This window comes from Oenanthe melanoleuca, chromosome 8 (assembly GCF_029582105.1).
Source record: "Oenanthe melanoleuca isolate GR-GAL-2019-014 chromosome 8, OMel1.0, whole genome shotgun sequence".
Lineage (NCBI taxonomy): Eukaryota > Metazoa > Chordata > Aves > Passeriformes > Muscicapidae > Oenanthe > Oenanthe melanoleuca.
Genome location: NC_079342.1, coordinates 6,135,954 through 6,243,832, shown reverse-complemented (window position 1 = coordinate 6,243,832; position 107,879 = coordinate 6,135,954). Strand labels below are relative to the sequence as shown.

The following is a 107,879-nucleotide window of genomic DNA, read 5'->3' as shown; positions in this document are numbered from 1 at the left end:
TATTTGAAGCAATGTCAGCCTGTTTCCTCTCTCTCTCCCTTCACATTGTGCACTTCCCATCATTTACCATTATTCTGATACTGAGCTAGCAAAGTAAGCCACTCATTGGTTACATTTGGGGAAAAAAAAAAAATCTAAGCAAAACATTATCACATCTTTTAAAATACCTCCTGTCACAATACCCAGGGGCTTCTTTATTTTGGGTGCTTATTGGCATCCCTCTCTGGCCTAGAGCTACATATGGACTTCAGATGGGTATCAGCCTTTACAAGACAAGATTTATGCTCTGCACAATTTAGGCAACACAGGTACATGTACAAATGCTGGTAAGTGCTGGCTAGAAGTGCTTTCTGGAACTAGCTGACATGTATCAAGAACAAGATAACCAAACCACAGTCTGCTCAAAGTGAATACCACAAACTGACTGTTAAGAGTGAATTCTAAAAACAAAACAAATCAAACAAAAAACCCTTCCCTTCTTAATTTCTCCATTGCTACATCACCTATCCCACCAATGCCTTTTGTGGAAGCTGAAAAGACACTTCATCCTTGCAGGAGAAAAATAAGCCAAACCAAAACTAAACAAAACATTACATTTCCTTTCTCCTTATAGAGATTCCTATCTATGTGGGGATGGGATTTCTGCTTTAAACCTCGTATTGAGATTCTGAGGCATTACTGGGTCTATTGCTAATTAGTCAGGAGCATTGCTGAGGAGTAATCTAAGTCTGAGACTTGCATGCCTGTGCAGAAGGGTTCGTTGCTTGAACTTAGGTGTGTGCCTTTCCAGTCTTAATATCTAACACTAATGGCTCCTCTCTACTTAGGCAAGTACCAGAGTTACATTGTCCACCTCATTCATTTTCTGTGAGGGAATAATCAGATTAGCTCAGGATGCTCATGACAGAATTATTTGCCAGGAGGACATACCATCCTTTGATGAACTGTAACTAAAATTAATTTAATCAAATTGCCTACAAATAATAGACCATGTTTTAAGGACTATTTGTAGTTATCAAAACAGATTACTTTGTCTTCTTTCTTTCATAAATGTAGCATTATATATCAAGTCTACAAAGAAATTTTGACTTGGATCCCAAATCAGTAAGATCTCATTAGCAGCTTGCTGTACTTGAGCTCACAGGTGTTGGAGCCGCTATCCTCCTCTAAGAGGAGGACCCACAGCTGAACAGGCACACTTGCTGAGAAAAGAGCTTGGTATCTCTGCATGGCACCCAGACATTGGATGGCTCCTGAGCTGCCTGCAGTTGATGTACCTTCATCAGAAGCTGTAAGAGCCACTGTTAAAGTGAACACAGAGCCTGCACAGAGCACTGCAATATGAACTCAGGCTCTGTGTTCACTTTAAGACTGTTGGCTGCTACATTTTATCAGCTCTTTTGGAAATAAGGCTGCTCAGTAACTGCTCTCCAAGCTTTCACATATGTACAATTCCCATCAGCTACAAGTGTAAATTTGCAAGCAATGGGAACAACACACATGCAGTCTGATGGAATCTGCAGAGAAGGTAAAGCTGTCACCAGATGGCATTTTTAAGTTTTGTAGAGCCAGATATTCAGAAGCAGCATCTGAATTTTCAATGCTTCATTTTTATTTTTTTTTTTATTTTCTTAAAAACTCCTGAAACACAGCATTTGCTCCTAGAAATAATCTTGTGATATTCTGTGGCTAAGCCTCCAACAGCTAATTTTTCATGACTATATACCTAGACTATAAGAGCCTTAAATTAGTACTTGGGTAAAGACAGCTCAAAAATTCAGTCTATAATGTCAGTAAATAAACTTCTTATGAATAAAATTTTGAGTCAGCCCTAACAGTAGAAAAAATAAGTAGGTTGCCTGTTCCTTTCCTACAGGGAAACAGTGCCAAAAATATATAACTGTCACTTTTCATCTTTGGAATAATGTTAGCTACTGAAAAAAAAGATTCACAATGAGCAATTATGTCTTCAGCTTTCATGTCATTTTACATCATTCCACTATCAGCCATGCTCAAAAGCTTAGAGGCAACATTCTAGGTCAGTGACTTTTTCAGGCAGTGCATTCACTGTTTGGTAATTAAATTAGATACACTTTAAATAACCAGATTCTAAAACAGACAGCCACTTATAAACACGTGACCAAATGTATCACTGCCACTGATGACACTAGATGAGGAAAATAATGCATGTTAGCAATCATTAACTATCACTGAGGATTATAAATTTAAGGATTATGATATTAAGAATAACTGGATCAGCAAATCACTGCAGAGAAAAATCTTTAAGATGTAGCTAAAAGCCATACTGAAGGACTGACCTACTTTTCATCACCAAGTTTTATTTATACGTGTATAGAATTTTTTCATATGGTTAACAAAACATCTCCCACCAAGAAAGCTCTCAACTATTAATAAAACTAAATAGAGAATGAATTTTTGTACTAGATGCTCAGTTTTTAATAAGGTTTTAGCCTGCATCTCGGGAAACAGCCACTAGTTCTGTTTCAGATAAAACTTTAAACAGCAAAATAGGGACACTAATTTGCACTTTATGTGGAATTTTTCTGGATAAATTATTAACTCTTGACATAAAGTTGAATGCTAAAAAACTATTTCATATCAAACATGGCTCAGGAGCATCAGTTTTGTGAAAAACACATAGGTTTGCCACTTTTTTAAAGCTTGCATTTAGAAATTAACATTTAATAAGTCAGAAAAAGATCTGGCAGGGGCTATAAGACATGTTTTTTGTAAGAGCAGATCCCATAATTCTTCAAGGGACAAACAGACCTTTATAAAAAGAACCCCAAAAAACCGACAACACACTGAACTAAAACGACCAAACCCACAAACAGAGTAATTTAGAGAGGTACTGTAAGAAGATAAACAGAAGATAAATGCACCAAGGAATGCAAATGATAACAGAAAGAACACAAGTTCAAGCCAGTCTGGTAATTCATGTGTTTTCACTTCTCCACAACAGCACAGGTTATTGCTATTCCATGTTTTGAGCAAACATTCTACATCCACAAGGTGCAATTCACTTTTGGTTATCTTAATTCCCTTGCCCCCAATAAGCATTCATATGAAAGTCTTCATTTGTGACAACTGTGCAAAAAGGTACAATTTTTAAATCCCATTTTGGTTTTGCTTCTGAAGACTGAACCACTGGCTTTTTTTTTTTTTTTTTTTTTCTTCAAGATAGACACAAGCCACAATCCATAGCCACAGATTATTAAAATACCCTGTCCACTTATGCCTGCAGACCACTGAAGGCAGCCCCACAAGCTAAAGATGTCCCAATCCAATTGTAGCATTGCCATAGTTACTTCTAAAGTCCTGAACTGGAAAATTATCCCTTCTGTTTGCAGATCTCGCATTGGCTAAAACACATGGAAAAACTAGACCCAAGGAGGAAAAAAACCCAGCATATGTATATTTCTGACTATTATAAAACATGAGGCCAAACAAGGGGTTTCTGTGTCCCTTCCTGTGCCATAGGTAGAGGTTTGCAGGGGTGTCACACTCAGCTGACAGCAGGTGTTGCACTGGGCAGCCATGTAAAGCACTTATTCACTGAACTCTGTCACTGCAGTTATGTGTTCTTTATGGCAAGGAAAACAGAGAAAACAAAGAGCCTGTTATGCTTTAACTTCAAAGCCTCACACCCCGAGCGTCAGCTCTATACCTCAGGCATTGCAGCCCAGAAGAGAGGCAACACAGTCTCAGGTAAAGATATTTTTCTGCTCTAAAAGCCTAATCTCTGTAGTACTTACAAGAGATATTGGGGGAGAGGAGGGGGTTTAATCTTAAATATAAGCATAGTGATAGCAGAAGATTATCTGACATTTGTCATTTGACTGATAAGTAAATTTTACTCTGAAGCTTTCCAAGTTCACAGGAAAGGTCATAGAAGAACCTTAAATTTACCTGTAAGTGCTGCAAGAATCTTGCTGCACAAGAAGTTAGGAGATAGTGATCTTCCCAGTTTACAGTTATCATTCTCCAGTTGCACCAATTTCCTCTCCATGAGGAGTAGAGCTTTTATGGGATCCCTAAAGCCTGTGTGCAATATTTATTCTCTTAGTCTAATTAAAGGTATTACTATGTACATAGTTACTGAAGCTGTCCCCAGTGTTTCACGTCATAAATAACAGATGTGAAATGTTCTCCTACTGGGACAAGCACTAGTGTCAATTCTTATGCTATCTTTTTTAACCATTACATCACCTCACTGTTTCTTAGGATTTTTCTTAAAAGGAGAGAAGAAAGTACCATGAAAATAGTATTAGTTTGGGACAATGAAATTTACTAGATGTTCATGAACCCATATAAAGACATAAGCATATTGAGTATGTAAAAATAAAGTTTTATAACACAAGTGAGCAGTACCAAATTTCTGATGTTTAATTGCATAGGACTGTCCCAAAAATTAGTCCATGAAAGGTGGAGGAAGGGCCATATGTTTCCCCAACATGCTTGCCACACTTGCCCTTTTCCCAATTTTCTGCTTAGTTGTAAAGCTAGCGAAGACACTCAAATTCAACATCAAGTTGTCAGTGAACTTCTTGAATTGCCGTGACTTGGGACAGAAGCTTGCACACCTCCACTCACTAGTTTTTTATTTGAAGGGCAAATAACTGACAACTGCCTTGAACCTTACTAGTACAAGGCTACATTATTGCTTCTCTGCTTTCTACAAGACCTATTATCCCATTGTACTGGAAATCTTACAGTTTGCTCCTTACAAATCCTCAATACAACTCATTCACCTCACATCCTCACATTAGTTCTTTTGTAGCCAGACCAGGATAAAAAAAAAAAAAAAAAAAAAAACACCTTAAACTTTTCATTGCTCTACTTATTTATTGAAAAGTTTTGTCTCTGTGTGGAGTTTGAGGACAAACATCCCATTCCTGCCAACATGTTCAATCAGCCATGCACAGCTGCTGATCCCAGGTCTTACCATGCAGTTGCCTGCACTGCCACATCAAAACAGGTAGTCAAATTTTTGTTCTCTACTTTGGTTAATCAAGATTTCTTGTTTCCTTTGTTTTAAGAAATGTTCACAAGTCATACTTGTGCTATAGCAACCCTTCTTCACACAACTGTGTGATGTTTTTAGATGTACAAGATGTGCCTCATCGAGGCTTTAGACAGGAGGAGGCTTTAGACAAGTCACAGCAGTACCTGGCTGAATTCTTTCATCTTCTTGAAATACTATTTTGAAGTTACTTTGTCCTAAGACAGCCACAGTCAGACTGCTTTTGCTTTCTGCCTCAAAACTTAGGAAAAAACATAGAAACACATGAACAGTAAAGTCATTTGTGATTTTCTTACAGGCAGCAAAAACTGTTTTCCGGGAGTTAATTTTTTTCATCTCAGTTCTCTTTTCTTTGAGCCAACTTCTTTTTTTTTCCCAGACTGTTAGAGTTCATAAAAAAATCTTCTGGCTTCTAGCAAACTTATGTTCTACTTTCATCTCGAAAGGCATAAATGTGTTGAGCCAAAACCACAGTATTCACCACTATTTGAAACAATCTGTGTAGGTTTTTGACATCCCTGTTTGCAGCGCCCTGTACAAAACTCAGTACATAACCACAGCACTAACCTTTCCAACTGTCCACACACATCGTGCTCTGGGTAAACACTCATATATAGCAGCAGTCTGTGCAGGGTTTTTTTTATGACGGTGATCAAAATAGCTTCCTCAACTTGTATGTGTGAATATTGCCTTTATCATATAACCAAGACTCCAAAATTAGAATTACAGTGGGTATTTCTGCTGATCTGAAAGATTTAACATCTCTTTTCTCATAAAAAATTCTATTTGAAATAAAAAATTAATGCTCCTAAATCTAGTACTACTGTACACAATGTAGGAAAGAGGCAGTAATTTGGTATCTCAATAAATTTTTTAAAAGAATATTGAGCCAAAAAGCTCAATACCCACCAATGAAACATTGGAGAAAACTTTAAAAAGGCTGTATGACAGGTTCATTTTTTATATTATTTTATACGGACAGATCTGACATTCAGTGCAACTCAGGTTTAGAAATTATTCTTCCCTCAGATCCTCAATCTTGAAGAAGCTGCAGCAACACTTAAACATGCAATGAAGTCCAAGTATTTTGTATAACTGGACTTCCCTGTCCTTCTCACCTCAGTGAAATAATAGATAAACTGTAAAATAGTTAGTAGAACAAGTTCTTTTGTGATTTCCAGCTAAACTGCACCATCAATGGATCAAAACGGCAGGAAACTGGAACCTCAGATTAATTTCATTCAGTATTTTCAAGGAAAAACATTCAGCATGTTAATATTAAAAAGTTCTTTTAATACAGATTAAAGAAATAATTCTTAGATTAATACATTAACTTTGGATTATGTATTTAAGTTCACACAAAATAAACTGATAGGAAAGCTAAACCCCACCTTCTTCCATCTGGTTTGGTTTGTCCTGAAACCATTTCCCCTCTCCTCCTTTCAAATGCATTAATTCAGCCACTGAACTGTAAAGGTCTGGCTTTATTTAACATCTGTGCTCTGATGCACACATATAACTGAAGGATTGTGAAGCTTTTTGCTAAGCAGTGAATGTATTGCAAAGAACATCTTTAAATTTGTTAGGATTTTATCAGCTGTTGCCAGAAGTCACACCAAACTGATAGGCTGGGGACAGAATCCATACTCATCTTCCGTGGACAACACTGAAGAGAAAGTTTGAGGGACAAACCACTTCAGGGACCTGTTGCAAAATTCACAGACTTTCTTGCTTCCCCTACACACCCTGCACTCCAGTAAGCTTGACTACTGCTTTCTCCATTTAGAAAAATTAAATATTATAGTCTACAAGCTGTTTCATTGGATCCAAGGGCTACAATTGAGGAAAGGAAATAAATGTCTGTTTGATTTATAAACATTACATACAAGCATAGGAACAGGAGTGAAAAGAGACAGTGACAACACAGAAAGCATTTCCTGCACTGCCTTCAACTTTCCTTCAGACTGAGGCATTACCAGAATCTATGGGGTTTTGTTCTACACACAAAAATAGTATTTAATCATAATGGAGTCCAAGAAAAAAGTACAGGAAAGGTGAAGATATCACTATAAGTGATGGCACTCAATCACACCCCACTTCTTACTAATTAAAACTCTCTCCTGAAAATTCCCAGGCATTTTGAGAAGAAAGTCTCTCCCCTTCTTGAAGGAATCTACATAAAACCTGAGTAGTCTGATCTAAATCACTCTGGGATCACAGCAAGCAGTGACTTTATGAATGAGAGTCTGAAGGAACCTGATGCAGGATGTTGCTAACGGGCAACTCTATCACAGCTCTCCCATGAAAAAGGAAAGGCTTGTGCAGAGCCAGTGATTCAGTTCATCAGTGGTGCCTCAACACCCTGAGGGTGCTCCCCTTCCAGACAGCTCTCAAACCACAAGAGGTGAGGGTGAGAAAGCTGCCGACTTGCAGACTACAGGGTCTCCACAGCTTTTTAAGCAGAAGCTGCACAACTGTATAGCATAGATGATGTTATTACAAACTTCAAATAAGTTATAAACCTATTGAAAAAAGAGCAAATAGCAAATTCTGAATGTGAATTTTGGAAACACAGTACCTGTGGCATACACTGTTCTTAAGCCTTTCTTTTGACACATTATTGGAGAAAGATGGTCCCAAACAGTCTTTCTCTACAGAGGAGGCTGAAAAATACACATGGGAAGCAAAGTTGAAAAGAGAAAAATAAAGTTGGGGTTTTTTTAACTATCATCTACAGCAATTTTAATGCTATACAAGGTTTAGGGGAAAAAAGTTCAATTTCTAAGTTGCATTAGTCATATTAGGTTCAATGGGGTATGGAAATTAAAGTCTGAAGTCTCAAATCATACTTAATGATACATAAGACTTCCTCTTAAAAAATAAATTACTGCTCTTTGATAACTCTAAGAACTTTCCAAGCAAGAAAATGACCCTGTTAAACAGATTTAATACTGATAACCCAACTTTCAAGTATTATCTGAATACATGGTGGGTTAAACTGGTCAAGTGAGAAGCCAGCTCTTTATCAAATTTCCCACCAGGATTCAAATGAGCATCTTTTAAAGTAAATAAAAAAATAATTAGGTTAAGTCAAAGGACTGCTGTTTATTAGCAGCCCCAGATATTAGTTTATGGAACATACTGATAAACCTTTATTTAAGGGCTCACTGGTTCCTCATCAGGCATCCTGATTTAGATGATAATAAAGAAAGTCCTCACTAACACAAGAAGTGTTAGAACTTCAAAAAAAGGTCTTTAAGAAGAAAGAATTAAGAATTCTCACTCGGTATCTTTAGGCAGCTGTTAAAAACAGGGTCCCATTTCTAAATCTGTGTTCTCAACAGCTCTCAGCCACTGGTACTTTGTATCCTATACTAGAAAACAGCCCTTAAAGCAATCTTTCACACATTGCTTCTGTGCTTATCTATAAATATAATGGGCAATCAGCCCCCATGGTGGTGCCTTGCTGTCTGTCTAGAACTACTCCTCTATTGTAAAATTTTCAGACAGTGCTTTTGCCTGTTAATAAACAGAGCAGCAAAGCTTGCCTCTGAGAGTTTAATCTCACTATGTCTAAACTGCACACATACCCATATATCTTTATGAGCAGATATTTGGAACAGAAACAAGCTTTAGCACAGATCTGCATTTCAAACTACAAACCAGAATGCATTTTTTGGTGACCTTTCTTTATATACATAGAACAAAGTACACTATTAATAAACAAACATATGCCCTAAATTCCCAGAGTCAGATTTATAGCAAAGCTGTCCTTATGAAAACAATGTTAGGTCTCCCTCAAAAACCACATTTGCTTAATAAAGAAAACTGTGTGGCAGAGTACATCTGCACCCATACTACCAGAATATACATATATAAATTGGAGACTATAAATGCATATTCACGAGCCTTGTGATACAATGCTCCATTTCAAATTAGCCATCTACCCCTTAGGGACATTGTTGTGGATCTCTTGTTTCTCTTCCACCCATGTTCTAAATGCACCACCTGCTTTCAATCACGCTGTATTTAGTCCACTAGAGGTTAAGAGAGCTCTTAGGAAGATCCTTTCAAGTTTGAACTGCTGGAGCTCTCATAGGTGGCATATTAAAGAGTCACAATAACAGACACAGACATAGTCCTGAGTCAGAAGCTGGGACCAGCTACAGGAAGATGCTGATGGGCAGCCTGGATTCAGCAGGGCAGACATGCACTGCAGCTTTCCACCCCTTGCAGATGCATTTAGGAGAGGCGCCACCTGTTTGGCCAGATGTTTACATGCTCCTTTCACAGATAAATCATCAACCAGCCAATCAACCCCGATTGTGTTATGAGAATTTTACAATTAGTGGATTCTCCACATAGAAAACAATACCCAAACTATTGTATTTCATCAGAGTAATCCCATCAAGTTGCAAAAATTACAGTTGCACCCATGCTTAAATGAAATTATCCCAATGAAGCACGGAAGAATCCAAAACGAAGTTGTTGAAATTTTTTCAGGGAACTTATGCTCCCTGTAAGTTATTTTACAGCTTGACCTCCTTTTTTTTTCCAAAGGGGTTTCTCAACCCCAAGACAGGCACTTCTCTGTTGGCTTTACAGGGACTACAAATCACACTATTCTAGACACACAGCCTAAACTCTGTGACATTGTTCAGGTTACATAGCTGCTCATTTTCTTATTAAAATTAGAGGGAAAATAAGTGTGATATAATGCAGCAATAACCTTACCTTACATTACTAATGTAAGCAGAAATACCTAATGAAAATACAACATAAATCAGCTAAACAAATCTTAGGTTTACTACACATAGTTCAATTAAAGTACCACTTAGGCAAAAGTTTGAGAACATTTTGTAGTTTGGGAATCTGTACAAATATTTCCAATTTATATAATGAAATATATATGAAGTATAATATATATATATTAAATATATAATTTATATAATGAAATAGGCAACTTAAAAACAGATATCACAAGAGCTAATTAATATATGGATACTTGCAGTTCATACACATTTTAATAGCTTGTAACTGAGGTAATCTGAAATGAACAAAACATATTTATTTCCTTTATAACAAACAGCAATACATGATGTCTAAACGATATTTGGTTTAGTTTATTTTTTGTATGTGATAGATTGGTTCAACTTCCTGGTTAAAGCTTTTTGACCCTCATTTACTACAAGGGGCTTGCATGCTGGCACAAAATGAATGCGTATAATTTCCTCTGCACTTATTACATTTGTAATCAGTTTCCAGTTGAGGGGAAACTAACAACAGTAATGGAGGAAACAGAACATTTTCTGTCCCAAAAACATGCTATTACAAATACAGAAATATTCCATTGGCCTATTTGGGTGTTGCTATCCCTGTGCCCCATATTTTCAGAACCCTTTTTTGTCCTTTTTCAGGTGCTGGGTTCTGCTAAGTGGGACAAGAAATTATTTGGTTCTTTAAAAGTCCTTTTAAAGCCGTAATATCACAGTGAGCTCAACACTAAATAAAAGTAGATTCCCAACATATATTTTTACATTAAAAATGCACAGATTTAACACAGAGAGGTTGTCTCACATGTTACACAGAGCAAGGCCTTTTTTGAATGTCGATTTCACATACTGCTTTTTATTTGTTCCCATGGCATACACACACTGATGGCCAAGAGCATAAATTACTGCAGTTTTCTCAGACTCAGAGTTTCCTCCCCATGCCAGCAACTACCATGTTACTTTACTTCACTAATTCATTCTGTAACCAAATTCCTCTATCAAGAGAAAATGATCTTCCTGGAAAAATAGTAAGATGTGGATGAACACCACCTATTCAAGTTTTCGATTCTTTCAAGACTAGGTTCTTTTATTTAACTTTATTCAGACCTTAGTGTATAAAAACACCACAGGCAGACTTCAACTTCACAAACTGGAATAAACTTGCTTCCCCCTCCCCACCACCCTCAGTCCAAGAACTGCAACTAACTGGTTTCAGGTGCAGCTCTGATGTAAAGTAATTACACATTCACATTCTCTTTCTTTGTTGCAGAGGGAAGTGATAAAATTTTTTTATTTCAAGTAGAACTGGTAAGAAAGGAAATTTAAAAAAAAAAAAAAAAAAAGAAAAAAATGAAAATCTTACTAGCATCAAGAAAAATTGCATGTATAATTGGATTGTCAACAGAACACATCTTCCAGAAGGAAGGACACACCACTGAAGATTTCTCCTCCTTAAAAAGCATTGCACACTTTCCCCTACTTTTCTGAGCCCAGTTTGGCATAAGAATTAATATCTTACCAGAACTCAGGATCTGTGACAGCAGCAGAAAAACATACAGGAGATGAGAGCACATTCAAACTTCCCTCTGAACGCTTGTTAGGAGTCACCTCTCCCTGCAATCTGCTTTGACAAAACCTTTCCCTAGTTTCCCTGTCCACACCCTTTAAAAGGCCGAGCCTCTTCTCTGTGTGTGTTCCACACACAGTCTCCCAAAATGCAGGGCAGCTAAGGGAAGAGCCTGGGGGTGAGAGAGCAGAGACTGGGCTTACCCAGGGAGGCTCTCCCAAACACACACAGCAGCAGCCTTATCTGAGTGTGAAGCCAGAGCCTTTAAAAACCATAGAGTCCAACTCTCTTCAAGGACAAAGGAAACCTTCCCCTCCCTGCTCCCGCTGCCCACACAGATTCTCCGCCACAGGGCAGGGCTCTGAGGGAAGCCATCAGGAACAGCCTACCTGGGAGCACCAGCTCTTCACAGAACACTGTCTGGACACCCTCCACAGAGTTTGGTGCAGGCTGGAGACCGGTCTGGTACAGCTGCTACCGGGGCCTGAGGGTGGCTGAGCCCCGGTGCCACCCCTCAGGGGCCAGGTGTATCCCCTCAGGCCCTGATGTACCCCTCAGATCTCAGGTGAAGCCCCTCTGGTCCCAGGTGCATCCCCTCAGGCCCTGATGTACCCCTCAGATCTCAGATGAAGCCCCTCTGGTCCCAGGTGCATCCCCTCAGGCCCTGATGTAGCCTTAAGGTCCAAGTGCAGCCCCTCAATCAGTTCCCAGTGCAGCCCCTCAGTCAGTTCCCGGTGCAGCCCCTCAATCAGTTCCCAGTGCAGCCCCTCATTCAGTTCCCGGTGCAGCCCCTCAGTCAGTTCCCGGTGCAGCTCCTCAGTCAGTTCCCAGTGCAACCCCTCAGTCAGATCCCAGTGCAGCCCCTCAGTCAGATCCCAGTGCAGCCCCTCAGTCAGATCCCAGTGCAGCCCCTCAGTCAGTTCCCGGTGCAGCCCCTCAGTCAGTTTCAGGTGCAGCCCCTCAGTCAGATCTCAGTGCAGCCCCTCAGTCAGTTCCCGGTGCAGCCCCTCAGTCAGATCCCAGTGCAGCCCCTCAGTCAGATCCCAGTGCAGCCCCTCAGTCAGTTCCCGGTGCAGCCCCTCAGTCAGTTTCAGGTGCAGCCCCTCAGTCAGATCTCAGTGCAGCCCCTCAGTCAGTTCCCGGTGCAGCCCCTCAGTCAGATCCCAGTGCAGCCCCTCAGTCAGATCCCAGTGCAGCCCCTCAGTCAGTTCCCGGTGCAGCCCCTCAGTCAGTTTCAGGTGCAGCCCCTCAGCCCAGGCAGCCTCTCCCTCGGGCCATGCCACATTGCAAACCTCTGCTGCAGCTCCTTCAGGTTCTTTGCATAGGCACGAGGTCTCATCTCTCTCCATGAGCCATGGCAGGTGTTCCCAGTGGGTTCTGGTGAGGCTCTCCCAGGCGTCACTCAGTGCCAGGCTTGGGGCCGGCTGTGCATGAGGATCTGTGCTCTGAGATGCCTCTCCAGGCTGGAGCTGTCAGGCAGCAGGCCCTTGATTGATCACAAAAATATTTTTTTATATCTTAAAGACAATTACAAAACCTAATGTCTCCTATACTGTAATCTGTTTAGCTGCCACATCCCTACTTTTGCTCCACCTGGTCTTGCCAGGAGCAGCTGTTGTCATAGAGGCCAGCAAATGGGAGCTAAGGAGTGAGCTTTTTCACAAGGGGAGTTCACTTCTGATATTAAACAGCAAAAAGAAATTACATTGTGCAATAATCTATGGGCATAGTAAGTTGTTAGAAGTTTTCAGAGTACTTTCTGATTCATGAAAATAGTTTTAGAATTTTGCCTCCTGAAACTATGCCTATGGGAGCAGGGCTATGATCAAACTTTTGAGTTACACCAATTCTTAATTATGTCTTTAAAATATCTGCATTGTCGAGCAGTTCTGTCCTACTGTGACTTTAAAAAAATATCAATTTCAAATTTCACGAGTGCTGCAAAAATGTTTCTGTATCTAATACTTAGCATCTGTCTAGAAAACATATCAATCATATGATCACAAACAGCTGTTGCATTAGACTTTTAATCAGCCATGATTTTCAAAGGAGACAAAGAATGTTGGATGCAGTGATGGAAAGTTATTGCAGAGAATGCCCTAGTTGAGAACTAAAAACCTAGTCTCTGGGACTCAGAGCTTTAATAAGCCTTGTAAAAATTCCTCATGTGTACAGACAGTAGAATTATCTGATAGAAACTGGAATAAATACTATGACACAATGCACATACAAGCTAAAGTGTAAAAGGTGCTCCAGGCAGGTATTTTGTTGTTAAATGTAAAATGTATTTACCACTAGCTTGTACAGTTTACAAAGAATAAAGTTGTTGCTCAGCAGTCTGTTTTCAAGTTTCATAAATCTCATTAATGAGGGGTTATGAAGCCCTATTTGAGATACTACATATCTCTTTGCTTAGAAACCATTGATTTCCAAAAATGGCCAATTTCTCCTCTCAGTAATGTTATTGTAAATCTGCATTAGCTCTGCTGGATTCAGGAGGTATTACAGGGTAGCTCCTGACTCATTTTCAATAGAACATGCCAATTTGAAATAGTAATATGGCTAACTCTCTGTTATCCATCTGACACAAAACCACAAGACTGAAGAAAATAACAGCGACTTCTAGAATTGCTTTGGGGCTTTTGTTTGGATGTTTTGTGGTTTTTTTAATCCCAAAATCCTGGCATTTAACTATTATAAATAGCTTCATAAAGCACTAGAAAGGATATATAATGCAATCCCTTTTAAATACTTTTAAGTTCAAAGCCATAAGACATTCTAAATACATCCACACTGGCAACATCAGACCAGTGGTGTTTGCTCCACAGTCAACCTGCATAAGCTTTGCTAGTCTTTGGCTTGATCCTCTCACCTCCTGAATGACTTAGATGCTGTCTGCTGACCCCTTTTTTTTGCTCAGAAACAGGGGCTGGGTGTCCTGCCCCTGTGTCCCTCTCCTGCACTGCCTGTGCCTGCAGCAGAGGTGAATGTTGAGAAGGCTGGTGCAGCTGCTGTCTCTGAGTCAGAGAAAAATCCTGGCACTAAGGTCCAGGGCAAACAGTCAGCAGACATAATGTCAATCAGCAAGAGATGCTAAGTTCCTGGCAATAGTCAAGAGCATCTTCATTCCTTACAGGCAGGTGAGAGCTTTGGTTCATTTTGGGCAGCCTAGGCTGCTTGAGGGAGTTCACAGCAGACCTTTCTCTGCCTGCCTTTTGCCTCCTTCTCCAGCTGCTTCCTCTTGCTGTGCCCAAAGCAGTTCAAGGTCAAAACACCCTGAAAAGCAAAGCAAATATAAATAGCTTTTTTTTTTTTTTTTTTTTTTTTAAGAAAGCTTCTGTGAGATGGGCAGGACAGACCCAGCATAAAATTGTATCCTGCAGCAAAAAATAAGTTTATTCTGTACACCATGATTTGTGGATCCATCTAAAAGAAAAGCCATGGGATCATGAAATTCTGCAAACCTGACATTGAAACCTAAATCTGTCACCTATGATAAATGTTATCTAGAAAGTATATGAGAGGAAAGAGTGGGATCCAGAAGTCCTCTAATGTCTATCTAGCTGAGACAGCATTAGTAAATTCTTTTTTAAGTGATCAGGGACATACATGCAGTGGGTTGACTCTGTCAGATCACCAGGTGCCCACCAGAGCCACTCAGTCACTCTCCTCCTCAGCAGGGCAGACAAAATGTACTGAAGGTCTTCTGGGTCAAGACAGGACGGAGATCACTCAGGTGTGAGCACTGTGACAGGCAGAACCGTCTTGACTTGGGGAAATTAAATTGTTAGTAATCAAACTGGAGTGGGATAAGAAGAAATCTTAAAACACTTTTCCCCCAGCCCTTCCTTATTCACTTCACTCCTGATTTCTCTACCTCCTCCCTGCCAGCAGCGCAGGGAGATGAGAAACAGATGCTGCTTTCAGTTCATCACACATTGTCTTGGCTACTACATCCTCCTCGAGGTGAGGACTCCTCACACTCTTCCCCAACGCCAGCGTGGGTCCCTTCCATGGGGTGCAGTCCCTCAGGAACAGGTGTGGGGCCCCAGAGGGTTCAAAACTCCTGTTAGCAAACCTGCTCCAGTGTGGGCTCCTCTCCATGGGGACACAGGTCCTGCCAGGAGCCTGCTCCAGTGTGGGCTTCCTCTGAGGGCACGGCCTCTTTTGGGCATCCACCTGCTCTATGTGGGTCCTCTGTGGGTGCAGGTGGAGCTCTGCTCCCTGTGCCCTCCCTGGGCTTCAGGGGCACAGCTGCCTCCTCAGGGGCTGCACCAGAGGAATCTGCCCCTCCTTCCTCACTGATATCGCTGTCGGCAGAGCTGCTCCTCTCATGTTCTCACTTCTTTCTCCTCTCTCCATATGCAACTGCACAGTATTTTCCCCACTTTCCAAATATATTATCTCAGAGTTGCTACCACTGTTCCTGATGGGCTTAGCTTTGGCCAGCAGCAGATCAGTCTTGGAGGCAACTGGCATTGGCTCCAGAGAAGCTTCCAGCACCTTCTCAGGGAAGATACCCCCAAAACATCACCCCATGCTCCTCCTACCAACCAATGCAACACAGTGGATTGTAATTTAATTTCTGGTGCTGTCTTCCATAGCAAAAAACACAGATATAGGTGCTATAGATTCCTTCATATTGCAAACAATCATGTGAAAGACAGATGGAAAACTCATGGGAATGAATGTTCCTATGTCCTTCAGAGATTTTTCACAAAGTTCCTAAATGAGGTGCATTTCCAAACAGTTCTCAGACACAATGTTAATTAACATTATAAATCAGATACATAAAATCAATAAAATCATAAATTAATAAATCTGTAGAATTACTCAAGTGAGGAGTACAGAATGATTGTTTCAAAAAGAAATAACAAAAAAGCCCACCAGCATTTGTTCAAGACTGATTACCGTGGAGCTGATATTACCTGATCTGCCTGGCTGGCAGAGTTCTGCTACCAGCACCAGTAATTGACAGAGAACTTTCTAGAAAAAACACTTCATGCATTTCAGATGTGATCTGGGGACCTTCCATTTTCGATGTCTGAATTTCACCATTTTCACCTGCCTTGATGCCCTGCTTTGTGAATGAATCCCTGGATGGATGCCCTGCTTTATAATTATCATGAAAACACTTCTTTAAAGTACAAGAAAATGTTTTCCAGTCTTCAGTATCATAAATCAGTCTCACACCTTTAGATGCCATGAGTACAGCCGGTAGTGGGGGTTGCTTGTTGAAAAGAAAGTAGTCAAACTGTCACTTTAGGCTTTTCATGATAAATATTGCCAATAATAAGCCAATAGGCAAAATAAACATCCTTGAACCCTGTCTCAATGTTTAGCATCAAAAGTTTTACCTTTTCCACCCTTAAAATTTCAAAGCTGAAATGACTGAATGTTCTACTAACAAGATACCTGAAAATTATTAAAATGCACAAATGGCTGTTTTCCTTTATGTCATGTGTTTAATTTTTCTACCACTGCGGATCATTGGCCACTAACAATAACAAGAGATTAGTGAAGTTGAAGACCAAAATTATTGAAAGCCATGCTTAATTTCTATTTCTGGTCCTCAAAACAACCCTACTAAAATAGAAAAGTAGTTTTCTCAGACATCAGCCACATTCAGGAAATAAAATCCTATAAAGTCTTTGGTTTCATTGCAGTAAAAAAACTGGTCCATAAATTAAAAGAAATGTAGCACTCCAAAAAAATGTGGTAAGAGAGCATCTGTATCTTTTTTCCCAGGGCAATTATAATTATTCTAATACATATCAAAAGAAAAGCAAATAAAGGAAGACAGGAATTGCCATAACAAACCAGATCCAAGATCCAGTGTCAAAGACAAATTCTTGACACAGAAAGCAAAAAAGTTCTGCATTAGGAAAGTGTGAGGTGGTCTTTCCACTCGCATCATTCCTGGTTCTTTTTCTTAAATCACTTGATTTTGACCCTTCGTGTCATTTACGAGTTCCCTGCTACTGGCCATTACTCTGCATGTGTATCCTAAACGTCCTTCACTTCTGCTTGCAGTTGCCACTTCCAGTTAAGCCTCCATATTCAGCAAGAAATGAGAAGTGCTTTCTTAGCTGTTAGTACTCACTAATAGTCATCTTGGAAATTTGTTACACCTGGGTTGCCAACACCACATGTCTCTGACAGCCTCTTAATTTAGGCGTGTTCTCAAGAAAAGCATGTTCCAACAGATCTTTCCCTCTCCACGGTTACTGCCTGCCCACATTAATGATATGAATCAGCACTCCTGTTAACATGTCTCCCCATTAGTGCTGCTTCTCATAAAAATGTTTGGGTTGTTCTTTTTCTGGGTTATGCTTTTTTTTTTTTCCCCCTTTAGGTAACACGGAATTTTTACAGCACATTTTTGCACTGAGAACTGCAGACAATATGTGTTCTTTTCTAAGCTACCTAAATCTTACCTTGTATTTCTCCAGGGATTCCTAGTTGAGATCTTCATTCTTGGATTTTTATTCCATTAACTGAATTGAAACAGACATGTAAATTTAAAGGATAGCTCTGAAAGTCCTAATTCCTATTCTGTACCCACTCTGCCAAACTACAGCAGCGTCTGGCCCTGAGCACTTTGTAATGCAGCAGCAGCAGCTGCATGTCATACATAGCTATACAGAAATCTCACCTGTGAACACAGACTTTGTTGTAGGATCAAGCAATAACTGTACAGTGTGAAGGATGCAGTCAAGGATTAGCCTACCAGAGCAGTGCCTCTCTACTGATCCCATCAGTTATAAGTATTTATGTGTATATAAAGTACTTTCTCGTACTCACATTTTTGTGCTGCTTCCTCTTTGATTCTCACAAAACAAGCCATGTAACAGCGTGGGGTTTTTTTCTAAAATGCCTGTTTGTTCCTTTGTTCCCCGGTTACTGAAGATAACTTTACAGTCTTTCGATGTTTTTTTTTATCTTAACACTTACCCCTAGTTCAAGGTATTATATTCCTCACTTTCCAAATAGCCTTTGTGTCTTATTTTCCAGTGTCTTGCCCAGAATCACACCAAAGACAAGGGCAGAGGAAGGAGCTGAGTCCTCCACCAGTGTTCCCTGGAGGGCAGATAACTCTCCAGGTCAGTCCTTGCTCATATCTGGGTTTACTGGGCCTGGCAATAACAGCTCATATGCACAAGAACCCCATTAGATGAAAGGCTCACATTACCTGAAAAGATCTTAACATCAGATTAGGTTTCCAAATTCCCTTCTCCTGGAAGCTAATGATTGTGAGTTTATATCCTTAACTATTATTTAGCTGTGTAGACTTCAGGAATAAAATATAGGCATGCTGTCTGCCAAACATTCATTTAAAGGGTTCAACTGAGTAAAATTGAATTATTATAGATTAGTGAGTGTACAAATTAATCTTGGAGATCTCTGATACTTTAATGCATATCTATGTGTTCCTACTTCTACTTCCATTCTTGATATACTTGCATATGAGATGGGAATAGGAACCTCTTTACTACAACTTAACCTTTTTCCAGAATTCATACGGAATGGTTTTTCAAGCAGGATACTCAGACTCTTCCTTCTCTTGAATCTGTACCAAAAAGGAAAAGCATAGGAGCAAACCTGTTTTAGATACAGCCTTCTGCATATGACAACTGATCTAATAAACAGTGTGATCTGGCACCATTTAAGTCAGTACAATTTCTCACCACTGACAGCACTTCCGTATTGCTCCAAATAAACTGGCTCAGGTACCAGGCTCTATAGCTGCTCTGTCTGTGCAGTCTGCCCAGGCAAAATCTGTCCTGCCTCTCAGCCAGACTAATTAATTCTGATGAGACTGCTGGAATAACATTGCTACGCTGCATCCGATTCCTGAGCTCCAAGTGCACCGGCTCGGCGTTGGCTGGGGAGCTCCTGTGCTGTGCTCCACTGCAGGACTGTCAGATGCTGCAGCTCACATTTCACATACAATCTACTCACACTCTTCATAACATTCAAGGTTTTGGCAGTTTTGCTCAAGTTAGATGGGAAAGAAAAAGAAACTGCAAATCAGTGGGTGACTCATTGCTTCCCTTTTCCTCTGAAAGAGTTAACATCAGACACATCCAGGAGGCCATGAAGTGTTTGGCACCAACACCGTGTTCCCCTCATCTTCGGCAACAAAGATTAAATAAATATTTATTTATATATAAAAATTGCTTTAGTAATACATTCTTGATATTTTTTAAATTTGGGGGTAAATGTTACTGAAGGGGTAGTGAAGTTTAGTGCTCATAAAAATGAGAGATTAATCGTGGCAAGAACAAGGCTTGGTGCAAGTGGACCCTGTGTAAACTCCCACACATCTCTGTCAATGTGCCTCAGTCAGGAGCAGCAGTGAAACGTGGCTGCTGTCCCAGTGCTCAACCTCTCCCGAGGGGAGAAAGCCAAATCTGCTGAAAAGCTCAATGGTTCGCTTGATTGCAAATAGGTTTCAAGCCCACCAGAACAGCACATTTAATTACACTTGCCTGGTTTTGACACTGTAACAGGTACTTGAGTATCCTCCAACTATGCTCATGTAATTAGCTCTATCCAAAAATAAACCACGAGGCACCAGAAGTTGTATCTGTGATGGTGGGATTTGAAATTTTTTTAATTACATGTGAATTTTTAGTCTACTGGACTCAATCCTGATGTAACAGAAGCCACTTCTAAGAGCAAATTCTGATTGCCTATTGCTTAGATCTTTTACAGGCACAAAAAATAATCCCAAGGAACAACTAATGCAGAGGAAGAGATCACTGAAAATGAAACAGGTGTATGACTCTAAAAAGCAGTATAAGCAGGTCAATAGGAATTTCCCACTGGCTGCTCAAATTGCATGCCTGTTTGCCAGGTAACCAGGGCTAACCACATAGTTTCCCCCCCTGTGTACTACTGGCATGTATTCTTATCACTGAACCAAATTAGCAGGAAAGCATATTCTTAGATTGCCATTGGCCGAGGACCAATTTAACAGTGGACTCCAGGTAAAACTTGAAACAGATTATTATTTTTACCTTTTTTTCCCTTAAAGAAGCAGAACATGAATGTTTATAGAGTCCATTACAAGTGTACCCAGATCTGTTCTCCACTTACAGGGCAGCAGAATCCAAGAACTGTATTGTTTCAAGGCAAGTAGTGTGCCAAATGCACACTTTTATGTGCATGACCTGCTTTCCCCTTAGTTTTGGTGAAAAGAAAGAGTTTATTAAAGGGAAACTTTCTGCATAGAGGCAGTATTTGTGAGTATCATTTTCTCTGGTATTGAGGAGAAAAAGATGTTGAATATAGTCTATTCATACTTGCTTCTCTTATTCAAATCCCAACTTACTGCACAGCAAAATCATTGGAAATGATCCCACTAATTTCAGTTGATATAGGACAGAGTCCTGGCTCAGAAGAATGCTATGGTCATATTGACATCACTGGACAATTCTAAGCAATATTGCAAAAGCAGTTTGTCCATGGAACTGCTTTCCCCATGCTCACAATGTGCTTTATGGAGCAAAAACCCACACTGGGAAAACGCAGAGAAGGCTATAACTCAGGGAATTGCTTACGCATTATCCTGTTGGGTCAAAATTTTGTTTTCAAGAGAATGTGAAATGCATTGGGTCTAAAAAGCTCTCACTTATATAACAGTTGCCAAAGGGCAGCCTATTCATTAGCCAAGACATAAAAGTAAAAAGGCTGCTCCAAGGCCTTGAGGCAGCAGAGTTTCTTGAGCTGTGCTTCATAACAGCTGCCCTCCAAAGTCTGGTTAACGTCATCTAAAATGCTCTTTAACAGAGGACTGGGATGACACACTTACTGTCACAGCATCCCCTCTTTGGACAGAAAGAAACATCTTCTGTTTCCAGAGCTCTCCTTTCCAGTGCTGAACTCTGACATACTGGGTTTGTCCTTTAACTCAAAGTATTCACAGCAGGAAAATTTGCTCTTTTCTTCTTTAATATAACCTTCTGCTCTCCTTAGTCCTTGATAAACAATGGATGCTCAGATATTTATTGCAGCATGTACTGCTGGCCCTGCACAGTTCAGTCCTCTATAGAGAGGCTGCTCTGATCTCTTGAGGATCAGGGGCAGCCTTACAGAGTATTTATGCTTCAGTTTTACAGAACAGCAAGTATGGAACCAGTTTGAGGGAGCAAAGGGAGAGGATGTGTTCCTTCCTCTCAGATGATTTTATTAATTTGCCATAGAAATAATTAGTGCATGTTTTTTTCCTTAAATGCTGCTATGAGATTATATAATTGGCTAAAAAAAGAGGTCTTCCTCTCTAAATCTGGTGTGTCTTTTCCCAATCTAGAAGTCCAGCAGAATAGCTGGACACCTGCATTTATTTCTTGCATATAGCCTGCTACCCTGCCATGGAGGCATATCCTTTTCTCATTCCTGGGCTGGGTTACCCAGGCTACCTTCTCACTGCCCTTTATATGCGATCCCAGCTGGTGAGCCACTTCAGAGGAGCCATCAGCACACAGTTGTAGCTGTTCAGAGCAGTTACCATCACATGGTCACTTGGTTGTGTTTGTGATGTCTCTCAGCCAAGAGTGTCAGGTTGCAGGGGAAAGTACTGGCTGGGATGCCTACTGTAGATCAAGGTCTTGCCAAGGAAACCTGAATAAACCTTATAAAAATATTCTCTCCTTCCTATTTATCTTAGATTTCTGAAGTTATAACTACTTAATTTATCAAATTTGATTTATTCAAGTATTTACCTTGGATGCTGTTATACTTGATGATTTTGAGCAAAGAAATAACTGATTCATAATGAGTTGGATGCAAAAACTCACAGCACCAGGAATTAAACTAAACAAACTCCTGATTTATTTATATTTTTAGCTACTAGCAAAAACTTAAATAGAGTGCTAGATGCATTTAAAAAAAAAAAAAAAAAAAAAAAGTAGAAAAGAACTAAAGCAAAACAAAAAATCCACAAACATACAGAAGACCATACCTACCTGCTCCATCCAAGCACTCTGGAGGAGAAAAGGGAGAAGAGATTGAACTGGCTGCTAATGGCATTCATCTGATGCCTCCTGAGCATTTCTTTGTGAGTGTGGGGCCACTTCAGTTCAAGCTGTCCTTCTCCTTCTCCCACAGTGCCTCCTGTCAGGAGCATCCTGCCCTGCAGCTGGCACCACTGCTGGCCTCAGGTCAGCTCTGCTTCGGCTTAGGGAAGCTGCTGACTAGGAGGAGGTGCCTTGGGAAGGCTCTGGAATGTGTGCACCAAAGCTGACATTGACAAGTACAAACAACCTTGTAAATGAGTCCTGATGTCCTCAAAACCAGCCTACATTCATGGTGCTCAGCTGCTGACAAGCAGTTTGAGTTTCAGAGCTATTGCCATGACAGCAGAACAGACTTTTCGTTATGAACAGGGATGAGACCACGATTTCACACATCAGTTCATAGTTGTGCCTCTCAGCAGCCTAGGCTTCAAGGTCTTTAAAAGTCAAACCAGATTAAGACCAAAATTTACTGTAGCCCAAACTTGACCACCTGCTTGGAGTGCAGCCTGTCATGAGTTGTGATGTTGTCTGGGTACGTACATCTGTTGATGAACATTTTCCTCTCTGTTTGGGTGTAATGAGATAAAAAGGAGAAGTAACTGGTGTCCCAACTCTCCCATTTGTTAAAAGCAAAAAAGAGGGAAACAGCTGTCTCGGAAAACAGCAGCATTTATAAAGCACATTATATAGCTTTGTGCTTCAACAAAAGACCAGAAAATGAGATGAGGTGCTTTTTAATGTATTTCTGTGTAGCAGTGCACAGTTCATGACTTTAGAAATACTGAATTAGGATTTCAAAATTAGCAAGGCTAAAGCTGTAGCTCTCACAAAACCCCATCAGAAAGCTGTTCCTGCATGATGGAAATGCAGGGAACAAGATATCTACTTTGTGGATATTTCTTTCCTATCCTGTCTAAGATGAACTTTCAGAATAAAACCTCAGCTGACCAGGTGATAGAGAGGCAGAAGCCGCAGATGTAGCTCTGAGTGGAAATGGATCTTGACTGAAAATATGCACAAGCATCATATCTGTAAGCCAATAAATTCAGCTGTCTTGCTACTTTCTCACCTATACCTGCACAGGTTAACCCAAACTAATAATTTTTCTCAATAAAATTTGGAGTTTTACTCCAAATATTCAGTTGGTACGCATGGAATTGATTTTACAGGAATCAGTAGTTTTTCTGTCATCTACAAGACCTAAAATATCAGCACTCTTCAGAAGCAGCAAACCAGGGCCTATGGGATCATGCACCATGACACAGCTGAGGCTGGGCACAGTCACACCCTGCTCTGCTCACCCTGCTTGAGCACAGAGAGATTGTGTCCCTGCAGGCTGTCCCCCCCTGCTTTCCCTTCGAGCTGGGCTCTGCTTCCCTGGCAGGGAAGCTCTTGCTGCTTCCTGGCACCCAGGATGGGGGGAAAGGGACAGGGAGCATGGGAACAGGGCTGGCTGTCAGATGGAAACAGAAGGCTGCTGTGGAAAACAGGTAGCTCTTCAAGTCAGTGAAAAGCTGGAGCTTCCAAATCAGAAGAAAACCTAGGAAGCTGAAATAATTATTCAGGTAGGAAGAGATCACTTTTGCTTAGTAACTGAACAAAAGTACAGTAGGGTCAGAGACTTCAACAAATTGGACTGTGAAGATGAGAGCAGAGCTGTCTGTGAGGGGGCTGTGAGCCTTGTCTGCCCTGCACTGCCACAGAAAGAGTCTTTCCACTGTGAGTGGAGCACTGCAAGGTGTTATTTGATAGTGGAAATGCCTTGCTCTCTTTGAAAGAAGACATAACTCTTTATGGAATAATTTACTAATGCCATTTAAGAAATTGAATTCCTGTTCTATGAGAATTTTATTTATGCTAAATCAATATATGAAGTCAGAATTTCATTTTATGGCTGAATAGAAATTATATTAGAAAGCAGCCTAGGAAAAGGAAACACTTAACGATACTGAACTGTTTTAGTCTTGAAGTGGTTTCAGTGACAAAATGATATATTAAAAATAATATATTTAAGTATTTCAGAAAATAGGAGAAATAAAAGGAACTATAGTTCTAAATATAGAACAAGATATTGTTATTCTCAAAATGACATATTAACATTATTGAAATATGATTAAAATTATTTATTATTCTTTTCTTCAAGAAAAAAATTCAAATTTGATTTTTTTACCATTTTTCTCTGCAGTTGAAGAACATGCACACTGACTTCTATACCAACATCAGGAGAGCTGACAAATACATATTTGGTAGCCACTGATGCCAGTGCTGATTTAGCGTGTGACAACCAGGAGTGCTCTGTAGCCATGTAGTCTCCTGTACCTCACCTGTAAGTTACTTTTTGCAAATTTATCTCTGAAAACCACTATTATAAAGACCATCAGCTGCACTGCCCCACAAAAAATAACTAGTACAGGCCCACCATGTCATCCCTGTTTCTCCTATTTTCCTTTCTTTAAGCTGAGCAGCTGCCAAATCAGCAGCTCCTGGATTTCTGGCTGGGATGGAATCTCACACTTGAGGCAAGGAGCAATGCATGCACACACACGCATGCACATGCTCTGCTCTCAACTGGAGCTTGGTCCTGGGGAGACACAACCTCTGCAGTGCTGCATAAACAAATGCCATCTTCATTACCTCAAATGGCTCCATGTTACTGAAATGGAGCAAGCTGGATGCACTGCAGGAGGCTCGGAAGTGAGCAAAAGGCGTTTGAAGAGTTCCAGCACAGCCTGCCGGGAAGCTCTGAAAATACACAAGCGCCTCCCCAAGGACTCTGTGGAGCACTGGCATGTGTGAGCTCTGACTCCCAGCTGACTGCCAGCAAGGTCAGGCTATCAGGAGGGTTCATCTCCAAAAGCAAAAATTTGAATCTGAGTGCTGAAACTGATCCAAAATAAACTTCCTTTTATTTTTTCCCTCTGTGTGTCAGACAGTCACACTTATGGCTGCATTAGCACTGCCTGCCGTGGCACTGCACAGATGTGGGATTGAAGAGACACTCAGCTGGAAATAGATCTATGCCTATTCCTCTGAAAAAGATCTATTACCTTAATTTTAGAAAGTTCAGTAACATTGTGCATTGCTGATGCTGGCAATCCTGAGTCTAAGGACATAACTATTTAAAGCCAAAACTATTTAAAGCTATATTTTACTATAACTTGTACTAAGTATCCTTCCTAAATAATTTTTTATCAATAGAAAGAAGAACTTTGAGCATCAACTTGCACAGTAGTTTTGTATTCATGTTCCTTTCTTTTGCATTGAAAAGACAGATTGACTTAGGCTTTTGTATAAAACTATTCTCTGTTGCTGTACCTTATAAAAAATTGGATTATATTTATCAGAAGACTTGAGGTTTTTCTGAAGCAGAGCTGATGTACATAGAAATGTTCAGTAACTGAAACTTCCTTTTCCTCTGTTGTAGTTCTCCCAAGTCCAAAACCAGCACTTTGGCCCTTGGCAAACAGTTGCTTTACGTATGGAAAAATTGCTGTGTAGAGCCCTCAGGGGATTTCTGATTTTCTTTTAGAGGCAATCTGTAGAATGTAGCATGTCAAAAAAAATCCTGGGCCTTTACAAAAGCGAGATGCCTTGTCAAATAGATAAACATTGCTGCTGGAGAGTTTTTCTGAGGAATGTTAAATAAAAGATACAACTTCTTGCTTAACGACACACCTATCTGGAGCCACCACTCACTTATCTCACACAAACAAACAGCTCATGATGGTGGTATTTTTCTTCCCTTTATAACTTAGCTTCAACATTTTCTATGGCTCCAACCTGCTACCCAGTGCAGTTTGTGTTTCTCATAGTCAGCTTTCCTGGTTTGCAGGAAAGCTCAGAAGGCATTGCCCACCTTGGTCCCCCAGCAGCGTGTGCTCGGCTCAGAAGCAGAGATGCTGAGTTCATGGACACTTTCTGCACGTGTGTGGGAAAGGAGCAGGCATAAACATTCCCTTCAGGAGCACAAAGCCAGCACTGGGAGCTGAGAGAGCAGCAGGGCTTCTGCCATCTCCTGGAACCCCAACTGCCAGGGCTCTTTGTGTTGGCCCTGTTCTATGTTGCATCATAATGGACAGCCCCTGAAAAGGTTTTAATATAATGCCTTGTTCATTACAGAGCACAAGAAACAGGAAAAAGCTAATCAAAAGCAAACACTCCTCACTGCAGTTACCTGACTGGTATCTTGTGTAGACTCTGGAGTCCTTCCTCTCCCTTATCTTCCCACACCGGATTCCGCTAACACAGCACTGTAATTTTTACATGCCCACCTTTATGTCAGCATCTACCCAGAAAATTGTGGGAGAAATACAGTCCCTCTGGTCACATAAGCACTTGATTACCTTCATTTGTTGCTCAAAGTCCTCTCTCAGCTCATCTGTTGCTTAGTTGTTTTTATCCCGGGCTTCAGATTCTAAACCACTCTCCAATAGTGGTTTGCTCAGCTTGAGGCAGTGGTTAGCATGTTTTCTGTGGTTTAGCTGTACTTGATGAGACAAACATTTTTTATCTTTGAGACTGTTTCACAGCTTCAGGCTATGCAAAGCCAGTGTGCTACACTATTGTTCTTGCCCTGACAGAGCCAAAGCACCTCCTATCAAAGCTTTCTAGCTTGGGCTTCATGTCTCACCTGTAAAATGTTTCACTGTGTTCCTGGGAAATGTGAGATTAATCCTACAAGTGAATAAGCCAAATGACTGTGGAACATCCAGCATAAGGACCACCTTCTACAAGCTCTGTGTCACCACCTCATGGATGTTTGGGAAACAAAGGACAATAGAGAAGGCAGAAAAGCATCCCTGGCACATACATGGAGAGCTCCTAGGAGCAATCAAACTTCTAAACTGTGTTAAGACAGGCTCCTTCAATCATTGTACTGGGATTTAATGAGGTTTAATTCTACAATATGTCCTTTAATTTTAAAATAATTAAAAGCCAAAAGCTAAGTTTACCTCTTTGTGACTGTAAGGAACTTTACTGCAAAAGTGGTTCACACTAGGCACATGAGGGCAGTTTCAGTGTAAATCTCCCTTTCTCTAATAATGAAGACATGCATGAAGGAAAATTTAACAGAGTTAAGGACTTCTCTTTCAAAGTACATGCACAAATCAAGAGTTAACTTAATATTCTGCTCCTTTAAAAAATACCAGCAAAAGAACATTGAAATCATTCTAGAAAATAATTGAAGAAATCAAAATCTCAGAAGGTTTTTACAGCCTAGGTGCTGCAGGTGCTTAAAAACCATAGGAACCTTTTTTCAAGGAATTGAAGTATATGATTGCCCTAAGATTTAAAACAAGAGAAGTTTGGTGTAATTTTTGATTTGGGAAACACTTTCAGTTATTTCTCAAAGTGTGACTAGTCTCTGTCTCCATAGCCTTACATGAGACAGCAGCACTCACCTCTTTGTTTTGCTACCTGAAAGAGAGGCTTTACAGTTGGCAAATCTTAAACAAAGGAAAATAAATTAATTGTTCTCTGACATGCCATGAACACCAGATAATTAATCTTCATCCAAGAATCTTTATACTTTTGATCTACAACATATGCTAAATTTGAAATTTTTAGTTCCTCTAAAACTAGCCAGCAGATTTTGGGCCTACAATATCTTTTCAATTATCTTCCCACGTAGTCCCTAGAGCTTTCCCTCTACACATGACCCCTTCAGCTTTGTTAGCTTGTCACCTAACACAACTCCTTGCTGAAAAGGGAGGTCAACTGGCAGCCAAAGGGAGTCCCCCTGCTCTGTGTCTGCTTGCTGCCACTTTCTGAAGGAAGTCTGCCAGCAAGCACTTGTTTGAGCTGATAATTGCAAATGATAGATTTGATCTAGGCTAATAGCACAATTAAATTAGGGTTTTAACCAAGTGTGACTGTACATGTTGTTTAGACAGCACTCTAAGTGTTTTCAATTATGTTTTGTAATGAGAAACTCGAAATAATCAGTGATAAACTTGGAGCACTGAATCTGTTGTGTGACTGCTCCTTTGACAGCTTTAAGCCAAATAAAACAAAGTCTCTTTCCTCTTTTCTGAGAGAGTTATGACACTTACCTGGGTAGACACAGAGTTTTAGAAGAATTAAATAATGTGTTTTCCTGCTGACATCTGTAAATTTTATCCATGCATGGGACAACACAAGATTTTATACATTTAGAAATACATGACCAGTTTTCATATTACTAGAGAATAAAATCATTTTGTCAACTATTAATTACCTTTTTTATTTGTTCTGAAAACAATAGGCTAAAATCCAGCAAGAAAAAGAAAAAATAAATCAAAATTGTAACATACATCATTATGAAAAAAAAAATCCCTGTATCAATAAAAATCTACAAGTTTTGAAGAAAATTATCAAAGTATTTTCCATTTCTGAAAAGGCGTTGGAGGCATTCATGGAAGTTGTCATTTAAATAAAAGTAAGCATAAGAAATAGATGTGCAAGCAGTCAGTATTTTAAGCTCTAAGAGTAAACAGTATGTGTTTTCCACCAGAACTGTTGCAAAGATTCAAATGCTGATCTCCAAACTCCTATAGGAGTATCAGATTAATATATATGGAGCAATAAGGACACCTTGAGGACAGTTAGAAAAATGCAAAAATTTATATTCTGCATTGATATGGGAGGATTCACAAACCCTTTGTAAGCCTGAATTCCTTGGAATTGCCACATCATGTAATTCTTAATCTCTTAAAACTATGTGGCAAAGTCTCCCAAGTCCCAAGAGTATTATTAATGCTCTCATTAGTCCTGAAATACTAGAATATATATGCTTACCAATAGGTTCACTTACTTGCTAGTAGTTTTGAGGACAGACCTGTTCTTACAACTCAATAATCTTGTTCTGAGTTGCTTTTTTCCTTGTTACAGAAATAAAAAAAATTGCTTTGCACTGTTCAGCATAGTATTACACTGTACATGTTTTCTAAAAGGAAAAGTATAAAAATAGTGAAGGTTTCTGAAGAAGTATTAAATGCAAATCTACACAAAAATTAAAATTCCACAGTTCTTTGTCACTCTCTACAAGTTTCAAGTATTCCTTTAAATTTGTACCTTTCAAAAACCAAAATAACTAAATATTAAAAAAAAAAAAAAAAAAGTAGGAAGAGGGAAAAACCTTATACCTCTCATTTTGCTTAAGATTCTTTGCATGTGAAAAAGCTTGTTTTTTAAGTCTAGCTCTAAGTTAGAACTGCAGTTGTGGGGCCATTTGTAGAGCTTTCTGTTTCCTTAGTGCCATCTGCAGCCTTAGAATCATCACATATTTCAGGTGGCTCAATTTCCCCCGGCTGTGGTGGGGCAAGATCAGTTGTGATCAAATCAGTTTCCTGATCTGATTTTCCTACTTCACTGCAAAATTCAACTTTATCTTCCTGCTGGCTGTTCTTCTTTATTTGTCCATTCTGTGCAGGGTAAGTACTGGCAATGGTGTCATACAGAAATTGGTATTGTTCCTTAAAAATAAAGAGAAGTTAGTGTTAATGGAATGCCCAAAGTCCAAGAATCAATCAATTCTTTCTTCGTTCTCTTACATTTTAGAAATGAAGCATGTAGTTGGACAAGCAAGACTGCATATGAAGCAGCTTCCATGGATTTTGCCATGGACAGTGCTGCTCCTGGTTTAGTCTGACTTTATGTGTACATATCTGAAACTGTCTGCATTGGATATTCCAAGTCACTCAGTGCCCTTTTGGTTCATAAAGTACCAAAAATATGGTTTTGAGAGTACCTAAGTTGTAAACAACACGTATTGTAGAGTCTGGAAAATCATGTAATGCCCTGCCCATATGGATGACACCCAGGTCTGGTTTGTTGGAAACTGCACAGTGTGTGCCACAGTTCCTCTAGAGTGACTGAAACAAAATCCTCAGTGACTGCCAGCCTGCAAATGGAGCTCATCTCCCAGCTGTAGAGGGGACACTGCATGTACATCACAAACTAACTGCAGGATCAGCAATTTAAGCAATTTTCAATTTTATACTATACAACCTTTGCTAAAGGCAGTACAGAATTGCAGCTCTGGACATCTCAGACTCCTCCATTCCTATCAGCAAGGGCCAATGCCCAAATGGTGGTGAGTGTGAATGTTCTGATTAGAATCAGTGATCCCTATACAGAAATTATGGTTATGGGGACATTAGTGACCATGAAAAGTAATCTCATTTTTTTTCTATCAATTCATAACATTTACTTACAAAGGTGGAGACCATTCCCAGCCTGGTGCGACGAAGAGATTTTACTACTTGGAAAACATCTATTACTTCTTCTATTTCTGCACTTTCCAAAAGGGTCATTAAAGCACAAAATACACCAGTCTGCTGTGATCCATCACTAGAAGATGACACAAAATGTACATGTAAATTTACAAAGTAAAATCAGAAATCTTCTGACTAAATGTTAGATATATTTTAAATTCTTTATACTAAATTATATTTCCAAAGCATTTTTTACTGAAATTGTCACAATTAAGTATATGTGTAGGATTTGCACAGGACACTGTTTATCTAGAGACTACCTGGACCTGAAGTACCACTTAAGGGGAAGAGGAAAATTGAAAATTTCAGACTTACAATGTCAACTATTGCTAGCAGGATTATCATCTGGTTTAGATGGCATGCAAGACTATTCCTGGAAATGGTCCTAGAAAAGTGCACTTGTATCCTGGAGCAAGAGATGATCCTAAAAACTCTACTGGATGTTCACTAGTGCATCCTGCAAGTGCACTCTGACCTAGCATTTCTCCAAAAAACAGGTGCACCAGCCAAGGGCAGCTGCTCATAGCACCTGCTCTGTGCCCATACTTGCCCAAGAGAAGTGTGCTACAATCCAAAAAAAGCCAAGCTTGAGCAATTCAAGGAATTTTCTAGGAAGAGTTGAGTCTCCAGACACACAGAAAGGCTTGTGAGAAAAGGTAGGCATCCCAAAATTATGGTTGCTATGTATACCCAGAACGCAGAGCTAGGTGAATGTGTGTGCTGAATTCAGACCCACCAGCAGTGGACAAGGAGTGGGACACTGCGGGTTCTCCTGTTGTCCTCAGAGACTAGTCTGGCTGGAAGTTTCTGTTTAATGTTGAGAATCATGCTGACTAAATCTTTGGGGACTTCTGGAACATCACAGCCACTCCACTTATGGTACTGATACTGATACACCTTCTGAGTTTCTTTTGTCTGGAAAACAGCAGTGAAGATGTGGTTAATGTTCAGGATAAAATACAGATTCACACAGTAACTCTATTGCTGCTGATTTACAAAGGAAGAATTATATTCCTGAGGAACTGCAGGGTGATAGTTCTACCTCATGAATATGAGGTAGGTAGATATCCGAGCTCTGTTCAAAGTACAAAAGACAGCTGATCTCCTGAGACTCCCCTAGCACCATGTCAGCAACTCACTAAACAGAAAACTTGAGATCATTTATAGCATTTCTCATGATTGACTGCTGGTCCAGAAGAGAAAAATAGTTCCATTTCTTAGAGCAGGAGGTAACTGCAGTAGCAACTGTTTCTTCTCTTTCTTGAGGCTAAGTCTATAAATTTGCTTTTAAATTTAAGAGCTCCTTGAAAACCATCTTTTGGAATTGGTAAAGAAACTTTTACCTTCAGATGTGCAATATCAAATGCACGTATGGTATAGCTAGGACCAGAGTTGACATCTGCCATTTGAACTTCTATGCCATCATACGTTTGCTTTCCTTCTCCCCAGTACTGTGCACAGAGTTCCTAAAATGCATAAAAGTACAAGTCAGTGATTATCACTCAAATCTCCTTTTATTTTGCCTTCCACATGCACTTAGAGGCTGTACTGACTTTAAAATAGGAGTTCCATTGTATTTTAAAATACAGCATCATACACTTTTCTCTCAAAAATTCATTAGAAAGTAAATTAAATAGGTAAATGATAGAGCAAAATATATTGGAAATGCAAATTTCTCATTCTATGGAAAACACTTAAGTAGAGCAAGGGAATGAGAGAGTGCAGTTCAGTTTTGTTTGCATGTAGAGGATATTCAATGTGTCATTGTGCAGACAATGCCCCCACCTGATCTCCTTCCTTCAGCTCTGTCAGCATAACAACAACTTTGACTTTTCTCTGGAACACCATTTGCCAGAAGTCAGAGATTGTTTCCTGCAGTGGTCCCTGTGTTGCAATCATGGCTTTTGGACCCCAGTAACCCTATAAAAGAAATTTTCTTTTCTCTTCAATTCATTTGAAATGTGATTGTCAAACAACAGAACTCATCATTTGAGGAATACCCCACGAAATAAATTAATGAACCTATTTGTTTATAGGGAAAATATGCTATCAGAGTAGGTATCAGTCTTACAGGAATTCTACTACCCAAATGACATTAACCTCAATCCTCCTAAGAATATCACTTCAGACTGACAACAAGATATATTGTCGCTGCAGTGGGTGAGACATCACCTTGCCATTTTTTGACAAGCATATTTTTAAGGGGTAAAGCATCCATCTTTACACAGCCATTTAATTTTACCACTAAGAAATTGTGTTTATACCACACAAAGTTGGTGCACTAATCAATTCACACTGAGCTTCCTAAAAATCAAGATACATTTACCCTGAATAGGTATCCTAACTGTGCAGCATTTCAAAGGATTCAGATAAATGGAACTTAGCTAGTAATTCCATTAAAATCAGTTACTTCATTTGTGACCAGTAACTGTTCTTCTTCCTTGGATATGTAATGACACCAAAAAATTCCTGGCTCCAATTTTCACTGGTAGGGTTTGGTCCATGTGAATAACTATAGTCACATTTCACTAACAGGGACAATATTAATCTATCTGGTTCAACCTGTAGACTAATGGAAATTAGCCCACTAATGGAAATACATGTTATCATAAGGCCAGTCTGAAGGTTAATGGTTTTAAACATAGAAGGATTTGCCAATCAGCCATCAGATCCTTCTCCCTTATTCAACTAAATTCTATTGTGATGCCAGCAAGAGCATAAGAGTTTTAGCTGAAAGCTTGTGAAATGCCTAGAGTGGATCCTCTAAATACATACAGTTATGAAGGAAGCATTGATGTATTTGCTGGATTCCTCACAGTCGCTGTCCTCATCCGAGGACTCATCGGAATCGTGCTCACCCTCCTTACTGCAATCCTCTTCGTGCCTGATGGGCACTCGGTTAAAGTCATCTGCGTGAGACAAAGTGTCACTGGCACAGCACACGGCTCCCTGGGCGTGGCATTTGGGGGGGAGAGGGGATAGAAAAGGCCAGTCCTTTCACAATAGACTGCAGAAGCAAGGCCATCTTGTTTGAAATAAACACTCCCCATAATTCACATTGTTAAAAACTCATCTCTTTTTTAATCACTCTAAGAAGTTTAGGATTTTACAGTGTTAAGAATACTAACCAAATACTGCTCTGTAAAGTGATTTGCTAATTTTTTCAAATTTTTTTCTAATAGAAGATAAAATAAGGCAAGGTGGGATAAAATATGACAATGAAAAATACTTACAAGGAATCATGTTGGCATTCCTATTTTTGCTTTTATTTTCCTCACGATTCCCAGTGTTCTGTGTCCGCCACCCCTTATAGGAAGGCAATCGCTGAAGAAAGAGGATGTTTGATAAAATGCTTGATTAAAATGGTTCTTGAGATCATTGTCTCCTCAGGACTCTCACACCCAGTCTTCATTTTCCTTTCCTTTTCCTTTCCTTTTCCTTTCCTTTTCCTTTCCTTTTCCTTTCCTTTTCCTTTCCTTTCCTTTCCTTTTCCTTTCCTTTTCCTTTCCTTTTCCTTTCCTTTTCCTTTCCTTTTCCTTTCCTTTTCCTTTCCTTTTCCTTTCCTTTTCCTTTCCTTTTCCTTTCCTTTCCTTTCCCTTTCCTTTCCTTTCCTTTCCTTTCCTTTCCTTTCCTTTCCTTTCCTTTCCTTTCCTTTCCTTTCCTTTCCTTTCCTTTCCTTTCCTTTCCTTTCCTTTCCTTTCCTTTCCTTTCCTTTCCTTTCCTTTCCTTTCCTTTCCTTTCCTTTCCTTTCCTTTCCTTTCCTTTCCTTTCCTTTCCTTTCCTTTCCTTTCCTTTCCTTTCCTTTCCTTCCCCAGTCTTCATACTTACTTACTTTAGTTCTTTAAACTTTGGTAACAGAAGTACTACTGTTTAAAAATGCCTGTTACACCATGACACAGGGAATCATGAACACAGACACAAGTAATCATTCTGTGAGCTCTTTCTTAAAAATATTAACACCAAAGCAGAAATAAAAGTTCATTAGTATACAGCATTTTTTCATGAATGTAATGAAACTTTCTGCGCCAGAGAAGTAAAACAGCACCTAAATGATCTATTACCCATGGTATCTCTAGCTCATGACTATGGTGCAAGGCATTTTTTAACATAAGTGAGAAGGGAGGGCAACTGGAATGCAAAGCATATTTACCTGGAACTCTGCCTCCAGCAGAGAAGGCTCACTCGGGTGGTCTTTTCTTTTCAGATTGTTAAGGGAGGAATGCAGTTCTGAGAGACTGATCTCTGTTTCTCCATACTGATTGTATTCCACCAGTGCTTGATGAATAAGGATGTACTGCGACTGGTGTTTCCCATTTGAAGAGTTTAAACAAGAAATTATTAAAGAGTAAAAAAAAAAAAAAAAAAAAATCATATCACTTTTGAAAATCATTATGAAAGGTATTACTCCTGTGACAATATCATTAGTGTTAATAATATTAAGCATTAATATTAAACAGATATTAAATACAAGTGTTAAAACTGTAAAAATGCTGAAAAAAGTTAAAAACATGCAATGCATCAGTCCGTAACTTTTGCTGAACTCAACTCATATGAAAATTTCACTTAGGCAGATGCATTTTAGCATTTTTAAAATCGAGTTTGACTCTGAAAGCTCAGTTTTGCATTTAAGAATTGTATGTCAAAAAGCTGTTCTCCTTGGCTTCCTCTTCTAAAGCCTGAACTTCAAAAGTTGAAGTTCCAAAAACTGAAAAATTATGTTGGAAGTGTTTTTCCCCTCTTAATACTTTTCAGAGCTATATTTTCTAGGAACAGCTTCAACTGAACTGAGCAATGCATTGGTGAGTACTGCTGAAGTAGCACAGGAGAGCTGTGACAGGAGTGATTTCAGGGACATACCTCTACTTGGACCATGAGGCACCGCTGGCGCCGCAGTTTCACGATGTAGCCATAAACATCCACCCTGCCTTCCGCGTCCAGCCCCTCCAGCATGGCATCGATCCCTATGTACGTCCCAGTGCGCCCGACGCCAGCACTGCCCAGCACAAAGGGACCTGGTTATGGACAGCCAGGGGCACCAGCCACTCCCTCTCTGAGGGGAGCAGGCCTTGACAGAGTGAGACTGAAAACGTGCAACAGCAGGATTCAAAGCAACTGAAAACACTTCTTGCTGTAAATTAATTGGCAACACAAACGATGATGAGTTTGCATCTTTAGTATCTTTTAGTGAAAGCAAGGCCAGGATGGCCAAATATGGTGCTTATAGCCAGAGCAGCCCAACATTTTCAAAATGTTTTTCAGAAGTCTGTGTATCCTCATGTTTTATCAACTTGAATTTCCTTCATATCCTTGTGTATCTTTTGCTGCCTCATTTTCAAGTGTTCAAGCCACAAAATTTGGGATCAGACACTTTTGCCATCTCCCTTTTCTGAAAAGCTTCATTTCAGTCATTTGACATTACCAAATTTTTTAACAAATAATATATATTTACCTGCAATGAACCACAATCGGACCACTAAAAAAGTTGCTGAGAGCATTAACTCTGCGTCGGAGCTTAAGAAGGAGATGTGGATCCTCAGGGACTCCATGGTCTGGCCAGCTTGTGAATTGGATATGAGTGACATCTCTTCCAACTGTCCTTTCTCTTCCCTAGAAAAAGTGAAGCATGGTTTCTAATATATATCAATATGTATACAGGTGTATACATAAGTCTAAGTGACTAGATTAAATCCCAAAGCACGTGGAGTCTTGAGTGGGTTTTGGTAGGTTGCTGCTAGACTAAAAGAGAGGACATAAATTTTGATAACCATGATTATAAAACCAAATAAGAAAAATGCCTCAATGACATTCTTTACTGGCCAAGGTTTACATATATATATATGGTACAGGCATTTTCCCATTAATTAACCTAAAAATTCTTACTCACAGTTGAATTATCCACGTGCAGCAGAGCTATTTATTCAGTTATTTGCCATTGTTGCAGTAATTATACATCACTATTATACCAGAACTGCAGAAGCGTTCACTTTCTTGCCACGGACTACTCTACAATTCCACAACCGATATCCATTTTATCTCTATTGATGTTATGTCAGCTGAACAATGAGCAGACAGTTCTAAAAATATCAGCCCTCAACCTGCTGCAATCATTCATTTCTAACGTCAGATTCCTCAAGTGACACAGCAATGTCTTTGTAAACAGTTAATTCTTAACACCTTGATCACTCACTGACCACACTAAGTTACAGCTTTCTTTTAATTAGACCACTTCTTGAATAAACTTTAATGCAATATGAGGCAGTAGAATAGGAATTTCCAGCTGTGATCATGAATCAAGTGGATTCCGTTGCTTTGCTGTAGATCTGCCAGCAGATTTACTCTTTGAGTCTGAGTGCTTTTAGCTATGATTTAGGCTCCATTTATCAAAATTGAAATATTTTTGCAAAGGGCCTGAGCTGAGTATTTAGCCTTTGATGGCAAATTTTGTTCTCAATTACATGTAGGGTAACTAATGTGACTTAAGATATGTGAAAGAGAGCAATTAATCAGCCTTAATAATTTACACATATCTAAATGGTGATTTTAAAATGCTTGTATTTATAAACACACTTGAGATTACCATAATTTGTGATTGTCCCACTGTACAATTATCAAAAGAGTAGATAATGGTTATCTATGAGTCACATTGATTTTAGTTGCAGAGGGTTATGCTGAGATACACACAAAGCAGCAAATTTTTCATGTTAGAGAATAACTAAATATATAAGGAAACCACAGTGTATAAATTGTTTACCATTTAGCAGCATATTAATAGTTTAATCTTAAATGAAGGTTCCAGAGGATTAAGGAAAAATACCTTTTGAAGTTGGGAAATATATATCTAACTCATATTTCTTGCAAGAAATTACACCTACACCTAAGTTTTCCCCTAAGCTATATGATGACTGCAGAACATCTTCCATTGAGAGGTGACTCTTTTCCCTTAAAACACAGACTGCAAATAGACACTCCAGTTCCATTCAGTCTCACACTTCTGAACCAACTCACATTTGTGATGTGCAGTTTCTGAATAACATAGTCTGGACATGTTTTACTTTCATGGATCTTCACAATGATGTCTCCATACGTTGCAGTTCCATTCTCCATTGATGGCCAGTACTGGGCACATTTGTTCTATCAAGAGATGAAGTTAAGTAAGCAGCCCAACAGTGAAGTGGCAGAGAACTGAGAACTAGAAAAAAAGCCTAATTTAAAGTACATGGCAACTTAGTATAGTTTTTCCAACTTTTCAGTTCCAAATATCTAACAACTCAAGTTTTTGACCTGAAATTTATGGCCATAGAATTTAACTTCAGATTAAATTCAGATAGTGGGGGAAAAAAAAATCCTGCACACTAGTTGAAACAATGAAAAGTGACTGTTGCTGTTGCCTGATGGCTGAAGAAATGTTTGTAGTGACTTCCATGCCTTCCTTTTCAGTCTTCAATGGGGGCTGCTGTTCCTGCCTGCCTATAACATCAGCTTGGGTGTGCTGTACATCTGCAGGCTGTCAACATCTTTAACTGCAGCTAAAATAGCAGTTCCTCTTCTTCCTGCTGTACTTGGAATAAGGAACAAAAGCAGGCCAGAAGCACCCAACCTTCCACTTAAATAAAGGCAACAGAGGAAAAATACTCTTTCTAGGATCTACTGAGGACACTGCCAGGACATCAGAATAGACAAGAGAAAACTAGAAACCATACCTTTTCTGACAGGTCTATGAAGAGCTAAAGTTCTACCTTGAACCCTTCTCTGGTTTAATTAAGTGTTACTTGGAAGCTCACCCTCTGCTACTTACTGCTGTGACTAAAGTGATATTTTCAGATAAGACTGGTAATTCATAAGGCAACACTGTTTTGGCATACTTTCCAACACAGGTTCTACCACAGTGAGAGAACAACAAAAATGGGAAAAAAGTACCTATGAAGAACATATAATTCAGCACAGCACAGCAATCCACTTGGATTTCAGAAAAAAGAAGGATGGAAAGATAGAAGGAGGGAAGTATGGATATATCTCACCCTCTTTCCTTCCTCACAGCGAGTCACCATGACAATAATTGTGGCTTTCTGTTCCCAGATCATCCTCCAGAAATCATCTGTGGTTTCATCCTTGGGGCCTACAAGGAGACAATTTAAGAGACTTTTACAGAGTACAGCCACATGAAAAAACACCTGCCTGCTTGACATGCTTAGCCATTTAATCTGAAGAGCTAGCCAGAGATCATGCAAGTAACAGCCACACACTTGATTACATTATGGCTGCTGCCATTAGGCTACAGCATTTTAAAACTCTCATCTGTATCTTTAGTGCAGAGCTATGAAATCTGAAAACCTTTGGCGTAAAATTACACAACATGAGAAATCTGCCTTTGAAGTACAATTTATTAATTGTCACAAAAGTCCCTACGCAGAAACTCATCGACAGCTTTGTCATATTAAATTTCAAAATGTCAGATTTTCATTTTTCTTTAAGCTTGCTAATAGGATTTTTACTACTCTAGCAAAAAAAGGTGAATAAAGAAAGCATATTCTTTTAAGATTATAAATTACCTTGTGCAGCAATGTACTTTCTTGGTTCTTTGAAGCCCTGCAAAATGTACATTGTTACCAACTTTTAGAAAGAAAGCATGAACAATCTAAAATATTTGCAACTTTAAAAATAAATTCAATACATTACAAAGGTGAAAGCAACCTCAGTGGAAATCCTCCAAGGTGTTGATACATTAAATGCTCAGACTACAGGATTTTTCGATAGTGTCTAAGACTTTTTTTAAGTAAAAGTCACTCACATCAATATAACTTGCATTGATATAGTCTGATCCTGGATCTCCTGGCATCTCTGAGAGCTCAACACGGTTATGGTCATCTGTTTAAATAATTTAAACCAAAATAATTATATTATCTCAAGGCAGTGAGAAATCAAACATTTATAAAAGATGTTAAAATTGTTTAAAATACTCACATGGAAGAATATCAATGTAACGGTTTTTGTTCTGATTATGGCTCTTTTTGGCCTCCTTTATAGAAAATTTACTGAAAACTCTAGGAATACTCTGTGAAATAAAAAAAAAATATATTTTATTAGTTAAGCCTAGATTTAAAATAGCTTTAACTTACAGTCAAATGAATATGGAAATAATTCAGCATTACTGGATCTGGAAGGTAACATTATACTTCATAAGATATTACTTCATATATTTAGTATTTTCATCTTACTATGGGGAAGAGACTGGTAGCAAAATTAATTGAGAACTATTTGACCTTAGATGAGAATTCACTCAATTTTCTACATTATTTATTTATTTATTTCAAACTAGAACATATAATCAAATATGCTCCTGGATGGAATTCTTCCAACCACCTGGAAAAAAAACCTGTGGTATATTTTGAGTGAAGGGCAAACCTGAAATTCTTCCAAGAAGAGCCTTCCTTCATCTGCAATCTTCCTCTTGTATGTGTCCAGCAATAGCTCTGAGGGTATTGGGTCTATGTTGAGAAGTTGCTTGTCATCATCTTTAACTGTGTAAATAAATCAAATGTTTATTGTTACTGATGTTGGAAATGTACATTACATTTCAATAAATGTGATTCTAAAACTGCCAGAGAAATTAACAAAAGAACTAAACTCTTTCTTTTGACTTGGTGTATTTATTTTTATAAAACTGCTGTTGCCCAAGCCAGCTGTGAGCAAACAGGCTGTGGGAATAAGAGAACTTTTCCAGCTCTGCTGCCTGACTGGAGACACTGCTGGAGGAGGCCACGTGCAGGGACATCACATGAATAGCTTTGCACAATGTGGTGACTGTCACATTCAGGGCAGATCAACTGCCTCAACACTCACAGCAGTTACACAGCCTTGCCTTCTGCTTCAGCTCTGATCAGCTGTTGTCAGTGAATAAAATATAACATCTATCACCTAACTTTCCAGATTTTGTCCTATTCATGCTCTGAGTTGCAATAATCTGCAATATCATCTTGAATGATAAAATAACAATTGAACAAGTTTTAACACCTCTTGCTAGACATATATCTTTTTTCATTTACATTGAAAAGTTGTATTTTTTTAATAACTGTGTATCTAAGCAAATAGATTTGAATTTCAACACAGTCCTACTTGCCATTTAATGTAGTTAGTTTCTGTGAACTTTAGTGTTCTAAATTATTTGTATGGGATAACTATAACTGGGTTTTTAATTGAGTAATAAATAGAATTTTTCAAACACTGATGAACTTTCAGTTCACTCAAGTATAAATACTTCTATGTATTTACTGAAGTATTTTATGCCCTCCAAATAAGGTGCTATCATGTTGATATCTGTAATATGTGTATGCAACCTAGAATGCAAATAACCCAAAGGTGGTAGCAAGACCTGAGACTAATTTTATTTCCTTTTGTTAGATGGAAATAAATATAAATTGCTAAATATATAAAGATACTCACCTGCAACAAGGCTCACACCTTCAGAAGAATTGCTGTAAGAAACAGAAGCACCTGTAAATGCTTTGACTAGTAAGATATATATGATAATAAGTTAAATAGAAGCAGTTTTGTATGAGAACACCAGGGCTGTTTTTAGCCATCAACCTGCATTACAAGCTGTCTGTGAAACAAGAGTGCTACACCTGGGATTATGCAGATGTGGTTGGGATCCTTGTCCTCCTGTCCTCCTGCCCTCCTGCCCTGAGGCAGAGAAACAAGGTGGCCATATCAAAAAGCTTTAGTGACTGCTTTTTTTTTTTTTGCCCATCTCACCTACAACAAACATGTATTTTATATCTTCACTGGAGTGACTGCTCACACCATCTTCTCTTGCTACTGACAGAAAACTAACACATACATAAAATATAAGTTTATATGCTAAGTAGCCAAGAACAAGTCAGGTTTTCTGGAGCTGTACAGGCAAAAATTAGTTTGGCTTCCTTAAACACAAGGTTGTGTCTGAGCAAGAGCAGCTCCCTGTGCCCCTAAGGGGAAAAGTAGGGAAGGGAAAGGGTCTGGATCCTCTGTCCTACAGAACTGCTGAGCCACCCAGAGATTACTGCAATAAGCAACACCTCCCTGAGATATTGTTTAGGGTGAAGAAGCATTTAAAAGGGTTCTTAGAAAGTGTGGATTATTTTCATTACTTTTGATTTAAATAATGAAGGAAATGTTTGCCAGATATTTCTGAATTTTTTTTCACAAAACTAGGGACAAGTCATTTTATTCTGTGCCTTGAACAAGGGTAGAGCAAAGAGATTTTAAATTTATTTCACTATACTTGTTTTGCTAGACAAACGCCAAAAAATCAGCTTCTTTTAAAAGTATTTAAAGGTAAAAGGATATCTTTTCTAAGTATTAATGAAACATCAAACTTGGAGCATTTTGCCACTACCCACTGTGAAATTTTGTGGAAAACCAAAAGCCACCCCCACCCTCCTTCCATTTATGTAAGAGAGGGGGAGAAACATAAAGCTTACCTCAGCTTTTTTTTGTGAAGATCATAGATTTTGTACAGAACCAGTAGTAAAGCAATTACAGTCACAATGATCAAGAATGCCAAGAATATAATCAAGGCTCTAGAATTATCTACCAACAGAAAAAGAATACATTTATTGTTTTAAAATTGCTTTTAAGAAAAGAAACCTGTATAATCCCTAGAACTAGGGTTCATAAATTTTTGGTCTGGGGTCTTTTGTAAGAGAAAGCTTAGTAAGTTTGAGTTTGCTATGCCGAAGTAGAGGAGGGAATTTTATGTTTTCATTAAGAAAACTTTCCCTTAAATTCTCCATGTCCACCTGTCAAAATGCTACAAGTCACTGGTTCAGCATTACTGTGCTTGTCTTCTGCTCTCTGTGACCTGTACAGTGCAGCTCTCAGTTGCTCCTGATCTACAGATTGGGAACCTCTGCCAAGTCACAGATGTTCAGCTCTTGAAATGCAGGATCTGAACACAGGAAAACAATCCTAAAGTGAATAATGTCAGTTAGAGAAATTGATTTCTAGTTGCATATGAATGTTTCCTGAAGAAACCACAGCTGTGTAATAATTCTGAGTTATGATTAATGACTTGTCAACATAATCTGCTACATTAATACTGAATGGGGATATTTTTTCAAATGCAGATCAAATATTAACTATAAAACAGGAAGTTTGGATTTTTAATTAGGAGCAATTTAACTGAATTCACAATTTACATTGTTTTTATTATGCTAAAATCTAAAGGTATTTATATTATGCTAAAATCTAAAGGTAAAGGTGCTGTACATATTTACTTACATCTGGTTTTTATACTCTTCACTACAGCTGTCCCATTATGTTTTCCATTAGACACGAAGATCTGTATGCAATGGGTGACAATAATAGAGATGTTCAGATATGACAAGTAAAAATTTCTGTATATAATTCTTAAAAAGCAAAGCACAATGGATTTTTGAAATTCATCCATCTGTTGACAACATCATTGACAACTGTGTCTGCTGTCAATCTCTGTACTGACACTTATAGTGCAGCTCAGGTTTCTACCCAAGTTACAGCAAGATCTGGATTCAAAAATATGGAGATGACAGGAAAAAGAAGTCAGAAAAAGAGGAAACACATTTTACAAAATAAAAATCAGATGCATCTCAAAGTAAAATAAATTTTATCTTTTATTAAGCCTCTCAAATCTGAAAAATAACTATGCAATATATAAAAATGCCATTTGCTGCAACAGTAAATACAGAAATGGTCCACTGAATTTGATGATTTTAGTACAAATTTATGCATGAATAAGTAATTCATAGAAGTTTAATTAAATAAGGTGTTTTCTTGCATCATTAACTTTTGGGTACTTTGGTAATGGTGCTAAAGCACTAACTTTGTTTTGCTGTGTTTACATTCTGTCATATATTTAATATTTATTCAATCTTTTAAATTTCCTTAATAGAAATTCTTATCAGATCTAAAACACAACTTGCAGTCAAATATTTCACACTGTTTTTGGGTTTTTTTTCCTCTTGAGACTCCTATAACTTGACTAGAGTCTTTTCATTACCAGCTCAGCCCATAAGGCTTTCTCTGGTTTTTGGGTAAGAATTAAGCAAAATAAGTGCAAAGCAGAAGCCAGGATTTAGAGGTGCAGAAGCAAATTCCTTCTGTAAGGAAAACTGCTCACTGAAAGTGGTGAACAAAACCTTAAATGGCACAGAGGTCCTGTGCTACTGGGACAATGCAAGTATCTTTTGCTCCTACAGGACCTCATTTTTATTTTCCAAATATAAAGCTTTCTGAGCAGAATCTGTTGGGAGAATACTGACAAATATTGAAACCAAACTGAGACTACTTAAATTCTCTGATACTGCATTTCTGCAGGTAAAAAAACAGAAGGAGGAAAAGACTGTGGGGAATAAGTGAAACTGCATCCTAAAAGTAGTAAAACTCCTTCACTCTTAGTGATTATTTTCTTGCCTAAACTTTACTGAGAGGAGCTATCAGGATATAAGAAATATCCCTACTGGCCATATTAAGGGAATCACACAAGACCATTGGTTTTGCAGGCAACCCCAAAAGGGTGAAATGCCTGGCAGAAGAGAAAATTGCAGGAAGCCTTCAGGAAAATGAAGAGTGTAAACAGAGAATAATCTGTTTTGTATGGACAAAAGGACTGGCTTGAAAGAGGCTGATGTAAGGACATGCAAAAGGATCTGAACAGCTTTACACTAATTAGTCCCTGAAGAACCAAAAATCTTCATTCATTAAAAGAAATACGTTTTAAAAACTAAATTATCAGTCATACTCCAGAAACAATTTTAATCTTACAGGAACCTCAAATTTCTCTCTGAGCCAAGTACAAACAGTCTATTCTGCTTGCATTTTTCTTGCTGTTAGAACCTATGTGGAATAACACACCGGGGATTTCTTGATAGGTTAGGCATATATGCATTTTAGTTCCAAAATAATAATTACTTTTTTACACCTGAGGCCTACAGATTATAACTTGATTGCTCTGCCACCATATTTGCCTTTTTTCCTAAAATCAAGCATAATATGCTTAAACAATGAAAATGCAGCAATATTTTATATATTTTAATACAATAAGCTAACTTACCTTAAATTCATAGTTTGTCAAGTACAAGAGATTTTCTCTTTTAAATTCACATTTGTCTTTTTCTTCAGTTTTGTCATTCTCCCAAATCAAATAAAATATTGCATATGGTCCAAACTCTTTCTGTTTTCTGCACGTAATCTGGACAGCGTTATCAGCTGTCAATGCTATTTTAACATTCTCCACTTGTTCTGGTACTGTAGACAAGAAAAAGGGTTACTTGCTCTATTCTTATCATTTTAAACCAAACATTTCAAGCTGTATATGGTTGTCTGTTTCCTGTCTTCTCTCAATAACTTAATACATATTCTTCCTTAAAAATTTCAGTCCCAATTTAACGAAATAAGTAAAATCAATTTTGCCTTAATCATAGGCTTATTTAAGCTGGAAAAGGTGTGAAGTGGAACTAAAAAGGCTCTGCTGACATTCAGACTGCAAAATTATGGCAAAGCTCTCTTACATCTGACATCACTTTCTCATTTGAGGAACATGGGTCAACAGACAAGACAGGAGAAAAAAAAAGTCCTCCATGTGAATATTCATTTCAAAACTATTGTAAATTAAATTTTCTCCCAGGAGTCATTAGTATATTCTAATATTTGGAATAGTGTCCTTATATTTAAGTCTGGCCTAAAGCCACAAAAACGTTTTAATGATACAGAATTTGTTAAGTCTAATCTGTGGTTTCAAACTCTAGTTTGTATGTTGCAGCAAATGTAGGTGGTTTTCAGACTGAGGGGCACAGCCAAGGGACCTTTAACTGAGAGCTGATAAAACCTTTCAGAAAGTAAATGAGGCAGCCTGTGTAAGGCAGTAGCCATATCTCAGCAGACACATTTCAGTAGAATACCACCATGGAAATTTTCTACAAAATCATGACAACTTGCAAAACAGTACATAGGGAAAAAAAAAAAAAAAAAAAAAAAAAAAAAAAAAAAAAAAAAAAAAGAAAAAAAGAAAAAAAAAAAGGCAGCTGCTTTTTTCTTCATATGAAGAGCTAAGACCTGTAAGGCTTTATAGCAGACCAAATATCCCAGGGGAGAAGTGGTGGGATATTTGACTTGGCTGAGTGTGAGGTTACATCATAGCTGATAATTTTTATCCAAAGGGCAGATCTGTTAGATTCCTATTCCATGTGCTGCTGAAAGACACATGACAAGGAGAAAGTGAACATTTCTGGAGGCAATGTGTTTGTTGAAGATCAAAACATATTTTCTAAAATGTAGGGGTTTTCCTACTTCCAAGGATTGTGTTCTATTGATACATTCTTCAGTTCAAGAATTAATACTATTAATTCATGATGCAACTTGCTATTTTCTCAAAAAATAAGAGAAATTAGGTTGTTTGCATGTCCATAAACTTATATTGTAGACTTTAATCTTCACCTGACTTATTAAAATGAGTAGAACTCATAAAGTGGGGGCATCAAAAGATAATATGCTCAAACTGGATTTTTGTAGAGAAAAGAACCATGATCATGCTCATATTAGAGCTGCCTAAAAATTAAAGCCATATTTAAATTTGTATTACAGTTAAGTCTCAGATCAACTTGTTTATATTTATCAATAAATTAATTTATTCACTTTTTTTTTTTTTTGGGATGGGGGGGGACTTTAGGTGACAATTATGATCCCTGTATACTTCAAACTATACTTTTGAAAGGATAGCCCCAAAAAGATGCACAGACCTTTCTGTCAGCAAAAGGGTTGGCACACATGTTTTCATTTTTAATCTAATATTGGAAACTATGTACAGGTACATCCAAACTAACTGATATCCATTACAGATGGTCAGTGTTGGTGTAGCCTGGGTCTGCTACAAGCAAACAGGTAAATACACAATAGAAGGTACAGGCTGCACATTTTTGTAGCTTTCATCCCGCAAAGAAAAAAACAAGCTTTTTTATTCTCTTTTTGTTTAATTCAAAATTTTTCTTTATATTGGAACATATTGTTTCCTAAAAACTTCACAACAATTTAAAGTAAATGAAATCTTCTTTTTAAAACTATATACATATAACAAACATACAATATAATATTAATAAAATATAATATAAAGTGCATAACTAAAAATAGATCAACATTAAGTAATTTTAAAAGGGGTGCTAATGATATGAATGTCAGTACAATTATTTTAATGTTATTCAGTTTCTTGGCTAATATTAATATCATGTATAAAATATAATGAACTACACTAGGAAAGTATAAATTCTATGTGTTAGTATCAGTCATAGCAGTTAGCAAACAGATTTACCTCCTTCTTCTGTTGTAAATGTATAGGTTGCATTTGTACTTGTAAGTGTATAATAGCGTTTGTTGATTGTATATGAAGTCACATATACAGAACCTTTGGTATAAGGATCAAATCTACTACAAGTATAGAAAGTTGTGCTGATATTTGCCCGACAAACACCTGCAAAATGAAATTAATGAAATCTGTGTTAGGAGCACAGGAACTCTTACACTTTATCAGAGCTACCTGAAACCACTGTCATGTGTATTTCTATTTTAATTACCTCAATCTGGTTGTTCTATTTTGCTTACTAATGCTAAGTGAAGGCTGAGAAAGAGGAGTTAACACATAATACATGGAGAGTATTTACTTATAAAGAATACATTCAGCCTGGGAAGGGGGAAGTAGGAAGGTGTCACTGCACACTGAGCAAGTCTATCCTGTTGTGATGCCAGAGATGTCCTGCTTTCAGGGTGGCAAACACCAGAAGAAAGGAATTGCACAAGAAGCAACATGAGCAAAGCTCCTGGCCTGGGCTTTGGTGGCAAGGGAACTGAGGAGCCATGGCCTTTCTATGCATCCTTCTGCCTGCTTGCCATGCGACCTCCCTGCACCCACACATCTCCCCCATTTTCTACATTGGCCAAGCCAAACCAACCACAGAAACTGGCTCATGGGGCTGCCACCCTTTTGGGTTGTGGTCAAATGTGGGGCATAGAGAATGGGAAAGACTATTTGTATCAGAAGAGCACAGGAGCATGACAGCCCATGTTTACATAACCTGTGGTACGTGAACAGAAAGGCTGAACTAAGCCTAAAGGATGAATCAAGCCAGGTCTAGCTTAAACCTGATACATATTTATTATTATCAGGCTCTTCATGTTAAAAACTTAATTTTCCAGTCCTTGTTTTGAAGAAAAGCTTGCATGTGGAGAACATGATTCCAGTACAATGGATAGAAATTTATTCATTGAAGTGCAAGGTGGCCTATATCAGCATATCTGAAAGGAGTGGCCATTTAGCAGAAGACAATCTCTTGGCTATACCTATCTAAACATGTTTATGTCTAACTGCCATATGTTTATGCCAACTGAAGCATGACAGGGTCATGTCCAGACAGGGTGAACTGAATAATCACAACTGAAAGTTCAAGGGGAACAACCTTAAAGGAAGGAAATTTTAACTTCTGGTCAAAAAAAAAAAAAAAAAAAAAAAATGCAGTGTTAAGAGATTCCAATAGGACTTGGCAGTGCATTATGCTTGGTGCTCTGTAATTATGTACATGCAATGAATTATTTAACAGTGAATGTACTTACTTTTGCCTCCCACAATAAAATGCACAAAGTAGCCATCTATGGGACCCTTTGAAATGTCATCAGGTTTTGTCCATTCAACTGTTACACTTGTGGTATTTTTATGTATTTCTTTAAGGGTTTCTGGTGCTTCTGGAACTGTTGTAAAACAACAATAATAATAGCAATAAATGAAAATAAAAGTATTCCTCTTTTTACCTACTTTTATTAATTAGATTAAATTTAATCTGACACTAAAGCAAGATACTAAAGCAACATGTAATATTTTCTGGACCCTATTTCAAGAAAGCATACATAAGTATAAACTGAGTAAAAGCATCATATTACAGTAATTTCATACATTTAATTCAGGACAAGGTGAATACAGCAACATCACATTTTACTAAAATTTTCCAATGTCTTTAAATCAAGAATTTAAGACTTGTTTCAGACTAGATCTGCACTTTTTTTGTGTGTGGGTCTGCACTTTTTTTGTGAGTGCATCTTCATTTAAAATTCCGTACAGTTGACCATGTTCTCAATCTCCAAAACAACAACAAAACATAATCACAGTCTCTGACAGAAGCAAAGAAAGGCTCAAACTGGAAGACTGAGAGGGTGACTGCAATCAAAGAACAACCACTAGGGCAGGAAACCAGGAAGGAAGAGCTGAAGGAAAATCTGTGTGGCAGAGAATGCTGCTCAAAGTGTACCTTTAACCCCAGGAAACCCAGATAATGGGTTTCATAATATGAGTTCCCAGAAACACGTGAAATGTAAAGCAAAAGTAAGCACTGCACTTACCACCATAGTCTGTTTCTATGTCAAAGCTTTGGCTGGTAACTTTCCTTCCATTAAAAGACATGTATGCAGTGCAGTAGTACTGACGGTGTGGTAATAAACCTTCCAGCACTCCACAAGTTAAATTTTCAGGTTCTAAAATCGATGCAGGATGTGAATATGTAGACACAAGAAGAACTTTATCAATATTTTTCACAATTCCAAAAGGTTGTGGCACCATTTTAACTGAGATTTTCTTTACCGTATTTATTCAATGTCATTTGTAATAAACTATCATAATATTCCAAACAGAAAAATGTACAACCTGATCCAATACCCAGATTTTTGGTTTTTACATACTAACTTAGTTTGCATAGATCTTTACTTTTCATAACTAAAGGTCATGATTTGACTTCCTAAGGAAACAGCTTCCCTACAAAAATCAGAACACATCAGGCGCAGTCTGGCAGAATCCTGGAAGGCTTCTCAGCTATTCAGCTCCCTGAAGCAGGAAATCTCCAGCCCCAGACATTTATCACCCATTTTTCTGGAGCACATGAAGAATGTGCCATGCATATCTGCCCTGTCACAGTAGGTGCCTTTGAGCCAGCTTGTCCAAGAGCCTGTGCAGCCAGCGGCCAAGGCAGCCTGCCAGGGGTCAGCTCACAGCACGCCCACAGACTGCAGCACTTCCAAACTGCTCAGCTGCCCTTCAGGAAACCAAACAGGACCTCAAAATCTCCAGAATTTGTGCAACTTGTGGAGCTGATAAACTCAGTAAAAGGTTTTTCTAGGTTTGAATTTTCCCAGATCCACACTGTTTATGGGGATGGTAGTCCTCCAACTGGCAATCCCAGGAATTCTGAGCTACCCTTCCCTCAGACTGGCACAATTAATTTAAATCTGCCAGTCTCTTACCAAAAGACAACATCAACAATACTTTTAAAAATAGATAAATAACCCACTTTTAGAATAATTTATAAATGTTCCATTGCAGGCAACAGTCACATCAGCACAGGTAAGTGAGCGACTCCAGCAGAACTTGGCAGATGTGTTGGTTATGTCCTTGACTTGAAAAGGTTTATTGACATCTGGAAAGGAAGAATATTATACATCATTGTGACATTTACTATATTGAGTCTTCCAACAACAGTTCATTTATGTTTTTTGACTTGTTCTGTAATATGAAGACACAATCAGCATAGAACAATATACAAAGAATATAATAAGAAATGGAAAGTAAAAATTGAAAAGGCCTCCATGGTATTCAAATAATAAATTAAAGTTTTAGTCCAGACATTCAACATAAACAAGAGCTTTGAAGTGGTGGCTAGTCTTGCTGTGTGCAAGCATATGGCCAACGAAGTTCGCTTTTTCTTCAGAATGAAAAAACTACATTATTCTTTAAGAAATTTTAATGTGCAACTTCAAAATAGCTTGCAAACCATGGACAAAATATGAAAACTTTCTGTCTGACTCTCTGAAAAGCAGCAAGAATAGACAAGAGGAGAAGGTGAATTACTGCATATAAAAAATTTAAAAAGAAATAAACTACTAAAACCCTTGCACACCTACCTTTTGGAATTTGAAAAGAAGTCTTTTCTGAACACTTGCCAGTTTTAACTTCAACAGTGTACACCTGGCATTTTGGAAGCTCTACTGAACTGTTTACGGAACTCACAGTTATGTTTGTGTTGGCCCCCAAAATAACATATTCTCTGTCGCCTTCTGCAGGAAAATTCAGTGAAACTACAGCCATATCAGAGTTGTCTGTACTGTCTTTTATGTCTCCAAAAATACCTAAAAGAAAAGCCACTGTAAATGAAGGTGAAAAGACCAGAATTGTTAAATAACTTTAATCTTACTTCTTCCAGAACTGGAAGACATTTTCTATGCTAAAGATGCTAACTGATCTTTACTGCTTTATCAGCTTTATCAATTTTCTGTATTTGAGTTTACTATTTGGTCACGTCTCAAGACTAAAGGAGAATAAGGGGTTTGGTTCTTACCACAATCTGCTTCAGGTATCACCGTGGTATTTTCTATAAGAAAAGAAAACAATATGAAGGTCTGTCTTAACAGGTTGGGTATTTTTTCCACAGAGCATTGGAGAAGGGTGACCAATACTGCCCCAAACTCTTTGTTCAATATATTCAATATAAGTAAACATATTTAGCACTTCTTTCACATTTGAAATAGGGGAGAAAACATCTGTTACACATAAGCCCATTCTTTAACTAGTTATTTTAGGGATCATGTGTCTTTCACAATTTTCCAATGACATCAATGAACTAGAAATCAAACTTGTTATTGTTAATATTTCTGAGTACAAAATTGCACAAGAATATTCCACAATCACACATTCTCATAGCAGTATGATAAACTACAGTAGTTTTCCAGGATATGTATGCTATAGAATGGGCACCTGAACAGTAAAAAATGTCACTAAAGACACAAAAATTACCTGCTTTTCGCACTGCCACTCTTACCTTTGGAAGGAGATTTATACAACAGTACAGATCATTTAACTACTATTTTTACATCAGGATACCCAAAAGAAATTTTTGTTGGTATTTTCTGTACTTCATACTGAAAATAGTTACTTAATATATCCCAAGGTAAAGTTGTCACTAAATCTAATCTAATTTTTTCATAGAAGGTAGGCCCTAGATTTGCCTGCCTCCAGGCTGGGAGTCACCTTGGCCCTAAGGAAAGGGCAAATTGAGAGGGACCACTGGAGACTCACCAAGACTGTAAGGGGCAGAAAACCAACAAGTAAAAGCCAAGCTCGGTTTGTCAAAGAGCAGACAGCAGCCTAAAGCTACTCAAAGGACAGTTCAAAAAGATGGAAAGTGTCCAGCTCCTGGATGTATTTTGCACAAGCACATACATATATTTTACAGATCTGAGTAATTCCCTGCAGCCCAATAGCAACTAAAATCACTCTAAGTGCTTAAACTACTAGATCCCAAGAAAGTATTACTGCTGTGTTGAACCAAAGGGAAGACACTGGAAGTCAGAGAGGCACATAGATCTTGGATGTATTCACACCTTTTTTCTGCTTGGGCAAATTTCTGTGAACAAGAGGAGTACTGACACAATAATTGACAGATTTACCCTCTTGCTATGTGCCACTGTGTGCAAGTAATTTCTATTTTGCCCTTGATTGAAAAGTAACAAATCTGGTATCTTCAATATTACCCAAAAACAGTTAGTAAGGTTCCTAAACACACTCTTAAGTTTAATGCAGTTGTATGCCTAATTTGTATCTTTAGGTTTGATACATTCTAAATGAACCTCTTTCAAACCCATTTTCTGTGCCTGATGTATCAAAACTGTGGCAATTGTGTGCAAGTTTGTCACCTATTGTGTGAGTGGAGTTGAGAATGGGGCTGATCCCAGTGCTTGTTGGCATGGTGACTGATGAGGTGGTGCTGTGCAAGGATGTTGAATTGTAATCATCTGTAAGAAAATAAACAACATATCAGGATCAAAAAGTGAAATTCATTTTTTCATATGGGTTTGTCGTCAGAAATGTCTTACACTACAGCACTTCTATGTTTTTTTTTCTTAGGGATTTTTGCAATTTAGAGAAGACTGCTGAAAGAAAAGTCATGTTAATATAGCAAATAAACAAAAAAAAATTAGTATCTAAATAAAAAGCAAATTTTTAGGAGTATACCACCTACAAATGAATTTTATAATGTACAATGACAATTTTTTGATCATTATTTAGTCATAATTCCAGATGAAGTCAACATAAAAATAATGTTACAATTTGTGAACTGGGAAAAACTGAACATCTTGCTATATTCTTACAGTAAAACACAATTATGAATAGTGCTTGTGCTGTTTCACAAACAACAACTCTAGGCAGTGCTCGTTTGTCAATCATTGAGTACCTTGCTCACTATATTTTTACTATTTCTTTATATTTCTTACTCATTATTTATAAAAATTCCCTGTTTATAAACCACTGATGGGTTTCTATATTTTCTTTTAGGGTCATTCCCATTGCTCTTGCTTTGGGGACAGCCTTGTTTGCAGCAGCTGGCATTTTGATTCCACTGTGGTGACTGCAAGACTCCCCCTCAGACCCCAGATTCTGCACATAATCCTGGCATTGTCAGTGTGCCAAAGTGTGACACCTTTTCAATTTGATGAGCTATGAGCTGAAAAAGGCTACCTTGGTGCTGAACGACTTAGTTTTTATTGGAATCCTGGTCACTGAGAATTTTTGACTTTCTGTGCTGACAGGCACTCACTCCCAAGAGAACACTTCATTTGACCTGAGATCGTAGAGAAGGCTTCCAAATTAAATAGAACTGGGATTATGGGGGTGTAGTTTGAATAGAAGTGGAAAACTTAAGAGTTTAAAGCAATATATATGAAGCAAGATGGAGGTTTTAGGGCAGAGGTTTGTCCTTCTCCTTCATGGGTCTAGATGCTATTATGTAATTGGATACAAAAGTCCACATTGTGGACAACAGGCGGTTGGTTATTGGGTTAAAAGTAAAAATAATTTAGGTATCATTTCTTAATTGGACAGTTTATCCTTAAAAGGCCTTGTAAAGAGAGAGATGGAGCTCCATTTTAAATTTGTTAGCTTGAAGTGCTGTACAACTCATGGTTTGTGAGACTTATGTAGATAAGAACTAATAAACATCTGAGTCCAAAAAAGAAATACCGTTTTGCTCATTTAATCCCAACCCTGGCAAAAAGAAGATAAGCCTAAATTTTCCCCTAGAGTTTTGAGAGCAGAGCGTGGCTTCTAGAGGGGGCCAGCAAACCTGGGGCAGCGTTCCCGGCGGCAGGAGAAGTGGGTGCGGTGGGGGCAGCAGAGCTGCCGGTGCGTGCTGTGCTGCTCGGCGCCGTGCCGGGGCCGGGCTCGGGCTGCCCCCGCGCGGAGAAGTGCGTGCTGTTTGCGGGGCTGGCACCTGCGGTGAGAGGTACAGCGGGGTCGGTGAGGCTTCAGTCAGCTGTGCCGGCCCGGGAGGGGCAGAGCTGCACACAGCACCAGCGTGCAGTGCTGCAGCACTCTCACACTGAGACACTGGGAACTCTGAACGAAGCAAAGGCACATCGAACATTTAAAGTGCAGGGGATTCAACAGGTGTCAGATGAAGAACAAGTGAGTATATTCTTTTTTGGTTATGATTGTGCCTTTCATGCTAAATGCTGTGTTTTAAAATATACCTAAATACATTACTCTAACCCAGACTTGTCTGATATTCCTGGCTTTTAAAATATTTCATTTTGTTGGATGAATGAAAAGGCATTATACACTCTCTGAGGTAATTGTGTGTGAGAAAAAGAAAGAAGAAATTTTCTGGGGGAAAAAACCAAAACAGTGCAGTTCTGCCACGTAAATTGTTTCTTACCAGGTCCAGTTGTTGATGTCTCCTGCCCTGAAAAGGAGAAAGAGAGAGAAAAAGTGTAATTTAAACTTTTAAGGAATTTGCCTAAAAAATAAAAAGACACATTCCTTCCTCCTAAATATCAGCTAAGCTTTCCTCAGGAAGTTACACATTCTTAAGTTATATTTAGTGGATGTAGCAACAACAGACCCCCAAAATATCAAATATGCAGTCATAGAGTCCCAGAATTACAGAATGGTCTGGGTTAGAGAGGATCTTAAAGATCATCTGGTTCAAACACCCCTGCCACGGACAGGGATGCCACCCAGCAGATCAGGCTGCTCAGGGCCCCATCTGACAAACTTCCATCTGACCTGTTTGGCTCTTCCTTCCTCCTTCTTTTGCTCTTTTTCCACCAGAACTTTCCAACTATGTTTGTTTCTTGAAATTTATTTATCTTTTTTTTGTGGCACATGTTTTTCAGATAGTTCTTCCCTGTTCATAATTTTTCTGTTACTTCAGCTTCCCTACATGGCACTTCACAACTGTTGTAGCTTTACTCTTTTGAAAATAAACTCCAACCTTCAAAGCAAAAAGCCAGGTTTACATGAGAAACTGCAATACTTGTGAGGGATACATAAGTATCTTGTTCATGTGTCAGCATCAAAACTGTGTCCCTCATCTCTGACACAGAAGACCAACACAAGTAGATATCCTGGCGATGCCTTGGGTTTCCAGGCATCACTGGGACTCCAGAGATTTCCTCCTTATCGACCTGACAAGCAGCAGCACATGTGTTGGCTGCTCAGTGGCCACCATGGATTCTGCAATTGCCCTTTTTTCCTCCCTATAACTAAGCACTGTCATTTTAACAGAACTTCATGGCTATTTTGTATCCTTTTAAGCATTGCAAGGGTCTCCTGCTCTCCTGTGATTCTACTCCCTGATATGCTTTATTATAGCAATGGAACAGAACACAGTTGAAAATAATTCAATAGGTGGCACCAGAACACTAAAAAATCCTCTCAAAACAAAAAGCAAATGCATTCCCCCATGAAACCTTTTTGAAAGATACAGGTAAAATGAAGGAAAATCAAGAAGGATCCCAACACACCAGAATATGCTACTCTGAGATTAACAGGTAGATTGCTACTATTAATTTATTTTCCAAAAAATGTCCTAGCACTAACAAATGTCTGAGCTAATCTCAGGCTAACCAAGGTAACTTCATAGACAAAACTGTCTGCTCATGTTTATATTCTAAAACATAACTCTAGAAACTTGAAAGCTGAAATCCAAAAAGATCTTTAAAATGTAATGAGGATGTCCAATCCCCCAAACACATGCTGTGCAGTATGAAAGCTTGATGATTGCCAAACTAAGGAAGTTGCTCTGATTTTAAATGGGAACTATCACAAAACTTTTCTCAAAGCTTAAATTGCATCCAACCATAACACATTCTTAAGATGATATCTGTAGGATAACAAGGATAACATCTGATAACCGAAGCAGAAGAATTAGAGAATAGAAAAAGTTCCTACTACTGCAGTAAGTTTTTTAAGCTTCCCTCTCCCTTCTCTTGATTTGGCCACCAGTTGGTTTCTGCAGACTTACCTAAAAGATTTCAAACCTATCAGTAATGTTTGAGCAGATCTGGCCTTAATCACATGCCCTGGCCCTGGAAAAGGATATAACCAGCAGCTCATCCCAGGAGCAGATGGGAGCCTGGCTAATGACTTTCATTCTCCTTCCTACCAGTTGGGGGATACAATACAGCTGCAACTTCAAAGAAAGGTTTGAGATGGAATGGCATGCTGCCTACAAAATATGCCTAAAATAAATGAGCTGACCACTCTTTCTCCTTAAAGCCCAAAGATGAACTGGCTCTGGGAGTGAAACATGGGAGTACTGTATTATGAAGTACTTACAACATTCAACAAGAAGAGCAAACGGAAAAATTGTTAAAGAATCCAGGCCACCAAAAAAAAGCCAGCCTCTCAAACCCCTATGACAGCAGGCTGGCTGGGTCACATCTGGAGGTACAGGAGCTGCTACATCACCTCTCCAGTACTGACTCTGCACTCACTGCACTGAACTGTGGTTGCACCTGTATAAGAATTCCAGCTGTATAAGGAGATAGCTTTTTGCTGTCTTAGGAAAATGTTTTCCCATGGCAGGAACAAGCAATTCAACAGAAGACAACTGGGACCTAGAATATGTTAAAAGATAAAAATGTGTTTCAAGGAAGTCCAAGGTATGATCTTCTCAAGCAGCAGGAAGTGCCAGCACACATTTCTTGTGTGAATGTGCTATTAATAACACAAACTCCAGCTGATAAGATGGAGATCCTGTTGAATCAGCGTTAAGAGCCTAAAAATGTTTTCATGTTTATAGATGCAGAAATCCATTAGCTATGACAGGGGATATGCCTATAACAGGGGACATTCCATTCTGCTGCCTAATTTGCACAGTGAATAAAATGGACCTGGTTTTGCATTTCCTGCTGGACTGGCCAGGAGGCTGAGTTTGTATGGCAGCAGCTCAGGCTGTTTGCCCTGAGCACAGGATTGCTGCAGGACAGCATTCCTCCATACACATAGCACAATGTGGGAAAGAGGATGCCTCTTCTGCTAATAGTGCATTTGGTGTTTTATCTAGACTGGTACTGCACCAGCTGGCTCTTCACATCCAGCTGTACTCCTCGTGTGTTTGCCAGAGCTGGGAGGGGGCAGAGGAAGTAATCCTTCCTCTCAGCCTCATGTCTGTAAAACAGTTGGCAGCCGGGTTCTGCTGCCAGGAAAAGTGCTTAGTGATTCTGCAGAGCTGCTGCCCTTTTCCCAGGATCTCTCCAGCCTTTAGTATATTGGACAGATCCCAGCAACCCCTACCAGGCAGCATTTTACACGAAGCAACTAATGTAGGTCCAGATTCTGCCTTCCCTCTTTTCACAGCTGAACGACACTACTGCAGCAGGGTCAGGGCTCTTCACATCTGCACAGAAAGCAACAGGATGTGGTCTACTTGTTCAGATGGAGTAAAGCTCTTTGAGGGGGTCTCCTAGCAAACAGCACGGACATTGCAGCTCCCCTGCAAGCCAAGACTAAACTGCAAAAAAAGAACAGCTCCTGGTGGGAGGTGAAGGGTGAGTGAGGCAAGGAGCCTTACAAAATGCTGCCAGCCGCCGTTTGATTTATTTTTAAACTTCAAGTGGGATAGGATGCAATTCACACCTACTTTAAGGCTCCCTTGTGCTGCCAGAACCAGCTAGAGAGACCTCAAAGTAAATGAGCATCAGGGCCAGAGATGTTACTGTTATTTTTGCTGAAAATAAAAAACGAAGGGATCCATTGCTACGCTATAAACAAATCTGGGCAGACCTAAGAATAAACTAGCAAACACCTAAACATCTGAGTAATTCTATACTACAGAGGACCCCTCAAATTTTATTGGTGGGATCACATGTGCTGAAGTGCTTTCATAATCAGAGACTGTAGAATTATACTTTATCATTAATTCTGGGGGAAAAAAAATGAAGAATGTTCCCAGTTTCTGGACAAACTGCTGTTTTTTTGAAAATTGAGAAAAAGAATGCCATGAAGAAATCATATTGAAAATAAGTAAATTTTTTCATTCTCTGAGTCAAAAAATAAACTACTCATTTGAGTTTACACTATAGAATTTTCTCAGGCAACAAAGATATTTCTGAGGGTCCTAAAATAAAAACCTACTCTTGTGGTCTTTGAAGATGAAGCCATCAAATCACTTCTAAGTTATTCATTGTCTAATTGATAAAAGTCTTCATAGCCCTATAGCAATAAATAAATAAAAAAAAATAAACATTATAATTTCTTTTCCACAGGCAATATTTACAATATTTATTTCCACCAGAAATTAGAGAATAAAATGTTGAAACTGTTAATTTTAATTTAACAGAAATTCTAAAATGTTCTGATTAAGAAATGCCAATTGTTTGCTTTTGATTTGTCTGGATTCTGACTTTTCAGAATGATAATTAAAATAATTTCCATCTGCTTTCTAATTTTTTTTTACAAGTTCATTAATAATTGCAGCAACACAGTGCTGCCCAAGAGGCTGATCCTGGCACTCTTTCTTGCACCTTTAATCTTTGGTTAAAGCATTATCTGAGAGTCAAAGGCTTTTTTGTTCCCAAGCACCTGCGAGTGCTGAGAGCTGACTTGCCGTGGGGAAGGCGTGGTGTTCCTGCAGAGCTCAGCTCAGGAGTGAGTGCTACGGCTAACACAATAGGATGGGGGGTTATGCTTTTAGTGGAAATTGACTTCTGAAATTAATGCTTGTTCTGGATCCCTCTCCTTGCTGTCCACCTTCCAAGGCTGGAATTTTCCCTATCCTCCTCAAGTTCAGAGTCAACTATGAGCACTAATCAGTATTTACAGCTATGGAGAAGGTTAAAAATTCGACTTAGCCACCAATTGAGTACAAGGGGGAGCAACCAGAAGAAAGGGATGGAATTAAGAGTTTATAACTGAGAGATACATGGAGGAACACAATGTTACGATATATGTTGAATGTTTCTGATAATTTAAAAATTTTTAAAAAGTATTTTTCTCATTCTGATTATGCAAAATAAACATTGGTGTTCAAGTTTGCCAGAGGAAAAGGTAAAAAAAAAAACAACTCAAAAACAAAAACAGAGCAAAAGAGAAATTTCCCTGAAGAAATATTAATTTAATGGACATAATACTTGTTACCAATGATATACAGATTTTCTCAAAACCAGAAACCTGAAGTAGAACAAAAACCAAAAGAAGAAAATCAAATTCTTTTTGCCAACACAGTTCCTGCAAACTTAAATACCCAGGAATATGGTGTGTTTAGCAGCCAGAAGAAGGGGTTTTCTGTCAATTGCACCTTACTTTAAATGACATTTTCAGTCTTCACAGGACGGTTTTGCAGTAACCCACTCGTACAGCTACAGCTAACTATGCCTTTGCTGCTCTGTGGTTTCTCTCATGTTGTTTACTTCTGCATTTCTTCTACAGAACCCTGCTCAAAAGGAAGAGGGTGCAGCATACTGTGGTTTCGAGCTTAAGTGCTTCCAAATGCAAACGGAGTTACCATAGCACCCACATGCCCAAGCAATCAGACTTATCTTAGTGCTAAACCACTTCTCTAGTGCAGTCATGAAACGTCTCTATTAAATTCCTTTTCATAACATTTGCATTTGTAATTATTTTCAGTTGTACAGGTTCATTAATATGATACAGTGAGAGGTGGCAATCTTTGGGATGACGTCCAGGCTGCTTTGCAGGCAGTCCTTGTCACCATGTGAATTGTCTCGAAGAGAGGGGAGTATTAAACCCTGATGTAACACTTCCTTCAGCTGTGAAATGCTGGGTACTCTGCACAGTCACTAAGAAACACCTATACATGAAGAATGAAAGATTGGATGTGATATTTGTTTGGCAATTTTGTGCTACATGCAAAAAAAACCCCAAAAAACCAAAAAACCAAACCTGTGTTAATATCTGCTTTGCCCTGTATATATTTTCAGTATTTGTACACAGAAAGTCTTGAGCCAGATGTTGTTCCCTTCTCTGCTCCCCAGAGCCAGTCCCTCTAGCTTCAGCCATGACTTTTCCAGCCCAACTGTACCTTCCTTGATCTACATTTCCCACATCTACCCTGAACAGAAACACTTGCTCAATATTACTCCGCTCAATGGCACTGACAGGATAGTTCTGGATTTGCTGAACGGATATTGTTTATGGCAAGCAGAAGGAGGAAAGAACTTACACCTATCATATCATCCTCTCAATTCTTACTTCCAAGGTTTTTGAAATTGCTGACTCTCTTGGTCACAGTAAGCTGCCGAGAACAGCAGAAGAGGTCTCAAGAGTTTTGATCAGAAAAAGAGGCTACAGCTGAGAACAGACAGACTGTTGATGAGAGTATGAAGCAGGGGTAAACTTCTTGATTTCAGGCCCTTCATTGGACCATGGCTTATTTAAATACCTGATTCACTTCTCTGCTTCTCAGAGACAGATATATTTGAGTTTCTTCAAGATTAAAGCATTATCTGATTTTGTAGGTCTTCCTGATTGCATGTAACTTTTTATGTAATTTTGCCAGCAATAGAAAATGGGTCCTTTGCTCTAAAAAACAAAATCAACTTGGAAATACTTCTTTAAACTGTCTTTAATTCACTCAAACTCAAACCATAAAGAGTTTAATACCACATGAAGAGTAGGGGAGGCTGCAAGTAAATGATGTTTAAAGTCTAGTCCAACCCAAGTCTTTCTGTGAGTCTGTGATCCTAAGATCAGCATTTTAGCCACTGATAACATAAAGCCTGTTGAAATCAGAAATACCTTCTATTTCCCAGAGTTCTATTAGCATGAAATCCTTGGATCAACAGCTCTGTACTTACTGGGAACATTATATCAGTGAGGACTCTAATCAGTGATTTTCAAAAAGATTCAATCAGTGATTTTTAAAAAGAACATTTCTTTCAAGAACTGATATATGCCTGTGAGATATTCCTTTTCATAATAGTGTTTTTCTCTGATGAACTACTATGTTAAACACACTACCAAACCATTTATTGGATTGCTATGAACTGCAGATTTTTTACTGATAAAAGATACATAAACATACCACAGGAGTGCTGTGGCTTCACCTCGGCCAAAGGCTGAGGGGAGGGCAAGCAGGGCTGTGTGGTGGCACAAAGGCTCAAGCAAAGAGGACCAGAGTGTGACAAATGAAAGAGTAACAGCCCCCCAGAGAGCAACACTGAGTAACTGCTGCAAAGACGCAGCACCACTGACAGCACCTGAGTGTCATGCTCCTTAGCAGTAGCAGCTGGGGACAGAAAGAATCCAGAGCCCCCAAAGGTGCAGTCACATGCACCTCTGGCCTAGGGACATAGGTGAATGTACAGCTGAAGCTGCACCCTTCTCTGAGTTTTTCCCTTCACCAAGGTAATTCAGTACTGCTGCAAAAACCATATTTTTCAAACAGTTCTGTGAAAACAACATTTCTGATACTTCTAGAAGATGGCAGCTGGCTGAAAGGAGTGTTGCTCTGAGCACAAACATCATGCAGTGATATTTGGTGCTTCTGAAACAACCCTGTTACAGAGTCAAATGCTGGGGCTGGGGGACTCGGCTACTGTCTTGGATGGGAACATATCCCGTGGTTCAAATGGGCATGTTGGAATTGTAGATCTGAGCGAGGATCTACCTTTCTCTACTCACAAAATTAAACATTAAATTTTAATTGAATTATCTGATGATTGTGCAGTTCAGGCCTAAAGAAAACTAGCTGCTTTATTCCACAGCAGAGAATGCATGAGCCATGGCTCAGTACCTCCAGTCACAGTGCTGGGTTTTATTGTGCCCAGTTACTCTGCCTGCAGAGCCTCAGCCTTTGAAAGATTCACAAATCAGAATAAAGATGTGGCACAAAATATTTCCTTTTCCAATGATCTGTCATTTGTATTTCTGTGACTTCTTGCTCCAAGCTTAGCAGGACCCTCAGCAGTCCCTGTGCTCCATGAGCTGAAGTCCCAGCATCACATCTCCAAGCATCAATGCTCTAAAATATCCTGCTAGTCTCAGTTATCTCCTATGACCCAGATTTCTTCCAGCATGAAGAGAAGATCCTAACCAGCACTGGCTGATAGACAACTAGCTTCTGTTTCTTGAAAGGATAGAGAGTACAGAGGAAAAAAAATCATGCAGTTCAGTGGAGAACTGTTCCCATACCAACTCTGCCTGCTGGGCAGCTTCCTCGCCCTCCCGGGGCTGCCAGCTGCAGCTAGCAAACTCTCTTTGTTTCAAGGGACAGTGATTTTACTTGGCTACCATCTCCATTTTTTCCTCCAGACATTCAGGCCAAAATTTATCAGAATTGAATATCCTTCATCAAATATGCTACTGAATAATATTTTTATTGTTCATAAAATACTCTGACAGCCAATATTCACTGACCAACAGCTAAACCAACTTCATATTTGTTAGGGTGCAATTTAAAACACAGTAATCTATACACACAAAATGTTGATAGAAAGCATCGTGTAAGGGTCAGATTCTACCAGCATTATTTATGCAAAAATCATTTGAAAAGGAAATCATTCAGTGATGCATATCATTATCTTCCAGAAAAATGCCTGCTAAAATTTATCATTCATTTTTTATTATTTCCCTGGAGGTGTTTAAGAAAAGGCTGGATATGGTACTTAATTCCATAGTCCAGTTGACAAGGTGGTGTTATGTCATAGGTTGGATTTGATGATCTCAAAGTTCTTGTCCAACCTAGTTAACTCTGGGATTCTGTGAAAAGCAGAAATTACACTATTTAAATTAATCAAAATGCCCTATATTTGGTGTGACCTGAAATCTATCTTGTCTTCAGTTGGATGAGAAAAATTGGGACTGTGACCAAATCCTACCCAGGAATTCCAGTTTTTAGTCACTTAACTGCATGAGTGGTTGGATGTACCCTACATGTCTGTGCCCAACATCCCATGAAAAGTGGAGATAGTGGCATATTGCATTTAGAAATTAATTTAAAATTATGAAGTTCACAGACAAGGGATCTGAAAGTGATATAAAAAATATGCTCACATCCGTCTGATTGCATAAACAGGAACAGGCTGCAAAGAGAGAAACCCCTTGAGCTCGAGCTCCCCAGAATGCCATGCACACACTTATGAAAGCCTCTCACTATCTCAAAATCTGGATTGCAAAACCTGAGCTCTGTGCCTTCAGGGAAGCTGAGCAGCTGAGCAGGTCAAGAAGAGGCCCTGACTTCTTGTCTTGATAGAAGCAATGATGAGCAGACTACAGAAGAGAGCAGAGTCCACACCACTCCTCTGGAATTCAATACAAATGTTCAGTGAAAGTGATTTCTTGATCCCCTCTCCTTCTTTATTTTTCTTTTGAAATCAGATCAGTAATTTTGGTACCCAGTGCTGGGCCTTTCACTGCATTTTAAATGTGGGGTTTTTTTTCTTTTCTCCATTTGCTATTTTCATTATAATAAACAGGAGATGTGGGATCCAACTTTAATGAGCTACCTGATAATCACAAGCAAAGAGACGTGAAAACAGTTCATCTAATTTTGCTTTAAATCCTGTACTGATGATCCTTTTCTAAAAGACGCTATGCTGAATGTTTCAGGAAATAAAAACAAAGGCTTAGAACAGAAGGACTCCACTCTGCTCACAAGGGTTGTGGTATCCCATATTCCATCAAAAATCTAAAGCTCATGCTCCTCTGGATTTGAACAAGACTGATTTCAATATTTCTTTAAATAATTCAAGGCAAAAAGAACATAAATAGTCTGTGCTTCCATCTTTTGCTGGTGGCAAGCAATTTTCATTAGCATTTAAAGTTTCCTTTTTATTATAATTTTTTATTTTAAAAGTATTAAATGAGTGGTCTGGGAAAGAAAAGAAAAATCATAGATACTAGATAAGGATGTTAGACAAAAATTTATCTAGGAAAAGAATTGTATGGACCTTTCAACGTATAGGGACCCATGGAAAGCCCTCAGGCCAAAGTTAAGAGAACATCCAATTTCATGCTCCAAATAATTTTACACTCTTTATATAGGCACAGCTATGCACAAGCCAGGAAATTCCACAGACCTGTAAACATTTCTTATGTCTAATATGTGTATATGGCAGCACCATACATGTTATGACAATAACAAGAACAACTCCCGCTTGGAGGTGGGAGGTCAGAATCCAAATTTGATTTGTAACACAAGCATCAGTTTGTATACACACATCCTCATAGAGAGAGAAGCGTGGAAGTACTTTGTGCTGCCTGCTCTGATGACACATGGAAAAGCTGAAGCAGAAAGACGCAAGTATGTGCACATGTGGGTAAGGCTTTTTTAAGTCTATAGTTTTACAGTATTTGGTTGAAATGCTTGTGAATGTATGGCCACACAAACTGGTAAAATTTACTGCTCTTTCATTTTTAATACAGAAATATATAAGGTCTTTTTCGGTTGTGTAGATATTATTCAGCACCTATTATTTCATATTTCATATGTATGCCCAACAAACCAACCAAAGACAAAATCTTCTGGTAGGTGTTCAGTGAAGCACAGAAATTTGTTATTTGTCATTTACTTCAGTAGGAATTAAGTATAGCTTGGAAAACGATCATAGTCTGAAGAAAGATCACATGAATCAAGACTTCTAAAGAGTCTGGCATGTTACAGATCTCTTAATAAGCCCCAGCAACACACACAAGCAGGAAGTGGGCACTGACAGTGCTTAATTCAGCACTCAGCTCTGCTGGCTCAGGAAGGCACATGAGCCTCAGTACCTCCATTTGGTGCATGGAGACCAACTCAGGTGTGAGATCACCTGAATTTCCATGGGCTGCTCTGCACCAGTAAACTGTTAGGAGTACTTGGATAAAGGAACTATGACCAAAGCTCTGCACAATCTATAGCACCCACACCCAAACTCTGTAAATTTTTTCAGTGTTCCTTATACTTGACGCTGAAACAGAAACTTTCAAGGTAGTTTAACTCATATTAAAGTTATGAAAGACCATTTTTAATGGTGCCCAACATTAGCAAGGCAACTGAAAAAGACAGACTGCATCATTTTAGTCAGGATTATCAAGAATACACTCATGAGCAAAAGCTTTGAAAAATCTAGAAAAAGCTAAAATCTAGCTTCTGGATTTCCCTTTAGTAGGAAATTCCATGATAAAGGATGCATGATAGATGTTCTGCTCATCTGCTGCAAACACAATAAATTCTGCATAGTTAACACAATATGATCTTTCTTTCTTTTTGGATATAAAATATGTTCTTTATATACATTTACATAACCAAGATCCAAAGAAATTAAGGACAGACCAACATCATCTGCAGTGACAACAGCAAAAGCAGTCTGAAATAGTGCAATGAAAGATATGTCAGACTGTTTTTAAGGTTGACAGGGTCAAAAGAAAGCTTTACAAAGACTTTCAAACTTTCAAGAAAATAAGGAACACAATGATCAGGGAATGGAACCCTGTACCAAGGATATAATATATTTCTGTTAGGGTACAAATAGCAGTCCAGGGTAACAGCAGGTGTAAAAGAAAATTGAATTAAAGGCTATCAATTCATTTTTGGCACATGTATGGGGCAGACAGCCACCTCAGAGGAACAGGATTCTCTGATGAATGGAAACAGGAATTATTTTAAAAATTGTCCAAAGAATGCAAGAAATGGCACTGAGGTCCACAACATCTACATTGAGCTGAGATCCCCCCTACTCAATCCCACACTGTAAGTGACTGGGGAACTGGCAGTAGCAGAGGAGCTGGCTCTGCAGACATGAGTGGCTGATGGCTCAGTGGGATCCCACGGCACTTGGTATCATGAGGAGCTTCTCACATTAGAACCATGCATTCTATTTGACCTTGGCTTTGGTCTACATTACAAGAGGAATACCACCCTTCTGCCAGAGCATTGGCCCTCCAGCCAGGAGTGCAAGTGCTTTTACTTGTGCAAAGATGCACAGTGCTAAAAGGGCTTAACTGCCAAGATTGTTTTGTCTTTCAGTTTTAAATTACTGGCAGCTGCTAATGAAAGTCACCTTTTACCTCATCAAAGTTAATGAGCTTAGGCACTACACTCCTGAATGCAGTTGTGAGAGTCCTGCTTCTGCCAGTAGTTGTGTTACTGCTTGTTCAGGGGCCTCTCTGCCTGGCATTGCTGCACTGTGGAATCCTGTCCTTTCTGGCTATGACTCATCACCGTCAGTCAGCCACCTGGTCTAACTCCCGTTTCAGTTTCAATCACCTTCAGGCTAGATTTGAGTGGCTTAACCATAGGAGGGTTCCCATTGTCTTGTTTCTGCCTTCAGACCTTAGGGGACAAAGCTGAGAGTCAATGTTGGTGTTCATTCATTAGCCAGCTCAAAGTTTTGCTTTGGTAGAGATATAGAGACAACTCACAAAGCAGTTAAAACCCACTGCAATCCACTACCTCAGCAGGAAGGGGCAGACGAATTATTTTAACACTTAAAGGTAGATAAAACCCTTGCTACATGTGCTTGGTCTGCAGCAGTAAGCTTGACAAAATGTCTGCCCCTGTTCCTTCCCAGGCTCTGTATTAATGCTGTCACTGACAACAGCTCATGAAGTACGGCTGACACATGAATGGGCTCAGAGAAGGCACTGGGGCAGGTGCTGCAGGGCTCCACTGCCTTCTGCACATCCACCCAACACCCTGTTGTGCAGCTTAAAACTGCAAATGCCATATGTGATTGGCTACTTTTTGCCCTTTTTTTTGCCTCCTGCCCTCCCTACCAGCCGATGCTTAGGAGCTCCTGATTCGATGCTCCTTCAGCAGCTGACCTCTAAACTGCAATGGTCCCACGTTCAGGGGGCTGTCCCTACCTGCCTGACTCCTCATTATCTCATCATTGTGCATCTGCTTATGTCACGCTACAGGAAACTAGCCCACAGCTCTGATGATGCCTCCACAGCACAAATATCCCCATCTAAAAGATGTGCTCAGTCTAACTCAGTAGTCAAAACCGACATGTTCTTGTACCAGTTTCACTAGGAACTTACAGCTGCTTCAGACTTGCCACCTAGATTGCCATTTAGGAAGCCATGACAGTTTTCTATCTCTCTGCCAACTTGAACAGAAATTCTGAAATTCAGAGCTGATTAGATCACAAGGATTAGTTCAGTCTTTAACAGAGATAGTAGCTCAGATTTGCTTGCCCAGCAAACCTGTGATGCATAACCATGTCACTATGTTTATCTTCCTGGTCTTGACCAGTTTTCATGGGGATAGTACGATTTGACTTCAGGCAGACTGAGAAGCTTTAATAAAATTTGTATTTCTTTTCAAATAACATACTGAATTCAGAAAAATTCCCAAAATAGACCCAGTCATCCCCATTTAAGAATTTATTGCTAAAGTTAAATTAAATTTAAGTTGCTAACATTATAGAGTAATAAAAGGAGAATGTCTACTTCCCTAGTCAATAACATCATCTGAAACACATATGTATTTCAAAAATAAAACACAGTTGAATTTTTCAATAATTTCAAGCTGCATATTTAACATCTTTGGTACAAGGGTAAGACAGGAATTGGCAGCAAATAACAATTACAGATGTACAAGAAGAGTTGCATTAGCTACCAGTTCAGTGAATTTGCTCCTGCTCACCTGCAAACCTAAAATGGCAGAGAAGTAGCCAGAGATGGTTTTGCTCTTCCTTTGCCACCACCAGGAAGAGTTGCATGAGCAGAGGGTTAAGCTCGCACTTTCAGCTGTGCACCATATAAGGCAAATCAAGCATCACTTTTTTAGGCCTTTGCTGTGTTTTTAACAGTGTTTGGAGCTAATGGACTTACTTCAATTTCCTGGTAAATGGCAGCCTGCAAGAACTAAATGGTGTGACAGGATGTGGGTGCCTGAATTTTATCTCCATTTAGCAGAGCACTGGTCTGTACTTAGCAAAGCAGCTCTCTGCTTGCATTGCCAGCAAGCATCTTCCCATTCCCAGTCAAGCCACAAATGAGTAAACTTCCTTACTGAGTAAAGGAATGTAAATGGTGGCAATGTACAAAAGCATTAACATTTCAGCCTACATTGTTTGAAGTCACAGAATTTTGCAAGACTAAAGAACCAGAAAGTGTAGTTGCCCTAATGACTCATATTTTTCACTTTTAGCATGCTTTTTTAGCTACAAAGCACTACACAGGCAGCCACCACAATGACACAAACCTCATGGTACACTATGAGATGGCAAATATCTAAGAGCAAAGACTGGAATTTACCTTCTGTGAGCATTGCACATAATATCCAGAGACTGTCCCGGGCTAGGATGGTCCGAGTTTCCCAGTACAAATATCAAAAGCACTCTTTTCTGTTATCCTTCTGTTATCCTATTACTATTTCAGTATTTTTTAACTACTGAAGCTTCACTGATCTATCTAAAGTCCAAAGAGCCACCATTAAAATGATGATTCCCCTGGCTACCTCTACCACAGCAGCTGATGCTCAAGCAGCTGTTTTGTTGTTTTGTTTTGTTTTTTAAAATGGAATTTCATATTCATAAGTCCTTCAAGAAATGTTGACCGAATTCCACAGCATTCAGCTCTGAAACTTACTTCCTAAAGACAACATCCACAAGCTTTTTTTGCATAAATTTATAGATGAGCTTTTTTTTTCCCTAGAAGAAAACCTAGCATTACTTAAAAAAAATAAAAAAGTCAACAGGTCCCATTTGTGCTCTTCCCCAGTGCTCCCAGAAACAAACACCTTGTGCTGTTAAACTGCTGGGCCCCATCCCCACACCACTAACATATTGTAGCCAGCCCTGCTTTCTCCTTTTGCCTTATACTTTCTAGCACTAAACAGGAATCTCTCTGGGCCTGACTGCATGAAAACTATGTAAAAAAAGGCACTTTAGTCTTCTGTTTTATTGCCTCTAGTACTTTTTAACAATCTAGAAGACCCATTGAGTTAATCACAGCTTTTCTCATACACTGGAATAATTTGTTAATTAATTATGGTTTATGGATTTCCTGAATTAATTTCTTCTTTTTGGTAATAATTACTTAATTTTTTTTTTTTTTTTGTCTTATCTACAGTAGTAGATATTATTTCCAGTTAGTATCACTTTAGACGGATTTTAATCTTCAGAAAACCACTAGTACCTACACAAACATGCATAACCCAGCTTTTCTTTTTTTCTCTGGCTTTACTGTTCCCTCTCCATTTAGGCTGAGGCACACACTTGCACACTGTGTTGTCATAATTTCCTTACAGGTTCTAGGATTTCAGTTTATATTTGTATACTCTCTTTCCATACATTCTAAAATGCTTTCTCCTAGAGCTAACTTTTAAACTCTTGTCCCAGAGAAGACTAGAGCACATATTCTGCAGAAATAGCACTGGGGATTTCAAAGGAGATGTAACTTTTCCTGTTTAAATTACACCCAGAAGATAGCATATATACTTGCAATATATTGTATTTATGAAACATACATCTCTCACTTTCTAATTTTAAGTGTGCATATATATTTTTACAAGACTAACTCCAAATATTACTTACAACACAGTAGCTCTTCATGGTATATCTCTGCCACTGCCTTATACTGTGCAAGGTTAAGCTATGGTTAGCTATGCTGGAAGCTTAATACAACAGAGTGAATTAACTCTGTTTCTTTGTATGCCCAATTTCCAGTCTAACTTAACGATATTTGCAGTGAGATTCTACAAATGTGTGCCTTGTTCTCACAAAGAAGAATGTAAACTCAATTAGTGTGCACTCCCAAGCACTAAGAATGGAGGATTTTCCAGATCATTAAAACAAATCACTGCATCTGCATATTGTTAGCTGTGTTTTTTTAACAGTAGAATATATTCTCTGTGAAAAAGCATCAATTAAAACATGATATTAAACCAAGTCATGGGGTTTTTCAGGTAAAAAGTGGTGACTTACTACAGCAAGAGCAAATCAATCACTGGAAAATTACACACTGCCTAACAATCTGATGAGAAGCATCCAAATGGCCTCAAGTTCCATCCTTCATGCATCAGTAGAAATGGATGAATATCACTATACCAACAAACCTGAAAATGCTTCCAATATTCCAGGTTCAGATCAAGGACCAGAGACCAAAGGGGAAGCACCTCCATCTCTCACACTGGCTCTACATGAAGGAAGCCTAAATCTGCAGGAGATGGAAGCAGCAACGTGTGTCAGGGTGACTTCCTGGGCAGCCAGAGGGCTGACAGCCAGGAAAGGATGTTTACATCTGGGCATGTCACACCATATTCCTCTTCTACCTTATATTTTTTAAAGTTTCTTTTATTCTATATTTTGCATTATTAAGCTTTTGAAAAAGATCCCTATAATACAGTTTTTCTCATTTAGATTTTTAAAAAGCCCCAGCAAATAATTCATCTGCATAACAAAATCACAGATATTACAAAACAGCAGGAATCAGTTGATTTCAATAAAGTTGCTCTGACAGACAGATCATAAATGCCAGTGGAAAGAAATACAGAAAATTAATTCTGTTTAATTATTAATCTGCTGACAACACAAAGGTAGTGCAATGGATCTGGGTGTGTCCTTGAAGTGCCTCTAACCTTTGTAAGCAGGAAAGTGATCAGAATTTGTTTTGCAGAAGATGAACAACCCCTGCATCACCAGAGAATCCTTTTAATCTCCCAGATCTGAAAAATCTGCCTGTTGTTATGTTTAAACCTCTTTTTGGTTTCTGTAGCATGCAGAGAACTCCTATCAGAATTGAGAAACTAAGGAATCTTTTTTACTTCTTGTTTTCCTCATAGCAAGGCTTCACCTATGAAGAAGGCACAAGCTGAGCTAGTGCTTGCCAACTTGATCATTACATTAATAAATACATCAAAAACAATATTAAAAAGACTCACCAGTAAGATTGCAAGCGCTGGACACTAAGACAATATTAAATCTAATTATTTTTAGGAAATAATCACCAGAGTTGAAATTCAGAAAGAATTTTGCATACTAAAACAACAGCAGGAATATGAAAAGCAAGTGTACCATAAAGATAATGAGTAGAGAGACAAGCTAGGATATATTTGCAATCAAACTGCTGATTTCTCCTCCAGCAACTGCATTGTAAAGCATCTAGATGGAATCTGTGGTCAAGAAACATCTAACATTTCAAAAACTCAGCATCACACACTGTCAGCCATTCCCAGGATTATTAGGAGTGAAATCTCCTGTCTCTGTATGACAAGAAGTCATAGGGATTTGGGTTTGAGCTTGTTTTTGAGCTAAAAGCTTTGAAGCACTTTTTGTTCTGAAATGTGGCATCACAATGAATTTTGTGACAGATCATTTCCCTAATGATCACATTTCCTGTAGTGAGACTTTTCATCTTCCTCTATGACTGCACCAACACTGTAACAACACACACTCTGCAACACCTTCCACCTCCAGTGAAAACGCTCTTATAATCCCATAGACGGAAAGAGTGCTCAAAGAAATGTGTCACTGACTTAAGTCCTGTGTCAGGACTCTGCATCACCAGCACAGCTGATCTGTTTTGATTTGGGGGTTGGATTTATTTTATAAGAAAGGTAGATGGTAACTTCTATAACAATCTGCCTCACTAAGACCTACCATCATCCTGATCATGTTAATGCTAATTTGCATTTGCCTCCTGCAATGCCATGATAATGCCAGATCAGAAAATAAATGAAGCTGCTAAACATACTGAGCCCTGCTAGAGTTACTGGGGCATTATTGTTATTTCTCTGCTCTTGATTTACTCTTGCTCATGTTCATTAAAATATGCCACCCTCTGATCTGGCCTAACTGTCCAAGCAACTCTTTTATTTGTGCTCAATTTGATACCTCTGACTGGAATTAGGCAGAAATTTTCTGTTGAAGATGACAGCAATCCTCTCCCAGAAAGAAGGATTAACGCCCTCAAGTCCTCCTGCAGCAGCCTCTGCTGAATATCACATTAAGTTCTTGTGTCCATCGTTACTTGGATGACAAGTACTTTATGCAGAAGATTAACCCAGGAATTCTGCAACTGGCTGAGGTGATGTACAGGCCTCCTACCATGCTGCTGATTGACCAATAGGGTTCATTAAATGAATGTTCATTTCATACATTAATCAGTGTTATATTCTCAGTTTGGGCTGTTCAATATGGCTTTTTGCTTCAGTTTGCTGCAAAGTATGTGACTTCCTTTATGAAATTACCGTCACAAACAATCAACTTCAATGTTTGGATTAAATAATGTTCCTTCTTTTGTCTTCATTTCTGATCCTTGGGATTTTTTTTGTCTTCTTACTTAACAGAAGGTCCAGAGCACTTATTTTTGTTCAGCAGCTTTTCTAGTGATCTTTTGGAAGTCAGCTATCTGAATGTTTCCATTTAACACAGAAATAATAACTTTTACTTGCTAAAGTGTTCTGAGCTCTGTGGAACAGAAAGATATTTAGACAGGTGCATTGAAGTCCATTTATGAAGAAGAAATATTTTATATCAGCTCTATGAGGTGACAATTTGCTATGATGAACAGGTGTCCCAAGGTCTTTTCTTTTGCATTTCCTTTAATAGATAATATTTACTGAAATAAATATGTGATCTGATTTCTGCAAATTTCTGCAAATTTTCCCTCTAATGACACAAATATTTTTCAAGTCAGCAGCCTTATAAAAAATGGCATACAGGTCTTTATAGGAAATCACATTTCTTTGTCTCATCTAAAATATGAAAATGACTGTCACTAACATTATGTTTCACTCAAAACCACTTACATGTGTGTGAAATAATCAAGACTCATGTACATTCCTGAAAGCAGGAATCTATTCTAAACACTTCAGAAGAATCACTATGCTTCTACAGAAACACATACAGAAACCCACAAAACTGGCAGCCCGTTCATGGTTTGTGAATCCTGAATGGTGTCTAAGGGGATGGCCAAGAGATCAAGCCTTGTGTGCCTGATAAATTATGTAGTTTTAATTCTCTATAAGAAATCCCAAGGAATTTGACCAAATTTAAACTAGTGAATAACTCTGCTTTCTTAATGGCATAGGTTTAAATAAGTAAAAACCTGAAACCTTACTAATACTGATTTTAAAGACAAGCTATGCTGTTGTAGGCAAAACTCTCACATAGTTTGAAGATTCAGGTAATAATCTTCAGAAGAGACACTATAATCCTTTCTCTGAACAGAATTCCTCCCCCTAAACCTATAATAATTGCCTATACTCTTTCTTAGACTAGAAGAATTACAGTGTTTTGCCTACACTTCCTGGAAACTGTGCCTAGGCCTGTGTGTTTGCTTTTATCAAAATATCCATCAAAGGTCAGGTAATTTTCCATACTCATCTATACACAAAGATACTACCTATCTTGATGAATCAGTTCAAGAGTATTAGTGCTTTTCCCTCAAAATGGATCAGACATAATCACTAAGAAAATTAAGTGCATTATTTCCATGACTGTTTCCAAGCATGCTCAGTATTACAATCATAGCAGATTCCACAGCTTCTTCCACTTTGGCCCTTCAATCAGCTTTTCCCTGGCTTTGGAGTTGGTGGCAGGGGACAAGAGGCTTAGCAGGAAATAAGTCAGGAAGGGTTAACTAGACTTCTGCACTAGTTCTGACAGCCACAAGAAAGTATGAGTATGGGATACTGAGCACTAGTTTTAAAAAAGAATAAAGACAATAAAGAGAAAAGAGCAGAAAAAAATGCTATCATTGAAGAAATGCTGGAGATAAGCCAATAGGTTTTTATCCTCTTTAGACTAATGCCAAAAAGTGATTGTGCCTGCAGTAGTAATTTACTCCTTTCATGAGAAAGAAACTCCCTGATTTACTGGGAAAGAAAACTATGCCATTTGATTTAGCATCAGGGCTGCAGTTGCTACTACAAGTTATCAGTAAATCAGCACATTCATTGTAAGCCATTATAAAGGTCACCACTTCCAAAACAGATAAGGGATTCAGAAGCCTAAGCGACCCTCAAAAAGCCTAAAAACCCAAAAAACAACAACAACAACAACAAAGCCCTAAAATAACAAAAAAACCCCGTTGTATTCCTCAGCAAAGAATATAAAGACACTTGATTGAAATCAGTTTGTGCTGCAGGGACCCTAAGATGACCCAAAGAAACCAAAATATTTTCTTTACTATTAAATTCTTATCTTGGCATTGCAGCAGTTACACAAAATTTGCTTGAAATGTTAGACCTGAAATAGTCAACAAATCAGTTTTCTTTTTCTTTCTTCAAACTTTTCTTATGTCTGGGCAAAAATATTAAATATTCCTATACAATACTTTGGACTTATGTTTCCTACCAACATCCACCGTTCAACTCTTAGAGCTGATTAGAGATATAAAAATATAGCCTACAGCTAAAAACAGATACAGGGAAATGTTTTTCAGAAGGATTTTTCTCCTATTTCCATCTCAATTCTATGCTCCATTAAATGGGAATTACTACCTTTTGTCCAAACTGAAACTTAACACATTCTGAAAACTGTTAATTCCACATTTCTTGAAGAAACACAGATCTATTGAAGATTGTTTAGAATATTGTCAATATTAATGTCATCTACTTTTAATGTGGCGACTACTTTTAGATTTTTTACTTCTTTTTACAAGAATCAGGAGTGTCTCATAAAGGAACATTTAAAGTCTTTTGCAAGGGCTCTGCAAATAAATAACATCAACAAATGCAATGTTCATTTTAACAGTAATAATTTAAAACAATAAAAAAATAATGATAACACAAACATGATACAAGTCATTTTCATGGTCTTAAAGACAATAGAAACAATCGTCATGCAGAAATAAGTAGGAAAAACAGCTACCAATGGGATGCCCTTGGCCAAGAGGTACTGGAACGTGGTAGCTTTGGCACTAAGCTTCTGCAGAGATATGAATATTTAACCAGACATTAGTATTCATTTTAATAAAAACTAAACAAGGAAATCCACATCAAGACACAAAACCCCCCAGAATTTCATTATTAGTTTTCAATTCTATTCCAAACTATTCTATTTCTATTCTATTCTATTCTATTGAAAGAGCAGCTCTGAAATAACTTTATTTACTTCATTTACGACATTGACAGAAGAACTTCAGCACAGAATTACAGCCTGGAAAGTCACAGATACATGTGACTTTTACATTATATACAACGTACAATGACTTTTTTTAAAACATCATACACACATAAGCTGTTAAAAGTCATTGTCCAGGGAGCAATAAAAAAGAGCTGGCAAATATCCATTTGCATTGCCAGTGTAAAGCCCTAGTCCTTTTCCTTTCCTAACACTGCTGAACATCCACAGAGATGTTTCATTCTGTGATCACAGACTGCTCTTTTGGTCCAGCTTAGAACACGGCTCCAGAGCACAGGGTGAAGTTACCTTTCCTCTGCAGAGCTGATTCTGTACTTGAGCCAAGGAATTAGGGAGGCAAAGAACCATAGGAACACAGAGATCTCACAGCTAAGTGGTAAAATGGTGGTTTAGGTAACAAGATTAATATTCCAGCTCTCACCACAGAACTCTTGTGTGATGTTACAAAATGCATTCACACTAAATCTTACATGCAGCAAACATTAATAATTGGTCTGCATTTAACAGGTTCTTAATTATACCAGTCAGTTGGCAAAAGTGGTGACCTTTCAAAACTGCAAATTAATCTGAGACAAGCATCCCCCTCCTTAAAGCACCCCTAACTTCAGTTGATTTTTCTGATTATTAGACTGATCTTCTCTTTGGGCCATTTTATCATCACATGTATGAAAATCTATATGTGTGTAGCACTTAGCTAGAGAAGATGAGCAGCAGCTTCAAAAAACATAAGAAGAAACAAGTATTTCTAGTTGTAGAAAGTTTTCAGTAGCAATTCTGTGGCTACTGAATTATATATTAATTAAATATGGCCTGAACTGTACATTGAGCAACACAGATGTAAAACACCAAATAGATTTTCATTCTCTGCATAGAAAAGAGAATCGAGTAGAGGAAAAATCTCTTTCTGAGTTTAGAAGAACTTCTTTCAGTGAAGATGCTGATTGCATTCACCACCTCTGCAAAGATTTGGTATCAGCCATATGTCAGCTTTATCACTCTATCATTGCAGTCCTCTTCAAAGATTACCTTAGAGATCTAAAGTGATTTTCAAAAAGTATGTAGGATTACTGTACCTGCTTCCTTCTCTCTATGGTTACTCTTTATCTTGAGGAAAGGCTTCATAACAGACAGAGTTCAGATTTTACAGAAAGATGATATTAATAAAAAGTTATTACACATGTATTACACAATACAGCTCCATTCAAAGCTCTGCTTGCAGCTGTATCTTATGATCAACTACTTCATTTGCAAACAGAGCTATTCCAAATGTTTAAGATTTCATAACAAAACCTTTTCACTCAAATTTGCAGCCATCTAGAATCTAAAAGTCCTTATGATCCTGAAATCCAACAGGGCAAATTAAAAACAATCAATTTCACAAAAGCCAAAAAAAACCCAAAAAAACAAACCAAAACTCCCTAGCCCTCTGTAATGTTCAGTAGATATTTTAAAAAATATTCTATACTGTGTTACAGATCCAAGTCACACTTGAATTAATTGCAAGTAATCTCCAGAATTTGTATGTACAGCATTCACCATCTGATAATCAGGAGACATGATTTTTTTCTTTACAGTCTAAATAAATCAGTTAAGTCAACTAGTCATCAAAATTAATTTATTATTGTTATTACTATTTATAAGCACTGAGATATGAAAGTGCTGAATGCAACATAAAAGTTTCCTGAACTGAACAGAATTTGGAATCTCTTTTCCACATCCAGATGCTGTTCATGTTAGCTTATCTCCTGCAGGTAGAGGAACAACTACAAGAATTGAGAATGAGGAGGGTGGGATTCCATGCTCTCCCATACAAGAGAGTGAATGTGTATGTGTGTTTGTAACACATCATCTACACATTCTGTTGTTTGTTTACTGTATTTCACTCACTGGTGCGAGAATGCAATATGTTAATGAAAGGATTCAACAGCTGGAGAAAAAAATCATTGCAAATAAATATAGTGCCTTTGTATGTAACCTGATTTTTTACAGTTTCCACATAGCAAGAGAGGAGCTTGGAACACCTTAAGTTTTTACCCACAGTAGATTTACCATTAAATGTTATCTTCCAGGAATACTTACAAGAGAGGTTGACACATATAAAAGTTATAAGAGCACAATGTGATGATATGTGCAATACATGGACCGTGTAGGACAGTTTATCTTGAATCCTGGGAATAATTTATTTAATGTTGCTTTGAATGAGGTGTTGTATGTCTGTTTCTCAGAAAAGGAAGTAAATAGCAAAGGGGATTATGCAAGTTCTCTGGCTGGCCACGTATGCTGCTATCACTTTTTCCATTATCAGTCTTTCCTCTCACCTCCATAGTATTCCCTTTTAACAAATATCCATGCTGTCCAGAACCAGATCAGAAATCCTTTGAGGACAAGACCGTACTTGATCCTACATTTGTCCAGCACCTGGCCCAGCAAGAATGCTTACTCACAACTATGGAAAATATTCCCCCTATAAACAGAGAAGTAAGACAGTCACAACCACCCAGAGGAGCAGCTCCTTCCTGACTTCCCACGTAGCTCTTTCTTTCCTTCCAAAGCATTCAATATTCACAACTTCAGAAAACTTTCAGAAAATATTAACTTGCAGCTCAACACTATAATTTTTTACATTGTCTCAGTGACCAACACATGAAGGTCCTCTGAAAATCTGATCATTTTCTTCTATGTAAAAACAGTTCCCAGGTATTTTGGAGCTTATAGTCAAAGCCAGGGATATCTCTTCCAAACAGCTTTCTCAGGGCAGCTAACAGGAACTTGGAGTTTGAAGACCCCCAGTAAGTTTAAAATAAAATAAGATACAATAAAATAAGATAAATACAATAAAATAACACTCCAAACCAACAAAACAGAAAGATAAAATAAATTCTGTAAGACACTTGAAAGCCTTTTCAGACTTTCCACTGATGTCATCACTGAGGTGAGACTCAGGAGAGCAGCAACTCTATTGTGAAGAGAAATAGAGAGCATCAGCTGCTGTGGGAGCAGCTGAAAATGGCATTTCTGACATGCATTTTGTTATGAAAATGTCTTCCTTGCTTGGTGAAGAGTGTAGTTTTCAGAAGCCATGGTTTGTAAGCAGACTTCCCTTGCCATTTAAGGCCCTCTCCAGCAATGACGACACACTTGATGACATCCACATTGTAAATGGTTTTCTTTCCAGTATTAACAAAAAGCTTCAACCAGCTACAGCACCAAACATTTGTCTGTTATTCAGGGCAGTGCAAAACTGCATCTTAGCAGGCCATTGAGCCCAGCATTATTTACAGGAGGAAAATAAATGCAGTTGTTGCTTTTTTAATTAACTTTCATAATAATTGATCCACATATCTTGGCATTTTTCTCCTGAAATGTTCTATGATTTTTAATTAATTTAATGCATCCTGTGATCGAAAGGCATCTGTACGTGAGTTCCTTAACTGTATGGCTCTACATATAATATCTTACTACATATTAGAACTTAACTATTTTCTCACTTCAAATCCTCATGGCCAAACCGACCAGTCTGCGGAAAAGTAAAAAATGCTAAATTTGGCAAGCCAAATAACACAGGATTTTATGAAAGTTTCATGACTGAGGTTTATAAAGCCTTGATCCGTTACTATCAAGGTTAAAGAACTCTTTATAGATTTCACATTCATTTCCTTGGGCTGCCTCCCTTGTATTAAGCCCCATTCCACAGTAAACCTTCTCAACTATAGAGAGGAAGCTGACACTGGGTTAAGTTGTTATTATTCATACATTTTTCTAAGAGCAAGAGCATTGGATGTCTCTCAGAAACATTTTAAGTAATTTCATTAGCAGACTAGGACAGCAAAATCAGAAATGTTACTAATGTCTACTAACACATATTTCTTTCTGCTCTTTCACATCTTTTCCTCAAACCTCAACCACATTTCTTACCTCAGACTAACACGCCAGACTGCAGGTGTGTGGAGGATGTAGAAAGATCTTTCACTTCTGTTGAGGCAGCACAGTTTAGCACAGAAGCATTAATGAAGTTGCAAAGCAAGTCAAGCTTTTTCTGTACTTATTAGGCAGTCTGAGGTACTCCAAATATTACCCTTTCACTCACACACATTGCACAGGCATGCACATTCACAGACTGTATTTTGGGAGGAGGAACTTTGTGTACTGCATACAAGAGACCTAGGGCAATAATCCCTTACTGCCATTAGACCAAGTAAAAAAATCCATATAATTTTAAAAATATATGTTTCGTGATTTAAAGTCTTCCAAGAAAGTGTGATATGAATAAAGAAATCCTCCAGATACTCTATCCAAAACTCATTAAAACTGGCAGATTTCTCTAAGGTGTATACACATGTGATTTTCCATTCATTTTAGACATCAAAGGTCTGTCTTAAGAGGTTAATCAAACTGCTGCAGTAGCAGCACTGGTCATCTTTCCATTTATTTTGTGAGTGTACGATTTTACATTATATGATGACAAAGTCAACTTGGCCTGCACTTCCCTAGAACAGTTGTTTACATTTATAACTGCTACCACTGAGACTCCTAAAACACCTAATATACCAGACAGGCTTCCTATTGTATTTACCCTTAAGTGTGGAGGATTCTTTATAGCATGAAATTTTCTGCAGCTGTGGTCTGTTTAGAACACCTCAGCTCATCCACAGACACAGGAAGTAAAAGGCTGTTCTGGTGTCTCAAGAACTCATGGACCAGCTTCAGATATTTCCCCCATATTTCACCCAATAATGGGTAAAATAGAGACTACAGTTGATGTGATCATGTTCTACAGAATTTCAGATTTGCTGAGGTTCATCACAGTATAGGTTGCTCTTACTCAGCACAAAAGTATCAGCTCCCCATTGACAACACCTGTGCTTTAGGACTGAGAAAAAGATAGAAATTTGTGCACAAGTCATTTACTCCATACTTTTGCTTTTTTTGCTCAGATATACTACCCAAAATACTCTAATGCAGAGCCAGTTCCATCACATTAATTGGTGGTAGTTTACATGTTGCAAGTCACAGGCATACTTGTAAATATTTAAGGAATTAGGACTCTACATTTTTCAACAAGGTAAGTATTATCTTCAGCTTGACAGATGATGAAACTGAGGTATGGAGAAATGAAAGCAACGCTTCACACCAGGAGTTTCTGAGACAGCCTAGACTGCAGCTGACTTCTGCCTCTTGGATCTTATTCTAGAAGCCTGACTCTGCTTTGCCATTTTTCTTACCCTACTTTTCCCCCATTTAAATCTTAACTTACAAGTCTCCAGAAATGGTTCATGGCTTAATACTATCTTAAATATTCAATTCACAGTTTTGCAGTGTATATGATTACTAGGAAAGGCAATGCTAGCCCTATATTTTTTTTAACATCTCAGCTGAGGTTCTGTATTATATATTTCTCTGAGTGTAAAAATCTTTCAATTTGTATAGGACATACGCTTCAGTTAACGAACTACTATTTCCTTATATATTTTACAAAGAGCTTCATTGTATGGCTTCATTTTTCTATTAGACAGCTATTTTGATTATTTCTCTTACTGTCAGGAAAAGGATCTATTTTAAAAGGCAATTAAAAATATTCCTCCATGGAGTCCACATTTTTGAAACAACAAAAAAGTCATTCATGCCCTACAAAAGGTACCTCTAGAGCTCTTTGCAAGGCAGTGGGATTATGAATGAAGAACAGACAGATTGTAAGAGAAGTCTTTGAAACTAAAGAATAGAAACCTAAGCAAGCAGGCCAGCCGAGAAGGCACTGACACAGAGGGAATAACTGCAAGAACAGTACTGCAAAGTAGTGGTATAAAAGAAAAGAAGTGGATCCTGTTAGCTATACAACACTATGGATAATATAAGCTAGCACTGAAGTGCTCACAGCTAGTTTCTAAAATCCTGGCATTGAAGGCCCCAAACTGCTTTACTTGAAAGGGAAAAAAGCCTGGAAATAGATAAAATGCTGTAACAGTTACTGAAACACCAGTGAAAAAGACCTGTTTGCAAGTGCATGGATAGCCTGGAAATACATCAGGACATGAAGGCTAAAAGAACAGTCAAATGGCAAGGAAATAAACAACTTTCGTAACTGTATCTGTTAGCTTTATATTTACAGCAGGAAAGAGTTTCACCACTCTTTTAAACTTCTCACCTTTTTTTTTCTTGCACAGAAGTGTTTCAGGGCCTAAACTGAGCTTTGAAGAGAGTCAACTACTTCCTCTAAAATATACTGGATGTGCTTCCTAAGTTTGTCTGAAATAAAAAACTGCTTGATTTCTGGTTCTATAGGATTTAAGATAAATCGGTGTACACGATGGTATCTCAGGATGATGCAGAAAGCAGCAGAACTCGGGGACAATCACTGTCTCACAGGCAGAGCTGGCAGTCACAGTGCCAGCAGCCAGCTGGGTGAGCGCATCTGCTCTGAGCCCTGCCCAAGCACTGCACTCCTGTAACACACATGCTCTGCTGGGGCTCAGAGAAACTCATAGCCACAGAGCTGAACTCTTGCTAGCAAGCCTTGCCCAGCCCTTCACACCTTCCTTAGCTGAACTTTTGCTAGCAAGCCCTGCCCAGCACTTCACACCTTCCTGCAGAGCTTCTAATTCCTCTGCTGTCTCAGGTTCCATCTCTACAGCCACCCCCGTGCTGTGTTCTCGCTCCCCGCCTTGGTTCTCATCCTGGGACTGACAGCAGAGGAGGAACAGCCTCCCAAAGAAAGGGGAATGACTCAGGGTAAGTCTGCCCTGCACAGCGGGATGCAGAGACACTTCAGAGACACTTGAGCTAACAACACCACAAGTACAAAAAATCAAGCCATGACAGCAGACTTCAATGTGGGCACGTTTCTTCTGCCTTCCTGGTGGACCAGTTTTATGCTTGTGAATATTAGCTCTTCCATGGCTTGCTGTTCTTCCCTAACTCCCAACAGGATACAGTAAATACCACAATACATCTGTACAGCAAAGGAGACTGCTGCTTGTTTAATGCATACACTTTCTTCTACCTTAATATACATTCTCCTGCCAGAGCAATTCCCCGTATACTTTATCCTACACATAAAACGAACCAAGGTCCACTGCTTAAAAAATTAGGTTGGCCAGACTCTTTCCAAGGGTATAGACTGACCTGTGAAAAAGATTTTCATGGAAAATCAGAGCCATAGGACAAGCTATCTGAAAAGAAAATATAACACTTCCAGCTGGAAACTTGCATTGCTCTTGGGCATGGAGACTGCATGACCGGAATTTCATGTGTGTGCTGGTTTTGACTGGGGTAGAGTGAATTTTCTTCACATTACCTATCATGAGGCAGTGTTTGGATTTGTGATGAAAAACAGGGTTAATAATCCAGAGATGTTACTGCTGGGGAGTGTGTACACAGTTAAAACTTTTTCTGCTTCTCATACCACTCCACTAAGGGAAGAGATTGTGGGTGCGCAACAACCTGGGAGAGGATACAGGTGGGACAGGCGACCGAATTGCCCAAACAAATATTCTATATGGCATCATGTTTAGTACAGGGAGCTGAAGGAAGGAAGAAGTGGGGACATTCAGAGTGAAGCCATTTTTGTTCCCAAGTAACAATTACATGTGATGCAACCTTGCTTTCCTGGGGATGGCTGAACACCTGCCTGTCCAGGGGAAGCAGTGAATTAATTCCTTTTTTTTCTTTACTATTAAACTGTCTTTATTTCAGCCATGATTTTCCCCGCTTTTACCCTTCCAATTCTCTCCCCAACCCCACCAGGAGGCAGTGAGATGCAGCTGTGTGGGGCTGAATTACCAGCTGGGGTTAAACCACAGCAGCCCACTTTGGTATCCAATGCAGGGCTCAAAGGGGTCGAGATAACAACAGCTTTGATTGGAATGTGTTAAATGGAATTTATAGCTGTTATTGCTGTTTGGCTTTGGGCAGACTCCTGTGCTTGCCCTGGGCTTGATGCCTTACAATACATCTGTGTAGTTCTCATCTGAGGCTACTTTCTGTTTTTCCTGCTGTTGTGCTGCTGTTCCCCTCACTCTGCTGTGCTGGGGACATTTTGAGGACAGCAATGGTGATGCACAGGGACTGGCAGATGGTCAGCGCATTGCTGCTGTTTCTGTGCTGCTGTACTGGATACGCTGGAACTCCAGTGTGAGCTCGAGTCAAAGGGACTGTGACCTGTGGGTGAGAGCACACGGGAGCAGGATGTCCTGAAGCTTCTCTGGCCATGAATAAGTCCATGCCAAAACAGGTGCACCTGGAAGTGCTCATGGCCGTGGCTGTGTCAGTGCCACAGCAGGGGCACCCTGCAGGCATTGGGCCCAAGGCCAGGTCCAGCTGCAGCAGTTACAGTTTGAGGCACCGGGGGCTGTTCATGAGGCTATGCTGGAGCACCTGAAATCGTGTGGCCATGGATAAAACCACAGCAGGGCAGGAACACCCTGCAGGGACTGCAGCCAGGGGCAAGGCCCTGTTGGGCAGGTTTGCTTTCTGAGGGGACAGTGGCTGTGGATGAGGCTACGCTGGAGCAGGTCTATGTCCAAAGGAAATGTGGCCCATGGACAGGACTGTGCTGGAACAGCTGCCCCTCAGAGTCACTGTGGCTGTGGATAAATCCATGCAGCAGCAGATATGTCCCTGAAGAGACTGGCTCTTAGACAAGGCTCCACTTGGAGCAGGTACAACCCTAAGGGATTGCAGCCTACGGGTAAATCCAAGCTGGAATAAGGACAAGGAGAGAAGTTCATTGCAGTGTTAAACCCAAGAGGGGGTGGGTAAGAGATTGCAATAGAAATACTTTTGAATTGCTGTAACCCACGGTTTGAGTTGATTTTATATGATTTGAGTTGTATATTATAGGAATTACTACAACAAGAACTACCCAAACCTATGGAGGAGCAGCCTTACAAGAAAGAGAGCAAGTGAATCAGGAACCCCAGTTGAGCTGCCTTTGGTGCCCAATAACCACTAAACAAACCAGTTCTCCTGTCCTGAGGATCACCACAACATGAAGCTCAAAGTCACGTACTAAATGGACTCAATGGACATGTGGTGGACATCTTATGAACACTTTGCTGTGGTTGACAGACTAAGGGAATAATATCTGTATATTATACCAAAAGGTGGGAAGTCAGGTCCTGCATTGGATAGTGTGGGGCATAAACAGTATGGGGTAAAGAAGAAATCCCTCTATTATCAATGGTTTTCAGCACAAAACCCAAACATAGTCCCATACTAGCTACTATGTCCAAAACTAACATCCCAGACAAAACCAGCACAGTTTGCCTGCCGAAGCTCTATACTTTTAACTTGGGGGAAAAAAAGTTACACCCAAAACTATCAAATAATTATTTAGTTTCCTGAAATAAAGGAAGTGGCTCAGAAGTGTGTGAAAGCTTTTGAAAGCTGTCAAATTGCTAATACTTTTGTGGAGGAGGGAGGAACTTGAAATAATGATCTAATGGAAACACTGCTTGTCCTGCAAGCATTTCTCTTTTTTTCTAAAGGGAAGCAAGGCTGTTTTTCTGACTTTTTTGGCTTGGGTTAGGAGTTTTTGGGGGAAAGCTTTGGGGCATTGGTTAGTTTTTCAGAGTGTTTGATTACCACTACACATCTCTTTCTTATCAGAAAAATTATTTGGATACATGCTTTTTATTTGAGGGATTTACACAGTGAAAAGGCCTTGGTGCAGGCTCTAACTTCTTCTAATTTAGTTTGGTTTATTGTAGTTTGATGCTCTTAAAAGTGGCTTGGTCATTACAGGAAATAAATTGTGTTCTATAGGATGTCTGAGCTTGTGAAAGAAGTAAGACAATCTTAAAATTTCTCCTGCTAAGTTTTCAAAATCACTAGCTATAATAGGCTGTTGGAAAATAATTTTAGTAATAAAAAAAGAAATCCCAATGCCCACCCAACACTTACAATCAAGTGCCTAAAAATAATTGCCATAAAACCAAAGCCTGCGCCGCCCTTTTGAAATGCTGCTCCTCCATTAACAAAATCCTCCCTACGAGACTGCCCAGTGTCCCTTGGCCACAAGGCAGAGCAATCTGCACAGCAAATATGAAGTATAATGGTTCTGTCACCCTGAGAGGAGAAGCAATCTCTGTGCCAAACTACATCATAAAAACAGGGTCTATGATGTCGTGTACTTGATACTACAGCATGAGATTTAATTAAGTGTAGTAGACAGGAGTTAAAATATTTCTTTGAGGCACTTCAGTTTAGTAAATGTAAAGAGGAATTGGCTCAAGTCAGACTACTGTGTGTGAACAGAGAAAAATAACTATTACTTGAAATAAAATGCTACTACCCATTTATCTGTCTTCCAGCCCTCTCTGTCAGCTAACATGTTGACTGACTGTGGAGGTGGCTGAGAGAGCAGACAGTAACCTGCCTTTTCCGGAGAAAAGGTACCAGTAGGAAGTCTCAGAAAGACTTATAAAATGGAAAGTAGGACAGTAGAAAAAAAAAACAAAAAAAAAAAAAAAGAAAAGCAAGAGATTTTGTTCTTTTTCTCTACAGTGCAGCATTCACTTGTTTTCTTATAATCTCCAGCAGCTATCAACCAGATTTATGCAGTGCTGTCTCTGTTCAGAGACTTTGAGGGACAAGAGAGCTAAGGCTCAGGCTTCGAATGCTGTTCTTAGCTGGTTATCAACTAAAGGCAGATCATTTTGTTGCTTACATCAGTATAAACCTGAAGTTACTGTAGTGACATGAAAGGAGATTTCAGGCCTGCATACAACTCACTGCCATTTCAGAAAAAATGTTTCAAGCCACTTTGGGTCTGCCATCAACTATCCCAAATTACACTGCTAGCTGAACTGATGGAAGATACATATACATAAAATATTACATTTTCTTCAGAAGAAAATGCTTTCTTGAACATGGATATTTATTTTGACTTTATATTTAAGTATTACCTCAAGACTGATTGCTTATCTTGCTACTCTCTTTATCTCTAACATCTAAACAAGTTTTGCAAGATCCTCCTCTTGGGCTCTATCTTTCTCTCAAAAAGTCAAGCAACAAATTCACCTGCAGCGGGGTAATTAAATATTCCAAAGACTATTTAAGGAGCATTTTAAAAAATAAATAATGTCTATTTTACAAAATAAGTAATTTACCAATAGTAGAGATTAATTTGCAACTTTTAGAATGTTCTACTAACCCCTCTGCAGTAAAAAATTCAAAACTGGAGGAACCGTAAGCAGAGTCTGTGCTCCGGGAGTGGCTAACATTGATGGGAGGATTTTTTTCTTGAAGGATTTAAACACAGAAAACCAGTACTACATCAGGAGATGAAGCTGAACATAAAATCTACAGGAACAGGTTCACATAAGAGACCTAAAAGTATTCTTTTTCAAATTCAGCTAGAAATGTGTTTGGTTCATATAACTTTCACATGGGACCATGTGGAAGACATTTTAGCCTAGTACAAAATGCATCAATCTTCCTGACCTAGGCTCTTACACCATTGTATACAATTGTATTCTAATTTCTGAACCAAGATGGTATTTCTCCACTTGGCAAAGCTTTTCATTGGTTTTACATCTACATGGGATGTTGAGGGATCAAAATGAGAGAAAGAAATATCAGCTGTGACCTACCTTTGAGAAAAGCATCCTGTCCCAGAAATGCAACACCAAATGCTAAGAGTTTAAGCCACAAAAACATGGTTATTTCTGGAAATCAGGCGTATCCTTATGAAACAGCATGTGTCTCTCTCTGGAAAGCAAAATAAATGTTATCTGTCTGCAAAAGAACTTCTTCACAAACTTTGAACCCAGAAGGAGACTAACTAGGCACATACATGGCAGTGCCTGCTTATCTGTGAGAGAGCTGCTTCCTCTGTTACCCTAACTAACCACCCGCAAACTCGCAATGCACTGTCGTGATGTCAGAGACAAATACTTCTTCAAAAAAACTTCTTTCAGTTTCCAGGAAGTCAAAGGGGTTTTTCTTAGGTTCCTGAAGTAACACTCAGCTTCCTTAATTCAACTAAAGTAGATTATTTTCAACTATTTCTTCCTTTGTATTTAGGAGCTAGACAAGACTTCACTTTTCATAGGACTGGATTTAGTAAAGTCATTTTTTTCCCTTCATGTGCACTTTTCTGCACACATTCACTGATTCCCATATATGTTATGTATGTTTCTTGAGATTTCTGCCGAGAGAAAGATAAACCCAACCACAAGTCACCAAAACACTTATTCTGACAACAAGGCCTTCATAAAAATACATCCTCAGGTGAAGCAACTGATGATTAAATGAAAACCCTTTAAACATGGGGTTGAATTAGATGATCTCTAGAGGTACCTTCTAACCCTAACTATTTCGTGATTCTGTGGGATATATTTCTGAATCTTACTACAAGGACCTCTTTCTGGATATGACAGTAATACACAACAAATGATAGAGGCAGTTTAATTCAGTTATCTGTAATGTTAAGAATTGGAGAACTCAATACAATTCTTTACCATGATAGTGCAAGAGGATTCTTGTCACTTTCATGGACTTGACACAAGGTACAGCAAAGACATTTTCCCTCACTACATGCACTGAGGCAATTCTCAACAACTTGATAACAAATGTCCCTTATATAGGAGACTACAAGGGGAAGAAATGTTTGATTGCTTCTCTAATTGAAGATCTCCAAGGTTCTAAAAGAACCAGCAGAACCCTGTCATAAGACAGATAAAGCTGGGAAGAGAATACTTTTGTTTTGATTATTCATAAGTGTTTCAGAGATTTCCTAAGCATCGCACAGGAAATTGCTGCACAAATTCACATTAATAATTCACAAATGACGTGACTGAATCAAACTTATAAGATTAAACATATCTTCTACAATTTTGAGTCAAGTCTCACAACACAAGGCCAAAATCACAGCTTTCATTAAGCAATATGTCTCCATACAAAGTGGCTGCAATAATAATTATATTGTAAATGTGTTCAGAACAAAACTGATCCAATGACATTGCTCTGACACTCCAGAGACTCCAATTTTGACATTAAATAACGTCATCATCATCCTGGAGTTGTCACAAATTAAATTTCAACTATAGCCATACATTGCCTGCAGCATTGACATCTTAGTACCTTTTATCCTAGACAAAAGCAGGATACCATCCTGGCTGATGTGTGCCATTTGATGAGCAGAGTGCATGACATCCTGAGAAGAATCTCTTGTAAAGGTTCTCAAAAAGAACCAGGCTCCATTGCCACCTGACTTTCCCCAGTAGTTTTATACAATCTCCACTCAACTCCTCAAGCTGAAACTCCAAGACTAATTCCTGCAGAGTGGATATTTTCTGGCTGTGTGATATTTACAGAGCTTCCACAGCACAGAAATATTGAAACATACCCCATCTATTATTTAGTGAGAATATCGCACACTCCAGTGATCTCATCATTCTAGGTATAGAGCTAACCATAAACCATCAGCTGTTAAAAATAAAATTAATAACCAAAGTTACAAATTTACATAAGAAGGACACAGAACTGTTGAAGCAAGTCCAGAAGAGGGTCACAAAGCACAAAGGATTGAAGCACCTTCCCTAAGAAAACAGGTTGGGAAAGTTGGGGCTGTTCAGCCTGAAGAAGGTTGTGTGGAAACCCTATCTGAAGGGGCCTAGGGACCTCATCTGAGGGATGCCAAAGGACTCTTCATCAAGAACTGCAGAGACAGGACAAAGAGTAGCAGGTACAAGTTGAAAGAAGGGAAATTTAGCTTAGATATTAGGAAGAAAGTCTTTTCTGTGAGGGTGGTGACTAGAACAGGTTGTCCAGGGAGGCTGTGGATGTCCAAACACTGGCAGTGTTCAAGGCCAGGCTGGAGAAGGCCTTGGGCAACCTGGTCTAGTGGGAGATGTCCCTGCACACTAAAGGGGATGATGTCCAAGGGCCCTTCCAGCCCTTAACATTCTATGGTTCTGTCAGAACTCATGAAGCCTTCTTCCAAACATAAACTGCAGTCTCCTTTCCCAAGGTTAAACACAAAACCTTCCTTTTGAGGGAATGGGAGAATTAATTTATTCTACTTGTACATTAAACAATGGACTCTTAAAATAAACCCTTTCTCAGGACAGAGCCTGAATTTTTAATTGGCCAACATGATTATGTCAGTATGTAACTACAGCAGTATACTTCCCCTGTGCTGGAAAGAATCAAAGCCAGAACCATCCATTTGTATTAATAAGGATTTCTAAAATGACATTAAAAACGTGCAGTTGCTTAAGTTACCCATTTCTTTGGAAGTCTTTATCTTCTGTAAGCTATAAAAAGAGCCACAATACCTCCAAAAAAACCACACAAACAGTGTAAGATGCAAACCTTTCCTTGTCTGATTCACCTATCTTGAAATACATCCGATTTGTTAAATTATCATAACTCCTATTCTGTGTTATTGAAAACCAGCTCAAAGGGCAATTCTATCATAACTGCAATAAAAGTTTAAAAATTTAAGTGCCAAATAATATTCAATTTTCCTTTCAATTTGCATCTGAAGGCTTTGGAAAAGATCACGAAACCATGCCTTCTTCCTCATACCAAAAATTGAAAAAAAAGAGCCCTTGAAATATAGAGAAAAGAAAGGGAACTCAAAGAAGAAAGAATTAAAGCAGTATGTCCTTGGTCCAGATGAGTTTCAAATACTGTTATGAAGCAATTTACATAATTTTATATTGAAAATGCATTGAAACAATAATAAAATGGGTTGATTCTATACTATAGTGGTTTATGATATGTTTTTAATACAACGCTAGTTCTGCCATTTGAAAATAGCAGAAATTTCTATGCTGAAGCTACCATATACTTACAAATAAACTAACCACTCCAGTCTAAATTTATTAAAAAAAAAATTTGCATTTCAGAACTAGTTAATATTTCAGGCATATATAGCCAATATTTCACAGGCATACATGCTGCATACATAGTTTCAACACCTAAAACACACCACAACTGGCTCTGACTCAATAAAAAAAAAAAAAAAGACTTTTACTGAGACACTGAAATGAAAACATACTATTGGAATCTATATATTATATATCTATCTATATATATAGATAGATATATAATATATTCATTTATTCATACAGTAGATTTCTGAAACAGATTATCTAAGGAGAGAGACAAATCTATTTATTCCACAGAAAGATGCAGTGAAAGTTCCCACTGGTTTTGATTTGCATTGATTTGCACCTGATTTAGATGTCCCACATGGGAGTAATAATTGATGATTAAGGAGATTATGACAAAGGTATCACCATTGCTCATTCCAAATTCTCTTTCTCTTCCACTTCTTAGTCAGTCCTAGGAATATTCACTCATCCCCTGGGTAACCTAAAAAATACCTTCCTATTCTTTGGGGAGAAGCCAAGGAGCTGCTTGCTATTCCAGTGAAGGGCAGAGCAAAGTAGAGAACAGTCACAAACCTCACCACTATTTATGCTAAAAGAAGGGAGAGCATGTACTCTTCAACCATGTGATATTATTTTGAGATTTCCCGTTTCTACTCCAAGAGCACTCCCCAGACCATTCCCTATCTCTGGTATTACAGAGCCAGGAGGAAATAGACTGGAAAGATTAAAGACAGGCAACAGTAGCAGTAATCAGGGTGTAAACAACATCTTCATACAGCCACAAGCCAAATAAAACTGTGCCTCAGGTTGGATTGTCACAGGTTGCCCCCAAGGATTGGCCCACTCTGTATCTGCCATCAGGTATCAACAGATGCCCCTGCACTCTGACATCTACAGGGCCTGTGCCACCCAAAAATGATCATTCCTGATGCCTCACCGTGTTTAATACCATAGGAACTGGAACTGAAAGATGCCAGTGAAACCTCACTCTGTTTGCTCTCTCTTACGATTTCATGCTGCTCAGTTTCACCCTGTGTTCATTTCCCTAAGAGTTTAGCCAGGTAACACTGCAGCATTCACCTTCCTCACACAACACAACTTCCAAGTTCAGATTATCAAAGTCAGCATGGTTTCATTTTGGCGTTCATCACCAAGAATTTTAACTGGGATGGGGATTTTTTGGAGGGTTTAATGGCATGGAGAGTGAGGGTTAATTCAGGCAATTACATTGGTACCAGAACAGTGGGCCCTAAACTTTATGCTGTTTTGTCTTAACGTCTTTACAAAATCTAGTATGAATTTGTTTTCTCAAAAAATGTATTCTCAAGAACTCACCTGTGTTGTCCTTTTGTTCAGAGGCCTTGAAAGAATAAATTACAAAGCATGTAACTAAATAAAAAATAAATTCTCTACATACTCCATACATAATTTGGGTTTAAAATGATGCAGACTTAGTTTGGCATTATTTCCCTTGCATTGAAGTAATCTCATATGACTCAGCTCAGTCACAGTGATACTCAGCACACTGCATGTCAGAATTAAGCAGTTCCACAGAAACTGAATTCACACACTTTTGCAAACACTAAGAGACAAAGGATAAATTTATCCCAAGGGCAACTCTGTTTAAATCAAAGGGGTTACCTGCATTATGCATTTTATCCAGTAAAATTAATTTGACAGTCTTACTGTGAAAACATTGTTCATGCTAGACAATATATCTCATAACAGCCTTAATATTTCACTGAACATTTGCTAAGGAACCTATTTTTTACATACTTTTCCAGGCTTGTTTTCAATTGCCAAGAACTATTTCCCTGAAGAAAGAAAACATTTCTACTTAATGTGTCATATTGGATCAAATTATTTTAAGGTCAAGAGTAAACAATAGAGCTCTTTGTGCAAGCATACTGCTCTGCTGCTATCAACCCTCAGGCAATGATGATTTGACATCTTCACTTCATATGTTGTGTGCATGATCTGTGCTGTACCTGCCCAGGACAGAGAACGTATTCTGGTATCCCTGAGGCACTCTTCACAATCTGGCCCAAAATGAGCAGTAAGCCTACGAGAAGCTCTTGGAAGTGCCAGGCACCTACTTCTTGCTTACACATAAAATCAATCCAGGGTAACAGTGGGCTCAATTATTGTGAAATGAATGTTCTTGGATAGGTCCTTTTAACATTCCCACTTAAACAGTGTCAGCATACCCATAAGCCCTGCTGAAAATCTGCTCTGCCTCCTGGTTTTGAATGAATGTTGGATGCTGAGAACAGCTCAGGATTTAGCTTTGTATAAGGTGTTCAAATATAGTGAATGAGATCATTTTACATCATAAAACATCAAATAAACACTTTTACCCATAGTGTCTTTTCTTGGTATCCTTCCATCATTCACTATGAAAGGGATATGAAAACGAGGAGGTGACAATTAATTGAATATTTGCTTCCCTTGGACCACTTCTTGAACTCTCATTCAGAAGAGCTCTTCAATGGTGGCAGATTTTTCCTCCTCTTAGTCCAATCCTACTTTTTCCCCCTCAGTTTCATTTCCTAGTACCAACTTCTTGGATTCTATATGCACTCATATGACTGTCTCAACAAATGAAGAAAGACAATTTTAAAGGCAGCGAGCTGAATGCCAGGCAGAGCATTGTTTTGAACAATCAGGCTGAAACTCAGGAATATCACCCCAGCTGGAGGTACTAAACAAGCTCTCTCTGTGCAGGGTCTCCCCTATCACTTTCACCTTCACCCTGCCTTCAGCTAAACTGGTTACTTAATTGCTGATGGCTTGGTACTAGGTAATCTGTACCTGCTGGTTAATTTTCCCAAATTATATACAGAATTATACTCTATTACATAACACTCTGAAGTAAATGCTGTGTTACTTGCACATAAAGTCACAGGTGTGACATGTTTGCGAAAGGCCTGACAGAACACAAGACAAAACAATAGTAGAACCTGCCAGCAGAAAAGAACCCACACAGAAAAACAAGAAAATGCCTACAATCCTTTCAAAATCTTTACATTCTGGTTTCATTGCAGATCACTGTATCTCTTGAACATTGCTTCCAGTGTGTGTGTACCAAATATAAAGACCTGTCTGTTTATTCTGAAGCTAATACACAGGGTGGGCTTTTCTTTTTTTTCAATCTTTTCTCAATGCTCAACTTTAGCTGAAGCAGGTGAGCACCAGGGTCAGGGTAAGTTACTGAACCCATGTTTCAGACTATCTTTCTACAATATGCTACTTCTGAGCTACCTGCTCTTTAGTCTCTGTTGTAAAGGAGCAGATCAGCTTGCCTTCTGTGAGTGCTCTGTCCCTTTTTTCTGTTATTCCCAAGCAGGTATCTTCTGTGATATTAACTTCTGGATTCTTTGCTTCTACCACTATATCCTGCTTCCACCCAGACTGCTTTTCACTTGGGATGCCAGATTTATTACTACCCTATTAGCTGTGGTCTACAAGTTGTCCTGTGTTTTACTGTCTGCCAGATGACACTGCTCATAGCCAAGAGTATTTGTGTGCATTTTTCTAATAAAACACAGGATTACTCTATTGCAAATGTTTTTCTAACATCCCAGTTATGATTATGTTTAGGATGGACATTCAGTCCCACAGCTGATTGTAGTTATTATTGTATAGAAACACAAAATGCCTTTGAGCAAGGTATTTATAAGAATAAACCACAAATCTTTACCTAGAAGGCTGGTCTGCTTTCAGTGATGCTGTAGGTCGTCTTCTGATAGCCCATCTCCTGCCTTTCTTCACATTGTGACAGGATTTTTCTCTCTGGGGCTGTCCAAAAGGGTTAGAGAGATGTCTCCAAAGATAAGCATGTGGCAGGCATTACTTCTTCCTCAATGGCTTGTCAAAAAACTACTGCTATAAATCTAAAAGAGTCTGGAAGATTTCTGTAATCTAAACTCGCAATAGTCATCTTTGATTTTGAAACAGTTAGGAAATCAAAGTGATCCCACTGATTTATTTACCTTGTACATCAGGCTCTATATTTCCCTCCCTCCGTTTTCATGCTCCTAAGCCATTCAGTTTGTTTCACACACTACTAGCCATCTTAAAATGTTACAAGTTTATATTGCTGACACTCTGAGAAAATAGTCTCTCTAAATGTGCACTGCATGTCCTGGTTTATTCTCACATTAGAAAAACCCAACAGAATATTTAGGAAAGGCAGTAAATTCTAAATTTTAAAGAAAAAGAGTTATGCAAAAGTCATTAATGTAATTGCAAATATTTCTTTATCACTTCTTGTTAATGGGTATAATTAGAGTCAGCTAACAGAGGCGCAAAAATATTGGATATATAATTTTACAGTGACAATCATGTAAACAGTAGACTTGTAGACAAATTTTGGCAGACTCAAGAAAATATTTGAGTGATTCATGACAGGTAAGAGAAAAGACAGCATTGGAAAGTCAGACACTGAAATAAATAGATTTGTTTTGTTACTTGGGTTTTATAGCTAATTTCTATTTCCCTATGGGACATTTCATAATAAACACTCAAAGACATTTAGCACAAATTGGCTATTTAACTGGGTGTCCAAGTTTAGGACAAACCTGGGGGGAAACCTCCAAAGTATCCCTATTGTTTCTTAAGTTTTATTCTAAAAAGTGATCAAATGTTGTCAATATAAATTATTAGCAAGAATAGCTCACTTTTCCCATACCAAGCTCAGGCTGATATACTAATTTGGTAATGTGCTCTCACTCCCCAGATCAGCATAAAATATTTGCACATCCTCTTTCTGCCTTACTGCAAGTGTTACTTCCTACACTTAGTACGTTAGGAAATATCACAGAAGATGAAACTTCACGCAACAATTATTTAGCAAGAGAGTCTGTTTTTGTCTTCCTCTCATAAGAAGATCCTCTTTAGAGTTTATGAGATTCTGTGCTAAAATACAGGGGCATTATTTAAAATTTATTTTGCTGCAAACCAAAAATAAAGTGCCGGCTCCTAGAACAAAGTCAGTATGTCAATCCTACAATCTGGTAAACAAAAATTAAGGCTTTTCCTTCAGACAAAGCTATGCTGAGCAATATGAACCTCATTTTAGTGTGATATCCCAGCTTAATTTTCAGTTTTCTGAGGTTCAGAATGTTGCTCCACACTGATCAAAAGAGACACATTCTGGAGGGGTGCATTTTCTGAGAGACTTTACCCCTTCCATCAGCATACTGTCATTTTAGGTGGAGGGGACCAACCACTGTGGAAAAATACAGATTCACAAGTGAGTTTGCCTAAGAAAAGCAAATAACCCGTTAATAATCCTTTTCCCCTTCTACTGTAAACAGGAACAATTTAAAGACAGATGACAGCAAACAGAACAAGGCCTGCCTGCCCTCCACTGTCCTCAAAGAATCCCTGGGACTATTCCTTGCTCTTCCTTTCTTCAAATTCTCCACATCAGCCTGAAAAAGTTCTGAACTGTCTCACTACTCTTCACAGACCACCTTCTTGAATCATGAGTCTGTAAGATCAAACGTACATACACTCCATTCTAGCTGGAAATGCCTTTCACATACTATTACAGTTTTTGGGCACCAAAATACCAGTCCTGAGGAAAACAAGCTCCATGCATATTTTTGCATGAGGAACACAAGCAGGGTGAGAAAAGAGAAGTTCAAAAGCAAGGTAGGAAGAACTTTTCTCTGCTGCTTCCACAATGGCCTCTGCTCCACTCCAAGAGGTAACAGGAAGCAGAAAAAGTCATTTTGAGAAAGCCTGGGTTTTATACATGTCCTAGCTTGTATTAGAAAGTTGAGCAGGCTGAAATTGTACATATTCTTTGTACAACCATATAACCACGGGATCCCGCTGAAGATCATGCATCTACACTTATTTACCTATTTTAAATAGTTTTATGCTTTCATTAACATTCAGATTAATTAAGGGGCAAAATAGTTTGGTTTTCATGATCTACAATAGTTAAATTATATGAAACCAGTTTTATAAAATATCTACCAATCATCCAAACCTCCTACAGCTGTTTATTGAAGAAGTAAGAGTTAAAAAGGAAAAACAAAACCCCAAAGTCTTGTCAAATAGATTATTTATCTTGAATCCCAGAAAACACCTACTTAAACTACTGATACTACTTTTTATGCTGCATTTGTAAAAAAAAATTATGTAGTCGAAGCAAGTTTTACTTAACTGCATTACATATATTTAATCTCTTTACTGTCGTGAAAGATCATCAGCAGTGTTTTTCAGGGCTGTCAGATTAAGACTACTAGCCCAAATAATGCTATAATAAAAATTTCTGACTGCTGCTTCCTGCTCCTCAGCTGCTTCAACTTGGCCCATAAATTGATGCTGCTCTCAGCTTTCCAAGCTGGTTTCACTTTCTGGTTCCTGTATATAATTACCAAGGCCCAGAAGTGGTGCAGAGCTGCAACACTGAGGACTTGAATATAACCTTCTTTTCTAACTACATGAAATTCCATCTACATCAGTGAAGCCACTACTTCATTTATGTTGTCTCTGGTAGCTCTCTTTGCAGATGTACTTTCTGGAGATCAGCTGAGGCATTTTGATGCAGCCCATTGTGGGTCCCTGAAGTAAGGAATACTCTGAGAGCTGAAAACAGCAGTGTTGATATCCTGGCCCTCAATCTCCAACCTCAATTTAACATACTGAAATACTTGAGGTGAGTGCATGTCTTCTTACCTTTGGTTTGTTTGGTTGAAAGGATTGGTCCTTTGGGGGCAACCTATCTGATATTTCAGCTTTCATTCTGTACATCAGAGGTAACAAGCTCCTTTTCACCAATCCAGCTGCCACAGCTGCCAGCACTTTCTTACTGAAAGCAGAAAAGTACAGAGACAGATAAATACCATCCATATTCTCATCTAAGGACTACATTAAAGGCAAAACCTTTTGAGTCAGATGCCTTAGGTTTTTCTCAATTGATAAGCTTTCTTATCTCTTGTCACAACGCATTGGGTGATTTTAAGCTTGCACTGAACTAAAGCACACATGACACTGACTCCCAGGTGCTGCAGGACCTACAAACCCAGCTCTGGGGCAGGGGAGAGATTGCAAAAGTGTGCAGACATTTGAAGTTCTGTCCAATCCAAGTGCTGAGAGCACATCTCTCACTCTCCCTAGCCCCTGGCTGCTCTTTCCGCTTGTCACCTCCCTTTTGACATGATAGAACTTGAACACATTGTATGGAGCAAAAAGATCCACTACACAGTCCTCCCAATAACACTTTTGGGCAGTACTTTTGATGGGATGCATTTTATGTCTCAGTCTGTCTTGGCTTGTACTTTAACCACATATTTTAATCTACCTATGGTATACACAGTTACCAGCATCTCCTCCTCCCCCTTGCTCCCCTCACACTGCTGTAGTGTGAGGTTGAGTCTTCTGTGTTTAAAAAGATATAGCTGTCACTTTATGGCTGTTTCTGCAGGATTATTTAAAATAATTTGAACACTTTCATCACTGGATGACATACACTGCTAGTGCAGAGATTTGTGCTGTCCTTCTCCTAAGCTGGGGACAAGCACTGACAGAGGCTTTCTTTTTTCCCTAGCTGTCCGTTGACACACCAGCGCTCAGGCAAAGGCACCCTTTGTCAGCCAGCTCTGTGCAGCACACATGCTCTGGTTAAGCAATGCAATCGTGAGTGGGAAGGAAGGAGACGAGAAGGAAGAAGAGAGCAGAGGAGAAAAGCAGATCATTAAGCAAGAAGTGGTGGTCACTGAGAGCTTTGTATATACAAGTAGGGTGCTGGTAAAAATCTCAGCAAAGAAAGCACAGACACCAGCACAATGCAATGTGCACAGGATTCTCAGTGTATCTGTTGGACATACAGGAACATGTACACGAGCATGTAAGGATGGATGAAGCTGCAGAACAGTTGTCATTTTTCCATGGAAGGGTTATCAGGCAAAGAGAATCCTTTAAATGTTTTGTGTTCCATGCTGCACAAAAACCTTTGAGTATATACTTGTTTTAAGCAGCTCATACTGCCCAGATCAGCAAGGGTAATGTTCAAATTTGCTGCTAAAATTAATATCAATAGCATTTAAAGGGTCACTTACTGGAAGCTTTTAGCTGTAAGAATCAGAGCAAATACATATCTAGCAAGAGACATGGTAACTTAGATTTATAACTTGACCTTGAATTATGGGAAAGTATTTTATAACATTCCAGATTTATGATCTTATTTCCTGGAGACCCTGACTGTAAAAATGAGGCTGGACTTAAAGAAGAAAGTTCACTTCTGGTTTTCTTAACAAGAAGGTGTCCTTGAGCTGTGTAATCTTGTAACATAAACCAGACAATCTTTCAAGAACTCTATGTTCTTCCTTAATTGTCTCATAGCTAAAGGCTTCAAAACCAAGATGAGGTACTTCCTCACATCCACAGGTGCAGAGACACTGAGCAAAATTCTAACTTTTAATATGCAAATTTCTTGAGGGTATGATGTTCTTTTTCTCCATATCCAAATTTTACAAGTATCTGTTCTATTTCTTGATTTGTTGCCAGCACAATCTCTGTATTATAACATTTTAGAATGTTCAAATTTATATCAAGAAAAATATCCATTCTTAGCTACAATAAAAATTCAGACGTAAATGCTTTAAAGTCTCATAGCCTCACTTCTTCAGTGATGTGTAAACAAATCACTTGTCCTGCAATCATCAAAATCTTCTAATACAGGATTTCACTACAGAAAACTCAAATATAACTGTTATTCACTTGACTGTTTAACCTGATAATAACACACATGCTTATACTTAATTATTTCTTCTGTTTAGGAGTCAAGACCAAAACCTACCTACAAGTTATTGCATTATTTTCTGTTACAGAGTTTTTCACCTCTCACTCATCTTACAAAGATATAGGGAATGGGAGGACAAAACGAAGAAGCAGAGAAAGCAGCTTCAAAAATTGGAAGTTCACTTTACAGTTACTTTCCCTCTCTTGGTTTCAGGAGTAACTATTAAAAAAGCTCAGATTTTATTTTATTCTTTTCTTCAAAGGGTTACTGGGAATAGAATTCAAATTATCAGAGGTTCCCTTTTTTATTTAGGGCCATTGACAGACCCTAAGAAAAATGTATTGAGGCATTAGATGCATTTGTTTGAAATACTCGATATTGAAATTCAAACAGTTCTTCAGGCAGAATTTCTAACAAGAAAGATTTGTGACAGGGAGTCTACAAAACTTACTTTGAAGAAAGAAAATGTGTGTTTAAGAGACCCTCGAGCCTTCAAAAGAACACCTCCTTCAAAAGGCCCCACCTCACAGCTATAAGGGATTTTCAGAAGTTAATGTATTTACATGAAGTGGAAAGACTTGCAAACTGTCCAAGGCAATTACTGGAAACAGTGGTGTAGTATTGAACAAAATGGTCCCAATTGTCCTTGTTTTTGTTTTTTGTTTTTTTTCAAAGAAATCCACTATTTCTTTCATCAACACTAAAACTATAGACTAAATCCTGTAGTTCTTGCTGAAAAAAAGCCATTTTTCGGACCTCCTGCTGGTCTTAGGTGCAAAGAAATTTAATACTCCAGTGAGGTGAAGGACAGAAAGAAAAGGATCTTGAAAATGCAGTCTATATGAAAAAAAAATTGTATTTAAAATGCACCAAATAAACACTGAAGACCTATTACCATGTATTTGAGCAGCTTTTTCTGATATTTATATGATTATACCCATGTCTTTTCAGACACATATATATGCTTGTATATTCATGCACTCCACACAGAGCTATCCAGAATAAAAGCCTGACCTATCCTTCTTAGTTTTAGTTGGAATACACATAAACCAACACAGTCCTTGCTATCATTAGCTAAGACTTCCCTGAGATAGGACTCCATGGTGTCTTACTGCTGCATATTTCAAACTGGCTTTGTGAACTTATTAAAATGATATTTCAGGAAGAGAGGAGTAGAACAGCTAGAAGACACACACAAGCAGCAGGTCAAGCTGTGTAGTTCAAAGTGATCAATGCATTTAATTTGTTGGGGGGGGGGCTTAAATTTTATTTTAAAAATATTTTTCCCCTTGTAGTTTATGAAAGACTTTTGCCTTCTGAATCCCACATTTATGTTTCTCCTTATATCTGCAATCATCCTGAAGATGTTTCAGAGAGAGTGGTAGAGACTTGAAAATTATTTTTGTAACAGAGTAGGACTGGTAGAGCTTTTCATCAACATTGCTGTGGACACAATGCATTGAGTTCATGCACACACCAACCACAACACGTCCACTGAAGATTCTTCCCCAATCCGCAACTGCCAGTGCCATCCGAAAAAAATATAATAATATATTTTAATCTGGCAGTTGCCCATGTGGTAAGAACACTCAACAAGTAAGATAAGAGTACACAATATCTGCATTAATTTCCATTTACCTCCTTCAGGAACAGGGAATCTATATTTAAATACAATCTTTTATTAATTTTTGAAACTTTCTTAGATAATTCAAATACATTATTAACCATCAATCAGTTCCCAATAAATCAATCTCTCTGGCTGAATGCTTGAGACTGTTTAAAATCATGTTACATGTTTGAAGGGGAAAAAACATAAAAATTCTTTTTTCTACACATTCACCCCTCCAGAATGTATCTCTATTGATCAGTGTGGAGCAACTTTCTGAACCTCAGTAAACTGAAAATTAAGTTGATATATCAAACTAAAATGAGGTTCAGATTGCTCAGTATATCTTTGTCTGAATGAAAAGCCTTAATCTTTGTTTGCCCAGCATACAAAAGCTATGAAAGAATTAAGATTCTGTAGCTGCAAAAACTACATAGCTGACCAGGAAGATTACAGACACAAGCATCTCCTGATCATTCTCAGCATAACTAACAAGATAGCTCTGAAATTCTAGGACTCCGAAGTGACATTGCTTCTTGTATACAATTGGATGGAGAATTCCGAAATTTTAAAAGTGAGGCAAAGGCTTCCATTTATGCCACTCTGGAGTGATTCCATTTCCCATTCCTTTGGGAATCTGAAAAAATTCTGCTGTGAAATACGCTTTTCAAAATGAAGATTTCCTCCAAACATGGAGCCTAGTTCCACCTCACCTACTACTAAAACTCAGAACTTTCAGAGTCTGTGTAAACGCTGCAGTAAATGCAATGAAATCTTCAAGCCATTTCCTAATATTCAGACTTTCCTCTGTTGGACTTTTAAAACCTGCTGCTGTATGGTTGCTGTGGAGATGCTGTGATTCAGTAACATGACCAAAAACCATGAGCCTGAAAACATTTAACTGAGCTCTTGGTGATTACAGGGAAAGAAGTACAGCCTCTAAGGTCTCTCTATTTTCCCACATGGATATTAGTGCAAGCTAGAGTACACTAATTCTAGCAGTTACAGCCTGGATGCATGCAGCAGTTTTTCCCCTTTATATACCTTGAGTAAACCTTAGAAATGTCACCACCTTTTGCCCACTGCTGCCTGCAGCTGTTGGACAGCCTGAGAGACATCATGGGGTGCAGGAAAGCACTGGGTCATCTCTGTATCCTCTCTAGGCCAGGACACAGACAGGCTGTCCTCAGACTGCAGCTGAGGTCCTGTCATGCCATAACACTCATGGCTCTTGACCCTGTAGGCTGAGGATGTCTCTTTGCTGCTGCCTCAGGGGTCAAGCAAACTGCTGGTAGATGTAGAACTAAAACATTTTCATTCTCAAGTAGGAGTCAATGTGTTCAAATCATGTTTCCGCAAAGAACACTGGAGGTTTCCCTTGCAAGATTATTTTTTAGGTAATTTTTCTAAAACAAACAGATTCTTTGACAAGGCCGGCTGCAAAGCTGCTATGAAGATTTGTAAGCCAAATAACAGGATAACACACACCTAACCACATAAGCATATTTTCACACAAACCTTTGATTTGTTGGTAACAACCTTATCAGATACTGTCTGAGGAAGGGGAAAGTTCCTATAGCCAAGTCATCCCTTTATATATTTAACCAGCAAACTTCAAAACAGCAAAATTTCATATAGAGGAAGGCAAAGTTACTGTAAAGAGTTAGGTTTCTGAACTACTTACCGTCAGCTCCCCTCCCACCCATGAATTCACATACCTGTTGACACAGGTTTCTGTGCTGTAGAGCCTTGTTATTTCTTCAGTATCATCAGTACTTATAATAACAGGTGTTTCACATAATGCAGAACTGCAAAAACAGAAATGTGAGAGTGTCAGAAGAAAACCCTGATATCAAAGATATTACAAAGAGACGAAGTAATTTATACTTGGAAATTTCAAGGAAATGATAGTGCTTTATCTGCAGTGCTTCAGAGCAGTCCCCAGGATAACAGCATACATTCCTGTTGGGGAATGGGTCATAATATACACATACTGAAAAATATATCAACTTGTTGCTACTACAGTCAGTTTGCACAACATCCACAACACTTGACACTGTAGCACAACATTTATTTGACTTATGCAGGTGAGTGCCTGCCCCCGCACCTCACTGAAGCTCGCAAGGAGAAAGCCTTGTCTTTTCATCACCACGTCTATCCCTCTTCTTCCCGTGTGGGATTCATTAAAAACACGGCTGTAGGAGCCAGCAAAAGGGCTGGTAGTGCTGCACCTGCAGCTGGGGGCAGAAGCCTGCCTGCAGGTCAGACTCAGCATGAGGCCCTGGGCAGCAGCACTGAGAGGGAGCTGCTGGCATGGCAAAAGGCAGGAGTGGCTGCTCCAGCTATCACAGCTTATTTCATAAAAGCAGAGCTGGTTTTGTTCTGAAGGCAAAGAGGAGTCAAGTGGCCAGAAAGAGGCAGAAAAAGAGCAATTTCTGAGACTCTCAGGACTTTGCATACAGTGTTCACCCCTACCTGAAAAAGGGGGAGAAATGAAATGAACAGATGAACTGCTGTAATGCTGTGGGTTCTGGGACACATATTACAATCATCTCTGCTCTTAAGAGGAGGATCTCAGGTGGCTTGGAAGGGAAAGATCCAGTAGGGCACTCTGACAGAATAAAAGCTATTGCTTCTTAGGCCTTTACTAAAGCATTTCAATGGATCTAATTTAATTTCAAGAGTGTTTTGAGAGCCAAGACTGTGTAGCCTTTTATCAAGGGTTATCATACCCATAAGCATGAAGCTTCTTTTTTTAATGTATCTTTTGAGGTTTTTTCAAAGCAGTGATTTTTTTCTTTTGAGAGACTTCTATTACAGCCCATGCCATGCTCTGTGAGAAAGGTTTAATCCATGCTGCTTTGGCTATTACTCATAGTGTCAAAAAAGAGCAATGCAAATATTCACAATATCCTCAGACAGAAATAGAGAGAATACTTTTTTGCTTTCATAGTAGCCTAATTCCATTTTTCTCAAAAAAAAAAAAAAAAAAAAAATCTTTCCAGGCACTTATTTCAATTATAAAATAGGCAGCTGCTCAGAATTGCCAAATTGATAACTTTCCTTGATTTTTTACTCCTCTTATTTTTTGCAGCTCCTTTCAGACCACATATTTACTAGAGCAAATGTCCCATACTTACATTAACTACATGCAAATGAAGTTCTATTTCATATTAAAAATATATATTTTTTAAAGTTGTTCACCTTGTTCTTGTTATGACTTTAAAATAGAATAGATTGCAGTGAGGCTCCCCTTTAAATGCTGTGTGATAGCAAAAATCCTTCAGTTCCCTGCAGGGCCAGAAAATATTCCCTGGGTTCTTCCAAAATGTTCTTCTGTAAAATCTTTTGTTCCTCTTTGTTTTCCCAGGCAAAGTTTGACCCCTGGAATTTCTGTGCCACAACCACACCCCACACAGGAGCTGTGAGGGAGGCCCACCGGGAGCTCTCCCATGGTGGCTCACGCTCCAGGCTTCACCATTAAAAGCACAGTTGTTGTAAGAAATGCACCTATTACACTTCTAGGACAATGACACCCATCACCTCTGACCTATCTTAGGATCAGCACTCCTGTTATTTCCCATCCCACGTCGAGGAGAATTTCAAAAGAGCCCGGAGCTGAAGCACACTTTGGAGGCACGTCTTGCCCATCCACCAGGGTAGTGTTGTGAGGGCCCAGCTCCACCTCCCCCCAGTCCCCCCAGCTGCAGCCAGGCCCATACGGCGGCTCTGGCCACCTTCCCTCGCTCCTCCTCCCCAGCAGCTGCCCCAGGCCTGGTGCTCTGCGGGACAGAGCTGCTGAGGGCAGGGGGAGCCCAGGTGGAAGTACCGCCATGGCCGTGTGGGCAGCCCGGCTTCCACAGGAGCCCAAAGCTATGGCCCTGCACACAGCCATGTGGGGAGCCCAGATCCCACAGGAGCCCAGAGCCATGGCCCTGCACACAGCCATGTGGGGAGCCCAGATCCCACAGGAGCCCAGAGCCATGGCCCTGCACACAGCCATGTGGGGAGCCCAGATCCCACAGGAGCCCAGAGCCATGGCCCTACATGCTCAGTGTGGGCGCCCAGATCCCACAGAGCCCAGAGCCATGGCCCTGCACACAGCCATGTGGGCAGCCCAGATCCCACAGGAGCTCAGAGCCATGGCCCTGCACACAGCTGTGTGGGCAGCCCAGATCCCACAGGAGCCCAGAGCCATGGCCCTGCATACAGCCATGAGGGCAGCCCAAATCCCACAGGAGCTCTGAGCCATGGCCCTGCACACAGCCGTGTGGGCAGCCCAGCTTCCACGGGAGCCCAGAGCCCTGGCCCTGTGGGCAGCCCAGATCCCACAGAGCCCAGAGCCCTGGCCCTGCATGCACAGTGTGGGCAGCCTGGCTTCCACGGGAGCCCAGAGCCACTGCTCAGGAATGTTTAACGCTGTAATTAATGGTGCTTGGCTTCACTGAGCTCTGACCTTACTGGCAAGTGGACTGTTTGGAAGAAAAGCAAAACTAATGGTGAATTCTGACCGTCTTTTCAAGCCTGGAAGAGGAACAAATGCTCTACATTAAACATACAGAGATCCTCACCAGCAGAATTACCTTCTGTGGAGGAAAACCCAAGTCCCTTCGAGCTACTGAGCAAATGGCAAAAAGAAGGGGAAAAAATGTGTTTACACTGCACAAAGACTTGACAATAAAAATCCTTCCCCCTCTAAAATGAGGAACTGCCTGAGACACAAGATTCACTGCTCTCACAGCCACATGACAAGCAAGAGAAACAAAGAACAGAAATACCAGAGACATGATGTAAAGTGGTGGATAGGCTAAAATTAGTTAATGTTCTGATTTCTTCTAGGAAGGGAGGATAAATTCTATTTTTATATTTTTAATTACACCAAAAATCCTAGAGTTTACTAGAAAGTGGTGAAGTAGAAATTTTAAAATCTCAATACACACATGTACTAACATAAATACATGTACATGTTAGTGTTTAGGAGCACTAATTAAAAGCTGATTTTACAAAGTAAGAAGAAAAACACCCCATTCACTTTCAGAATTGTATCAGAATAACATCAGGAAAATTTACAGACTACCTTAGCTAAAGCAACTTCTTCTAGTCTTAAGAGAAAGGTTGCCAGTATTTCTCATTTTTTCCACCCCATCTTTTTTCTCTTACCTTTCCAAATAAAGCTTTCCTTCTTCCTATTGAGGTATTAATATTTTCACTACAAGAAAGTAAATTCTTATTCCTTTTTCTCACTTTCAGTTTAAGCCGATGTTGCTCAGAGCTGGAATGAAATACAATGAAATGACTGAGTAGAAAATTAAGATTTTGTTAAAAGTCAGAAAATTGATTAAACAAACTATACACGAAGCAGCAGCACTTAAGTACAATGCAGAGGACCAGAGATTCAGCTCCTCTAGGCTATTTTCTTTGTGGTATCTCTGTTGATCTTGATAAATCTAATTTAAGACAGAGCTGAAATTTTCTGGTATAGTACACTCAGTTTTCTTCAAGTGAATGTTGAGCTATGACACAGATGTGAGTTTTTTGTTAGCCTACACAGTTCCAAATATACTGACATGGCTCCCCACTTGCCCTCCTTGCAAGTCTGCATGCACAAATACACTCATGAAGTTACAAACTTCTTTTAGGAAAGGTAGAAATGTGAAGAATCATAGACAGGACATAATAAGGGAGGAGGTACTGTCATGGTGCAGAAGAATGGGAAAGAAGACAGCAAAAAGCTGCACTGGAGAGAGAAGAAAAAACAAAAAACCAACCTCTTTGAAATGAAGCTGTGTGCTGGGGCTGGCTGCAATGGAGTTAATTGCTCCATCACAACCTGCACTTGCCAGCTTGCAACTAAAATTGTGCTAATAGCACTGATAGTGCTGGAGGTGCTGCTGAACAGGGCTTGCAGGGTGTCAGGGCTTTCTCTGCTCCTCAGCTCTGTCCCCCACGGGGCTGGCAGGAAGCTGGGCACAGGCAGGACAGCACCAGGGGCTGACCAAAGGAGTGCTGCGTGTCACACAGTGCCAGGCTCAGCCACCGAACGGGGGGTTTGGCCCTGCCACAGTACCCCCTCTTTGGAGGCTGACTAGGCACTGGTCTGCCTGTGGGAGAAGGGACTTCTTTTGCATCAGTTTGTGTCCCCCTACCCTTTCCCCTCCTTTTTAAACTGCTTTTATACCTTGACCCAGAAGTTTACTTACTGTTGCTCTTCTGATTCTCTCCCCCATGCCACTCTGTGGGAGTGTTGGCTGAGGTTATCACACCATACACTGAGAATAGGAAATAACCACAACCATAATGGCAGTCAAATTAGAAACTAACCTGGAAGTTAGAGAAACATAAACTATTGCATTTTTCTGCTGCTTATTCTTTTGCACTTTTTCAAAATTAATATTTACTCTACCTGAATTGTCACGTGAGTAGTGAGATTGAAAAAAAAGGACAGTTTTTTTATTCTTTTCTTCTGGATGTTGAAGAGATCCTTAGGAAAAGTAATAAAATATACAGCTCACACTGAGTGTCTCTGAATGTGAAACCCCCTATAGTTGCAAACAAAATTACTTCCATTAAGACACCAGCCATATTTAGGAAAAAATGTGAGCTGGTTTAAAGTAGTTCAATATAGGGTCATCAGAGTGTTATGCCATCTGAAGCTGGGGCTGTGTTGCAGACTTGGCCAGCAGTCAATAAGCTCACCTAGCCAGTGTGGCAGCAAGCTGCCTCTAGCAATATTTTAATATTTATTCATCTTTGCATACCTTTTTGCTCCCAAATTTTTCAGGTGGCTGGGTGAAATTCAGGCTGCTGAGGTAACTGTGGTGATGTCAACAGAGTGAAACTGTCAAGTGTCAGAAAATGGCTGCAGCAAGAATCTTAGCAGACATGACTACAACTTCAGTACAAAGTTCGTAACTTTTTCTTCTAATGTAAGCAAACAGGGTTTTTGAATTCAGAGAGAAAAGGCCAAGATTTTCAGATGTGTGATGGTTTTCACTGTATATTTATCAATTTGTGTACAAAGACCTTTTGCTGTTGATGGTACAGGAGCCCATCCCTCTTTCTCAGCATGACAGATCCTACTGCATTTGAAGGTGCTCCATTTTCACGAGGAGCAGTCCCCACCACGCTGCAGGAAGCCATGCAGGTGTGCACCCTGCTTTTCCTCACTTAAGCTTTTCTAGAGCAACAGAACAAAAGGCACACAGACACATAAAAGCAGCTGAGGCAGCTGCCCTGCCTGGCACACTGCTGATCGTAAAGCTTTATCAGTGAATCAATGTTGCTGCTTCGAAGCTGTAGCCTGAACAGTGTGCTACTTAGCAGTCATAGCAGCTCATTTGGAAAGAATTTGGTTCATAATTATAAAAAAAGGGATTTAAGAAGTGTGTGCCTTGGGAAATACAGTTGCAGAGACAATGCATGGGAGACCTTCAAGTTAAATACGTTTCAGTAGAAACCCTGCCTGCTGCCCTCATACATGCAGGAGAGTCTCTGCACATTTAAACCACAATAAAAGGATGCCACAGCACTACCTTTACAGTTCAGTAGTAGGTGGATTGAGAAGGTGGTAAACTTGTGCTAGATAAGGCTCAATCTGAGTTACAGCAAGCAGATTTTTTCCAAATAAAATAATCTGAATTATCTGGGGTGAATTCAGCCAC

At 39.0% G+C, this 107,879-nt stretch overlaps 1 protein-coding gene across 4 annotated transcripts; it reads right to left on the bottom strand.

Moving 5' to 3' along the window:
• Window positions 1-27,323: 27,323 nt before the first annotated feature.
• On the bottom strand, window positions 27,324-86,861 carry PTPRC (protein tyrosine phosphatase receptor type C). Of its 4 annotated transcripts, XM_056497761.1 has the most exons (31): window positions 86,806-86,861; window positions 86,603-86,720; window positions 54,410-54,436; window positions 53,819-53,965; window positions 52,392-52,490; window positions 51,038-51,070; window positions 50,604-50,828; window positions 49,994-50,119; window positions 49,053-49,184; window positions 48,273-48,407; window positions 46,978-47,136; window positions 44,728-44,921; window positions 42,918-42,978; window positions 42,119-42,227; window positions 41,100-41,131; window positions 40,062-40,177; window positions 39,621-39,711; window positions 39,448-39,524; window positions 39,209-39,245; window positions 38,678-38,775; window positions 37,665-37,790; window positions 36,109-36,266; window positions 35,517-35,652; window positions 34,810-34,959; window positions 33,893-33,983; window positions 33,435-33,568; window positions 32,445-32,579; window positions 32,003-32,125; window positions 31,396-31,574; window positions 30,600-30,735; window positions 27,324-29,858 (listed from the first exon to the last, which is right to left on the bottom strand). In XM_056497761.1, the coding sequence occupies exons 2-31, from the start codon at window positions 86,667-86,669 to the stop codon at window positions 29,586-29,588; spliced, it is 3,606 nt and encodes a 1,201-aa protein (XP_056353736.1). In that variant the 5' UTR covers window positions 86,670-86,720; window positions 86,806-86,861; the 3' UTR covers window positions 27,324-29,585. The 4 variants fall into 4 exon arrangements, with proteins under 4 accessions (XP_056353736.1, XP_056353735.1, XP_056353737.1 ...); XM_056497760.1 differs by lacking the exon at window positions 86,806-86,861 and having other exon boundaries at window positions 27,325-29,858; window positions 86,603-86,799; XM_056497762.1 differs by lacking the exons at window positions 52,392-52,490; window positions 86,806-86,861 and having other exon boundaries at window positions 27,325-29,858; window positions 86,603-86,799.
• Window positions 86,862-107,879: the final 21,018 nt, after the last annotated feature.

Excerpts from the sequence above, each read along its gene's own strand:
- PTPRC (XM_056497761.1), bottom strand. The coding sequence starts at position 86,669 with ATGTTTTTGTGGCTTAAACTCTTAGCATTTGGTGTTGCATTTCTGGGA. Across the intron at positions 39,525-39,620 it reads TTACATTGATATTCTTCCAT|ATGACCATAACCGTGTTGAG; the intron begins GTGAGTATTTTA and ends TTATTTAAACAG. Across the intron at positions 32,126-32,444 it reads AGCTGAAGGAAGGAGATCAG|GAACTCTGTGCACAGTACTG; the intron begins GTGGGGGCATTG and ends TATGCATTTTAG.